This window comes from Lygodium microphyllum, chromosome 12 (genome assembly GCF_053477565.2).
Source record: "Lygodium microphyllum isolate KBCC chromosome 12, Lygodium_microphyllum_v1.1.10, whole genome shotgun sequence".
NCBI classification, from domain to species: domain Eukaryota; kingdom Viridiplantae; phylum Streptophyta; class Polypodiopsida; order Schizaeales; family Lygodiaceae; genus Lygodium; species Lygodium microphyllum.
This window is the reverse complement of record NC_141146.1, coordinates 21,201,275-21,345,453: the sequence shown is the minus strand read 5'-3', so window position 1 is coordinate 21,345,453 and position 144,179 is coordinate 21,201,275. Positions and strand designations below refer to the sequence as shown.

Below are 144,179 nucleotides of genomic sequence, written 5' to 3'. Positions count from 1 at the left end.
GTGATTCCATGTAGAGGAGCCTTTCCCATGCCTTCTACCACCACTGGCCTTTGTCTTGCCTCTTCCACCCATAGCACTCATGCCTGGCACATCCTCGTCATTGTTACTTCTTAAGATCAGGAGGGTTGCTTCACTGATCTCCTAATAGCCAATGCTATTTGTTTCTCCTCTTATTGCCCCAGCCTTTTTTCCTCTTCCTCTTGTTTCTTCCTATGCTCCTCTTTAAGTCTCCTAGATTCTTCTTCCACCTCCTGCAATTCTCTGTTTTCTTTTGAGATGGACTAGGTTCTCCTAATGGGGATTTTCAGTGTGACCTTCCTTCTTCCTCCTTGGCTTGACAACTCTGAGCCTTGCTGCTCACTAATGACTATCCTTTCACTCAAGGTTCCTTACTTTGCTGAGTGGGTCGATTAGCCTATTTCTCATTAGCAGCTCATTTTGTTTTGTCCTATTGATCCCTGTTGAATTCTTCCTCCCCTTGCTCTTCTACTGAGAATTAAACAGGGAGGTTCACTGGAGTGGGGGAGTGATGCTCCTCTTGGATTGGTGATGGCTCTCGGGTTTCCTCTACTACTCCTTCATTTTTTGCCCCCCCCCCCCCCCCCAAGGTTTCCTGAATTATAGATGTTAGGACCCCTCCAAACCCTATAGTTGATGACTTGGAAGCTAGTTTTCTCCTTTCTGACTCTGTTATGGTATTTGAAAACCCTCCTCCTGCTAGCTTGGTGCTATTGCTAGCACCTTTACTGGTGCCTGGATTATTTTTTGGATGTAGGCATTCCTATATACCTCGTCTAGTGCATATACTGCAAGGCTCACAACAAGCAATGGCACTCCTATTATGTTCATGAGGGCATTGTATCTTTGTCTTGAGAAGAGGGTATGCACCACTTTTGCTTGCATTCGGATGGTGGGATCGGGGATGTTACTCAAGCTGATTCTATCATTTGTATAGACCTTCTTCTTATCCATCCCCAGCATTCCATAGGCATCCTTCTTCGGTCTCTTCTCTAGCTTGTCCACTAGTCCTAGGGCCTTCTCCCCAATTTCTTGGCTAAGTACAACTTCCGCCCTTCTGGTGGCATATCCTTGTCTGACTATTATTGTGCCACTATTCTTCTGGGCATCAAAGGTCCTCAGGAACTCAATGCATTTGCTATGGTCGATGTCTTGCCCCAACTTCTCCAGGTGCTTGGAAAGATTGCATCGTTATATCATCCACCTAATGGCCTCTTCAAATGTCACCAAGTCCCCCAAGTTGTGGATGCTATGGTATTTCAATTGGTTGAATGCATGTATATCCATGGCTAAACCGTATCTTCTATGTTCCTCCTCTGGAGAAGGGGAGCCTATTGGCTTTATCATATCGCCTTTCCATTTGGGTTCTTACCACCCCACAACAACCCAAAATTAGTTCACATTAAAGGACATTTTTTGCACGGAATGTAAAGTGACTAGAAAGATCAGTATCCGATGATGAAGGTATAAACCATAAAATGAGAATTTCCATATCAATCAATCCATACATTTTTACATAAGAACTTCATGGAGCATATTTACTAAAAGAAGAAGAAGGATTCATTCTTCCCTTTAAAGTTCAACTCCTATTTTGATTTTTCATTCATCTTTCACTTTTATCCCCTCCCCCTTGGAATTGATGAAAAACCCTCCTAAGATTGTGAAAGTAAAGGTGTAAGGTCTTTAGTGCATTCTAGGTGCACCATATTAGTTCAAGAGCCAACATAAAACTCTGGGTTATACTCTAGTGTCACATGATAGTCCATATCTTGTGGATGAATGCCAACTTGCATGATGTAAGTTAATACCTCAATCAAGAGGTCACCTAAGTTGGTTCACCTTGAAATGTGGAGTTCCTCCTTGGTTAGGATTCTATCCAAGTATGGATATAGCATGATATTGTCAACTAATGGTTGATTTCTTGTCGTGACTAATACCCTAAATGAGGTTCGGGATACATTCATCGGGTCATACTCAAAAGACTTGATGGCACATTTTTGCTTTGCATTGGTCATGATTTGATAACCCTCTTGAGCATGTTGAATGCATAGAGTATATCACTTACATAAGAAATTGGACTCAAACTCAACTAATCATTGAAGTTCAACAAGTTCATGTGGTGGCATGGGAATTTTGCTCTTCTTGTAGGAGGTGATTAAACATTAACTTAAGGCCATTTCTTGGGAGATTTCATTGGAAATCATCTCGTCTGCAATAGTGGAGGCCTTAGTGAAGATGAATTCGTTTTCTTTCCAAGAACATGGCAAGGAATGTACCTCGTTTATTATGGGTTCGTCATGTTGGCCTAGGTCCAAACATTCGTAACTTCTAGCAAACAACATGAAAGTTGATTCCAATCATCGAATGCACATTACCAAGTCATCCTCCATGTCCATGGCCATATTGGAAGCCGCTTCAAGAATGGATTGTCATTCTCATGACAGCTAAAGGTCTACCATTGGCTTTGGTTTGGTTGGGTACTAGACAAGTTGGGACATGGTAGTTCCACCTTGGGATTCTCATTGGGTTTGGTGAGCCAATCGACACTTCTTCATCAGTTTTTATAGTGGTTATCACATCAGAGTCATTAGCCGGGAGTTTATTATTGAGTGGTTGCCCATGGACTCTTGGTTGAGATTTGGGTTGATAGACCATTAGAGCACTCATGGATTGAGCACCCTTCCTTTGGTTTTTCTCTTCCACTATTTTGATTGATAGTTCTAGGTCTTAGCCTTCGAAGCATGAGATTGAGGATTATATATGGCACTTGAGAGTTTAGGCAGCCACATCAAGGTGTTACCTTCATATTAGCCTTGGGTTCGCAATAAGGCTTTCGGGACCCGTCTAGGCACCAGTGAATTATAAGAGCACCAACTCCTCCGTTTAGGCCTAGAGTGTGAAACATGAAAACTATGAGTTTAGAATGATTGACCTTTGTGAGGCTGTGGTTTATGCTTCGGGACCCACTTGAGTATTTGATCCATAGCTTTGGGTGTGGTTTCTAGAGGGTGGTGGGACTTCGCAATGGGCATACATTGTAGTGGACTATCACTCTCCTTAGGGTTGATTCTAGGTTTAGCTATATTGGTGGCACTACAAGCTCTTGGATGGTCATGGTGCCCGTGTTGAAAGTCATTACTATTCTAATATTGCCAATGGCAAGGTAGATGCACTGCAAGTCGTAGTCAACATTACACTGAGCTTGTTTTTTGAACACACAATCCAATAGTAATTCCTTACCAACACTTTGCTTGTTAGGTAGCACATAAAAAATGATGGGTATGCTCTCAGTCTCAATAGAAACCATTAGTTTGCATTTTTCCAAGAGTAGATAGAACTACCCCCCAAATGGGCTGAGTTTTGCATAGGTTGGTTGAAATTGGGATTGACCCATGGTGGTCAAGTGATCATACATTAAGATTAGAGTCAGCTCCCTCATTGATTAGTGCATCAAAGGTTTATGCTTTCTGAGTATTCATGGTTATTCGTAGGTAGGCTAGTGCCACTACTTCCTCATCCTCCTCCTCTACTTCTGTGATAGTTGCAACTCTCACATTCTTTGGTGGTCCTATCATGAGAGATTCATGAAGTGGATGTGAAGAAGGGTAATACTTTTTTATGCGGCTTCCATTGAAAAAGCCTATGCCCTTCCCCTTTAGGATTTCAAGTTAAACATTGCCCATTCTACTGATATTGCAAACCTTGAAAGGTCCCAATCCCCTAAATTTTGTGTCCTTTAACAAAGTACAACAAGATGAGGTCTCCTCACCTAAAGTCCCATTGCTTGGCATGTTTGTCAAACCAACTCTTACGCCACACCTTTTCATAGATTAAAGCATGGGTTGCAATGAGATGAGTCTTCAATAGGCTTTCTAGATCTACCAACCAATTTGTTAATGCTTGATTGCCCTCCCTTCTCTCCTGGACTGCTACTCTCAAGCTTGAAACAAAGAACTCTACTAGTAGAATTGCTTCGGTTTCGTAGGTCAATTTGAATGGGGTTTGTCCTACGGCTATTTTGTAGGCCATCCTATGCCCATAAAGTTTCCATGAGCTTGTTGTCCTAGTCACTGCATGAAGCATAGATTACTTTTATTAGGACATCCACCAAGATCTTGTTTGTGGATTTGGCTTGACTACTGGCCTGAGGGTAATATGGTGAGGACTTTCTATGGATTATTAAGAAGGTAGATAACAAATGATCAATCACTTCATTGATGAAGTGCATGCCTTGGTCACTGTCCAAATCTTTAGGGCAACTGAACCGTGAGATTACTTGCTCCCAAAGGAACTTGGTCATGGTCCTAGCATCATTTTTGCGAGTTGCTTGAGCTTTCACCCACTTGGTGAGATAGTATGTGGCAACAATGATATACTTGGCTTGTGAGTATTGTGTCATAGGGCTGATTGGACCAATTAATTCAATTCCCCATCGCTCGAATGGTTAGTATACAATCACTAGAGTGAACTCCTTTTTGTCCTACAAATTGGGACTTTGATCCATTGGCACTTATCACAGTGCTTTAGAAACTTAGCTACATCGTGGAATAGTGTTGGCTACCACAATTGAGACTAAAGCATCTTGCATGTTGTGGTGTCTCCAGTAAAATGTCCACTAGCAATCCCACCATGTGCTTCGGTTGAGCACATCATGCATTTCATATTTACAAACCCATCTCCTTATTCCATCTTGTCCTAACCAATACAATTGACCTACAATCAACTGATAGGGTTGGATCTTCAAGATTAGTCTTTTTAACCTAGCTTTTTCTATGGTTCATTCAAGCAATCCATTCTCTAAGATATGGATGATGTCATCCACCTAGTAAGGTGTGAGGTCTGCTCTAAACAAATCTTGTTCACTAGACATTCCAAAAAGATATGCATTTGGTAGGTCATCAAACCAATGCCCTGCCCAACTGCTTCACTTCTGGGTATGCAGGATATGTGATCTGTCATATAGTGTTGCTTTCCTTTTCATACAAGCACAGAGAAGTCAAATTCCAAAAGAAGAAGCAACCATCAAGCGATGTGTCCTATTGCATAGGGTTTGTTCACAAGATATAGCAATGCTTTGATGATCAACAAATAAGGTAAAGGGTGTCGCTAGAAGATAGTGTCTAAACTTCTTGATGGTGAACACCATGGCTAACCCTTCCCTCTCTTTGTTGTGGAATACTTCATTTCTATATCATGAGTAGTTTGCTCGCAAGTCTCACTAGATAATTGAGGTTATGCTCACTAGGTTGGCACAATATGACCCCCACTGTAAACTTTGAGGCATCAATGTACAAATGGAATGTAATCGACCAATCTAGGGCTCTTAAGATAGGGGTTAGAGCTTGTTTAAGCCCTTCATAGGCATGCTGACATTTTTTGGTCCACTTGAATACTATTAACAGCTTAGACAAAGGTCTTATGATCAATGCATAGTTCTGCACGAACTGCCAGTGTTGAGAAATAGACAAATGATGTATGCTACAAGAAGAGATGTCTTGAATCCCATATGCACAGTGAGGAGAATGGAACAACCCAACTTATATAAATCATTGTACTTGATTATCACTTCAGAATGATGAATACAATATCATGATGCTTTTCTCTTTCAATTAGTATCATTGTCAGTCCAATATACAATATTTTCTTTATGAGTCCAAGCTTCCATCTTGAAACCTAATTCACTTTTGTAACAATTGTCTACTCATTGTGTATGTCAACATGAATTTAGTCTTTCATCTTCCAACCTCCATAGCTCCTACCATGCTCTAGATCAGACATTTGAACGTGGTATCAAAGCTCAGCTGAGCATGGTCAGCTCCTCACTCTGCTTCTCTAGCTCCCTTTCAGTTTTTCCCATCTTGGTATTAGCTCAAGTCTTCATTTCCCACTCTAGCTTCACCTTCACCTTCACTAGAGCTTTCATGGCTGTAATGGACAGTAATACCTTGTCTACTTGCAGCACCTAGATCTCTCTCCACAATCAATATCTCCACACGATTTCTTCTAGAGATCTTTCCCTCTACTCAAGACATACCATCCTATCACTTCATACACCAGCACTGAGTACTGTAGAAGCTGGCATTGTCGAAGTTCTTCCTCGTTGTCGCTGTCCTAAACTATGCCCCTGCTAGTCATACGATTACCATCATCTCCATGTTGTGCAATCTGTGCTGCCACCATAGGGCTTTGGTAGCCCCCTAAGTGGGCTAACCTCACCCAAGTTGGTTTCCCAAAATACTTTCTCGGTTGATCGCAATCTGAGAAACCCTAACGGTCATCTTTGTGGGTGATGATGTGCTACATCTTATCTTTACATCAAAGACGCTAGAAATGCTTGGAATGAACTTGACAATATCTTTGGTACCCAAGCAAATAATTCAAATGTAAAATTACTCATGCAGTTTTATAAACTAGATATAAAAGATAGTACTTCCATGACTATACACATTAACAATTTCAAGAGCCTAAAAACCCAGCTTGCAACTCTTAAGAAGAATATTGATGAAGATGAAGCAATAGTCATATTACTTGCAAGTGTAAATAAGGATCCATATGAGAATCTTGTGTCCACCCTAAGTAATGTTCCAAGTCTCTCACTTAATGATATTGAGCACTCACTCCTTGATGGAGAATGCAAAGGAACACGCCACCAACAATAGTCTCTTGTACACCAAGGGCAGTTATGGAGCAAGAGGGCCATGGTCAAGGACTCAGCACCAACAACAACAAGGATCAAATTATATGTCATTACTGTGGCAAGACTGGCCATATAGGCTGTGAATGTTTCCATAAGAAAAGAGCATAGTAGATGTAGAATGATCACCACCAAAACCAGTTCATGAATGAATAAGAAGAAGAAGAAGATGCTTCCGCTACCATCAACAGCTCTAATAGATTGTTCTAAAGAATCTTCATTGTATCTTTCATATGTTTTTCCCATAATGGATCTCTATTTTTTCCTTAGTGGATTTTCTTTGTAGAAACCCTTGCCAAATATGTAAAGTTTCAACCTTTAACTCGACTAGGCTACTTATGAGCTAGTCTCCCGAGTCATGTCACCATGTAAGGGGGGAAAAAGCTAGCAAGTGTAGGGACTCATCATTCGAGGGGGGTGTTGAGAAATAGACAAATAGACAAATGATGTATGCTCTAGGAAGAGATGTCCTAAATCTCATATGCACGATGAGGAGAATGGAACAACCCAACTTCTATAAAGCATTGTACTTGACTATCACTTTAAAATGATGAATACAATATCATGATGCTTTCCTCTTTCAGTTAGTGTTATTGTCAGTCCAATACACAAGATTGTCGTTATGAGTCCAAGCTTCCATCTTGGAACCTAATTCACTTGTATAATAGTTGTCTACTCATTGTCTATGTCAACATGAATTTAGTCTTCATCTTCCAACCTCCATAACTCCTACCATGCTCTAGATCTAAGTGCCCTATGTGGCCTAAAAAGCATTGAACTCCCTTGAAGTTGGTTGGAGGAGAAGGTCTATGATTACCCTAACTTTCAAGGAGCTTGTGGCTATCCCTTTCCTCAACACAATGTGCCCCAAAATACAACAATGTCTCACCAAAACTTGCACTTTAAGGGGTTTAATGAGAGATCATATTGCCTATACCATTCAAAGACTACTTGTAGCGTGTTCTTCCCAGTTGATGTGAATGCACAAGTCATCGACAAATACTTCCAACCATTTTCTAAGCATGTCCTTGAACATGGCACACATGAGGTACTAGAAGGTAGCAAAGGCATTAGTTAGCCCAAATGGCATGATTATGTAGGCAAACACCCCCCATTTGGTGGCGAATGTTGTCTTCTTCCCGTCATCTAGATAGACTTGCACTTGGTTATTTCCTGACAAACCATCCAAAAATTTGTAAGCTTCCTTCCTTACCACTCTCTCCAGCATGTGCTTAGTGTATGGTAATGGGTAGTCGTCTCTCTTTGTGGCTACATTGACCCTCTTATAGTTTATGCCGCACACTCGAATCTTTCCATTCTTTTTCATGACTCTAACCATGGGTGATACCTAGTCCATGTGCTCTATCTTGTAAATGAATCATGCCTTCAATAGATTATCAATATCTTCCTTGACTGCATATGCATGCTTAGGATTCATTATGTATCGTCATTGCTTAACTAGTACTACATCAAGGGTCATAAGGATGTTATGAGTCATGATACTTAGATCTATTTCTTTCAATTTGTCTAAGAACCATGCAAACATGTAGGAGAATTCCCTTAAGAGATTTATGAGATCATTCTCCTCCTCCTTAGTTAGGTCACATGCTATGTACATAGGTGAGGCTTCCTTTCTGCTTGGATCCTAATAACACCACTATTTGGTCACCCTTCTTAAACCACCTCTATGCATTCTAGCCAAGCTCAATTGCAATCTACCTTGGCAACTCCTTTGTTTACTCTAAACGTGTTGACCTCTTGGGGTTTAGTGTCTACTTTGATTTTCTCAAACACTCCTCCATTTGTGTCATATTCTATGGTCTCTACTTCCTCTTCACTTCCCTCATTGGTGGAGCCACAATCTTTGTACTAATCCTTGGAATCCTCATACTTAGACTATGCATTGTTTTCAAGGTTCCTGTTCTCAAGTTTTTCACTTATGAGAATCCAATTATATGACAGGTTTAAGTCGTGCACCTTAGTCTATCACCACTCTTTCCTTTCCATGATATTCTTAAATGGCTTTAAATTTGTAGCTGGGTTGCCAACTAGCTCACTTAACAGGCACTTGAGGATTTTATGGAGTTTCAATTTGTTAGTTGGGATGCAATAGGTGATTGGTGTTGGTTGGCTAATGGAACTCCTGGCCATCATGCATAGGGGCACTGTGGATAGGTTAGAAGTTATGCATTGTTGGGTTTGCTAGCTAAGTCTACAACTTACATATATTCATCCTCATCCTTTGAGAATGGGAGATCAATGGTTGCCAGCACATGCATCCAGTCACGCTCATCCTCAGGATAAGGAATGTACTTCATTATAGGTCCAAACTCGCTTCTAGTCTTTGAATCACCCTTTAGCATGGCAAAGATGTCATCTAGGTCCATTGATGAGGTTTTCCAAGTGTCCATATCTAATCAGACTGCTTTTGATCTATTACCTAAGAATATCAAGCCATTACCCCAATCCTTTATCACTCGAGCATTCCGCATCCAAGGTTTGCCTAGTAGGATATCATAATCCACTCCCTTTATGATTATGAACTTCACAGAGAATTGGATTCTTGCTATCTTTAAGGGCCAATCCTTCAAGACTCCATAAGGTCTAACCTTTATTCCATTTGCTAGAGTGACATTGAATTGTGAAATTTCTACTAGTGGTTTTTTCGAAGCTTGCAAGACTACATGGCTAAGGACACTAACTCTTGCTCCTGTGTCTACAATCCCCTTTTGTGTGGTGTCTCTGAGGGCAACGATAGGTAAGACTATGTGCATCTCAATGCCTTCCCAAAAGGCATTTACTTGTGGGGACTTGGACATTGGATTTGGTATTAGACTTGGATGTGTGTCTCAACATCATGACCAAGCAAGTCTTGCGGTTCATGTTTGTCAATTTGTTCTACCCATCACTTTAATCCTTGCCATAGTGTAGGGTTTTGCCTAACCAATTCTTCCAATCAATGTCACAAGAGTTGATATTAGTGTGGTTAGCAAATTTCTAATTGTCTTTCCCTCCTCTACTTCATGGGCTTCTTATCAATGCTCTTGGACGGTGGGCCACCTATTTGTGGCATCCATGCTCTGTCCATGCCATTATGCATGTGGTGATGTTGGCTTTCCTACTCTCAAGTACATGGGAGAGTTTAGTGGGCTCGTGGTTGAGAGTTCATTGATCTCATCCTTGATGATAGGTTTAGCATCCTAGCAAGTGTGCTTGTCCTTCTTTGAAAATCAAGCTGGAAATCAAGCTCCATCCCATCTCTCTTTATGTCTATGTGACTTATCGACATTAGATGGATACAACTATACATGTGTGTGTCATTAAATAAGTCAGTAGACTTGACCTAACCATAGTTAGATGATGGTTAGTCAAACCTAGTGTAGCTCTCTCTTTTAGTGTTTGACTAGATGAATGAATAATGAGAGGATAATGAAGATGAGCTAAAGGCTCATGGTTTTGCTCCACTCTTTGTCTCTCCCTCTCTTCCAATATGGTATTAGAGTCACGCAAGGTGGGCTCTCTGGAGCAAGAGGCTGTGAAGAAGACTTGAAGAACTTAAAGGCCAAGGTATCTGAGAAAAGAAGCAACCTGCCATTGTTTCTTGAAAGGTATGCATTGAGACATTGAGTTTGCCATTGCTCAAGCATTGTCTGTGGCTTGTTTGGGAGTGTACTAAGGCTCCTTTGAGGATGTATAAGTGGCTAATGAGTATCATGGGTTGTTGATTTGTTGGAGATCCATTTTTCCCAAACTGCATGATCTACGCCTGTGTTAGGCTAACTTTCATTGATTGCAAAGACATCATATAAAGTGGTTATTGAGTGGTTAAATGCTTGCCTATACCCTTGGAAAGGTGGTTGAAGATTGTAGGATACTATTTCCTTTGTGGGAGCTCATCCATATAGCCTGAACTACAGTACACAAATAGTACATATCACTTACTTGGCATTGGAAAGAACTCAGAGCCTTTTGACATGCTTGGAAGGCTTCATTGAAGCACAAATATGCTCACATAGACATATGTATTGGTTGTAATACTTATGAGTTGGAATCTTTAGTTAAAATACTCAGATCTGAGAGTTTTTTTTTACTAACTAGAAAACTGTCAAAATTTGTGGGCAGCAAACACTTAATGGTCTTGCAACATTAGATGACTTTGGTTAACTTATATCTACTGTATGACTTGGTATATGGCCTGCAAATGTCTTGTGGATCAAGAAGGGAATTGAATGCAAATGTATTGGATTGAAACAAATGCCTTGACATCGTCTTTGAAGCTAGGAGGCATATTTCATGGTGAATTCCGTGACCACAATGGATTCCATAAAACTATTTATTTGCCGAGGCTCGTACACAAGGAGGATTCCTTATGCAAGAAGTTAACGGGGACGTCTGTCCTTTTCAGGCATCAAATTAATATAATGTGCACGTGGGTGATTCCACACTGGGTGATTCTGTAAAATACATATTAAATTAATGGACATTTACGAGTTTAGAGTGCACACTCGAATTAAACCGAGGTTGGGACAGAGTTCCAACCTATTTAATTATTTTGTAGTTGAAGACTGATAGGTATTAACTTTTGTTGGGTTTTATTTAATTATCTTCTAACAATTGTGAATGCTTCAATTGATGTGTAGTACAGGCAGTGGTGGCGTTCGATAGCACCAGGTGATGGCGTGAATCCAAATGCCTAGAAGAATTACTATTTTTGATGGGTGCACTCCTTATCACTAAAGACATGGTGCCAATATTTATTTAAGCATGTTTATTTATTAAAGCGCTCGATAAAACATATATTATCTTGTATGCGCATAGGCACTCGATTAAATATTTCATTATTTGATACTTGTATTTGGGCATCGACTTTTGGACTCCCAAACGTCTTACTTTATATTTGGGCAAATGCAAACGCAAAAGCAAAAGCATGCTATTTGTAAAGTAGGCTATTTTTTAGCTTAAAGATAAATAAATCTATAAATACATACCTTGTGAAGTGCTCACGCAAGGCATGGGGAGAGATTGCACCCAATTTGTCTCTTTTGTCTCATGTTGGGCAAATTTGCTTTTGCTTTGTACTTGAAATTATGAAGGTTTGTAGAGTTCTTTGTTATTGGGGACCTTTCGACATTCACTACTTATGCGTCCAGCATCCATCTAACAAACGCATGCTATTGACCTGTGCGAATTCACATGAATTACTTAAGTTTTTTAAAAAAAGCTTAAGATATTAAGCCTCTAACTTAAGCTTAAAGCTTAATTATTGACACTTTACATAGAAGGTATTTATATTGCGGTACTCTCAAACCAGTTATGCAGTTTCAATAAGCCCCTATTCCCATCTGCAACTTGGCTGAACAAATTTATAGCAAGTAGGCTGTCATGTACAGTCTATGTGGAAGACTATTTTGCTTGGAAGAAGACCGTTTTCAATTGCCGTACCCAAGAAAAGCAAGATCGTAAAAGCAAAAGCATATTAATAAACAAAGCAAGTGGTGGTCTTATTCACACGTGACTAGAGGACGAGTGATGGATCCTCAATCAAATCTAGGATGTCGAATCATAACATGGACGATTTTATGGGCGAAGGCGATTTACCATAGCCGACTCTGGAACAAAAATTTGATCTAATCATTATGCAGCTTCAAGAAGAGCAAAGGAAACATCAAAACTTGCAAGCACAATTGGCTACACTTCAACAATCCACTGTCAAGCAAGATGGAGCGCAACCTAAAGAATAATGGACAATATGATGACAAAATTGTTCTTGCTTTCATTAGTCAGTTTGATGACTAATTTCATGAAGAGAAATATGCTGAAAAAGATAAACTTAAATTCGTCACTAACCATTTAGCAGACAGAGTATCATTATGGTAGACTATTGTCTGCAAGAGTGTTGATTGTCCCTCTACTTGGGAAGCCTTTCAAAAGAAATTTTTGTAGAATTTCCTTCCGCCTCAATTCCATGAGAAAGCCATCAAATAGTGGGATCTCCTGCAACAAAGAGATTGTGAATCCATCCCGCAGTACACTGAGTGTTTCTAGAGTGCCTTATTTCAACTTCGAATGCTTAAAGATGTTCTTGAGGTGGCCCACAAGCATAAGTACATGTCCGGTTTGCTTGGTCACTTTTATGCGGAAGTGAATATGTTCAAGCCAAAGACTTTGGAGGATGCAATTTCTTCAGTGCATAATGCGGAGGATAAAATCCGTGGACGAGAAAAGTGACCGTAACAATTTTCGGTTAATGGTAACTTTGATACAAAGCAATTCAATTCTAGCTTCCAAAAATTCAATCAAATTCGCTTTGTTCCTTCTTCTTTCCATAAACCCTGGACTCAACCTCCTGCTTTACCATCAACTGCTAATTCAAACCCTAAGCCTTCCCTCCAGTCAAATCCCAATATACCCAAACTTCCAACCCTTACCAACAATGTCTCCAAAGCAAAGCTTATGGTTTGCTACAAGTGTCATAAGCCTGGACACTTAGCAACGAACTGTCAGTCCAAGAAGCAAGCTGTTCAAATCAGTTACTTGGAAGCAACTGATGACGAGGACCATGAAGATATACTAGACTTCACTAAAGATTATGATGATATCAGTGATGCTTCAAATACTTTATCAAGTATGCCAAATCCTCATTTGTTATTAACAATGAAATGTTTTGTGCATGGTCAAGAAAAGATTATTTTGCATGATGATGGAAGCAGACATGATTTTATTTTTGCAAAGTTGGTAAAAGAATTGAATTTATCTACTGTTCCAACTCATTATCACATAAAGGCTGCATTCTTAGGCACTAGATACAATGGTACACAAGAAGTGCATGATTTAGAGATTAAAATCAGTGATTATGTTGAGCGCGAAAATTTCTTGGTTGTGCCTTTGCAAGCTAATGATATTATTTTAGGAATGCCTTAGCGTCACAAATATAACCCTAACATAGATTATTCCACACATTCTATGAAAATTCATTTTAACGAAAACAAAATCACATTGCCTGGATTGCACACCCTTGATAATTTTCCACTGCTTAGTCATACACAGGCTAAACGTGCATTGAGAAAATATAATAAATCATATTTATTGTGGGTGAATGAAATTAAAGCTAAGGAAAATAAGATGCATCCTTGGCATACACAATTTCTTTCATAGTTTAAAGATTATTTTGCTGCTGATTTACCACCTACATGTCTTGAAGACCATAAAATAGATTTAATCCCAAGTTCTCAACCACGATGTGAAGCACCTTATAGACACAAACTGATTGAACAAAAAGAAATCCAAACACAAGTTGAGGAACTGTTGAACCAAGGACTCATTAGGCCCAATAGTTCTCATTTTGTTGCACCTGTCTTATTAGTTAAAAAGAAAAATAATACATATAGGATGTGCATTGACTATCGTACCCTAAACAAAATCATTGTTAAGAATAGATATTCGATCCCTAGGGTAGACGACCTCATGGATAAACTACAAGGGGCCACTGTTTTTAGCAAGATAGATCTCAAGTTTGGATATCATCAAGTACGCATGGATACACCTGACATTTTTAAGATTGCATTTAACTAGTTTGGTCATTATGAATTTCTTGTTATGCCTTTCGATTTGACCAATGCACCAGCTACATTCAATCGTATGATGAATCGTATATTTTTGAATTATCAGAATTGTGTGATTGTTTTCTTTGATGATATTTTGGTTTTCAGTAAGGATGAGAATGAGCATTGTGAACATCTATCTTTAGTTTTCAAATTGTTGAAAGAGAATCAATTGTATGCTAACCCTGACAAGAGTGAATTTTTTCAAACTCAGATTGAATACTTAGGTCACATTGTTTCTTCTGATGGTATTTGCATTGATCCTAAAAAGGTAGAGGCAATTTTGAATTGGTCAATCCCTAAAAATGTGCATGAGTTACATTCTTTCTTAGGCCTTGCCAGCTTTTATAGAAAATTTATAAGAAATTTTTCATTGCTTGCATTACCTTTGACAAACTTGTTAAAGAAAGGTGTTGTGTATCATTGGTCTGACAATCGACAAAAGTCTTTTGATTTGTTGAAACATGCTTTAACACATGCACCTATCTTGCAATTACCTGATTTTAGTCGATCATTCTTCTTGGTAGTCACTTATGCTAGCGGATCAGAAATAGGAGCTATTCTCATGCAAGATTCACATCCCATAGCCTATTCTAGCTGCAAACTTAAACCTTCTGAGTTGAAGTATTCCACCTATGATAAAGAATTATTAGTTGTAGTTCAAGCCTTACGTCAATGGAAACATTATTTGATGGGATCCAAATTTATAATTAAAACTAACCAGCAAAGTATCAAACATCTCCTTAGTCAGCCACAAATTTTTGACCGCCGTATTAAATGGTCTACTTTCATTCAAAGTTTTCATCCACTTTTTCAATATCAACCAAGAAGAGAAAATGTTGTTGCCGATGCATTGAGTAGGAGACCAAGTATCCATGATATTTCCGTTCTATCCTTTGATTCCCTTACTCCTATGAAGGATACCTATTACCATGACCCCAATTTTCAAGCTGATTGGAATAAATTAGTTTCTAATAACTGGATTCCAATTGATTCTTTGTCTTACTCTGATGGATTTATGTTTTATGAGAAAAGATTATGTGTCACTATTCAATTTAGATCATTTGTGTTGCATGAAATTCATTGCCCTCCATATCAAGGTCATAGAGGCATTATTTCCACTTTAAAAACATTGGTTGAAGATTTTTATTGGCCGCAAATGGAATTTGATGTTTCTAACTTTGTTACTGAGTGTTTAATTTGCCAATGAGTCAAGTGACACCATGGTAAGCAACATAGTTTGTTAATGCCTCTACCAATTCTTGACCATCCATGGGAGCATATTTCAATGGATTTTATAGCTAGTTTGCCTAATACACAAGCTAATCATAAGATGATTTGGACCATAGTAGATCGATTTAGTAAACAAGCATATTTTATACCATGCAAGAAAACATTAACTGCATCTCAAGCTGCACAATTGTTTTTGAAGACTGTTTTCACTACTCATGGTTTGCCAAAAGTTATTATTTCTGATCGTAAATCTAGATTTTGTAATAATTTTTGGACTACTTTGTTTGCTAATTTGGATACTAAGATTGATTTCTCATCTGCATTCCATCCTGAAACCAATGGGCAAACAGAAGCTACTAATAGTACAATTCTAGATCTTTTGTGTGCATACACAATTTCAAAACCATAAACATGGGACACACACTTGCATCTACTTCAATTTGCATACAATAATACACCACACACAGCTACTCATAAAGCACCTTTTGAAATCATTTATGGACATAGATTGCCTACACCTATCATATCATTATCGAATAAAGTTAAAGCTGCTAATGATATTGCCCATATGCATGCTACTATTTTTACTCAAGTTAAAGATATGATTGCGAAAGCCCAGCAATCATACACTAAACAAGCTAATAAGAAAAGAGAAGCCATGAGTTTCAATGTTGGTGACTATGTTTAGTTACGCATTGAAAAGAGAAGATTGAAAAGTGTTGAGAAACACCCTGTTGTTAAATTAGCACCTAGGTTTTATGGACCTTTCAAAATAAATTACAAGATAAATGACAATGCATTTAAATTTTAACTATCCAAACATTGGAAGATCCATAATACTTTTCATATCAATTTGTTATGACCTTTCAAAGGCCAATTACCTCTCCACCCTGTCTATGAAAGCCCTCCTTTGTTAGAAGAAGAAATTAAAATCCTTGAACCTGAAACTATTCTAGACACTGACTTTATGATCATTCGAACTAGCCGTATATATTCTAGGTATTTGGTTAAGTTTAAAAATCATCCTGTTGAAGAGGCCCAATGGATGCACGCCTGCGACCTAAGTGCTTACCCCTCAGTGTTGGCTCCACATTGAGCTAATAGCAATTAAGGACAATTGCTATCCCACCCCGGGGGTAAGATGCCAAGAGGCATATTTCATAGTGGATTCCGTGACCACAGTGGATTCCATAAAACTATTTATTTGCCAGGGCTCATACATAAGGAGGATTCCTTGTGCGAGAAGTTGATAGGGATGCCTATCCTTTTCGGATGTCAAATTAATTTAATGTGCACGTGGGTGATTCCATAGCGGGTGATTCTGTAAAATAAATATTAAATTAATGGACATTTATGAGTTGAGAGTGCGCACTTGAATTAAACTAAGGTTGGAACAAAGTTCCAACCTATTAAATTATTTTGTAACTGAATACTGCTAGGTATTCACTTTTGTTGGATTTTATTTAATTATTTTCTAACAATTGTAAATGCTTCAGTTGATGTGTACAGTAGGCAGTGGTGGCGTTGGATAGCACTGGGTGATGGCGTGAATCCAAATGCCTAGAAGAATTACTATTTTTTATGGGTGTACGCTTTATCACTAAAGGCGTGGCACCAACATTTATTTAAGCATGCTTATTTATTAAAGTGCTTGAAAAAATATTTATTATCTTATATGTGCATAGGCACTCGATTAAATATTTCATTATTTGATACTTGTATTTGGATAGAGCCCGACTTTTGGATACCCAAATGCCTTACTTTATATTTGGGCAAATGCAAACGCAAAAGCAAAAGCATGCTATTTGTAAAGTAGGCTATTTTTTAGCTTGAAGATAAATAAATCTAACAATACATGCCTTGTGAAGTACTCACACAAGGCATGGGGAGAGATTGCACCCAATTTGTCTCTTTTGTCTCATGTTGGGCAAATTTGCTTTTGCTTTGTACTTGAAATTATAAAGGTTTGTACAGTTCTTTGTTCTTGGGGACCTTCCAACATTCACTACGCATGCGTCCAACATCCAATCTGTGCACCAGTCTTGGATGGCTATGAACAATAAACGCACTATATAACACTGGCTCTTGAAGACAGGACACTGTGGGGGAGCTGACAGGTTTATGCATTGATTCTCATGTATGGTGGCATATGTATATGACATCTTGAGGAGGTTTTGGACTAAGATACCTTGTGTTTTGATAAACATTTGCTTATTGCAACCTATGAACAAGAGTTTTGACACTTGTACTTGTTGGTTATGCACTAATTTGTACCCGTATGGTCATATTTGGGCCATTACATGTACTAGCAGATATCTACGAAGTTTTGGAGCATGTATGACATGTATGCATCTCAATTTTAGTTGTGAATCAACTGCTAGTCACTAATAGCTTACAGATTTTAGACTGCATGTATGTACTCTGGCAGTAAGGTTGCATGAGACAGAGTTGAAGCAACTACATATTTTATGTGGTGTCTGATGTACTTACAGGTGGGGCCACATGTTATGGATGGTTGCGAGATGTTAATGGACTAAAATACCCATTTTTTAGCAGTAAACTTGTTGTAGAAAACTGTCATAAATAGTCAAAGACTGTAGTTAGTTAGTTGGACTTGTTGGCTTGCAGGAAGTCAGGCACACATAGTCTGTTGCAACATGGCAAATGGACACCACACTAATAACATTTCATAGATTTTTGGTGAAAATCTAGACAACGAGAAATTTGCCTTCTGCAAGTTTCGTATGAAGAATTTCTTGGTCGGCACAGGCTACTGGGATCTATGCACTAGTGATGAAGCTGAACCTGAATTGCCTGAATGGCTGACACATGATCAGAGAAGAGCTCATAAACAATAGATAGAGAGAGCATGAAAAGTGATACATTGGTTTTTCTTATGTATATCTGATGCTATGGCAATACAGATTACGGGATGTAATTCTCCGAAGGATAGTTGGGGCAGACTCATGAAGAATTATGGAAATGTAACACATGCTAGGAAGATACAATTAAAGCAACAATTTAACAACATGTCTATGAATGGCAGAAGCATCCATGCCTACGTGACAGAGATTAAGACCATAACAAACTAGCTTGTCACTATTGGATATGCAGTGTCTGAAGATGATATGATAGCAGTCACTCTAAATGGACTTGGCAAAGAGTACAAAGCATTTGACACTTCTATTTCTGCTAGAGCTGAACCCCCTGACTGGGATGAGTTGCTTGCCCTATTGTCGCATGAAGAAGTGAAGCTTGGGCTGAACACAAGTTCTAGCCCATCTCAAAGTAGAGACATTGTCATTTATTCTAGCCAGCATGTCAAAGGCAGCAGAGACCATGGCTCTTTTCAAGTCGGTTTCAAATTGAATGCCAAAAACTATGGTAGAGCCGTCTATGAATGCCTCCGTGGCGGACTGGATTTCACCAAGGATGATGAAAATGTGTAGACACTCGAAACACCTATGGACAACAACAGAGCAATTGGCATGGCACGAATACACAAGGCAGGTGTGGATCTGCCGGCTTTAGAGACAGGGGAAGATCACCCCATGGCAGAGGTAGTGGATCATGGCATCAAATGATCAATCCAATAGGGATAAAGAGTGTTATTATTGCGGCAGATATGGGTACATTACCAAGGATTGTCATAAGAAACAGACAGACATGAAAGCTAAAGGAAGACAACCTGGGAATTATGCATCATCTAGCGGTGCTCATGATGATCAGGGTGACAGATTGTTTGCCATGCAGCATGTATCCAAGAATGCACCTAAGAAGAGCAGAGATGAGAGATGGTACATTGACTCTGGGGCTTCTAACCATATGACACCCCACGGAGAGTGGTTCGATGAGCTAGTTGTAGGTTCACATGGTTATGTGTGTACTGGGGATGACACCCACCATGATATTCAGCACACTGGAGTTGTTCCCTTGATGATGCCAGATGGCAAGAAAAAGAGCCTACATGATGTACTGCATCTACCGTCAATCATAAAGAATATTTTGTCAGTTAGACAGATGACAGAACAAAATCTACAGGTGAGGTTTAACAAAGATGGATGCTTTATTGAAGAATATAGTAATTGCTGCAAATTAATTACTAGAGGCAGATGAGATGGCAGGATGTTTACCTTGGATGCATCCATTCCAGAACTTAAGGCAACCATGTTTGCACATGATGAGGGTGCTATATGGGATGTTGAGATCTAGCATAAGAGGATTGGCCATGTTAATGTTCAAAAGCTGAAATCTATGCAGTAGAAAAAAGTGATACTTGGATTGCCCAAATTCAAGTATAATGACTTTGGCCATGTATGTCCTACGTGTCAATTTGGAAAGCAGGCAAGGTTTTCCTTTACAAAGCATGTCGAGAATAGTTCAAGACCTTTGCAGTTAGTGCACTCTGATGTTTAGGGTCCGTCGCATAATGCTTCATTTGGTGGTGCTCGTTACTATGTATCTTTCATTGATGATTTTAGTAGGTACACTTGGTTGTACATATTGAAACATAAAGATGAAGTACTTGATGCATTCAGAGATTTCAAGAAGTACATTGAATATGAGTTGAGCTGTTATATTTCTTGTCTTAGGTCAGATGGAGGTGGAGAATATGTCTCACGAGAGTTTGATAGATATCTTACAAAGTATGGGATCAGAAGGCAACTTACTTGCAGCTATACACCGCAACAAAACGATGTAGCAAAGAGAAAAAATAGGGTACTAATGGAGTCAGCTAGAGCTATGCTGAATGAAAAGTATTTGCCTAATGCTTATTGGGCTAAAGTAGTGGTGATTGTTGTATATGTGTTGAATAGAACCCCTGCAGTAGGGATTCATGATGTAACACCTTATGAGAAGTTGTATGGTCATAAGCCTAACATTGGGCACTTAAAGGTATTTGGTTGCGTTGCTTACGTGCATATTCCTTATGAAAAGAGGGAGAAATTGGATCCTAAAGCTGTCAAGAGCGTGTTTTTTGGGTTATTCACAGGACACGAAAGCTTATAAATTTTATGTGCCATCTACTCATGAGACATTGATAAGCAGAGATGTTATTTTTTATGAGTTGGCTTCATGGTATGGGAATCCTATTATAGTGGCTACAGATGGATCATCCAACACTAGTAATGCTAAAAATACTACATCTACAAGTGGTCCACAGTCATCTACAGTAAGTCCTTGGCTTGGCAGATTGCAAAATCGCACTTCTACATCCACTGACATCGACATCTTAGTGAGGGGGAGATTGGATGAGGGAAAAGAAAAGATGTTTGAGGATTTAACAGGTCCACTTAATGTAGGTTATGAGTCGTCCAACAATGATAGCTTGGACAGTGAGTCGGGGATTCCTTCTGTTATGATGCCTCGTGCAAGGTAGAATCGATATGTACCGCCTCATGAGAGGCAAGTTCAGAGTGAGCCACAGTTGAGGAGATCTGAGAGGGTCAGAAGACCAGTTGACAAGTACACATGCACTGGATATTCAGCCCATCATTATGCCTATATGACTAAGGTGATAGGTTTCAAAGAACCTACAAACTTTGATGAGGCAGTTGCAAATGAGAAGTGGTGTGATACTATGGATGAAGAATATTCAGATTTGGCTGAAAATGGAACATGGGAATTGATTCAATTGCATGAAGGCAAAGTCCCCATTGGCTACAAATGGGTGTACAAGGTTAAATGGAAGTCAAATGGGTGATTGGAGCACTACAAGGCCAGACTGGTTGCAAAGGGATATGCATAGCAGTACGGCCTTGTTGACTATGAGGAAACTTTCAATCCTGTAGCTAAAATGGAAACTATTAGAACTGTCATTGCATTGGCAGTTTTTAAAGGCTAGAAGTTATGGCAAATGGATGTGAAAATGCCTTTCTAAATGGTGACTTGCAAGAAGAAGTTTATATGGAGCAACTTGAAGGCTATGTGCATTCAGACTGTCCTACACATGTATGCAAATTGAAAAATGTATTATATGGGCTGAAACATGCACCTAGAGCATGGAATGCTCGAATTAGCAGCTATTTACAGCAGCATGGATTAAAGTTGGGTGATGTAGATCACAGTTTATTTGTGAAGAAGACAGATCATGGCTATGTGTTTCTAGTTGTTTATGTAGATGATTTAATCATCACTGGAGATTATGAGAACAGGATTGCTGAAATTAAATCATTATTGTAGAACGAATTCAAAGTCAAAGATCTTGGTGAGCTAAAATATTTTCTGGGAATTGAGGTAGTGTCTACGTCTCAAGGCATATGGCTATTACAAAAGCAGTATGCTTATGACATGTTACAGAAGTATGGTATGACTGAATGTAAGGCTATGTATACACCCCTAGACCAAAATGTCAAGCTACAGATTGATGTTGGGACAAAAATTGAGAATGTGATCATGTATATACAGATGGTGGGTAGCTTGATCTACTTAACTATTACTCGACCTGACTTGTAACCATGTATAGACAGATGGTGGGCAGCTTGATCTACTTAACTATTACTCAACCTGACTTGAGTTATGCTATGGAGTTGATCAGTTACTTCATGCAGAAGCCTCACAAGTCGTATTTTGATGCAGTTAGGAGGATCATGAGATATGTAAAGGGTACTATAGATTATGGGTTGTTTTATGCACATGGAAAACCCCTTAACTTGATAGGGTACATTGATGCTAACTGGGCTGGTTGTGCCTATGACAGGAGGTCAACCAGTGGCTATGCATTTGGATTGGGCAGTAGCATGATCAGCTAGCAAAATAAAAAATAGCATATAGTTGCATTGTCTAGTACAGAAGCTGAGTATCGAGGTGCGAGTATCGAGGTGCAGCCTTAGCGGCATGTGAAGCTGTTTGGTTGCTAAAGTTACTGAATGACTCGGGGATACACTTGGACAGCAAAGTGAAGCTGCATTGTGATAATCTTAGCAATGTGATGCTTACAAGCAATCCTATCTACCATGCAAGATCTAAACACATTGAAGTTCATTACCATTTCATCATAGAAATGGTACTAGCATAGCAGATTGACTTGATGCATGTGAAGACTGAAGACCAGGTAGTGGATATCTTTACCAAATCACTTGGTAAAGAAAAGTTCATCTATTTTAGGCAGCTACTTGGAATACTGTAGATGGTTTGAGCTTGAGGGGGAGTGTTGGAAATCAAGCTGAAAATCAAGCTCCACCCCGTCTCTCTATATGTCTGTGTGACTTACCGACATTAGCTGGATACACCTATACATGTGTGTGTCATTGAATAAGTCGATAGAGTTGACCTAACCATAGTTAGATGATGGCTAGTCAAACCTAGTGTAACTCTCTCCTTCAGTGTGTGACTATGTGAATGAATAATGAGAAGATAATGAAGATGAGCTGAAGGCTCATGGTTCTACTCCACTCTCTATCTCCCCCTCTCTTCCAATATATTGGTTGGGGTTAGGGTACTCTCCAACCTTAGTGCTTCTCTTCTCTCTCATCTTAGGAGTAGATGTTTCTGCTTCTACATTAATGACCTATTTTCCCTTTGTTAATGTGGTCTCACTCTCTGTCTTAAGTGTTATTTTTATCTCTGTCCTCTTTTTCCTCCTTTGTCGACTCTTCTTCCCTATAGAGGCTGCATCTAGGTTGCTAGGTCTAGGCAATGAGATACTAGCTTGCTTCATTTGGACTCATATCATGACATTTATGGGGATAGGCGTGGTGTCGTTATGACAGGTGACTCGACATAAAAGAATCTGAGTGCTGCACAGATGGTACAATTATCGAACTAGTGGAGGTTTTTTGCATAGAGCAATTGGCAAAAAAGGTGTGTAACTCCACATTTTGGACACCTCAAGTCGGTCTTCTCTTTATTTTCTTGCTCCTTTTTAGGATAATAGGATGAGATATGCCCTGGATGGTATCCAACGTGCTATGAGTTCATGGTTTTGACCTTCTCTCCTAGGCCTCTACCACTTCTTTTGCCTAAAGCCATGACCGGCACATGCCTAAAATCCATCAATATGGGATTACCCTCCTTGTCACAGGAGACATAAGGGTAGCATCGCTTGGTAGATGGGTCACCATAGGTCCTGGCGGTATGGGGATTCCTATGGGGTTAATGTCAATCCTTAGATCCTTAGAGCTGCTAGCTTTGAATCATTAGGTGTGGGTAGAGCCAAAGGGGCTCCCCTTCCAAATTAAGTTTGTCTAACTCTTGGATAGTATGGTTGAGCATAGGGTTGCTTGTATGGCAAACATCTTGGCAATCGACAATGCATAGCATCATGTTCAAATCTTCCATAGTTGGCACAAGGTCGGATCTAGGATCAGGACATTCAGTTGGCTTGGCACGTGGTTCCCTCCACAGTGCACACATTGCTTGTGAGGTTGTAGTAGCCTTCATAGTATTGACTCTTGTAGTCTGGTTAGCTCAAACTTGAGCTCAGCTCTTGCTTGGGTCTGGTCGACACTCTTTTCTTTGTCTTGATCAAGGTGGACTCTGCTCATTTGCTAGGTACTGCAGTTCTCTCGGCGTTTCTAAATGTATTGCTTCCTTGCTGTGTAGCTCGAGAGCTTCTCTCTCTAAGCAGGTCATCCACTCGTATGGCCTTCTCAAAGACTCTTGCAAGAATGTCCCTTTACAGGTTCGAGTTGCTCACTACGGCCTTATAGAGCTCTTCATTGCAAATCCTGTTCATGAATACAATGGAGACCGCTCTCTCATTCGGTCACTCAATTTTGTAGGTATCCTCTTGTGGAGACTCCTCACATGTGTGACGTAGTCTCATATGTTCTCTTTGTCTTTTTGTTGACATTCATTAGCTTAACAATGAGATTATTGAAATATCTTGCCTCTGAGAATCTCTTAATGAAGAGATCCTTTAGATGAGTGAAGTTATTGTGTTCAGCATTATCTAGACTGGTAAACCAAGTTCGTCCCTTGTCTCCCAAGTAAAGACCGAATGGTTTGCTCGTTGAGGAGGATCCATGAAGTTGTTAGTCTTGCACACATGCTCAAACTACTCAACGAAGCTGCAAGGGTCGTTGCCTGCTTGATATTTATCCAATTGCTGAGCCACTATCTGTATCTTTATCTGGCTCCTAGTATTTGGGGTGACTCCTAGCCTACCGATTAGCAATGATGTTGTTAAGGCTGTCCCACTTTGCTCAGTGTTGGTATTGTCTAGCAATCATGTTGTGAGTAGCTCCTCACTATAAGGTCAAGTTCTAAGGCTCTCTCCCTATTGGCATTGCCTCCCATTCTTTTTCTACACGAGATAGCCAAGATCCTGTGAACCTCATTGAACTCTCTCTCTCCTAAAGCAACCTTTGAGCCCTTTGCTCTTGGCTACAGCTCATGATGCACTGCAATGCTATCCTTCCCAGTTTCCTCTCCTCCTTAAGGTCGACTATGATATCGGCTATACTAGTCTTCCATGATGTGCTATCCTTGTCTGTTGGTCATACTGTGTGACAAGTCGTCGGATGTCGTTCATGTACCCTACAACATTAAGTTCGAGGTCAAGGTTGAGATCATTCACAGTCGAGCTGGTACCTACCATGGTGGTTGTCCCTTGACCCATTAGTGCTTCTATGAGGTCAACTAGGCCCCAACTAAAGATGTGTCTCTAATCTTGGCTAGTCCTTCCTTCCCTCAATGATCATATGGTTTTGTCTTCCCTATATGTTTGTTCTTGGTGTCTTAGACCACTCGTTTAGTTTCCGAGGTTGCACTCCTAGTGGTGGACTCGTTTTAGCTCAATGTCCCTTTTAGTGTGTTCCTTGTTAATCTAGTCAATATAATGCAAATGTACGTATACTTATACTCTTGAGCAATGCAACTCGATGTGTGTTGTGCAAAAATAAGCTTTCCAGCTTTCACATGCACTTAAGTGTCTACAATGCAGAGTGTAACCTTCGATGGACTCAATCGTATCCAATCAGTTTCATGCCGTTGCAGCTTTTTCGAGTGGGTCATGATTACTCCTAGTGTAGTCAAGTTTGGGTCCTTTGTGGGTCCTGGTAGGTGATCTAATGGTGGGTGTTCAAACCAAGATGGTTAAATTAGGTCTCTATCTGGGGTAAGCCACTGGTGCTCAATTATTTTTTCCACTCTTGGAATCCTAGGTTAAAGTTTTTGAGTACAAACAACTCTACAGTCTCATCTACTAGTCAAGATTCCAACCGCGGTTGTTAAATAGTTGGCTGTGGGTCCTCACAAGTCTCAGAGTGGCAAAAAATGGTCAAATTTTGAGTTTTGGACAACTTATTTGAGTCCCACATTTAGCCATCTGAGTGGACTCCTAAAGAAAGGTAGCCATCGAAGTGGTCAAACTCGGATTTTGATGAGGGGTGCTTGTTTGAGTATCTGAGTCGGCCATATGAGGCCTGGTAATTGGTCCAAGTCTGAGTGAACTCTTGTCTAAGTCAAACATCCGAGTGGACTTAAGTGGCTCGGGACACATCTGAGCTTGATGGAAATTCGACCATCTGAGGCATGTAGCTCTCTATCTCTCTCTCAATAGCTCTCTCTCAATCTCACAGTGTGCAAATGAGCTCTCTCTTTCCCCTTTTCACCTTTCGTATTCTCTCTTTCTCACCTTATACTCTATTTTCATTCCCAAACATGAGAAATCTTTTTCCTTTATTTCTCTATTCTCATGTTCTTGGTTATACAGAGACTTATCTTTTCCTTCTTTTTCCTTATTTTCCAAACCTTAGAGTCTCAAATCTGATCAAAATACACTTCTACTACTCTAACCTATGCACAGAAAGCTTTTTAAATCCATAAGAGAGATCGAATAGCCTCTAACTCCCTTGCTTCCTACCTAAAACCAAGTGTTGGTTTGGAGATGAACTCCTACTTCCTCACTCGATTTGGAGCACGCAAGCACTCAAGCTTAATTTTGTTTGTCCCAACAATGAAACCAAAATGTCATCACTCTCGCAAGTAACTACCAAGACCCACTAATCGCTTATTACTTCAAGTGTTTCAAGCCAAGAGCTATGGCTACCTCTCACATAGTTGTGCACACTCTTACGCACATAAATGTAGTGAGCTTACCTTTGAATCTGATCAAGTTCCTCCTCCCATGAACCCTTCAATAGCTCCACAATCCAAGATGTGCTCTCAAACAAGCTCCATCTCCAAGCTCCAAACTTCAAACTCCATAGCCATGTGCACAAGAAAGAATAAGAGAAGAAGATGATGATAAAGAGAGGAGAAGAAGAGCTTCTCCACGGTCCCTCACTCTCTCACACACACATTTTTCCTCTCTCACACTCCCTCTTTCCCTCTCTCATGCACAAGAAGGAAGCAAGAGCAAGAAGTAAGAAGAGAACAAGTTTGATCACACACAAGAATGAGCTTCTTCATTCATTTATTAACTTTTATACATGCCCTATCCCCTCATTGGGCAGACATCCTCTTTTTGGTCTAGCCTTTATCCATTCCTCTACTCTCTTTTCTTCTCCTTCCTATTAGCATTGGTCTTAGCTAGCGCCTCTTGTTCTTTAGAACTTCAACGAGAGAAAGCATGGCGCTCTTTTACAAAATAAATTACAATTCACCTAGTGATCTTCTTATTAAAATATTAAGGTACACTTATTCTTATATGCACTTCCTTCTACATTTTAGAATTTTCCCTATGCTTCGTATCTTCAGATTTTTTTGAGTGTGCCTTTGTCTTCCATCTTTCTCTTGCCTTGGGACTATCTTCCACTGCCAATTTTTTGAATTTTTATGTCTTGGTCTTCTAAGGGTTAACACTTTCAATTTTTGATAGTTTGTTTTGGCAAATGAAATACTTTTGATTTTTTTCTTTTCATATCTAATTCTCAACATAGTCTCTTTATTGCGCATGTAGATGGTAGCTCCTTAGCCCTCACAATTTGCAACAACTATCATGTCATTGATCCCTATCTATATCAAGAATTTATGCAATGAAATCAAACTTGTATTCACTGTCAAGTAATAGTAGGGGTTCGACCTTTAAGCCAAAATGTGGGGAATGGGACACCTAATATTCTTGTAGCTTTTTGTTAATCCTTGGAAGACCAAGACATAAAAATCCAACAAATTCGATAAATTGGAAGTGGAAGACAGTCCCAAGGCAAGAGGAAGGCGAATGACAAAGGCACAATAAGGAAATTTTGAAGACACAAAGTACAAAAAAAAGTCTAAATGTAAGAGGAAGCACGAAAGAATAAGCGCACCTTAATATTTTTGCAAAAAGAGTGACACGCGTCTTGTAATTTATCTTGTAAAATAATGAGAGGCATGAGTTAAGATCGTGCTAATAGGAAAGGAGGAGGAAAAAGAGTGGGGGAATGGACAAAGGCCAAACCAAAAAGAGTGATGGCCACCAAAGGAGGAGATAGGGTATGTATAAAAGTCAAAAAGTGAATGAAGAAGCTCATTCTTGGTGTTTGGTTAACTTACTCTCTTCTTACTTCTTGCTCTTGCTTAATTCTTGTGTATGAGAGAGGGAGTGTGTGTGTGTGGGAGAGTGAGGGACCATGGAGAAGCTCTTCTTCTCCTCTCTTCATCTTCTCCTTTCTCACATATGGCTATGGAGTTTGAAGCTTGGAGCTTGGAGATGGAGCTTGCTTGAAAGTGCATCTTGGATCATGGAGCTACCCATGAATTCGTGGGAGGAGGCAACTTGATCAAGTTCAAAGGTAAGTTCACTACATTTGTGTGTGAGGAAGAGTGTGCATGGCTATGTGAGAGGTAGCCATAGCTCTAAGCTTGAAGCAATAAGCGGTCCATGGAACTTGGTGGTGTGCTCGCAAGAGCGACGACACTTTCCAACCTAGAGAATATCATCAGTAAACATTAGATGACTAGAGACATAATTGCAAAGTTGTGGACTACCATAATACACAACACTATTTATCCTATTTATATGTGCTCAAGATTGAATTGTGCTAATGACCTGTTGAACCTTTTGATTGTTTAGACTATTGCTTTGATGGCCTCCTAACTATCCTATGCAAATGCAATAATTCTATGATTCTTCCATAATGATCATGCTAACTAATTGATGGTGGTGAGACTGATGCAATGAATGTCACCATGTTCTTTGGTGGCATGGCCTATTCTATTTAACGAATGGATGAATTACTGCTGCATCAACTCTCACCCCCCTCATACTAGCTTAGATGATGGGTTCCATGTGTCAAGAAGTAAATCCAACTCCTCTTATGGCATGGCTAGACTAGCACATGCCTCACACTCTTGCCTATGTGAGTTTTAGCATTTACTAATATCCTCCAATACAACATCTCTCCTCTAGCACACATCTTTACAAAGTAGCCTATAATAGTGGAGTGGCACTTCGCATGTATCCTCAAGATAGAGAGGGATGATTGTGAGATGAAGAGGTAGGGCATGTTGATGCTTGCAATACATTGATACAATGTGATGGACCTTGAGGGAGGATTTCTTCATGCATCAACATAGTCTATCAGTTCAAATCCTAGAGCTAGTTTGACTTTTAGGTCCATGATGAGAGGTTTGTATGTAGCATTTTCTCCAAGTCTATTCCCACATGGGAGGACACTTTGACAGTATGTGATCTGAAAGTGGGGAATCCATGGCCATAGTGTGCTTTACATGGACTACCCATGACAAAATAGAGATTTGGCTATGTCCATTTTCTACGATCAAGGTTTGAGCATGATCAACCTCAACTTGATGCTTCTTCTTTAGATTCCTTTTAGACTAGGACTCATGACCCAAAGGTGGAGCCTCAAAGTAGCTTTGTGGTGCATTTGGAAACTCCAAGTGTATTGTTCAAGCATCACTTGTCATTGTTGTTTGTACTATGGTGATACTAGTTTTTGGCAAATCATTTCAGTGGCATGAGACATATTGATGTTTCTAGGGGCTTGTTTTTTTCCATCATTTCATATTTTATTATGTTGACCATCCATGAACTAAGAGAGGTTGTTAGTGGTGCAAATTTCATACATATTAGGATATTTATTAAGCTTTGTATCGGCCAACTTTATGGGTAGTTGGGTAGCCCATTTATGGCTAGCTGATGTGTCTTGGTCCTCATTCTTGGTTCTATATATACTCCACTTCTCCTACACTCTTGTTGTGTTGAGTCACATCCAATTGGAAAGAGGGAGACTAGAGGTATCGCTAGTCGCCAAACATGCCATTTTGTTTTGTGGTTTGTACCATACATCCAATGTATTGTAGTATGGATTCCATTGCCTATTCATTCATTGTTGAGCTCTTGTGTTGTCTTTTTCAATGTTCATTCTTCTCAATCTTCAATGGTTTTGATTCCTCCACTTTCATTGCTCATCCTCACAAAAACTAGAAAGTCAAGGACATCTAAGTGGATGTAGGCCATCTTGGGCACTCTTGATTTTGTCACTAGTAACTTGTGGGCCAAGAGTAAGGTGAAAGTCATTGAGGTGCCATGTTTCAATGGTGCTCATACAATCCATGCAACTATGCTTGTGTGGGGTTGTTTTCTTGTGCTTATAGTTGTTAGATGACTTGGGTTTGAGAAGCTTTCGATTAGTCAATACATATATTGCAACATCAAAGGATATATCAATATTGTTTGGTTGTGGTTTCTATAGGTTGAATCATCTCTTATGCTTATAGTTGTGGTTTCTATATGTTGAATCACGATTTGGTGGTTTTAAACCATATTTATTTTGAAACTAGGCTTGTTTCTTCTTCATGTAGGTTCAACTATCTAAATTCATTCATCTAGGATAATACATTTGGAGTTATATATTTTATCAATACAAATATACTTAGTACGACATTTCTTGTTAGTAAGTTCCAAGCAACCGATAAGATTTTTGTACAATTTGCAAATAATGTCTTGTCAATTCAACATTGGGGCGAGACAAGCAATAAGAATCATCAGATCATGGCCACATCTTCAATTAATATGTGAAACAATCTTAAGCAATGTTCAAGGTTTGATATTAAACATATTGTATAGGCTTGGTCATGTATAACATTGTTCCAACCAATTTCAGTGGATTGGATTGCATCTACAAGTTATCAACAATTCAGTTGAGGACTCCCTTAAGCGATGATCAAATTTCATAAAGGATTTTGAAAGGTAGAGCCCGAGTGGAAGCACACAAGCAAAAGCAAGAGTAAAGCAAGAGCTATGGCGAATGGAGCAAGAGAGAAAGAGAGAGAGACATTGTATATGGGAAATCCAATAGTCACAGTATGTGACCGGCCTTCCCTTATTCAATAATAATTGAAAGAATAAAGAATAAAGTGACGGCGATGGGCACCTACCACTTGTAGTGTACAAGTGTGCAGTCATGATGTGTGAAGTAGATACATGTGCCTTTATCCCCAGCAACCTCCCTGCTTCTAGTGAGGAAGAACAATAAAAAAGTGACAAAGTACAAACATACATAAAGTACAACAGGATGAGAAAAGACGTTATTGCATCCTATGCCCATCATTTTACTAAGGAAGGCAAAACATTCCGCTAAGAGACTTATGAGAATCTTTTTTGTCCTCTACCGCCTCCATGCCAAAGTGATAGCACACCTCAATGTGCTTTGTCTTTGCATGGAAGACTGGATTCTTGGCTAATTGAATAGCACTCATAGAATCCCAATGCAATGTATGAGTAATAATAATACCAAGCTGTTTGCCACCAAATAGCCTAACCATAGGGGCTCCTTATAAGCCTCAGTGTGGCTACAACATATTGTACCTCAATAGTAGATAAGGCCACACATTTCTACACCCTAGACATCCAAGAAATAGCCCCTCTAGCAAAAGTGAAGACATGGCAAGAGGTGGACTTCCTACTCTCTACATGTCCTACATTGTTGGAGTCAATGTTCCCCTGACTATAGTATCTTGGCCACCATAGCAAATGCATGTATTTGTAGTGCCTCTCAAATATCTCATGATACCCTTCAATACATCCCAATGTTGGTAACCAGGTGTAGCCATACAGCATGTTACAACTCCCATTGCAAATGTTATGCTAGGGCAAGTGGCTATCATGGCATACATCAAACTGCCCACTACAAAAGCATAGAGATCTTGGCCATCTCAGCCTTCTACGCATCTAACTTGGGACAATCAGTGTGACCAATCTTCACATGGGAAGATAAAGAATAACCAATAGGCCTAACATCTTGCATATGAAATCCCTTAAGCACCCTCTCTATATATGCCTACTATAACAAGTAAAGGAGAGATGTACATACCAAGAATATGTGAGGCTTGTCCCATGTTAACTTGGGACAATCAGTCTGACCAATCTTCACATGGGAAGATAAAGAATAACCAATAGGCCTAACATCTTGCATATGAAATCCCTTAAGCACCCTCTCTATATATGCCTACTATAACAAGTAAAGGAGCGATGTACATACCAAGAATATGTGAGGCTTGTCCCATGTCCACACAAAGCTTTTTTTGAGCCAAGTCTTAAAAGCATCTGCCTCATCATAAGCTCTCCTAACAATCAACATATCATCCATATATAGTACCAAGATAATAAGGCTATTATCAAACGAGCCTTCATCATGTGGAGACACAGATCCATATCACTGGAGGAGTAAGACTGAGACCGCATAAATGCATATAGCATATGGTACCACTCCCTAGGTGCCTACTTATGCCCATAAACTCTCTTCTTCAAATTACACATTAGGTGTCCCCTACCTTACTCTACAAAGCCCTTAGACTGCTACATATGAATCTCATCATGCAAGTCCCCATATAAGGAAGCTATATTAACATCTATCTGATAAAGATCTAGATCTTATTGAGCAACCAGAAGGCCAAGACCAAGCATAGGGTAGTCATCTTGATTGCGAGAGAAAATACCTCATCAAATTCAATACCATGCTTTTGCTTAAAACCCTTTGCAACCACTCCGGCCTTATATGCTAGCTTGGGGCATTTTGGGGTACTCTTCAGCTTGTACACCCACTTGCATGGCAATGCATGTTTCCCATTGGGCAAAGGAACCAAATCCCATGTATGATTCTTATGCAACGAATCCAACTTTGATTGTATGGCCCTTTCCTAGGAGTGCCTATCACCTCAACATTGTCAGGGCATTTGCACACTCGATGGTTGAGAGATGCAAGGTCTCGTGAAGCAAGCATGGTGAGTAGGGAGGTAGAACCTATGAAACATAAGATGGAAAAGCTAAGGAAACATAGAAAATGCCACCTCGTCAAGTCTTGCAAGTTGATAACTCAACACTAATAAGAAAATCTTTAGGCAACGAGCCTATAACTCGACTCCTCTCTTGGCCATTTACTTTTAGGAGAACTTTGACTCTAACTCAAACACACATCAAGTCAACTTGCATCGCTCGTGGCATAACACACAATCTAGTGTCCTCCATTGCTTTTCTCTTTCAAAGCTATGGATTACAAACAAATCTCTAAATCTAGGGTTAGGCCTACATATTGTATTTTCTCAATTACGGGTTTTGGGTAAGAGACACACTCACACTCAAGAGACTCCTAGGTAGCCCTTTCTACTCTCTTGTCAACTTAGGGAAGTGAAGTGACACCTTCTTTGTAGCTTATCCTTTCTAAGACGCAAAACTCAACACCTATTATGGCAATAGTGGATCAAGACAAAGCTCTTGTGAGGGCAAGCTGTCAGTGTGCTTGGCAATGCTTTAGACCTAGCACATGATAGGATGTTTACAACAAGAATGACTTCATCTTAGCAAGGCTAAGAAGTTAGATGAGACTTTGTAGCACAAGTGGCTCATTTGAAGTTGCTCTTGCCACTTTGAGCATGATCTCTTGCAAGACATTCTTCACGCAAGGAACTTTGGTTCTCCAAGACAAAGACAACCATGAGATTCCTTTAGCTTTCACAAACACAATGATTGCTTCTTCGTTGCATGGCAACCTTTACCAATACTTGTGGTTATGTGAAGGTGGCCATCAATCCTTGCATATTGGACACATCTGCTTCACACCTTTCAGCTCATGAAGGATGGAACTTTGCACGTAGAAACCCATTGCTATTGGAGCACCACCAATCACTTTCTTTAGTATAGGATAGAGAGTTTTGATGTCAACTTTGTTGATGTGACCATCATAGAAATATGGATTAAAGATGCATGTGTTGCTTCCTTCGTCCTCATGTGTCTCCAACAGGCCCTCTTCTTAGAGAGAGCGCTAGGGCCTCCTTAGATAATTGTCATTGTTCCCTTTATGCTGGCTACACTTGATCATCATAAACCAGAACATGAAGTTGTTATGGCTTGCTCAGTCCTACTCCAGGCTCCAGTTTGGTACTATATGGTCATCCTACAATCACCACCTTTCTCCACATAACATAATAGCAAAACTTTTGGATTTTTCATAGGATGTTTTTCTTTGAACAATAGCCTCTCTCCCTAATTGCGTGCAGGTTGCCACTTCTAAGCTGCTACTCCTTTCACATTGACAAGACCAACATGTCATCTCCTGATTGTCCTTCCAGTCCACTGCGTAGACATGCTGTGAGCTTGCAGTGATATATGTTGGCCTTGCAATGAGCAAGTTCTTCTCTAAGATACCCCTGCAATCTTGGATGAAGACAAGAATGATCAGGAAGGTAGAAAGGCTTTTAGTGACTTTCCCTTTCTCTTTCTTTGTTGCACTTGCAGCTCTTCCCTTGGCGTTTATTCCTCTCCAACCCTCCCTTTCATCGTGCATCCCAAGCCATGCGTGACTCCCCATCCTTACAACACTTGCCTCCTTCCTTTTCCTCATGCCTTTTTTTCTCCTAAAGGCCAAACTTAGCATTTCTCCATACATCCACATGTAAGGATCCAAATAGGCTTATAGTAACATTTTCCTTTACTTAAGCACCTTTGCTCCCTAAAGCCACGTCTTGTTTCAAACACATGCTTGCATAAACAAACATATACCTACGACCACCACCTCATAAGGTCCCTGCTAATTATAAAACCAAGGCCATGAATGAGCACACCCAATCTTTCACACTTAAGAGCCACAACAATGTTTTATTGTAGATGATACCGATGATAATGAAAAATGTTATTATAACCTCTCCTCTAATGTACTTGATGCCTCCCATCATCTTGTAGTTGCTTAGCCCATCACATCCAATAGTTGGAGCTTTCATATGGTGGATGTTCATCAACATGATAGCGCACATCCTCCTCATAAGTAAGAGACTCACCAGAATCTATCACCATAGCATAACCCATGGAGGATAAAAACCAATTTGGTTGATGCTTATCTCTACCATCGCAAAGCAAGCTATGGGGCCTATACATCCCATCTAACATCATGATTATGGGCCACCAGAGCATCAATTGCAGGCTGTGTAATTGGTTGTATGGTAAAAGGAGGCTCCTTCTGAAAGATCACCCTACAAACCTCAACTACCTGCTCAAGCTACTTATGCATCTTCTTCTCATGGATAACAACATCATGGCTGCAAATTACCTTCCGAGCCTACAAATCCTATAGCCAATAGTCCATCTCATCTACATCCCCATAACTAGGAAAGATGTATATCATTGACCTAGGATTTAGCTTGTTGCATTTGTCCTTATGAACATGGAAAAAAGCCTCACATCCAAAGGCACACAAATGAGCATCTGTTGGATGTTTCCCCATAGACTATACCTCCTCTACAATGTGATAGCTAATAGCAGTGCACATGGATTTGTTTATCAAGTGTATGACATCAGTAACTGCTTCAATCCAAAACTGCTACAATAGGCCAGCCTAGCTAAGCATTCTTTGGACTCTCTCTTGAATGATCTTCTTCGTGTGCTCTATGACACCATTTTGGGGTGGAATGTAGGGGGTGGTCAAGTGATGCTTAATACCCCTCTCATTTTGCAAAACTGCTCAAATGCCTTAAACACATATTCATCCCCATTGTCAGACCTTAGGTATTTTAGGCTATACCCAAACTAGTTCTCAAGCCAACAAGAACAAGACAATATTGAAAGGTAGCTACTATATTCAATTTCTTCTTCGTGGGACATGCTTGGACGTTATGCAATACTTTGCGCCATCTAGTGATTGATAGAGTATGGGATAACATACATTAGAATGAACAAGAGCCACAAGCTCACCCATGCACATAATGCTAGACTTCTTATGAGAACTATGTGTTTGCCTTCCATAAAGACAATGATCACATGAATCAAAACATTTATAGTCATCAAGGGGTGGAGCTTACTTCAACAATGCCATAAAGATACATGTGGTATGTTAGCCATAGCTAAAACATGGTTAATAGACCCAAATACAAGCAAGGGATAGAGGCTGGCAACCTTGGCACCTCAAGCAATATAAGATTTCCATGTGTAATCTTCCACATGGAATCACCAAAAGATACATGATATCCTACATCATCCAACTGTCTCTGGCATGTTTTTGGGATCAAAATTGAAACATAGCATACAGCATGCAAAACAAAAGTGTTGCTTGAAGCAATTTACATTCTAGATTGCCAATGCCAATAATAACCAATGCCAAGTCATACTCCTAGCCTCATAGAACTTATCATGCTGTAATAAGAATTAAACCAATCCCTATGCGAGGTAACATGGAAAGAGGCTCCTAAATCAAGCATCCAACACTAAGAAAAAACGGATTATGCATCAGCCAATTGACTAGCATCAAGAGAAGAAGCTGCCAAGATGCAATTATCATCTGACTCATGCTCCAAAGTATTTATCTCCTCAAATTTCACATTGGACTTACTAGGAACAATGCTGTGATCATCAAATTTATATTGGACTTTATCCTTGCCTTTCTATTTGTACTTATCATCATGCATCTTATGGCATTGTGGCCAAATATGACCATGCTTCCCACAATAAAGACATGTAAGAGAGGCCTTACGACCATAAGACTTATTGCGAGATCGTCTAGGAGTGAGACCTTTGTGAGTCTCTACCATAAGAGTCATTACCACTCTTATCATTATGTTTGTCCTTAACAATAAATGTACGAGAAGTACGGGATATATCCACATTCTTTCTATTTATCTCCTTTGTGAGTAAGACACCCTCGATATCTTGGAGTTTCAAATCATCCTTAGGCATATTAGCACACATGGTAGTACGAAAAGTGTCCCACGACTCGAGAAGTGTCATAAGCAAGAATAAGCAAGGGAGTTTGTTCTTGAACTCAACGCCCTGCAAAGTCAACCATATATCCCATAAGCATATGCATCCTTGACAAATTACTGATGGAGGCGAGTGTCGGTGTCCAAAGCATATGGAATTCATGAATCAAGGATCCCAATGTCTTAATGAACCAAGCTCAACTACATAAAGAATCCAAAGCTCTAATGCCAATAGAGCGAGTAGCTCCCACTAAAGCAAATCTAAATGCCAAATGAGCAATATAAGCTCAAGACCTAAAGTAAAGGACCATTTGGAATCCAAGATACATTCAAGAGCATGAAACCTAAGTAAATCTTTAAACGTGTAATCTCAATGACTAAAGCAACTAATGCATAAAGGCAAAGCTCCAAAGCATCCAATGTAGCTCAAATATGAGTGGTAAAGCCATCCATAATCATATCTAAGTCCAAGTATCAATGCTAGATATCAATGCATGTAAGTGGCATTACCAAATAACATCAAGCCTCAATATGTATAAAGTTACTATTAATAACTTGCTATCGAGATTGTTATTATAGCAATGGAATTGTTTAAAATTGAGCTAATCAAGCTCTAAACAATCCAAGTAGCATTCCAAAGCATAATCATAATGTTTGGCCACCAAAATAGCGTCATCGAGGTATTAAACATGCATAATGGAGCTCATTGTTTGCTGTCCAAACTAGACTTGTTATGTGTTGTGTGAAACAGAGAAATAAAAACTACACATGATCGGCTCTATGAATGCTCAAATCCATAGTTCTCATTATGCTTTTCATTTCTAGTTGTAGAACACCTAGATCTAATATTGTAATCAAAAGTTATAATGAAAATATGAGAGTATTATCATGTTGCCATAATTGTCTATGACTTCTGCAATATACTATGTATCCACTCAAAAAGGATAGAATGGCTACTTCTTAGATTAATAAGCACTCAACAAGGCTTGGCTAAGCCTTGGGAAGCTCACTGACAAGCTAGGAGTAAGCTAGAACAAGCTAGGAGAAGGAAAGACTCAATGCATACCTCGTGAGGAAGAAACAATGGCTACCATGAAACCTTGAGTTAAACCTTTGAATCTAGGCTGAAGCAAAGGATGACGAAGCTCCTCGAATGCCCACTCTGATACCAGTTGAAAGGTAGAGCTCGAGTGGAAGCACAGAAGCGGAAGCAAGAGCAAAGCAAGAGCTATGGAAGATTGAGCAAGAGCGACATCATACGTGGGAACTGCAGTAGTCAAAATGTGTGATTGGCTTTCCCTTATTCAATGGTCATTGAAATAATAAAGAATAAACTGACAGTAATAGGACCCGCTACTTGTAGTATATAGGTGTGCAGTCACGGTGCATGGAGTAAATAGAAGGTGGCATAGGAATAGGTGCCTAACATATTCTAATCATCATTGACAACTCCTTGACTTGAAGTCTACTTTTCCACCTATTTCTTTGAGGTCTAGAATGTTCTATTCTTATTCTTTCTTGATGTAAATTTCATTCCTATATGACATATTCAAATCCTAGCTTATTGCTAATCTTTGAACTTACTTTTTTTTCTAATAGATAGGTGAGATAGTTATCATTGGTACCATGTGGTGAAAATATATTAGTTATCAAAAGTTTAATGATGGGTTAACCAAACAAAGAGAAGAAAATGGCTTTATGCTTAAACTTGGCAATGTTGCATGTTCTAATGAGCCCATAACACTTGTTAGAATATAAGACCTAAGGCCCCACACATCTTTTAGTGAATCCTTGGATAGTGTAGATGTTCTCGTGACTTTTCCTACATATGAACAATAACCAAAATTAGATCACGTAATCACAAATCATAATGATGGAGAACAATTGCGATGCCTCAAATTTGTTTGAGTATCATGAGAAATGAGTTGTGATTTAATAAAAAATGGTCCATTAGGTTATTGTTGCATCCTTGCGAGGTATGCAACCAATAGATTTTCAAGAATATATCTTAACAATTCTCCAATAATTTGTTTGAACCTTTTATGCAACCCTACTTTTGTAGGATAGATTCCAAATTTGCCATCTTATGATGGAAAGAGCATGATCGAAGATTTTGATTTGGATAGATCCAATGTAGGAAAATTCAACAAGAGAGAATTGGTTTCGATAGATCTAGTGTAGGAAAATTAAACAAGAGAGAAATCTATTGTTTGTTGTCAACTATTTTAAAGGCACCATTGTTTCATAGTAATGACCTTCCTAAAACTTAGAAATAAGCAAGATTCGAGCAATCATATCGATGTAAATGAGAATAGTATTGGCTCTCTATTATAGATTCTTGATTGCCATAAACAATGAGAGTCTTTTGATGGTTTAAATTTTGGATTATGGCCTTCAATCCAATAGTATTTTGTTTGTATGTAGAATATGCAACACAAGGATCATAAAATCATATTCACTAAGGGCAACTTGGGCATCTCTCTCTTTCTCTCTCTCTCTCCCCCCAAAAAAAAACCCCCATTGTTTCCAACCTTAACCATTTGCCTCCTTAAACTTTGAAAATGGTAGCATATTTTCATAAAGTTCTCAAACGAAACTTATGTAGTGATTAAACCTTCCATCTAGTGATTCAGTAATAGCTCTAAAGACTAGAACTAAAGAATCCACATAATGGTTCCCTTTTTGGGCTCTAGAAGAGTCAACAACAAGAATATTCATGTCCTAAGTATTAAGCCACTCGTTTGGCTCAATGGCAAATTGAAGTTATCAACCTCTTTTTCAAGGTTTTCAACACATGCCTTTAGAGAACAGACTTATCATCTACATTTGGCAATACAAATGATGCAATCCACTTAGATAGCTTGGAGAATGCATGGTTATGAAACAAATGATAAGCACAAGCTTATCAAAAGTCTTGTAAGTACTCCAGAATGTTCAAATAATAAGAAAAAGCACGATTATAAAAGAAAAATTTAGAAAATTCAAATCAAATTTAGTAGCTACATGTACTATTCTCAGCTTATTAAGAGATAGAAACAATAGCCTCAACAACATCCTATTGTTAACATGGGAGAGCCTAGCAAACATGCGACTAAAAGTCTCCAATTTTTGAAGTAATCTCCTTAGAGAAAATTCTTCAACTCATACAACAATCAAACACTACAGCCACCCTCAGGCGAAAAATCATCATTGCGAAAGGCTCACTCACGCTTATGATTTGCATGTTGCCTGCGATGTCGGCTTTGATACCGACTCCGACTTGGACTCCAATTCCAACTCCATCTCCAACTTCGACTCCAAGCACTCGACATCGTGTGAAGCGGGCCTTAGACTTAATTGCAGATTGTATGAAGCCAAAAAGAAGAAAAAGAAAAGAAAAGTGCGCGCGAGTTCGGCCGAAACATTAAAAGGAATGCCGATCGAGACCTAAGGAGAAGTGAGAGAAGCTTAGCTCGGCTGGATCGTACGCTTCTCTCGCAGGACTGTCGGGGTAGAAGCCTCGGAGGCCTCATTCGCCAACAGCACTGATCAAGCAGGACAGGCGGTTTCCATTAAAGCAGAGGCTGACTTTATGCCGTCCGTTTAAGAAGTCCAGTAGGCTACGGCTATGGCGGCGAGGAAGACGAGCTTCTCCCCGATTCCGCTATCTTTCCTCCTATCGCTGCTCCTGCTCGTCCTTTGCTGCACCCCTTGTCAATCCATCTTCGAGGACCAAGTCGGCGTCTGGGACTGGTAAGGCTTCTACAGTTTCCGCATTGGATATTTGGCTTAGCGTGCGGTTTCCTTAGATCCCAGGCCCATATGCACGTGTGCAATAAAAATCAAGTATGCAAAAAATAAAAAATAAATACATAAATAAATAAATAAATATATGCACTTGTTACAGCTTCCATATTGGGCTTTTGGCTTAGCCTGTTGTTCCCTCACATCTCTAAGGCACATATCCATGTATGCGATATATATCAAGTATGCAATAGTACATATTCCCTTATACCTGCAATCATGTTGCAATAAAAATAAAGCAGAAAACATGATTGCACTTATGCGTGCAATCTGTATTGTGCATGCTGTAAAATCAAGTAAAAAATACAGTTAATCATGTATATGTGTGATGTGTAACCACAAGGGGTTACAACCCTCTCTCCACAGGGGGACCGGGGACCAACCATCATAGGTTATGACACTATTTCCTAAAACGACCACATTGTCTTGTAGAAACTAAGGCCCTTTGCAAGTCAATAGACAAAGCCCTCTTTGTTGTACCTACCATCATTGCATTGGTAGCATTTATTTGTATTCCAAGTAGTAAGTCTCTATATGAGTCTCTATATGCAACATTGCACAATGTAGATGCTTGCACTATGAAATCTAGCTCTGTGTATGTGTGTGTGTAGAGAGAGAGAGAGAGAGAGAGAGAGAGAGAGAGAGAGAGAGAGAGAGAGAGAGAGAGAGAGAGAGAGAGAGAGAGAGAGAGAGAGCGCTTATTAAGGTCCTTGGGAGGTTAAAGTTGACCTATAGGACAAATTAGATAGTTTATCTATCCACACTTTTGTCCCTTGTAGGGACTTAGTGTCTTCTTTGGGATAATGTTGCCGACCTTTGCTTGTGTATCTTTTGGGATAATGTTGATTGGCTCTACCAAATCTATGAAAGGGACAATCTTGCATAACTTTGCTTGTAGAATTTATTTCTAGGATGATATCTTGAACTCTGGAGCAAGATTCTTTCTATCCCATCCCAAGAGGAGACCACTGATGCTTATCTCTCTCTTATTGCTTTCAATTCTCTCATTGCTTTTGAATACTGATATAACCTCTTCACAAAATGTGTTGAATTAGATGAATTCACTTTTTGTATTTGGTTGGTTAGTTCAGCTTGTAATGACTTTCTTATGGGCTCTTCCTTTGGTTTCTGTTGTTTTTTTTTTTCAATTTTTGCTATGTTTTAATGCGTTCTTCCTTCTCGATCATTTATTGCTTCATTACTGTCACTTTCCTTGAATTTTCTTAAACTCTTGTAGCAAGTAGGATATTGTCAGAGTGGAGCGGTGCGGAAGCGTAGGACTGAGAGAGAGAGAACGCAGAGAGAGAAGAGAGAGAAAGAGACAGTGGAAGATGAAGATCTGCTGTATAAAGTGTGCTGAATACAAAGATATGCAGATATATACACGGGCGCAGTGAGCTGGACTGCGTGTCTCCACCTTGACGATGCAACCTACTGTTCACCTCGAAGTCCGCTGCAGTCTGCACTGTCTCCTGTCTGAAATCTGCGAACAGAGACTGAATCTGCGCGTCACCGATTTGTAATCTGCGAGTAGAGAAGTGTAGGAGACTGCTGGAGATGTCGGCTATTTATAGCCAGAATTTGGACAAAACAGGGCGCATAAAATATCCTGTCGGTTGCATTAAATGCAGCCGACTGCCTGCACTGGTCGGACTGCCACGTGGCAGTCCGACTGTGCAGTCCAACTGCCTGTCCGACTGCACACTGGCTGCCACTGCACTGGCTGTGATCAGATCTCTAACACCCCCTCCCAGAGCCTGGGCAGGGCAGAAGCCTGAGGGATCTGGAATGTCGCCGAAGTAGAGCCTGGGGAAGTGCCTTCGTAAACAAGTCCGCAAGATTGTCCTCCGTCTTGCAGTACTCCACAGTGATAGTCTCATCCAGAAGCTTTTCTCGGATGAAGTGGTACTGGAGCTCTATGTGCTTCGTCCGGGCATGAAAAACAGGATTCCATGCCAAGGCAATGCAACTCTCATTGTCACATTGCAGCAAAGTAGGACGAGTCTGGGGATACCCAAGCTCCTCCAATAATCTCCGAAGCCACATAGCCTCACATGTGGTGGAAGACGCGGCCCGATACTCCGCCTCAGTAGTAGACGAAAGGGCTACCGTGGGCTGCTTCTCGCTACTCCATGAGATAACACCTGCACCCAAGGTAAAACAGTAACCTGTAATAGACCGCCTGTGGTTCACATCACCGGCCCAATCCGAGTCGCTCCAACTTGCAAGTACAAGATCTGAACCATCTGTCCCTGCGGGATAATGAATCCCTAAATCAGACGTCCCCCTCAAATACCGAAGTATCCTCTGAGTAGCCTGCCAATGCATCGTCTTAGGTTCACTCATGAACCCTGCCAAGAGCCCAACAGCAAAACAAAGATCAACCCTAGTGTTGAGAAGCCAAATCAAGGACCCAATCAACTGACGATAGCAGGAAGCATCCGCCATAGGAGAAGCTGAATGGGAAGTGGCCTTCTAGTTCGGATCCATAGGAGTAGAAAGGGCCCGACAATCCTCCATCTCAAAAGACACCAAGAGCTCCTGTACATATCTCTGTTGAGAGATGAAGATCCCCCTCTTAGATTGATAAATCTCATGGCCCAAAAAGAAATGGAGTAGACCCAAGTCCGTCATCTCGAACGTCCGATGTAAAGCTGACTTCATCTCTTGGACCTGCTGTGCATCATCACCTGTGACAATCAAATCATCAACATATAATACAAAAAGCACACAACCAAGTGTGAACATAAAGCTGCGGATCGGCCTTGGAATGCCGATAGCCCAACTGAGACTGGAGGAATGAATCAATCTTCTCGTTCCATGCACGCGGAGCCTGCTTGAGGCCATACAAGGCCTTCTTCAACCTGTAGACTTTCCCATCTGAAGATCCAAAGCCAGAAGGCTGCTCAACATAGATCTCCTCCTACAAATCACCATTGAGGAAGGCCGACTTCACATCCAACTGGTAAACAGGCCATCTCCTATGGCCAGCCAAGGCAAGAACAGCTCTAATGGTCGCCATACGAGCTGTGGGGGCAAAAGTATCATGACAATCAATCCCTAGGCGCTGTGCAAAACCTTTAGCAACAAGGCGAGCCTTGTGCTTATCCAAAGAACCATCGCTAAGGTATTTGGTCTTGAAGACCCACTTGATGCCAATCACCTTCTTATTCGAGGGGCGGGGCACGAGTGACCAAGTGCCATTCCTCTCAATAGACTCCAACTCGGCTTCCATAGCTTTCTTCCATGGTGCGGACTGTAAAGCCTCCTTCACGGAGGTGGGCTCTTGATCCTGCATTACACGGGTCATCAAACAATAGCTAGAGCAAACAAGCTCCGTAGAATGTGCCTGGGTGCCGCCGTGACCGCCGCGGATCATCCTGCGGTCCCCACTCCTCAGGAACCCCCTCGATCCCTGAATCACGGAGTGTGTCACGGGCCCAGCGAGGAGGCCGAACCTCCCCTCGTCGCTCTCCATCAGCAGAAGACTCTGGAATATCCACCAGTGGTAACTCCTCAGGGGTGACCGGTGGAACGGTAGACTCTGTGTTAGAAACAGAATCATAATCAAAAGGCACGGGCTCCAGTGGAACTGTAGAAGGAGCCCAACTCTCCCGCGGATCTCCAAGAACGGGATGCTCCTCACCCGTTGATATGGCCGGAACCTCCACAAACCGCACATCACGGCTAGTGTACACATCCCGCTTGACGGGATCATATAATCGATAGCCTTGGGACTGGGAACTGTAGCCAACAAATACCTGTCTTCGAGAAGCTGCTTCAAATTTATCACTGTGAGCCTTGGGAATGTGAACATAGGCATCACACCCAAAGACCCTAAAGTAAGAAACATCTGGCTTCGTCCCAAAGTAAGCCTCAAACGGGGTCATCCCTTCCACGGCCGAAGTAGGGGATTGATTAAGGATGTGGACTGCAGTAGCCACAGCCTCGGCCCACAGAACCTGAGGGGTCTGTCGGTGCTCCATCATGGTGCGCGCCATCTCGATCACACTGCGGTTCTTCTGTTCAAGAATGCCATTTTCTTGAGGAGTGTTGGTATTGGCAAACTCCTGGTGAATTCCTTTATCTGCACAAAACCGAGCAAACTCATTAGAAACAAATTCACCGCCCTTGTCGGATCGCAAGGTCTTCAACTTCCGGCCCGATCGGTTCTCCTCAAAGAGAAGCCAATCCTTGAAGTGTGAGAAAGCTTTTGACTTTAATGCCAAAAAATAGGCCCATGTCATCCTGCTGTAGTCATCTACGATCAGCATGAAGTACGAGCTCCCATGCAAGGACTCATTCCTCATAGGGCCACATAGATCCGTAGATACAAGCTCCATCGGTGAAGTAGACCGCCGCGAAGCTGTGTGGGGAATGGCATCCCTATGCTGCTTCCCCCAAATGCAAGAGACACATGGCTGCTGGCTTACCACTATATCCGGCAACCCTCGAACAAGCTGTCCACGTGACGCCCTCCGATCTGTACCTCCAAAGAAACCCGCTTCATAAGGGTCATCCGATTGTACATCTAATCAAGCTCCAGCCATATCTCCCGAGCCACCGTCAGGTGCTCGATGTGAGCGATCACGGCTGTAGTACATGATAGAAAAAGAAAGGAACGAATCCTGGCATTTAGTTTGTCCCAATGAGACTGAGCCTTGGCCAACTCCGCACGAGCATTGGAAGAGAGTTTGGACTCATCTCTTTCCGAGGGCCGGTCGATCTCCTCCTGTACCAGCTCCGCCAAATCATAGGACTCAAGGATGGCCAACATCATAACGCGCCAAATGCGGTAGTTGTCGCCGTCGAGCTTTTGATCTGCAGGAAGAGCCGGTAAGACAGGCACCTTCCGGTCCATAATCGACTGGAACTCGAAGTCAATCTTTGTAGACATCTTCACCTGTAATGCCTTCACAAACGCAAAAGCAACCCCCTCTGACTGGGAAAACTCAGCCTGCTAAGGCTCTTCCGCGTCCTGAACCTTTTTCACCCGCCGGAGGCGATGAAAAAGCAAACCTGCACTTGTAGGCTGAAAACTCAAACTTCCTCCGCGTCAAACAGCAGTAAACAGCAGCAAATCCACCACCTGGACTCCTTTCCTGCGCGACCACACTTGCTTCAGCCTTGTTCCAAGGCGCAGCCCTCCTGTCTGCCCTCAAACGCAAAAAACACAAATTTGTGTCGCGATAGAAACTCCTCTTCAGGTTGATTCTGCACTCAGTCAGCCCTCTAACACTGCTCTGATACCGAGTGCAGCGGTGCGGAAGCGTAGGACTGAGAGAGAGAGAACGCAGAGAGAGGAGAGAGAGAGACAGTGGAAGATGAAGATTTGCTGTATAAAGTGTGCTGAATACAAAGATATGCAGATATATACACGGGCGCAGTGCGCTGGACTGCGTGTCTCCACCTCGACGATGCAACCTACTGTTCACCTCGAAGTCCGCTGCAGTCTGCACTGTCTCCTGTCTGAAATCTGCAAACAGAGACTGAATCTGCGCGCGTCACCGGTCTGTAATCTGCGAGCGAGTGCAGCCGACTGCCTGCACTGGTCGGACTGCCACGTGGCAGTCCGATTGTCCGATTGTGCAGTCCGACTGCACACTGGCTGCCACTGCACTGGCTGTGATCAGATTTCTAATAGATGGTGGGAGTAAAGGGCCATCATGTCTTTTATATGTGCATGGGTGTGAACACACCCTTAGCACATTTGTACTTTCATATATATCTATCTAAAACCTAAAGAGGTACACACAAGAATTGTACCCAAGAACATCGTGTATCTCTCTCTCTCTGACTCTCACTCTCTACTCTTGCTCACGTTTTGCTCTCTACTTGACATTTTCATCGTTGGACATTGCATCGCCACTGCGCACTGCTCACTTCACACTGGTATCAAAGCACACAGACAGTGCACCCTTCCCTAAGCCAGTGACGGAGAGCAGGAGGCGTAGGTGAGCAGGAGCTTTAGATCCCAGATGTGGAACAATAGTTGGTAGGTCGTAGGTTGCAGGAGACGTGTTTGAGGCGACCAGGCTCAAGCCACACACTGTAGGCGACTTGCGATTGGACGAAACAGGACCACGTGACCAACTAGGCGATATGCAACTTGGTTCAGGTTGCGGACGAGATGGCAGCAAGGTTGACACGGACCGACGACCAGTATCAGTCACTACGAATGTGGCATGCGAGGCCAAGCGACGACGGGCAAAGGTCAACGCCTTTTTTTTTGGAAATATCTTTTTTTCCCTTCTTCATGGGGTGTTCACACGTAAAGGCACAAAGCCAAATTTTCCCTAAGAAAATTGGGGCTTTTCTTGGATTTGGGGACTTTAATGCAGAAGTGGACAATCTGACTCAGAAATTGCAAAATTAGTGCACAATTGCCCGTGAAATTTTGGGGTTTTCTCACATTTTGATGAAATTTCTTCAATTTCAGTGAAATTTGTGCACACCGGACCTGAAAAAATTTGGGAATTTGTCTAGCTTTGATGCAAGCAAGACACAACAGTGATATTTGTCTCAGAAATTGTAGGAATTTGTGACATTTTGCGTCTGACATTTGGGGCTTTTCATGTACATGCAAGAATTGGGCTGAAATTTACCCAATTTCTCGACATTGATGCACATTGGACCCCGTGCAATTTGGGGCTTTTGCTGTTTGGGCGAAATTTGTATGCCATTTGGTCATTTTATGTATATGCGGGTCTAATTCCATGCAATTTGGACACCTAGCACTTGGAAAAATTTGGGGGTTTTGTTGAAATTGCTCTATTTTGGCAAAATTGGCCTATTCTATGCATGTCAGAGACAATGCAGATGCATGGTTGATGCTTTGAGCACAAACATTTTGGGGCTTTTGACCGTGCGTGTATCAAATTTTGTGCTCGTGGGTGCATGTACAACTGAAATTGCAGCTAAAATTTGGGACTTCTCATGTAATGTGATGTATTTGACCTTGGAACAGCTGTAATCAGTTGTGGAGTGCTGTAGCACAAGGTTTTGTGCTTCTGAAAATTTATTTGCAGATCTGAAATTTCTAACTTTACGTGGTTATTTATTGTTGGTTGGTACTTGTTTGTACCTTGGTCACTTGTGTGATAGTTTGGGCTTGCCTTTGCTGAATCTTTGGTCACATTTGGGCTGAAAATCATGGCTGGCAATAGTGACAGCAGTCATCTCATGCACGTTAAGAAGCCTGAAGGAGCACATAACCTTGCAATCTGGCAAAAATAGTGCTATAATATCCTGTTGCAGAAGAAGTAGGCAAGGCCGATTAAGACCAAAGGGGCAAAGCTCGTAGATATGGAACATGAAGATTGGGATGAGCTAAATGAGCTTGCACGCTCAACCATCGAGCTATTGATTTCTGATGCCTTGCTGTTTAACATTGAAGGTTTGGATTCTGCCTATGTTATTTGGACTCGATTGGAAGAACTATATGTCCAGAAGAGCGCCGCAAGCAAAATTTTCTAGCTGAAAAAGCTTATGGATTTGCGTATGAAAGAGAGTACAGCAATGTCTACTCGCTTGAGTGAGTTTAACTTTATTTTCAGGTAGCTGGTTGCCTTGAAGTTCATGATTGATGAAGAATTTAAGGCTACGTTTTTGCTTTGCACTCTGCCGGTGAGTTGGGATACATTCAGGACTGCTATGAGTAATTCTAATGCAATACTTTTGTATCTTGATGTAGAAAATGCTCTACTCATGGAAGAAATGAATCGGTAGAACAATACATTCAGTAAGTCTTCTAGTGCTTTGCATACTAGGGACAGATCACAGTAGAACGGCAAATCTGATAGCAAGGGACGCAATAAATCACGTGGTAAGGATGTTGAATGCCATCATTGTGGCAGGGTCACTTTAAACGTGACTGCTACAAATGGAAGAAAGAGAAAGGAAAGGACAAGAATATAGATGATAGTAAGGAAGAGAAGAAAGAGAGACAGCCTAAGAAGAGTAGTATCAAAATTGAAGAGGTGAACGTAGTCACTCATGACAATGACAGTGGGAATGATATACTCTTTGTCTCTTCACACTTTAGTACACATGCTTTACTTGCAGTTACGGATGATGACATGCACACTTAGATTCTAGAATCAAGTGCTTCTTTTCATGTCACTTCTCATTGTGAGTGGTTTTTTGACTATATAGGGGGTCAACATGGTGTTATCCATCTTGGGGACAACTATGCATGTGACATTGCACGTATTGGCAGTGTGCAGTTGCAGTTTCAGCATGGTTCTACCTTCACACTTCAGCATGTACGGCATGTACCTTAGCTCAAGAAGAGCTTGATTAGCACAGGGTAGCTAAATGATGATGGATTTCATACCACCTTTGGTGATGGGAAATGGAAGATCAGTAAGGGATCTAGAGTGATTGCCAGAGGCTGTAAGAGTAATACCTTGTATCCTCTCCATGTATTTAGTGTGCGTGACCATGTTGTTGCCGTGACCGAGCAGCCAAGTGTTTCTTTGTGGTATGGCCGGTTGGGACACATGAGTTAAACTGGAATGAAAGTGCTTTCTCGTTTGGGTTATTCGCCTTGTCTTCATTATGCTGATTTTGAGCATTGTGGTCATTGTGTTTATGGTAAACATTCACAGACGTCTCATAAGAAGTCTCTTTCGCTAAAATATTCTCCTCTAGAGTTAGTACATTCCGATGTATGTTAGATGCCAGGGTTATCTTTAGGGGAAAAGAAATACTTTGTCACCTTTGTTGATGATGCTACATGGAAGGTATGGGTTTATCCTATTCATAGATATAATCCTATGGACCTTCTCAGTCTTTTCTAGTTGTTTATGGATGCAATCTTCTTGGAAGATAACATCATTGTTGCGTATTACTTTTCTTTTCTTGGGATCCCATAATCTATATCCCATTTCACCTTCATTACCATATCCTAGGAAAATACATTTACAGGACTATGGCTTAAGTTTGTTGCGTTCTTCCTTACATATGTGCACAAATGCTTTGCAGCCAAATACTTTCAAGTGTGCATACGAATGTGGCTTGCTCGACCACGCTTCTTGGGGAACTTCCTCCCCCCTCCCAAAGACTGGTTTGGTGAACGATTAATCAAGTGTACGGCTGTCATAACAGTCTCTGTCCAAAAACCATGGGGTAATGCAGCATGAGACAGCATCGTATGGGCCTTATCCTGTATCGTCCGATTCATATGCTCTGCAACTCCATTTTGGGATGGATTATGAGGGGCAGTGAGCTTCCTCTTTATTCCTTTGCTGTCACAAAATGCCTGAAAGGCCTTGGACACATATTCCCTACCATTGTTAGAGCGAAGACACTCAAGTGTCTTATCAAGCTGATTTTCAACCAATGCCAGTAAACAATGATCATTGGGTTAGGAGATCGTCTAGGGCTACTAGACAACTTGATAGATTCGTTCTTGGTGCTGTCTTGCTTCAAGGAAGCAATGGACAGATAGGACAATAAAAAATGGTATAAAGCCATGTTGTCAGAGATGGAATCTCTTGAGAAAAATGACACTTGGGACTTGGTGCAGTTGCCTAAAGAGCAGAAAACCCTTCCATGCAAATGGGTTACAAGATGAAGGTCACTTTTGGTTCCTCGCCAAAGTACAAAGTAAGATTGGTTGCAAAGGGGTACAAATAGGAACATGGAGTTGACTTTGATGAGATTTTCTCTCCTATAGTCAAGATGACTACATTGAGAACCATTTTGGGCTTGGTTGCAGCTGAAGATATGAAGCTTATACAGATGGATGTAATGACTGCATTCTTACATTGTGATCTGCATGAAGACATATATATGTAGCACCTTGAAGGGTTTGTGGCAAAAGGGAAAGAGAAGATAATTTGTAAACTCAAAAGGAGTTTGTATGGACTAAAACAAGCACCAAGAGAATGGTATCATAAGTTTGATACATTTATGTAGTCTCAAGGTTTTCATAGAAGTCAAGTGGATCATTGCTTGTACACCAAGAAGATAGTAGATGACAGCTTGATTATCTTGGTTTTGTATGTTGATGACATACTGATTGCTGGGAGGAATACTCATGCCTTGGACTCACTGAAGCAAAGTCTTTATGGCAAATTTGACATGAAGGATCTTGGTGATACAAATCACATTCTTGGCATGCGAATACTCAGAGATAGGTCAAAAGGATTACTCTATCTATCTTAGCAAGAGTATATCTCCAAGGTTTTGTGGCGTTTCAATATGGAGAGGGGAAAACAATTGGGGTTCCATTGCCTTCATATGTGAAACTCAGTGCAGAGGACAGCCCTACATCTGATGATGAGAAGACTGAAATGGCCAAGATACCATATGCTTCAGTTATTGGCAGTTTGATGTATGCTATGGTTGCTACACGTCCTAACATTGCCTTTGCAGTGGGAGTGTTTAGCAGATACATGGAAAACCCTGGTAAGAAGCATATTGGGAAGCAGTGAAAGGTATTATGAGATACCTCAAAGGTACAAAGGATTTGTGTATCTGCTTTGGAAAGTAGAAGGCATCTGTCGTTGGCTTTACGGATGCAGACTATGCTGGTCATGCGGATTGCAGAAAGTCCACTTTTGGGTATGTGTTTACCTTCACATGAGGAGCAGTCTCTTGGATTTCCAGGCTACAAAAGTGTGTTGCATTGTCTACTACAGAGGCAGAGTATGTGATTGCCACTGAGGCATGTAAGGAGGCTTTATGGCTTTCACGTCTAGTGGGGAGCTTGGTATTAGAGAGTTACATGTTCTGCATTGTGATAGTCAGAGTACTATCATGCTAGCATGGAATCCCGTCTTTCATGCAAAGACAAAGCACATACAGGTGAAGTATCACTTCATTAGAGATGTACTTGACAGCAAGAGCATTGAGCTTGTCAAAGTGCATACAGGTGATAATCTTGTAGATATTCTCACGAAGGGTCTTCTAGCAGAGCGGTTTGCTCATTGTTGACAGATGATGGGAGTTGGATAGGTATGTGTATTTCAGCTTTGTGCATACCTAGACTTAGTTGATTCTTTTCTCCTCTTAAGGCACATTGCCTTTAGGTGGTAGGTTGTTGGAAATAAAGGGCCATCGTGCCTTTTATATGTGCATGGGTGTAAACACACCCTTAGCACATTTGTACTTTCATATATGTCTATCTAAAACCTAAAGAGGTACACACAAGAATTGTACCCAAGAACATTGTGCATCTCTCTCTCTGACTCTGACTCTCTACTCTTGCTCACGTTTTGCTCTCTACCTGACATTTTTATCGCCGGACATTGCATCGCCATTGCGCATCGCTCACTTCACAGGATTCCCATGGTGAAGGCTTTGTTGTTGGTGGGGAATATGGTTTATCCATGTCTTAAACAAGCTTGCCCCTCTGCTCTCTTACCTTGGATCTTAGCCCATTCACTAAGCTCATGTTTCAATACCAATCCATATATTTAAGCTAGTGTGTGGTCGATCATGATGGTCTTGTAGTCTTGGTAGGTCATTGGGCAATTGACGAGTTCACTTTGCTTGATGCCTTGATTGCTTTGAGGTAGGACGACTTGGGGGGAAAAAATGGGCTTGAGCTATCTTGATAGTCTCCTCCTAGTTTTAGTTTTGGGCTTGAGAGGGGGCATTGGGCTAAAAAACGCATTATAAACTGAGTGGCTCTTTATTATAGTCCCAGAACTCAATTGATACAATAGATTCGTTAAACTGTGTATGTTTCTAGAGAATGTTTGTATCCCATAAGCCAAACCCTAATTTGGGAGAATCCATACTTCTGAATATAGATAAGTTTCCTACCACTCAGCCTTAACCTTGTTTTGTAGATTGTTTTGCACCCCATAAGCCAAACCCTAATTCGGGAGAATCCACACTTCTGAATATAGATAAGCTTCCTACCACTCAGCCGTAACCTTGTTTTGCAGATTATTGACACCTTTCTACTCTTCTCCATCAACTGGCTACTTGTTTCAGCAATGCCAAATTAGTTGCTATTGCCTTCATTTAGACTTGATATATTGTTGTTTGCAAGCTTGCCAAATTATTAGCCAGACTTGCATTTACTATTTTATGTTGTCACGTGCATTGCCATGCTAAATTCCTAGCGTTTTGTAGATTTTTGTAGTTGCTTGGCTGCCACATTAGAATCGAGTTTGCACGTTGCTGATTCTTTTTCCATGTGCCTCATTTGACACCGATTCAGTCTTTATGGAGTGTGTGTGTTGATCCTAGACTTCTTTAGAGGCTATCTGTTGTGATTTAGGATCCATTAGAGTATGACACACTCTCTAGCCATACACTCTATCCCAATCCTAGAGACACGGAAGTTTGGGGTTCACTATTTACTTTGCATAGTCTGTTTGTTGCATTGAGCATCGTATATATTCATTAATCCATTATTCATCTTTAGTGTTCATTGTTTACAAATTGTCCTAACCCTAAAATGAAACGTCCCCTTGGAATCCAACGTGCACATGAGACATGACATAAGCCACATTCATGAATATTGGGGATTGGACATTATACATACCTCTTAGCCATAGAGCCAAATGGGCTTTTTTTTGAGCTTGAAAGCTCGCAACACTTTGGGTCACAACCACCGTTCCGGTGTATAGCTGTGTTGGTCAACGGACCAAGAGTCCAAGAGTGGTGATGATCACACAATGATGTGTACAATAGGGCCTTGAGTCTTGTAAATAGGACCTGATTGCCCTAACCCCTAGGTGTCCTTAGTGTATTTGTACTAGGTCACTTCATAATCATAATGACCAATGCTACTAGTGCATATCCAAATGTCCAAGGATGTAACACTTTCCTCTTTATGAATGATTGTTGTTCTTTAGTAATATCCTTTGAGGCGAAGCGAGCAAAATGACTCTTTAACGAACAAATCGACTCCCGAGTAGCCTCTGCCTCCATGTTGTTTTTTTCACTTGACTAAATACTTAGGATAAACGGTTCGACATGATTACTTAGTTGTAAGGTTGAGAACCAACTCGGGTTCGAGTGGAATATAATGAGCTGTATTCTTGAGTTGTGGAACTTCCTTAATTGGAACAATTAGTTCGCCTTGTTCGAATCTTTCTTTCAAACGACTAATGTGGAACACAATGTAAACTTGAATTTTTGACAGTAAATCTAGCTTATAGGATGTGCTACTTGTCTTCTTGGTAATCTAAAACGAACCACAAGACTTTGAAGATAAATTATAGCATGTCTCAATAGTCATCGAATTAGAGTTCTTTGGGATTCAAGGTAAATCCACATGCCCTTCCGAAGCTCTCGAGGAGTAATGTTAGCTAGCATAAAACATGGCACGATTCTAGGCCGTTTTAATGCTTTTCCTAGCAATCATCAATATTTTTTGCATATTGTGTAGAAAGCCAACCACAGACTGCATTTTCATCCCCTTGAGCTTGATAGCAATTGGTGGTTTCGGCTTGTAGCCGTTTATAAGCGTAAACAAACTATAACCAATAGTTGAATGCTTAGCAATTGTTATAAGCGAACTCAATCAGAGGAAGGTAACACTCCCAATCATATTGTCTATGGGGGATATATGTACGCAACATATTTGGTTTGTCCTTTTGATACACCCATCGATCTCAGGATGTGCTGAGGATTGACATGGACAATCTAGTTTCCAAGGATCTTGGGCATTGACATTTTGTTGGGTAAACCATAAAGTCTGTAAAGATGTTGAATAAAGAGACCAGCCAACTCGTGGCTTTTCACAATCAACTTTGTAGGAATGAATTGAGCCATTTTTGTCAATTAGTCGACCACAATCCAAATTGTGCCATGACCTCGATTCGAATAGGGTAATCCTACTACAAAGTCCATAGACATGCTACTTCACTTCCTATTGGTGATTTGTAAAGAATATTACATCCTTGCTTGTTTATGCCATTTGGTTTTATTAAGTTGACATTGTAGACTTATGCACATAAGATTCAACCATAGTCTTGATGTGTGGCCGATAAAAGTTGGAAGCAACTAAGACTAATATCTGATGTATGCTAGCGTGTCCAGTGCTCAGAGTATTGTGATGCTATTTTCTTGAAGATATCGTAATTGTCGAGTGCACATACTTTACCTTGTTAAGTAATCCATCATGAATGAAATACTTTTTTGTTGTCTTTCTCTTGGTAGCTGGCTTTCGGGTGTTCGAACCGCTAGAGCTTCCTAGGCTACTAGATGCCTCTTGAACTAGTTGCTAGATCTTACCAAAGTGAAGATCATGTTGGCAATGCCCTTTGAGAGAAAGATAGAAATCAGTCCAAATTTCATAGAAGGATAAGACATTAACTTTGATAATTCGAGTAAAAATCATATTAGTTGTGCTCTTTTTATAGTGAATCTTGAAGTCAAATGCTTGCATAAGCTTTGCCTATCTCGCTTTGTGGCCATATAGATCGGGTTGATCACAAATGTATTTTAACGAATGGTATGAATTGAGTGCCATACAAATAATGACACCATATTTTAAGTGCATGGATGATTGGTAAGTGTTGTGAGCTTATAGATCTCAAATATAATGTATCAGCCGCCTAGATAAAAAACAATACCCATGGCACAATAACTTGTATTCATATAAACCTCAAAAGGTTAATTCATGTGGGGTATGGAGCTCACGTGCATGACCGGCAAGCTATGGTGAATGGGACTTCACAGAGAGAGAGAGAGAGAGAGAGAGAGAGAGAGAGAGAGAGAGATTTACGAAAAAAAAAAGAGAGAGAGAGAGCTCTTGCAAGTACACACAAATTGAAAGATAGATTGATAAAAATGAGATTAAAGTACAAGTGATAGGGCTTGAATATAAAGGCTAAGATTTCTACCTACACCTTTGACCCTTAAAAGGTGTTCATACCTAAACACGCTTTTGCACACAATAATGTGTGTTCACTCATGAGAATAGAGGTAACTAATCCCTCTTTGGGTCATGGGTGATTGAACGCGTGACACAAAACACATGAAAAAGGAAAAGGGAAGGTCTTATCTTCAAGAGGTAGTGTCTAATCTTGTACAATGGCTGTGAAAAAGGAGATATAGAAATGAGAGAGAGACAATAGGGGATAGGTCATGGCATGGTTTACCCAGAAGCTTAGGGACTTGAAGCAAGATAGGGTCAAGAGATACGTGTGCATGGCTCAGAGGCTAATCCAAAGCCAACGTGGCTTAGAGGCACTCAACACACAACTAGAGGCCAAATTGACAGGTATAGCTTTCGAGATCAACTCAAAGGTCATGCACAAAGTGGTTGGAGTCCCCCTTGAAACATAACTCCTTTGTGAACCAGATGGAAAGGAAACTGAAAGCGATACAACTCATTTTGGATTAAAATGTGGGCAAAGGATCCCACACAATTGCAATAGGTGATGGAAAGGTCTTAGCACATGTGTAACCATGGCCAATGTCTAATTTCAAGCACACATTTTTATATTTTAATTGTCAATTTTTATATTTTTAAATGTTTTTATTGGGATAAAAAATCCCCCCTTGATGTTGATGTCGAGGATACAACGATTAGTGTCGATCCCTTGTGATAGCGTTGCCAAGCACTAGACGCTTGGTGGGTCATTTTTTGACCAATGTCAAAGGTGAGCACTCGGGTGTGAATGATTCATCAAAGGACTCGACTTGATTTCTAAGGACTTCAATATGAAAAGCCCTAGATTTTGGAGAAGAAATTTAAAGAAATTTTGAAGAAAATTGAAAAGCCCCAAATGTGTGTGAAGGAATTTTGAGAATTTTTAATCAAGGTCAAATCCACCCTTTTTTCTTTGAAGAGATTTGAGGTTTTGGAAGAAATTTCCAAATATCATTGACTCCGTAGGATGTGATGCGCATGGTGCGATCAGGGAATGTCGTGAGAGTTGTCAGGCAGGTCATATTTGGTGGATGAGAATGAAGAACCATGAGGTGTTGGATAAGATATAGGGAGGAGGTGGTGGAGGGAAAAGGGAGGAGGAGGTGGGTAAGCAGAGCTATGTTGATAGCATCCAATTGGTGTTGATTGATGTGGAGGCACTAGAACATGAATGTTTTCGAAAGCACCGGTGAAGGTGGAGGCACCTGAACACATAAGCCCTGTTCAATAGACGACTAGGGCGCAACAAAATGACTAGAAGGCCCACTAGGTAATGCCGTGGAGGCAAATTGTGGTACCAACTTAGCCACAGTCGCTGGTGGTTGGGTGGCATTTCTAAGTTGTGAAAAATTTGAAAGTGTGGGATGGAAGGATGAACCTTCATCATGGGGACACCACCCGGTTGGGGAAAGCACGAGGTTTTAAAAGGCATGCCTATGGGTGATGGACCCCTCGGTGTGATGTGAGAAGACACGTGTGGTGCACTTAATGGAGGCGGAAAGAAAGGTGCAACAAAACTAATGGGTGGGAGATTAAATGGATTTGTCATTTGAGTTGTTGTGGGAAAAGTGTTAGGTTCCTTTTGTCCATTAGATGCAAATGAATAGGTAGATAAATCACCAAAATCATATTGACCATGAGATAGAAAAATTGAAGAAAAAGATAAAGGAGTACTTACCATAGGTTCTTGCAATTGTTTACCTTTTCTTGAGTGCAATTTGAAATACTTATCCTCTTTAGTGCTAATGTACCAATACTCGGTATAGATAGTTCCTTCATCATGAGCATCCTCGATATCTTGCGGAAAAGAGGGAGTAAAACTAAAGATTGAGAAGTATCATGTGTACTTGACATGGGAGTGAATGAAGGTGAAGCAAAAAATGGCTTGTACTCCATGATAGTTTCTACATAAGGGTGATCAGTCCTTTGTGAAACTTCCATCCTTCTTGCAAAATCATTAGACCGGCGCACCGCATCTAAAGGGGAAAAGTCAAATTTACCTTTAATTTGCTGTTGAGCTTGAGACATGAGAATGAGGTCGTATTCAGCTTGTGAAATCTTGTATGGTTTGTGGACTTCATGGTAGTCCGAAGACTCTAGCCATGTTGGATGGAGAAGCAAGCTATGAAACCCACTCCGTTGTCGTCCTCTTGTTGTTCTTGCTTCTTGCAAAGGGCTTTTGGATTAAAGGTTGAGGTTTCGTGGAAGAGAACCTTGCTCTCATACCATGTGAAGAAGATCCTAATGCAGAAACATAAACAAAAGCGTACGACAAAGCATAAATTCAGAAAAACATAGCTAGGGTTAGGGTAACACATAGACAATTAATCAATGAATACTAAATATACAAAGCTGCTGCAGCAAACAAACCGTAGAAGAATGAAAATTGTACCTTGAACTTGTGTCTCAATGATCAAGGTAGAGGTGTTGAGCGAGAGTGTGTCATACTCTTGAGGGATCCCGAAATGCAGCAAAGGCAGCCTTTGAGAGTGGAACACCAGCAAATGCAGCGAAGAAGGTTAGATTTGATGTAGAGATGCAGTGAAGAGAGAGAAATACCAAAAAATGAAGGTATTTGAGGAGAGAGAAAAAGTGGTTGACAACAGATGTGTGCAAACGCAGCAACCAAGAGCGAGGCGACAAGCAGAGAGAGGAAACACCAAATGCAGATGTGAGATGGTGAGGCAACAGTAAGAGAGTGATTGTGATAATTACTTGAGCACTTGGACAATCTGAACGCAGCACCGAAGTGGTCGCTTGCACTTGAGAAGGATCGCATAGCAGCAAACGCAAACTTGGGAGTGGTAGGATCAACAAGTGAGAGTTGGATGTGGGTAATGGAGACTGGAATTAGGTGCCAGATGGTAGCAAGCAGCAATGGGAAGCCTTGACCGTGATGTCCTCCGCGAATGGGGTGTGGGCAATGGAGATACAGCTGCTGAAACTTGCAAAAACGAGATTCAAGCTGAATGGAGGGCGGCTAGCCTATTTATAGAAAGTTTTGGGACCTTGTATTGCGCACGATTTAAAAATCTCTCAAACCACACACCAATTTAGGTATTTAATTATTGAGCATTTTTGGGGCTGTTTAAGAGGCTAATTCTCTCTTCCACCTTTGTTCAAACTCTCTCCTCTCTCTCGAGTCAACTCTCTCTCTTCGGTTTAGATTCACTCTGCCTAAGAGTACTTGTGCAAGTTTAGATTCTCTCAGCTTGACAATATTTGTTTGAAGTATCCTTGTCTTTCTCTCTCCACGACATTAAACTAGTGTTTCTCTCCTCCTTGATGCCAAGTTAATGTTGATAGTAATGCTGTGTTAACATCAAACATAATGTTTATATTAAAATCAGTACTAACATTAACATAGACTTTAAATGCTAAGATGGTAGTAACATTTAATTTCACATTAATATTAAAAAGTATGATAACATCAACAATAAATTTTAAATGGACAAAAATAACTGTCAATGAAAATACTAATGCCTACACAAGTTATAAGATTTCAGCTTTCAATGATGGTTTGCCACAGCTCTGGAGTGGCAACTCTTTGGACTTCAATCATCAAAACCATTGAAATCCTTGTGCACAAGCATCAACCCAACACAAAAAAATTTGAGTATGAGTACCAGACAAGAAACATACCTTGTCATCATACCCACCACTTGCGCCTGTTAGCAGATATGTCAGCTCACGTGAATCTGAGTTGCAGAGGCTTGGGCACATTATTTAGGTTATTTAGGCATTTTTTATTGTGTCATTTTATGGTCATATTGGGCATTTATTGCTGGCCAATTTGACATATTTTATGGCATTATTTGTGCCTATTTATTCTGGACTGCTCCTCCTCAGTTGTTCAATTTACCACTTGGAGTTCCCATGGAGAGAGGAGCGGGGGCTAGTGCCCATGCAGCCAGTGACTCACTGTTGTATGCGACAATCTTGTGTCTGATATATGGATTCCATTTCCCGAGCATACATTTGAGTTCTCATCTGTATTGTGTTCTTTCTTTCCCTTTCTCTTTTGTCTTGTGTTTCAGCAGTTTATTACAGTTTATGTATTTCTTTCCCTTTCTCTTTTGTCTTGTGTTTCAGCAGTTTATTACAGTTTATGTTTACGCTTCCATTGTTGCACCACTTCTAACATGGTATCAGATTTCAGGATTTGTGCTCTTGCTGTGTTTTCTTGCTGATTTTAGGACTGTTTTCACCCTTGTTGATCAGGTGACCGCTGCTCCATACAGGCGATCTGTTTTACTTGCATTTTCTGCAGATTTGCCATCGCTTGTTGTCTACAGCCCCTCTACTACCTGCATTTTCAGTTTTCAGGCTGTTGCGACAGTTTTCCAGCCTATTTGTGGCAATACTCAGTCTATGTTTTGGTGTTCCTGACTTCTTGGCTGGGTGATTGTACCTTCAGGCCGTTTTTACTGTTTTTGGCAGTTTTTGATTGATTTTTTGACTTTTTGCAGCAGTTTTTGTCTTCTTTTGGTCAGATTTTGGGTTATCCTGTATGTGAACTCTTGTTTTTTGCAGTTTGTATGGCTGTGTTTCCTCTCCAAATACCTTCTCTTCTCTACTTCTCTTCTAAATCCTCTATAGATGGTTCCTTCATGCATATCCCTTGATGACGAGCTCCATGGAGGTTCAGGTGAGGCTCTTGTAGCTTCAGAGAGGGGTTCGAAGATGAAGAAGTCGAAGGCCCAGTGTTACCATTGTGGCAAGAAGGGCCATTTACGGAAGGATTGCAAAGAGTTAGCGGCTTCCAGGAAGAAAAAGGAGCAGAAGACGAAGCGGGATGCGGACTCCTTCGACAAGTCATCATCTGTCTTAGATTCCAACTCAGATTCTGTGGCCAAGGCGAAGTCCAAGGCACGGGAGGGATTTTCTTCTTAGAAATTGGTGGCCCCTTCCTCAGCTACTTTCTAGTGGTGGTGATGAGGTCATCCCTCACGACTCTCCAATACCAGAGAGGGAGTGTGAGAGGGTGGTGAGATGGGGTAGCCGCGCCTCATCTTTATTTGTATACAGATGCACAGGATCCAGAGAGGGACGTCCCTGACGCATTGATGAAGTTTGACAGGATCAAATCCTAGAGTTAGGATTGACATCCAGGTTCATGATGTGTTGGTTACTTGACAGAGAGTGGGTGGCTTTTGTCTGGAGCTCACATGAGGGGACACTTGGCGGTCTAGCCAAAGGAGGAGAATTCATGGTCATTTATGCGGTGTGGCATTGGTGACAGGATGGTCAAATGTGCTACATTAGTGGCATTGTTGACAGTCATTGAGAGCTGCTATGATCTTCTCTATCTTCAGGAGTTGGTATGATCGACATCGACATCAGGTTCTCTTCGAGGCACCTTGGTGGTGGCTTGATTGTGAGAATGCATGGATCTTGAGCATGGTTGCAGCTATGGAGGTTGGAAAGTGGTGATTAGAATCATTGCAACATGGACAAATGACACTAACTGTTAGTTGAGTGAATTAGGTTCCAAGATTGAATGCTTGGACTCATAAACACAATCTCAAGTAGGACATGACAATGACACTTAGTGTAGTATAAAGTACGATAGCATTGCATTGAAAGATGAACCAAGTACATGTCTTTATAGCTTTCCAGCTTCTCTACTCTCCTCATTGTGCTTATGGGATACAAGTCTCCTCATCATGGAGCATACATCATTTGACCTATTTTCCAGCACCCCCCTCAAATGATAAATTCCTACACTTGTTGGCTTTTGCTCCCCCTACATGATAACATGGCCCGGGAGACTAGCTCATGGGTAGCCTTGTAAAGTCAAGCTTGAAATTTTACATTTTTTGACAAGGGTTTTTTCAGTACAAATCCACTAACGGAAAGAAAACATTCACTACGGGAAAAATATGATCCACTATGGGAAAGATACAATGAAAATTTCTTTAGAACAATCTGTCAGTGTTGTTGATGGTGGCAGAAGCATCTTCTTCTTCTTCCTCTTCTTCATGCATAAACTGGCTTTGGTGGTGATCTTGCACTTGTTGTGCTCTCTTCTTGTGGAAACATTCACTGGCTACACGGTCAGTCTTGCCACAATAATGTCAAATAATTCAGTCCTTGTTGTTGTTGGTGGTGAATCCTGGACCACGTCCTTTGTTGCATAAGTATCCTTGGTGTACAAGAGGTTATCCCTTGAGTTGGTTTCTTTTACATCCTTGCTTTTAAATTTGCTTTCTCCATCAAGTAGTGAGTGCTCAATGTCTTTGAGTAAGAGACTAGGAACATTACTTAGTGTCGAACCAAGGTTCTCATATGGTTCATGATTAACACTGGCAAGTAGCATTGCTATTGCCTCATCCTCATCAATGTTTTTTTAAAGAGCTGCAAGTTGAGTTTTAAGGCTCTTGAACTTATTAATGTGCACAACCATAGAGGAACTATCTTTTACATCCAACTTATAAAATTACATGAATAATTTTACCTTTGAGTTCTTTGCTTGGGTGCCAAAGATCCTATCAAGCTCTTCCCATGCCTTCTTTGCATCCCTGATGCCGGAAATATGATGTAATACATCATCGGATAGACCCCAAGCAATAATACCTAGAGCTTTGTTGTTCATCTTCTTCCATGCCTTTGTCTTAGGCTGAACTTCTGCAGCACCTTCATCTTTAGCATCTTCCTCCTTGTCATCAGCATCTTCTTCCTCGTCTTCAAACAAGTCCCACAAATCTTTTTGCATGAGGTGGTACATGGTCTTTTCCTTCCAGGCATGAAAGCCTTTCCCATTAAACTTTGCTATCTGCTCTAGTTCCTTCATTTTAGAAGGAGGTCTTACCACGAGAATTCTCGTGCAGTGTCTATCCTTTTACAAGAAGATTGAGATTTACAAGGGATTTGATCTATGTGACTTTAAATCATTACACAAAATGAGAATAATCTTCGAAGCAGGAATCAGAAGGTGAGTTACTCTTGAGTAAGTTGAAAACTCAAGTGCCAAGAAGCACTATTTGAGTATCAATAGATACTATGTCTTGAATGAAGACCTTGATGTTAAACTTGATGTTGATGCTTAGGCTTCTCAAACCTTCCTTTTATTGAATTTGAAGACTGCACTTAGCAAAGACTGAGAAAATCTGAGTGGCAAAGACTTCAATATGATGAAGTGAGAGAAAAGCTTAAACTATTGTAGCTATGGAGTTCTTTTGTCACTTTTTCTGTTAGGGTTTTTTGGTGACTAGTTTTTTCCTTTTGGTAGTGCGATCTGTGGACAATTTGAGTCGAGATTTTGTCTGAAGGTAGCCTAGACCATGGGCTACAAAAGCCCTAACGTTGCAGGACATAATGGCGGCGGCCTTCATCAACACAAACTGTATGACCACTGTTAGGCGCAGAGTTGGACAGGTTGATGAATTCCTACAATGCTACTCAAACAAGCGACCAATGTCCGCCTGTGATGTGACAAGAACCTATGCAGGGAGTTACGGAAGAGATCCCTAGAAGAATGTTAGTGAAGATATGGCTTAGTTTGTTCTCCCTGAGTCCTCCAACAAAGATCAGTATAGGCTGGCTATGGTAGACCAAAGGAATAGAGTGAAAAGGGAGTGAGAGATGAAGTTATGTGCTTGGACTAAGTTTGCCAGAGGTTGTGGGAGACTAAGAGAGCAATGAGGAGAGTTAGCCTATGCTCACCATGGTTTTGATACCATGTGAGAATGCATGGATCTTGAGCACGGCTGGAGCTATGGAGGTTGGAAAGTGGTGACTAGAATCATTGCAACATGGACAAATGGCACTAATTGTTACTTGAGTGAATTAGGTTCCAAGATTGAATGCTTGGACTCATAAACACAATCTCAAGTAGGACGTGACAATGACATAGTGTAGTACAAAGTACGATAGCATTGCATTGAAAGATGAACATGTCTTTATTTCTTTCTAGCTTCTCCACTCTCCTCACTATGCTTATGGGATACAAGTCTCCTCATCATGGAGCATACATCATTTGACCTATTTTCCAACATTGATCACCCATTGCTTGGGTATCCATGGTTTTACTTAGTGGTTCTATGTTGTATGGTTAATGATTCATTCTCATTGTACCATTGTATTGTCACCCATGATCTGAGAGATGGTGTTAGGAGATATGTCAGCTCATGTGTGAGTTTGAGCTGCAGAGGCTTGGGCACATTATTTAGGTTATTTAGGCATTTTTTATTGTGTCATTTTATGGTCATATTGGGCATTTATTGCTGGCCGACCTGACATATTTTATGGCATTATTTGTGCCTATTTATTCTGGGCTCCTCCTCCTTAGCAATTCAGTTTACCACCTGGAGTTCCCATGGAGAGAGGAGCCGGGGCTAGTGCCCACGCAGCCAGTGACTCACTGTTGTATGCGACAATCTCGTGTCTGATATATGGATTCCATTTCGCGAGCATACATCTGAGTTCTCATCTGTATTGTGTTCTTTCTTTCCCTTTCTCTTTTGTCTTGTGTTTCAGCAGTTTATTACAGTTTATGTTTACGCTTCCGTTGCTGCACCACTTCTGACAGTGCCCCCCTTGCACGCTCGGTGTCCGTCTTGCTAGTAGTGTCCCATACCACCCTAAACGAGATAAAGACATATGTGTTAGGTGTGAACCATCACAATTCTATGAGCAAAAGTGGTTTTGTGCATGTCATTGGATCTCATGTCCAATTGTAGGTTGACACTTTGATACCAATGAAATGTTTCCATAGGATCCAACTTGCACGAGACACAACACAAAGCATATTCACAAATAAAAGGGATTGGACATTAGACTCTCTTCTCAGCCATAGAGCCAAATAGGCTCACCCCTCAGCTTGGAATCTAGCAGCACTCTAGGTCACAATCACATCCTAGGAGTTGGCGTCCCACAAATGGGCCAAGAGTGGTGATCATATCACACAATGAATGCGCACAATAGGGCCTCTAGTCCTGTAAATAGGACTTGGCTATGCTAACCTCAAAGTATACTAAGTGCGTTCGCACTAAGTCACTTCATGATCACTGTGACCAATCCTTTTAGCTCCCATCCGGATGTCCAAGGACATAACAAGTAGCTTGGTTTTAAGGAAGGGTAAACCCACCAAACTAGGATGAAAACATGATAGTAGATGGGTTCCGCATCTCTCAGTTTGGCAATGATATTGTGTGAGAGTGCATAGCGGAAGAGGAATGTGGAGAGAAGAGAGAGAACAAATATAAAATGCAAAAGAATAGTTGGAACGTCGATCCAAAAGCAATAACGCAAGGTTGCTCACAATCAACCTCACACACTGCAAGATGCGTTAGTGAGAGCACTGGATTGATGGCAAAAGATCCATCATTTGACCGAGGAAGATATGGGAGAATGATGATGGCTGGAATGGTGATTTGATTTGTATGTGGGAGGCATGGATTGGGCAGCTATGAATAGGGCGTGACTAGCAAACAAGGTCGCCTTGATGATGATGATATCGTTTGACCAAACTAGCAGCAAATGCACTCTAATCTCTACCTAATGTGTTTGGAATGATGAAGATTGACACATGTGAATTAATGACAGGCTGAGATATTGAAAAAGCTCTAGAAGTCCATGTTTGAGGCAGATCGAGCCTTACAAGTAGGAGATGAATCCATTAGATGGAAATGTCGAGTTGATCATGTATATTTCAAACTATGGAGACCATTGAGAAAGGGGATTCAATGAAAGGGTCTCTATTTGGAAAAGAAACAACATGGGATATTCAAGAGAGATTCGATTAGAAAAACTTTGCTATAGATGATGGCTATTCACTTTGCGAAGTTTGGATATGGGTCAGGAAAGGTCAACAACTTAAGTGCCGATTACTCTATATGAGTGGCATGTTAGTCCTAGCGCAGGACACCTAGGGTTAACAAGACTTCTAGTCTTGTTAAGAGAGTTTTAGTGGCCTCGAATGTGTATGGACATCCTAGATTATGTAATCATTTGTAAGAAGTATTAGGTGAATGTTGGGATATAAAGGCCTAGTAACCTTCGTGTATATAGTACACGCACATTGTACATGTGAATGCACCCTTTACGTGTCCTAAGTATAAATACATTTTATTCTTTGTGTACCAATACATTGTTGGTACACTCTTATCGTCTCAAACTCTGTCAAGCCGTCACACTCACTGGTTCACTATTGCTCGACCTCCATCACTCTCTGCTGTGCCCCCCTCTAGTTTCAACAATTGGTATCAGAGCTTAAGGTTCTGTGTACGCTTCCCAACTCGAACGCGACCTTCAGCAGGCAAGCGACAGGTAGAGTCGACTAGTAGCAGACGTGCAGACAAGACCATGTGGCACTGGGCAGCGGGCGTGGATCAGGCGCCTGCTACTGCGCGCGGTACTACTGCTCGACCTCCATCACTCTCTGCTGTGCCCCCCTCCAGTTTCAACAATTGGTATCAGAGCTTAAGGTTCTGTGTACGCTTCCCAACTCGAACGCGACCTTCAGCAGGCAAGCGACAGGTAGAGTCGACTAGTAGCAGACGTGCAGACAAGACCAGGTGGCACTGGGCAGCGGGCGTGGATCAGGCGCCTGCTACTGCGCGCGGTGAAGACGTGCAGGCGATGATTGGAACGACGCAACGTGCAGGTGACCTCTGCGGGCGGTTCGCGTGATGAGTGACAGGCAGGCGGCGTCGGCGGGCAAGCGTCAGTCAGACGTGACGGTTCTCGACGTGGACAGGTGGGCGACGTGACGTAACGGGGGTTAACGGACCCCCCCGTTAGTTCCTTCGTTTTTTTTAAAACAAATCAAAATTTTCTCTAATCCCCTCATTACCACTTACCTTGGTGGGTGTTCACACACGAGAGGCACAATTTCAAAATCTGTGCAAATCGGGCCATAGAATTTGGGGCTTTTTCCAGATTTGGCATCATTCATGCCTATCAGTGACTTTTGAGTCAGAAATTGCAGACATAGCGAGTGGTGACCTCAATGAAATTGGGGATTTTGCAAATTTTGTTGAAATTTTGCCTTTTTGGGTAAAATTTACTGACATTGGATCCCAGAAATTTGGGGCTTTTCATGCATTGGCAAAGCTTTACTCAACTGGGTCAGATTGATTGACATTCATGCAATTTTGGACTTGAAATTTTGGGGATTTGCGAAAAATTTGGTAAATTTTTGCATCTTTTGCCCGTGCAGTGGTTGGTTAATGTACAAACAATAGAGATTTATTTCTGGTTGAGGAAAAACAGCAGGTACTTTACTGGTTCAGCTTGTGCTTCCGCAGATTAGTGCATTTACTCTTGTGTTCGTGATAAAATGGCTGCAACTTCTTCCAGTTCAGACATCAAGAGTTTGATGGAGATCAAACGGTTTGATGGTCATGGCTTTGATCTTTGGAAAGACCATATGCAGGGCATTTTGTTCCTGAAGGATTGTGAGGATGCTTTGCAGGAAGATAAACCCGCACTAATGTCTGATGCAGATTGGGCAAGAGTGAATAAAAAGGTTGTGGCTTACATAAAGATGGGTGTCACTTATGACATTTTAACAGACATTAAGGGTTTAGACATAGGTTATGCAATATGGGAGAAGCTGAAGACTACTTATGAGATCACCACACTTGTTAATCAGGTGCATTTAATGCGCAAGTTGGTGAATATGGGACTGGATGAGTCAAAGCCTGCAGCTGAGTACCTGAGTGCATTTACAGGGATTCTAAATCAGCTCAAAGATGCAAACTTGGACTATGATGATAAGTTGAGGGCGATCTTTTTGATCATGACACGACCGGACTCGTGGGAAACCTTGGTGGTTTCTCTCAGCAATAACCCCAATCTCTCATATGATGGGGTGAGGGGTTCTATCTTGAATGAAGAAATCAGACGTATGTCTAGTGGAGAAGGCAACAACTCAGCTTATAATGTAAGAGGCAGGGTTGAAAAGAAAAATGCATATGTAGGGCAGAGAAATAGGAGCAAGAGCAAAGGAAAGGATAAGAGTGACATTACTTGCTATCATTGTGGTCGGAAGGGCCACAAGAAACCTGATTGCAGGTACTACAAGAAGGAACAAGAGAGAAAGAAGAATGCAAGAGATAAAAAGAAGAAAGAAGAAAAGATAGATGCATTGGAGACATCCACAGGCAAAGAAAAGGCCAATGTGGCCTCTAGTGTGGTCATAGAGGAGCTTTCAGATACAGAGGCTGATGTATTATGTGCAGTTGATTATGATGCCCTTGTATGTCACATGCAGGATATGCAGATTACCAAGGCTGATGTGATTGATGCACTCTTGTCTGTTGATGATGGTGTCACTCAGACTTGGATTGTAGACTTTGGTGCCTCTTTCCATGTAACTCCTTGCTTGGAGTGTTTTGCTATGTTCAATGCAGGCAATTATGGAAAGGTGTACCTTGGAAATAACCATGCTTGTAGCATTGATGGGATTGGTACCGTACACTTGTCTTTAGACAATGGTCAAGAGCTTGTGTTGAAAGATGTCAGATATGTGCCTGGCATTAAAAAGAGTTTACTGTCTGTTAGCTTGACTTGCATGGCTACACCACATTGTTTGGTGGTGGTTTGTGGAAAGTGAAAAAGGTTCCATGCTGATTGCAAAAGAAACCAAGAAAGGCACATTGTATTGTTTGCACTCTAAAGCCTTGAATGGCAAGTTTCTTGCAGTTGCTGAAATTTGCAGCCACTTGGAGTTATGGCATAAGAGATTAGGCCATATGAGCCAAAAAGGACTTGATGTCCTTACCTCTCTGAAGAGGGTTGATGGAAAAGGCTCTAAACTTGATTTTTGTAATGAGTGTCAGTTTGGAAAGCAAATAAAAAATTCTTTTTACTCTAATGTCTCTCGTAAGTCCAATGTCTTGGACTTAGTGCATTCTAATGTATGTAGTATGCCCGTGAAATCATTGGTTGGTGCTGCATATTTTGTCTCCTTTATTGATGACTGTTCCAAGAAGGGTGTACTTGCTGAAAAAGAAAAGTGATGTGTTTGCTGTTTTTAAAACTTTTCATGCATTTGTGACCACTCAGACAGGTAGAAAGCTGAAATGCTTGCGAACTGATAATGGGGGTGAGTTCACATCGACTGAATTCAAGTCCTTTTGTGACTTGCATGGTATTAAGAGGGAGCTTACAGCCCCTTATAGCCCTTCTTCAAATGGGGTGGCTGAAAGATATAACAGGACTTTATGTGAAAGAGTGCGGTGCATGTTGTCCATTGCTAATCTCCCTCATGCATTTTGGGGAGAGGCACTCAAAACCGCGGTTCACATTTGCAATCGCTCTCCAAACAGATCCTTAAATAATGGCATCCCTGAGGAGGTTTGGTTTGGCAAATCAGCCTCATATGACCATTTACGCATTTTTGGCTGTGATGCCATTGTGCATGTTAGGAATGAACCGAGGAATAAACTTGACCCAAAATCTACCAAAGGTATCTTCATGGGCTATGGTGATGAGGGTGAATTTGGCTACAGAGTGTGGTTACCTCAGTCCAATAAAATTATTTGCAGTCGTAATGTTGTGTTTAATGAGGCAAAATTGCTGAAAGTCACTCTAGCCTCCAATGAAGATCTAAAAAAGATAAAATTTCAGAGTTTGCAGCCACCCATTACTTCAGAAAATGAGCCTCAAGGTGCTGTACCACAGGCTGAAACTGATGATCAGCCGGTTACTTTTGAGCCAGATGATGATGGATAGCAAATAGAAGCACAAGGAGGTCATGGACAGCAAGATAGGCTTGCTGATTATGAAAATGCAGGTGCTGGAAATGAAATTGAAGGTGCTGTATAGCATGAACAGCATGCTGAAAATGGTTTACAGCAGCAAATGAATGCTGAAAATAATATACCTCCTGATGTAGACCCAATTCCTGACGATGTTGATCATTGGGTACGTAGGTCTACACGCGTAAGAAGGCAACCACATAGGTTTGACCCCTCCTTGCATTATGTGATGCTTACAGATGAGGGTGAGCCTCTTACATACAAAGAGGCCAAGTCATGTGAGTTCAGTAGTAAGTGGGAGCTAGCTATGCAGGAAGTGATTAAATCTCTATATGCAAATGATACTTGGGATCTTGTGTCATTACCAAAGGGAAGAAAGCCACTTCCAAACAAATGGGTGTACAAAGTCAAGACAGATGATGGGAAACCCAAGTACAAGGCAAGGCTAGTTGCCAAAGGTTATGCACAAAAGAAAGGGAATTGCTCTTATTGCTGTTTTGGATTTAGAGCTGTATCAAATGGATGTAAAAATAGCTTTCTTGCATGGTGACATTGATGAGGAAATCTACATGAAACAGCCCGAGGGCTTTGTAGCTCCTAGAAAAGAGCAGATGGTGTGTAAGCTAAAGCGCAGCCTGTATGGGCTGAAGCAAGCACCACAGCAATGGTACAAAAAGTTTGATACTTTTATGCTATCTCATGAGTTTACACGCAGCCATGCAGATCATTGCTTGTACATGAAAAAGGATATAGATGGTAGCCCCATTATACTTGTTTTGTATGTGGATGATATGTTACTAGCTGGGAAAAGAAAGACTAGCTTGGATGCTCTCAAAAATCAGCTGAAATCAGCTTTCTCCATGAAAGATTTGGGGAATGCAGAGCATATTTTGGGCATGAGGATTCGTAGAGATAGAATGCAGAAATTGCTGTTTTTATCTCAAGAAAAGTACATTGGAAAGGTACTGGACACATTTAACATGGCTGAAGCTAAGCCTTTTGGGGTACCCTTACCCCCTTATCTTAAGCTTAGCAAAGCCAACAGCCCGAAAAATGACGTGGAAGCAAATGCTATGAAGGGAGTTCCTTATGCATCAGCTTGTGGCTCTCTTATGTATGCTATGGTTGCTACTCGTCCAGACATTGCTCATGCAGTGGGAGTTGTTAGCAGGTTTATGTCAAATCCTAGTAAAGCACATTGGGAGGCTGTCAAGTGTATTCTTCGATACCTTAAGGGTACACAAAGAAAAAGTATTTACTATGGGCAGGGTGCGCTTAGTTTGCACAGTTATTGTGATGCAGACATGGCAGGTGACTTGGACACTCATAGGTCCACCAACGGGTATGTCTTTACAGTTGCTGGTGGGGCTGTTTCTTGGTGTTCCAGGTTACAAAACATTGTTGCACTGAGTACCACTGAAGCTGAATACATATCAGCTACGGAAGCTTCTAAGGAAGCTATATGGTTGAGCAGACTTGGAGATGATCTGGGCATGTCTATGGGTACTGCAGTTTTAGGATGTGATAGCGAGAGTGCTGTGTATCTGGCTAAGAATGCCATGTATCATTCACGCACAAAGCATATAGATGTGCGATATCACTTCATCAGACAGATTCTGGAAGATGGTCAAATCACATTGACCAAGATTAAAACACAAGATAACCGTGCAGATGTTCTCACTAAAAGTCGAAGCAAAGCTCAACACGAGCATTGCATTCGACTAGTGGGAGTTTGTTAGCTAGAGGTTCATATCGGACCTTTAAGTGGGAGGTTGTTGGGATATAAAGGGCCGGTAACCTCCATGTATATAGTACACGCACATTGTGCATGTGAACGCACCCTTTACGTGCCCCAAGTATAAATACATTTTATTCTTTGTGTACCAACACATTGTTGGTACACTTATCGTCTCAAACTCTCTCAAGCTGTCACACTCACTAGTTCACTACTGCTCGACCTCCATCACTCTCTGCTGTGCCCCCCTCCAGTTTCAACAGTGAATAAAGCTGAAATGTTAAAATTGGAGGATCTTCTCCATCCTTAAGAATTTTTTTTGGAAAAATGGGAGAGCATCTCCACATATTCTATTGCTGGGTTACCTAGGACACAAGGAGGTCATGATAGTGTGCGTAGTGTGCGTAATTGTCGATCGGCTGACCAAAATGACTAGGCTTATTCCAACCTCATCTGGTATTGAAGCTCCAGAATTGCATAGGTTGTTCAAAGAGAACTTGTACCAATTATGTGGCCTGTTGGGCCAAATATTGCATTTGAAGGCCAGTTTCAAGCAAATACGATTATCTTAGAAGAGTCTTGTCCAGAGAATACAGTTCTGGACTTCAGTGTTTCCATGAACAACAATTCCCCACCTCCAAGCAAAGCTTTAATTCGTGGATGAGCTTGTGCTCTGATACCATGGTGGAAACTGAGACTATCAAACTTTACTATGAAAGAACAATGATGCAAGGGTGTGAAACTGAGTGAATTATGATGGAATCAAATTGTTTGTATGCCTAATATCTTGGATGGGCAATGTAGGTGCAACGTAAAAGGGCTGATGGTCTAACCAGCTGCTTGGCAAGTTGTCCAACTTAGGAATTAGGCTCCAACATGGAACTGGACAAAAATTCTTAAGAATGAGTTCTCACAACTGGGTTAGAATATAGCCTAGATGGACTGAAATCACCTATTTTGTGCATTAAAATGGCCCTCGAGCGCCATTATTAAGGCAAAGAATTTATACTGATAATATACTTAAGACTCGGGCATCTTTCTAGCAAGTTTTAAGCTTAACTTGAGGTTTAAAACTGAAACAATGCTTCTTACACTAGAGGTTTTGAGCTCGATTAGTAGATGCCCAAAAATTTTCATTGTTCAGGAGATGTTGAAATTTTGGAAACTGTAATACCAAGACACCATTATAGTTTCACTTTGCAGACCAATTTTGTAAAAAACCTCCAGATTCATTCGCACCTGCAAAAAGTTTGCAGGTTGCCATTGATTCAAGCATTTTCCTTTTTATCGATTTATTTTCCGTTTCTGCCAAAGCCACAAATATCCATGAAAAAAGTTAAGTGAAAAGCTTGGAATATAAAAAAGAAGTGAAAGGAAAATATAAATACTTTGTAGGACGGTGTCTTATCTATTGAAGTTCATGTGTTTCAGCCTGACTTTTTGGTATGCAGGCATCAAGAATATATTGGAAAAGTCAAACATGTGGCTTTTCAAACTCAAGGCTCTGGGAGGAAGCGTGTTGTTGTTGCCACTGAAGAGAATGCTCTTGCATCGCTCAATCTTCGCACGGGAGAAATATGTAAATATGCAAAACTCTGTTTATCAATCAAATTGTCTAGATGTTTGGATGGTGATTTCAAGCAACAGAAGTCATGCTGTCTAATCTGTTTCTCATCCTGCAATGCAGTTTGGAGACATGTTTTGGGAGATACAGATAAAATTGATGGCTTGGATATAAGTCTTGGCAAATGTAAGCTCACACCATTAGCCATGCTTTGTTAGGCCTGTTAGGATTTTGCTACTATGTATCTTGATGCATTGTGTACTAAATCCAGTTTTAAGAGGTGAAAATATTTTCCAACATTTGTTTTTTCTTACTGGAGGGATATTCTTATGTTCTCAGATGTGAATAATTTGTAACTTCTTACATGGAATTGCCAGATCAGTTGTTTTTGTCTACTGTGTGACTGCACTTCTAATGACAAAAGTCTCTATGTTGTGGTGTTGGGATAGCCACCCACTAGATAAATCTTTGGTAACCAACTTAATTTTGAAGTCAGTTATCTAACAAGTCTCTTTGATGATTCTTTTTCCATCATAACGAGTTTTGACTTTGATGAGTCTTTATCCATCATAATGAGTATTGAAAAGGTTTATGAGACTTTCCAAATTATATGAAAGAGTTGTGGGAGCCATGGTGCATGTTCAGCATAAGACAGGATCAAGTGGTTACAGGGTCACTAAACATACTATATTCAGCCAGCAACTAGAATGTTTAGGGCCCGAAGCTTCCTCATCAGTAAGTCATTCTCATGTATCGTTCAAGATTATAAAGTGGCTAGGTTTTTAGATGCACTTATCATCTGAGCACTACGATTGGATTGCTAACACTTTCTACTCTAAAGAATAGTAAATTTGTGATGAAATGCACTACCTACATACTATAGTTCGTATAAAGTCAATATGGGCAATTTCCTTAGATTTGAAGCAAGCTTTTATAAAAATGATTTGATTCATGCTCAAAAGGGAGCTGCGTTTTGATTTTATTTGGCAGATACCTGCAGAATGGTGCATTCATCAGGCTCTTTTGCTTTCCTCCCACTTGTTGTGACTTTGTTTTTTGGGCGGGGGAGGGGGGGGTGTGCTGGTTTATAATGGGTGACTGTGTTAGGATCTTCTTGGTAGGAAGACTTTTGCAAGCTGGGCATGGCTTTGCTGCAAGAGCTTTACTCTCTTTTTGCACAAGTTACCTTTGGAGTTGCTCGCATCCCAACCAGTCTATGTCAATGTCATCATCAAGCTAGTTCCAAGAGTGGGAGTCTGCTTGAAGCAATCCTACTCTGGAGCAAGAAAGAGCTTGAGGAGCTTTGTGCAAGTATTGAGGACCTATTTCAGTGGGAATTGATTTTGCATTAGCTCTTGCCTGCTCGATCTCTGGTTTTTTTGGTCAAGAAGAAGGACAGGAGCTTGCACTTGTGTGTTGATTATAGGGCTCTCAACAAGCTGCTCTTCAAGAAAAAACCCCTCGGCCTTAAGACTGATCATTCATTGGATCAAGTAGCTGGCTGAATGACTTTGAGCAAGGTAGTTGAAGTCTGGCTATAACAGTTTTTGATTATTTTGGAGGACATTCATAAACTCTCTATGTTGTACACCCTTTTGGTTGTTCGAGTTTGTGGTACTTCCCTTTTTGGCTGACAGATGCACAGACTTACTTTTCCAGTAGGTGTTGCAGGTAGTTGAAGTCTGGCTATAACAGCTATGGATTATTTTGGAGGACATTCATAAACTCTTTATGTTGTACACCCTTTTGGTTGTTCAAGTTTGTGGTACTGCCCTTTTTGGCTGACAGATGCACAGACTTACTTTTCCAGTAGGTGCTGCAGCCTCTCTTGGGAAATATGCTATTGTTTTCATTGCTGATATCTTGGTTTATACTAAAGTCTCGAAAGCAACAATAGTATGGAAGAAGAATCCAAGTGCTATATGGGCCAATCATGATGGGATGCCAAGGCCTATATATAGAATGGTAGTCATATATGCCAAAGCTTATATTATAGAATGGTAATTCAATGCCCTTGTGCTGCACATACCTGTTGGCCAGTAAACAAGCCTACACATATTTTTTCCCCTTGTTGCGATTGAAATGGTCAGAAAGAGTTAAGTCAACCATCGATAAATTTGATATGCAATAGTTACGTGAGTGGTATGTATAAATAACCCATGTGCTTTGAAGAGATAGATGGAAACCATATTGGGTGATGACAGAGTGAGCGCATTAATGAAAAATTACATGTGGAATACGGTCTCACAGCTATAGCATGATGAATCCCTTCACTATCAAATGACAACTGAAAATCAGATTCGAGAGCGTCATGGATGAAGAAACGAGTGCATAATTAATTTTATATGTGCGACTCAGTTTGTTTACTAAGATGCAAGAACTCAAACGTCTACAAAGTTGAATGTAAGGCCAATAGATTGATAAAGGGTACAAAGCAAGGCTGGTGGCAAAGGCTTATGCATAAACATATGGTATGAAGAGATGCATAATCCAGTAGCAAAGATGATCACCATAAGCAATGAGTGGGAAGTTTGATTCCTTTGGATCTTCATTCTCTCTTTTGAGTCGTGTTTTAGAGATGTGTGTCTTACAGTTTCTGTGAGAGCCAAGGTGTGACAGCTGGGTGAAGAAGCAGATAAGTATGTATTTTTGGAGAAACTGTAGGAGAAATTCTGTTCCGGTATTGTATAAGGGGCCTTATCCTGAACTCATGGTTGCACCAAGCACCCACATCCACTTGGATTAAAAGGCTCATGTTTGTATTCATGAGCTACAGTGCAGTATTAAAACTTACATAGGCTTCATACCGACTACCGCACAAGTGAATGATGCAATCTCTGGAGAGAGGTGTGCTGCCTGCTGGTGGTGGTGTCATGTCATTGTTGCTCTGAGACTCTCTGCTGCTGCATTTGCAGCCTATTTGCAAAATACAGGTCTCTGCTGCTCCATGCTGGCTCCGGAAGGCTTCATTGATTACCACACAAGGAAAGACCAGTGCTCATCCTTTCCATTTGGAGATCGCATCCAAACAAAGGTGCTGCTGTCGGCTGCCTTTGCATTATTTCACTGTTGCTCCAAGACTCTTAGCTGCTGCTTTTACAATCCCTGCTGCAAAATGCAGGTCTCTGCTGCTCCATGACAGGTTTAGAAGGTTTAGTCCTGCTGCTTGTGCTGCTCAAAGTCTCCAGAGTCAAGACTGCTGCTGAACACAGATTTGCTGAATCCTGCAGCTGGCATGTTGTTAAAACACAGCCCTGCTGCTCCATTGCTGCTGTCCAGGAGGTGCTACAGCCTAGTGCTAATCACAGCCTGCCACATCATATCACAGCTTCGTACAGCAACGTTTTGGCTGTCTACACCTATGCCCATGGCTGATCAGCTGATCCTTCATCCTTTGGCATTGTGTTTGGGTGGTTTTTCTCAGCATTGTGTCGGGGGTATGATGCAGTTGTTCCACTTTCAGCATCTCCCAGCCATCTCTCAGTCTGCTCCATTCACAGACAGAAGCATGAACAGACTCTTCTTTGCCTTTGCCACCATGCCCATCAAGAATCAATTGGATATCACCTGCCTTTGATAGGGACCGAAGAGCTGTCACCAATGTGAATTTGCCTATGCGAAGGTCCTATAGAGCCAATGCCATCTGAAGGAGTCGTGTGAGTGGATCTGCTGCTATCCATGATCCCCTGATGAGGCTGTGGAGCCATCATTGCCACATTAAAAGCTGCCAGCATCCAAGCCTCAATGACCTCTAGATGTAGGAAGGCTGTTGATGAAGCAGCCATCTCTCCTGAGTCCTTTGAAGATTTTTCCTTCTTGGTGTCCTTCTTGTTCTTCTTGGGGCAAGCCTTCTTCTAGTGACTTGTCTTGCCATAGATGTGGCAAGTAGACTCCTTTACCTTGTCTTTCTTGGTCTTCTCTTTCATCTTCTTCTTGCTATCCCTTCCCTTCTTTTGGGAAGATTAATTGGTTAACACCTCCATCTTTGGAGGGTTTTGACCTTTGAGTTGTTCCTCCTAATCCAAGACTATGAGAACTAATGTGTATTGCCTATAAAGATGGTTTGAAAAAGGACCTCCATCATCATGGGGGGTACACCAAACTCAGCTTTAATGATCTCATGTGGTACTGATGGTTTGCTACGGATCATCCATGAGAGGATGATGATATGTGTTCTCCAATCTATATCCATAGATATGTAACCAAGCCAAGGATCCAAACAAGTGCATCATACATTATGGCTGGTGTGACCAATGTGTCAAATAGCCACCTTTGTGTGGGAGTCTCTTGGAAGTGTACTTGGTGGCACGCTCTCCATCATGGCCAATGTTGCATATCCTTGTGTGAGTTGCGCTCTGGCTGCCTATGCCATGGTGAATCTCCTACCAAATGTAGTGAATGTGACTCGTAAGTAGACATATGAGTCTACAACCTCCACCTGTCTTGCTCCAAGGGTGAAGACTAATATTAATTGTCAATCCACATAGTGTACAAAAGCTATGAAGAGCACGGAGATGTGTTGTGGATTGTCCTATGATTCAGAGACTAGAATTATACCATCAACATAAAGCATAATAGAGACTAATGTACTTGCTATCTCCACCCGTCACCTCCTTGTGTGATGTGGTCTTTTATCTCGTCGATGTAGAGCCCAAAGAGCATCGGGGAGAGGGGACATCCTTGCTTCCATAGTAAATAGGGAATGGCCATTTTCTAGCTTTTCGTTCCAGTCCCATCCCATCCCTATACTGTCCTAGTCCCTTCCCCATGTTAGAGGCCCCTCTCATGGTGATAGATGGCAGTTTCAGCTGCCATTCCTATTCCTATTCCCATTCCCAAAACTTGTCCCACGTTACTATGCATGCTTCACTCCAAGATGCCCCAAATCGCGTTTGATGGAATTCCTAGTCGTTGCAACCTTTGTAGTAGTTTATCTTGTGGAATTGTATCAAAGGCTTTGTGGAAATCCACAAAGCAGCAATAGAGTGGCTTCTTTCTCACTTTCGCCGACTCAATGATGCCTCTCAGGGCGAGGATGTGATCAATTGTAGAGAGTTCACGTGTAAATCCAGCTTGTCTTGCTGTCCTGAATCTCCCTCTCTTTGCATATGCACTGAGTTTCACCATCTTCACTGCTTCATATGTCTTAGCCAATGTGTTGCCTACAATGATCTAGTAGTTACTAGGATCTAGGTATGAAGAAATGATTGAGCAACTAGAAAGACAATAGGGTTTGCAGGGAGAGACATAGAGTGTGTGTGGCAAACACAAAGAAGAGAAGAGAAACTCATATGAACAAGATGATGAATGAATGAAATAATGAAGTGAATTTGATACAAGGGTGCTGTAGCACGAAGGATGCCTTGGAGCAAGGAGATTGTTGAAGAAGTCTCTGAGTTTGCAAACACAGGGATGATGAGGCGTTGCTTGGAGCAAGGAGATTGTTGAAGACGAGGAGCCTCTAAATCTACAATGCAGGGATGGAGACTGGTGCTACTTGGAGTAGGGAAACTGCCATCAAAGGCCTCTAAGTCTGCAAACACAGGCCTAATGATGAATGTCAGCTGTTGGGAGTGATGCTAGTGGTGAAGGATGAGTCAAAAGCTAAAAACGCAAATGTAGGCCGCCTTTGATGTTGATGCTTGGTGGAGGAGGTCGTCATCAACTGTAATGGAGATCCCAGATGCAGCAAACACAAATGAGTGGAGTCGCTTGATTGCCAAACATAGGGTGCAAGGGCTGCAAATCTGACACCAAGATTATGGAAGAAGTTGCCAGGTGACGGAGGAGCTGCCTAGACAGCCAAAGCTAATGCTAGCTATCAGAAGCCAATGCTAAGAGGAGTATTGTTGACAGGGGTGGAGAAGTGCTAGTTGAGGAAGAGTGAGGCTACCACCAAAATGCAGCCTTTGATGATGGAGGCTAGCACTTGGCAGCAAAAGATAATGGTGCCATAAAGCAAGTGAGTAGTGAAGAATGAATGGGTGGTGCTGAATATATAGGCACGAATAGTCTGAAGTCTCTCAAGTGGTGCTTTGACACTCTCGGAAGGCCCTAGAAAGACTTATTGGGAATAGAAATGGAAATAAAAAATGGGAATGAAGAAGGGAAGTTGTACGGAATAATGTGGTTTCTCAACACTAGGGGATCTCTAGACTTGTGGATTTATTGTGTTGTATGTGAGAGAGAGAGAGAGAGAGAGAGAGAGAGAGAGTGTGTGTGTGTGTGTGTTAACAGCCCAAGAGGGCAGTCACACGGGCGACAAACCCCTCTTTGCAAGAATGTAAAAAGTTCTAAAGTGCTTATGTTCTTTGTTACCTATGCAATGGTCACCATGCCCATAGATAGGGGTACTAGAGTTCAAGTAATGGAATTAAAAATCTTCTATGAAGTTTGAGAAATATTAAGAGTTCGTTGACGTTTTGCATTTTGGTGATCACTTGCTAAAAAACAAAAAGAAAAAAGTTTTGAGATCATCTAGCATGAAGAATTCATCAAGCTTTTCAAAAGATTAAGTTAATGGCGGATTTGCCACTTTCATTTGCGCCAACCCTACTTCAATAAGAGCTCTCCATTTGAGACCTCCATAATGAAGAAGAAACTATATTGTTTGAGAGGAGAAGAAACTAGAGTCCACTAATCTCTACCTTTCTACCAAGTCTTAAACCTTGGATTGCATTTAGGGAATCAAGACGAGTGCTTTGACCATATGTGTCATTAAGTTTTGGAGGTGCTCGCTAATATCAAATGGGAATTTGTATGGAGAGAGGCTTACACAAATTTTAATTTTGTGTACCAATTCCATTGCTTCTTCTCTCTTTGACTTCTTCCTTTTTCACATGGAGGTGGTTGCTTATACAAAATGGGAACTTTTGGGGCATGGGCTTTTACAAATTCTAATTATGTGTACCAATACCTTGTGCCTTGTTCATCTTGGGCTTTTTCCTTTTTTGTTCAACATGGCATTTAAAATGGAAAGTATTAGGAGTATGGCTCTAGTTCAACATGGCATTTAAAATGGAAAGTATTGGGAGTATGGCTCTAGCACAACATGGCATGTTAGACTAACCAGCTCCATTGCATGCTGAAGTTTGAATGAGTGTGGCTAACAAGTGCTTGGTGTAGTTAGTAATTTGGGTTTTGGCTTGTAGCGCATGAAAATATATAGGGATAAGGGCCCTTACACAAAATGGATGTTTATATAATAATTACATATAGTTTTATGGATAAAGTATACTTTTATCTTATTTGCATAAGAACCTGATAAGAAATGGAAGTTTATGCATCAATGTCGTATGGAAATTTATATGGATAAAGACTTGATACAGAATGGAGTTTTATGTACGAATTTCACATGGAAATTTATGTGAATAAGGGCCCTAATACAAAAGGGAAGTTTGGGTATCTAATCTTTGCCTTTTTGCTTCTTTGTTGTTAGCCTAGGTGTGGAATAATTTCACGATTAATTGATAGAGAATGAAAGATAATACGAGAATTAATTAATACACAATGATACTCAATCACAACATAAGAGGCGGTGTATTAATGATTGAAAGAGAGTATATGTCCATGGCGATACAATGAATAATATCACACTTGTGTATTAGGGATGTACAAAGCGTCTTTTTATAGTAAAACTCAACCCTAAATGGTTTAATTGCCATAAGAAACCCTAAACCTAGTATCACTTAGGGTCCTAGAACAATAGGGGTAACAACAATTTTAATGATAGTTTAAAATCCTAGAAATCCCCCTCCATGGAATGGTAGACTGATCTAGGAACAATAACAAAATCCTAGAAAACAAACAAGAGATAGAAGGTCATGGTTGCACAAGGTCATCCAAGTGGATATAGCAACCTATGATAGTACAACCTATGCTCTAATGGCTGCCCAGTGCCCTACTAAGCCCTACAAAGACAGATGGAACCACATTTAATGTTTTTTGGTGGTGGTTGTTTTTTTTTTGGGTGGAAAGTGAATTTTAGGGGGCCGTGACTAATTAAGTAACAGTTACTCAAAAGACAGGAGTAGGGATGGTACACCCAACACATCACAAAACAGTACAAGCTTACCCAACCGTTGAAGGATGTTGATGACAAGGGAAAGGTGATGAAGTTGTGAAGAAAATTGCTAGGGTTTGCCATGATAGAAACACAAAGAGACAGACGTAGACACAAAGAGGAAAACTCAAACCCTAAGCGCAAAACTCAAAACTCAAACATAGAAACTCGAACACAAATAGAAGAAGGGAGAGAGAGAACACAACTTTGAAGTGAATGAATGCTATAAATGAATATAAGAGTGTACCATGTGCTCAAAGGCAAAGCAATGTTGGAGTGTGACATCCACCGAAGACGGATTTTAAGTCTATGACCACTAGTCGGAGTGAGAAAGTAGAGGAGCTGCAAAACGATGGTCCCAGAGGTTGCTGGAGAACCAAACGCAAGCAGTAGAGGATACAGAGGGAAGAAGGCGGCCTCAGAAGGCTGCAAACATAGTAGATAGAGTGTCACCTGATGGAGGAGAGCATCAACCGTTAGTCGTCTGGCAGTGGAGGAGCAAAACGTAGGGTACTGAAGGTTGTCTGATGGAGGAGGAGGGCTGCCTACTGTCGCCAACAGCTAGAAGCTGCAAGTGCAGAGAGTACACAACTTTGAAGGGAGAGAGAGAACACAACTTTGAAGTGAATGAGTGCTGTAAATGAATATAAGAGTGTACCATGTGCTCAAAGGCAAAGCAATGTTGGAGTGTGACATCCACTGGAGACGGATCCCAAGTCTATGACCACTAGTCGGAGTGAGAAAGTAGAGGAGCTGCAAAACGATGGTCCTAGAGGTTGCTGGAGAACCAAACGCAAGCAGTAGAGGATACAGAGGGAAGAGGGCGGCCTCAGAAGGCTGCAAACACAATAGACAGAGTGTCACCTGATGGAGGAGAGCATCAACCGTTAGTCGCCTGGCAGTGGAGGAGCAAAACGTAGGGTACACAACTTTGAAGTGAATGAATGCTGTAAATGAATATAAGAGTGTACCATGTGCTCAAAGGCAAAGCAATGTTGGAGTGTGACATCATCGGAGACGGATCCCAAGTCTATGACCACTAGTCGGAGTGAGAAAGTAGAGGAGCTGCAAAACGATAGTCCCAGAGGTTGCTGGAGAACCAAACGCAAGCAGTAGAGGATATAGAGGGAAGAGGGCGGACTCAGAAGGTTGCAAACACAGTAGACAGAGTGTCACCTGATGGAGGAGAGCATCAACCGTTAGTCGCCTGGCAGTGGAGGAGCAAAACGTAGGGTACTGGAGGTTGTCTGATGGAGGAGGGCTGCCTACTGTCACCAACAGCTAGAAGTTGCAAGCGCAGAGAGTAGATAAGGGTGGAGGTACTGGTGATGAGGAACATGGCCAAAAGCATTAGGAGGGATGGTGCCAGATAGTGGGCGACAGCTAGAAGAAAGCGCCAAGGCACTGCAAGGTTGGATGGAGAGATGGCAGTAGTCGCGAAGGCTGGACAGCCACGTGGAGGTAGACTGATGGCTGAAATCTACACTAGAGAGTGTGAAACTTGCACAAACGGAATAAGGCTGAATGGGGGCAGCTTGCCTATTTATAGATGTAAAAGGGTGCCTCGAAAATTAGGGTTTTTGGGAGACCACTGAAACTCTCTCGGACCGCTCCCCTTTTTAGGTTTTTTCATTAATTAAGTATGTTCAGGGGCTGTTTAAGAATGCTAATCAGGTGAAAAGCGTATTTTAGCTCAATACCCCCTCTTAGGCTCCAACTGAGCCGATAGGTTAGGCAAGCCACTGTGATGTTTATTGATCCCAAGGCGTCCCATCCCAAAGCAGTCAGGGCATCGGACAAAGGGTGCATGTTGGCTGCCCAGTGGCCTACCAAGACTACAGAGGCGATGGCTATCTTACCAAGGGAATCCAAGTAGTTACCCTAGAGAGGACAAGGCATTGGACAAAGGGTGCACATCGGTTGCCCAGTGGCTTGCCAAGCCCTACAAAGGCGGATGGAACCACATGAAACCTTTTTTTTTTTTTTGAATAAGTGAGGTAAATTTTATGGGATGCGGCCGATTGAGTAATAGCGACCCAGAAGACGGGAGTAGGGAGGGTACATCCAACACATCACAAAACAGAACAAGCTAACCCTTCCACTCAGGGATGTCGATGATAAGGAAAAAACACGGGATGAGGTATCCATGTGATGGAGGAGGATGGTGATGTGGTAACAACAGCTGCTGGTGGAAACAGTTTAGGATCCGCTCAAGTGGTGCTCTGCACAATGAGATGCAAAGTAGGCTACATGCTGAAGAATGCTCATGCAGCAGATGCCACTTGGACAGTGTCCCTCATGGGGAAATTGTTCACTTGCCCAAGCGCCTTAGTACAAAGATGATGAAATCATGCAATGCAAAGGGTAAGGTACAATGGGGGGGAGAAGCATGATGTCAAAGACAAAGTGCTGAAGCTTGTAGAATACCAAGAAGAGTAGGAATCCCCTCTCAACCTGGATGTGGATGCCGAAGAAGGAAGAGGAGCCTGATGTGGGTCTTTGTGTGGTGTTGAGAACCATAAGGAATGAAAGAAAATGAAGTGGATGAAGCATCCCGCTAGAAGAGTAAGGTAGACCGCCATGATAGCATCGAGAGAGATGTTGCATGATCCGCCTCGGGAGGGAAAATTGCCATGCTGGAAGAAGAGCAAGCACTCGTAGGATGATGAAACCATGAAAGGAACGGTGCGTATTCCCACGTCGCTAGCCCATGTAGAACCAAAGAAATCTGCAAGTTAGTCCGATACTGAAAGACTACACCTTGCAAAAGAGATGAGAATCTGCAAACACAGAGGTTAGTGGTGGATGGTCCAAAGCAAAACATAACAATAAAGAAAATCTAACTCAAAATAAATGCAATGAATGTGTATGTGTGAGTAAATGCAACAGAAGACAAAAGAATGGAAAAGCTAAGGACAATGAATCCTATGGGCTCGACTCTAAGAGTGCGAAAAATGAATGCTAGACTGACCTAGGGTATCCAAAAGAGCCTAGAGACATACTAGTCTAAGAAGGTGGCCACCATCGTGTATGTCCAGTTGCAGGGCTCTGCCAAGGTAACGCCTGATGGGATGGAGAGGAAGGTGAGATAGATGCATGAAGTACAATGGGATCAAACCCTTGCAGACCAATCAGCCAGTCCCTCAGGGGTAGTGAAAGAGATGGACTGCTGAGGCTGTACTCGAGCCACATGTCTAGCAGCAACGGTGGGTGCTGAAGGAGCAAATGAAGCATGAGCGGAAGGCGTAGCCCCACTGGATTGTGCAGTTGCAGTGGTTTGTTGAGGCTTTTTAGGTGGAAGACCTTGGCCCTTGGGGCGACACTCCTCGTCCACATGGCCTGCTCTGTGGTAGTGTGTGCAAAACTAGTTTTTCTTAGGGAGTTGTTGCTAGATAGGTCTAGATTCTTTGGTTTCTTTTGAGGAAGAGGAGTCACCTTGTGATTGGCTTGCCTTCGCATCTTGCGAGTTCTTGCCACTGGTGGTTTTCCCTCCCGAAGAAGGGGCAATCAACTCCCTCTGCTCTCTTTGAATAAGGCTGTGATGAGGACTTTTTGTGGACTTGATCATGCAGCCTCGTGTAATGCAAGAACTGGCACTCAAACTTGTAGAAGGTTGGCAATCTAGGTTGAGAGATGATGTGTTGAATGAAATCAAAGTACTTTTCGGGCAACTTATTAAAAAAGAATGTAACCTGATCGTCATTTGACTTTGGAGTGCCAGTAGTGGCGAACTCGGCAAGTAATTGCCTATATTCAGTGAGCTTGACTTTCAGATCATCCCCTTCCTTAATAGAGAACTTTTGAAGCCCAAAGTCGAGATTGATGCGCCGAGTATGATCACGAGCCGCATAGCGTTCAAGAAGGTGACTCCAACGCTTTGATGCGAGAGGGAAGTGTTGCAACTGAGAGTAAAACTCGGAAAGTAATCCTTGCATGAGCTCAACATTGGCTGTGGTGTGGCATTGCGGGTTCTCCATTGACGGATGTAGTTAGGGTGAGCTAGTCGAGGGTCCATCATAGGCTCTAGACCAATGACAAGGTCCCAAAGACGCTGAGACTCAAGTACTTGTCGCATGAAATTAGACCAAGTGGTGAAATTTGACCCGTTAAAACGTGTCTTATCTGTGAAGGCATTCTTGGCCGTTGCAACAGGAGTGGTAGTGCTCGGAGATGGATAGTGTGAAAAAGTGTAGTGTGGGTAGGATGGGGGAGCGGAGTATACTTGGGAATGGCCCTAGAGTGCCCACCAGGCATGCGGGTAGTGTGTAAGGTGGATCCATAGGTAGGGATGGCCTGACTAGGCATGGGCATGGTAGCCACATGAGAAACCCAAGGAGGTGGGAGATAGTGAGGGGGATGCCCATCACAGTCGACCCAGGAGTTATGGGTGTGCTCATTTGCTGAAAGGTGAGAGGCACTGTGTCAAAGAGTGGCATTCCCCCTAACGAAGTACCATGGTGCAAAGAGGTAGAGAATGGGGTGGAGAAGGAAAAGGTGCTAAGAGCGGAGATGGAAGATCCAACCCCTAGGGTGTGTGATGCAGATCTGGAGTGTAATCCAAGGTTTTGGAAAGATGATGAGAGGTGATCAAGGTGTGATATAGAAGAGAGTGGGATGGAAGAGAAGTGAGAAATGTGTGTGATATACTAAAATGAAACAGAAGTTGTAGATGTACTTGAATTCCGTCTCCTTCGTGAGCCCCCTCTATTGAAGTTTACATACGCAAAGCCATCATGATCCTGTACCTCAAAAGAAGAAACATGCGAGGGTTTTGATTCATGCAACACAAAAGAATTGTACAAACTTGACATTGGACTTGGCTGAGATGATGAAGATGGATCGCTAGACATTTCGAAAGCCGTATGTCCTCCATGATCGGAGAGGTGGCCAGCCTCACCAACCGGTCCGGATGTGGTAGCAAAACTGGTAGGAGAGGTGTAAACATCACCGTACTTGTTGCGATAGTACTCCTCAAAGTCCTCCTTATTATGTTAGTGAAATTTGGAATAGGAGTAGAAGAAGAAGGTGAAGATGAAAGTGGAGTGTTGTTCTCCTCACTGAGTCCATAATGCCGTCTGAGGGTCTCCATGTGATGGAGAAGCTTGATAGGACATCATAGGAACTGGAGAAAAAGGTGTCTGGGACATTGTGATTCAGCTACGAGTCGTATTGTGTGCCTAGCAGAAAAACTAGCTCTCACAATATCGGCAGGATACTCTTTACAAGAGCACCAACTCTGATACCATGTGAAGAAAACTGCTAGGGTTTGCATTGAGGACACATAGAGTGTACAACCAAAATAGAAACACAAAGAGAGACAGACATAGAGAGCAAAACTCAAACCCTAAACGCAGAACTCAAAACTCAAACACAGAGACTCAAGAAGGGAAAGAGAGAACGCAACTCTGAAGTGAATGAATGCTGTAAATGAATGTAAGAGTGTACAATGTGCTCAAAGACACAGCAATGTCGGAGTATGACGTCCATTGGAGACGGATCTCAAGTTTGTGACCACTAGTCAGAGTGAGGAAGTAGAGGAGCTGCAAAATGATGGTCCAAGATGCTGTTGGAGAACCAAATGCAAGCAGTAGAGGATGCAGAGGGAAGAGGGTGGCCCCAGGAGGCTGCAAACGCAGCAGATAGAGTGTCGCCTGATGGAGGAGAGCATCAACCAGTAGTCGCCTGGCAGTGGAGGGCCAAAACACAGGGTACTGGAGGTCACCTGATGGAGGAGGGCTGCCTATTGTTGCCAACAGCCTGAAGCTGCAAACGCAGAGAGCAAATGAGGGTGGAGGTGCTGGCGATGAGGAACATGGCCAAATGCAGTAGGAGGGATGGCGCTAGACAGTGGGTGACAGCTGGTGCCAGGGCACTGCAAGGTTGGATGGAGAGGTGGCAGTAGTTGCGAAGGCTGGACAACCACGTGGAGGTAGACTAATGGCCGAAATCTGCACTGGAGAGTGTGAAACCTGCACAAATAGAATAAGGCTGAATGGAGGACAACCTGTCTATTTATAGATGTAGAAGGGTGCCCCAAAAGTTAGGGTTTTTGGGAGACCACTGAAACTCTCTCGGACCACTCCTCTTTTTAGGGTTTTTCATTAATTGTGTTTTGGGGCTGTTTAAGAATGCTAATTAGTTGACTCAACAGAAGTATTGTGTTAAGAGGATGGTGGTGTGGTGTTGAAGAATGCTTATGTAGCAGGTGTCACTTGGATAGTGTCCCTTGTGGGGAAATTGTTTACTTGTCCAAGCACCCTAGTACAAAGATGATGAAATCATGTAGTGCATAGGGGAAGGTATAACGGGGGGGAAAGGCTGATATTGAAGACAAGTGCTGAAACTTGCAGAATACCAAGAAGGGTAGGAACCCGCTCTCAACTTGGATGTTGAAGAAGAAAGAGGAGCCCGAGGATATCGGTCTTCATGTGGTGCCGAGAACCATGTGGATGAAAATGATGAAGCACCCCTACTGGAAGAGCGAGGATAGAAGTCACCGCCATGAGTAGATGGAACCATGAAGGAATGGCACGCATCTCCTGTCTCAAGCTCAAGAAGGACCAGCGCAAGCTTGTTTATTAGTTCTATGCTGAAATACAAAACCTTGGAAAAGAAAAAAAAAATCTACAAGCGCAGAGGTGAGTAGTGAGATGCTCCAGAAATCAAGTGTGAAAATAAAAGAAATCAAAGCTAAGTGCAATGCAATGAGTATGTAAGTATGTAGTGGAAGTCTAAAAAGGAAAAGGCTAAGTATGTGGCCACCATCGCATACAGTGAGGTGGGAAAGTGGTCCTAGAAGATGTAGTGGAGGTTGCAGGAATGGATGCGTAAAGTGCAAAAGGTGAGTTACTAGCAAACCGATCAGCCAATCCTCTAGGAATAATGAAGGAGATAGGTTGTTGAGGTTGTTTGAGTGCCACATATCCAGTAGCTGTTGGGGTAGATGGAGCAGATGATGCAGCAGCGAGTGGCGTAGTCCCACTGGACTGGCCAGTTGGACTAGCGGTAATTGCAGAAGTCTGTTGTGGTTTTCTAGGTGGAAGACCTTGGGTCTTGGTACGACACTCCTCATCCACATGGCCCCAACCTTTGGCAGTGTGTGGAAAACCTATTTTTCTTAGGAATGTTCTACCAAAGGGGTCACATTTCCTTGGTTCCATTGGAGGAAGTGGTGTTACCCTTGGTTTGGCTTACCTTCACATCTGGCGAGTTCTTGTCAATGTTGGTTTTCCCTCCTGAAGAAGAGGCAACCAACCCTCGACCCTCTTAATGGATGTGTGTGGAGGACTTCTTGTGGACTTGATCATGCAGCCTTGCATAATGCAAGAATTGACACTCCAACTCATAGAAGGTTGGCAATCTAGGTAGTGAGATAATGTGCTGGATAAAATGGAAGTATTTGTCGGGCAACTTGTTCAAGAAGAATGTGACCTAGCCATCATCTAACTTCGGGGAGCTAGTAGTAGCAAACTCGGCAAGTAACTGTAGAGACTTGACCAACTTGACTTTCAAATCATTCCCTTTTTTAAATGAAACTCTTAAAGCTCAAAATTGAGATTGATACGTTGAGTGCGATCTTGTGCCACATAGCAGTCAATGAGATGACTCCAATGCTCCAATCCTAGGGAAAAATGCTGTAATTGAGAGTGAAACTCAGGAAGAAACCCCTGTATTGACTCAACATTGGATGTGGCATTGCGGGCTCTACATTGAGGGATGCGATCAGGGTGAGCATAGGCTCAATACTAATGAGGAGAGCGTAAAGTCTTTGATATTTGAAGCACTTGTTACATGAAGTTTGACTAAGTGGTGAAATGTGACCTATTAAAACGAGTCTTATTCGTGAAGGCATTCTTGGCTGCTGCAACAGGAGTTGTAGTACTAGGAGATGGAGAAGGTATGTAATAGGGATAGGGTGGATAGGGAGATGGAGTGGAGTACACTTGGGAAGTTATCCTAGAGTGCCCACCATGTATGTGAGAAACATGCATTGCGGATCCAAATGTGGGCAAGGGTGGATTGGGTATGGGCATAGTAACCACTTGTGGAACCAAGGGTGGAGGGTTAGGGACACGGGGAGCAATGGATGGAAATCCCTGCGTAGGAGTGACCCAAGGGATGTGGGACGAGAATCCATAACTAGAGGATGGAGATCCTTGCGTCTGAAGGTTTATGTGGGGAGTTTGTGAGTGTTCAAGTGTAGTGAGGGGGATGCCCATGACAACCGTCTCAAAGTGAAAGGATGTGGTAAAGTGGGGGTATGTGGAAGGTATAGTGTTAAAGGGTGGGATTTCCCCTAACGATGCACCAAGAGGTGGAGTGAATGGAGGGTAGGTAGATGGTGGGATGGAGAAAGAAAAAGTGGTAGGAGCAGAGATGGTAGATCCAGCCCCTAGTGTGCTTTGAGCGGAAGTGAAATGTAATCCAAGATTTTGGAATGATGATGTGAGTAGATCAGAATGTGGAGAAGATAGTGGTGGAATGGAAGAGAGTTAAGAAGTGTGGTTTACTTGCGTAAATGAAACAAGTGGTAGAGATATACTTGATGAAGGGTATTTGCTTCGAGAGTCTTCTCTAGTAAAGCTAATATACTGAAAATCATCCAGATCCTACACAACAAAAAAAGAAACAGGAGAGGGTTTTGGCTCATACGACTCAAAAGGATTATACAAGCTTGATATAAGGCTTGGATGAGATAAAATAGATCGATTGCCAGATACACCGAATGTTGTGGGCTCTCCAAGATTAGAGAGATGGCCAGTCTCACCAATCAGTCCGGACAGAGTAGTAGCACTCATTGGAGGAGTGTAAACCAAATTGTATATGATGCACAAGTACTCCTCAAACTCGTCATTTGTAAGATGATCAGAAGAAGAAGAAGAAGAAGATGCTAAAGGTAAAGGTGTGTCTATCTCCTCCTCGAGACCATAATGCCTTTTCAGAGCCTCCAATGATAGAGAAGCTTGATAGGGTGTCAGAGGATCTGAAGAAGAAGGTGCCTGAGTCGTTATGAGTCAAAATTGAGTCATGTGTGTCTCTTGCACAAAGACTTGCCTCCTGTCACCAAGGTGGTGATATCTTTTTACAGTTGCTTTTCTTATTTACTTATAGAAATATTTTATTTTTCTTTTCTTTTGTTGTTGTTGCTTTTAATCCCCAGAGTTCTCTTGGAATAAGTGGGATCTTTGCATGGCCAGAAGAGGCAGCCATTGGGACAAATTGGACTAATGGTTTGTCTGGTCCTTAGGACTAGTTCCATATTGAATGGGCACTGAAGAATAGAATGCCAATGGTTTGGGATTGTGTGATTAGCCACTGGAGATGGTGCAACAGGACAATGAGCCTGGCCAAGATAGAAGATGCATAGCCACTGGAGATGGTGCAGGACAATGAGCCTGGCCAAGATAGAAGATGCACATGTGAGAATGCTCACGGAATAAAAGTCACTGTAACTGAGCCACATTACACTTTTGATGTGGTCGCAATGATAAAAGTTGCACAGAACAACTTGAGGAATGTAGGGATCACCATCCCTAAAATTTAGGGAGTTACTATTTTTGGACCCCAGAATCTATTCGCGTCATTGTCTTCATTTTTACACGAGGATTAATTCTCTGGTCTGTGTTGAGGTCAAATTTTGCACCGATCATGGAGAATTTTAGACCGGAAGGTTTAAACGGGAAAATTGTTACATGTATGCCATGTGGCACAAATTCCCAAAAGAGAGAGAGAGAGCATTAAAAAAAAACGTAATAGGCATAAGGGGCAGATGGGAGAATGAAGTTTGGAGGAGCTGAGGGCAGATTGCTGCAAGAAAACCAGCCATGGAGAGTACTTTTACGTCTTTGACTCAAGCACGGAGTGAACTCTGCTCATGCTGAATGAGAACAGTGGACTGTGCACATGCTGAATCGTAAGAACAGTGAACTCTGCTCATGCTGAATAAGAACAGTGAACTCTGCACATGCTGAACAGTAAGAACAGTGTGCTGGACAGTAAGAACAGTGAATTCTGCACATGCTGGACAGTAAGGGATGTTGATCTGGACATGCTGTATTGTTCCTATGCAGTTGGGATTTACTTAGAAGAGATGAAAACCAACTATTCACAAGTTATATATTTTGGAACATTACCATTTTTGTAATTTCCTATCTTTTAATTGATAAAAAAATACCGAGAGGGGCGCCGGTCTTCGGGGCCAATCTGGTGTTGAGCGAGGGAGAGAGGTCTCTGTTTATGTGTGTGTATGTAAAGTCCAGGTGTTAATTGAAGGAACTACTGCTTTATGTGAGTCATAGACCAGTTGCATGGTTCCATCCCTGGGATTTGAATTCTTTTCTGTAAGAATTTAAGCTCGGACAGTTTTGGGTGAAAAGGCCATACACACAGGTTTTACAGAGATTATAGGACTAGAGAGATTGCAGACATGGATAAAGGCAAGAGGAAAACTCCCCCATGAAGAAGAGAGTTCTTCTGCTCATAGACACCGAAGAGAGAGTATTGGTGCACAGGTGTCAGCACCTTCTAGAACCGAGATTGAACCACACGATGAGGAGCAAGAACAGGAGGACTTGTTTATGGCACAACTCCTCAGTATGGTTGGCTCTTTCCAACAGCTGGTAAAGAATCCTAGGATGCAAAAATTTTTGAAGTCACATAATGAGGATTCTCAGGCTGAGTCATCACATCATACCATGGAGTGCTCAAAAAGCCAAACCTCTAATGTGCGTGAGCTTGTGGAAAAGACACCAAACATGGAGACAGGTCCAGTGCAGCAAGAAGCACAAGCACATGATCAGGGAGTGAATGGTCAAGGCAGTTATGCACAAGTGGCACAGCAGACGATTCCTCTACTTATTCTGGTTACTTTGGTGGTGGGTCAGTTTTTCAAGCAATGGCTGGATTGCCCACGGGTTATCAGGGATACTTGCCTACAGGGCCACCAGGAATAATGCCTATTGAGGCAGTGAACCCACTTTATGCTAATATTGGTCTACAGTTCGGTTATCAGACTCTGCAGAGTCATTATTTGATGCTTGGAGTACAAAATGCAGCCACTGGTTTTTCTCAACCTAGTGGCCATATGGCAGCTAAGACAGGTGAAATGAATGTTGATAATGCACCTAAGGGACTTCCCTTATTACAGCCACCTGTCTATGACAACTTGACACCAAAAAGTGCAAAAGCCTAAAGACTATATAGAGGGTGGTCAGGCAGTAAAGTTTGAAACCTTCAGTGGTATGCAAGGTAAGCTGAAAGCTTTGATATTTATACAGCAGCTTGATGCAGCTTACACAGGAGGGAATTTTACTGAGACTTCTAAGGTGCGGAAGGCTGCAACTTTTTTGAAAGATAATGCTTTGCAGTGGTGGAACATATTGTTAATGCAAGGATATGCACCTGCCACTTGGATTCATTTTAAACAGCTATTTGCAGCCTCATGGTTAACTAACACGTTTGAAGTAGATGTCATGACTGCATGACATAAATTGGACGCGACAAATTGTACAGATTTAGAAGAGTACAATAAGAAATTTTGGGAAGCACTCTTGCCCGTGAGTTCTTACAGGACAGTGCCCTTGTCAGAACAAATTGAAAAGTATTGTTGCGGTTTGCCCGAAGCCATCAGGGATTATTGTATCAAGACTAGGGTTACAAATATGGTACAGTTAATTGAAAATGCTAGTGTGGCAAATGCATTGTTGAAAGGAAAAGCTGATAGCTTTAAAGGCATTGAAAAGAAGGATTCTTAGTTTAAGTAGGATCCTGGCAAGAAGAAGAAGCAATTTCTAGAAAGGACCAGTTTTACAAAGAAGTCTTTTTGGAAGAAAAGATTTTAGTAGCAACCTCAGACTTCTTTTAAACAGGGTAAAGGACAAAAGAGGCTACTTTTTGGCAAATCATTTGAAGAAAGAAAGGCTTTAATGATGGCTGGAAAATGCTTTATTTGTGAATAGAAAAGCCGTATTGCTTCTAAGTGCCCACATCAGTTTTCTAAAGATGCGGAGGATAAAGATGCACCAAGTAAAAAGAAGCCCATCATTGGCTTAGCGCCTGATATGGTGGGAGATCAATCAGTTGATGATGCTACAGAATTGTGCAGAGCTTGGGGAAAGATTAGAGATTCCACAGTGCTTATTTTCATTGATCCTGGAGCTTGTGCAAACTTTATCTCACCAGCATTGGCAGCTAAATTGGGTATACGTCCCGAGGAAATGGGACTAGTTGGACAAGTTGATTTGGCATGCCCAGGACATACTGAACGTGTCATCCCCATTCTTGGCAAACTTCGTATGCATATTCAGAGCTATGTGGACACAGAGGAGTTCCATATTATGCCTCTAGAGGGCTGTGATGTTCTGTTGGGTATCCCATGGTGCCACAGGAAGCATGCTATCTGGGATACTTACAATAGAATGATTACTCTTGTACATAGGAGCAAGACTCATGTGTTAGATGTGAAGCTTAAAGGAGAGTCTATCCCAGTTGTTTCTGCTTCTGCAATTACTTCTATAATGAAAAATCATATTTCTGCATACTTGGTTTTTGCAAAGCAAGTTAATGAAGTTGACAGTAATGTGTTTGTACTAGATGAAAGTAGAAGGGCTTTCTTGGATAAATTCAGTGAGTGTTTCTCAGATTCGTTACCAGGAGAGTTACCCCTTGAGAGGCTTGAAGATCATACCATAGATCTTATTCCAGGGACTAGTCCGCCCAATAGGCCACTGTACAGGGTCAGTGCAGCGCAGCAGAAAGAGATTATGACACAGGTTCATGAGTTTTTAGAGAAAGGACTAATTCAGCCCAGTAGTTCTCCGTTTTGTTCACTTGTGTTGCTAGTTCAGAAAAAGGACGGCTCTTGGCAAATGTGTATTGACTACAGAGCCTTGAATAAGAACACGATCAAGAATAGGTTTCCGATTTCGAGGATAGATGACATTCTTGATCGATTACAGGGAGCATGAATGTTTAGCAGGATAGATTTGAAAAGTGGATACCATCAGATTAGAATCAGGCCGGAGGATATCCGTAAGACTACTTTTAGAACGATATTTGGTCTCTATGAATTTTTAGTCATGCCGTTTGGATTGACCAATGCTCTTGCTACGTTTAACAGGATGATGGATAGAATTTTCTGCCCTTATGAAAGTTTCGTTGGCACATTCTTTGATGATATGATTATCTTTTCAAAGAATGAAGAGGAGCATAGAAAACACCTAGTTGCAGTCTTTAATGAGCTTAAGCATTGGGATCTAATATTGATGCATATGTCAGATCTTGCCTTGTATGTCAAAAGGTCAAATTTGATAGATAGAAGGCACCGGGGTTATTGCAACCACTGCCTATTCCAGAAAGGCCATGGGAAAGTATTGCCATGGATTTCATTTTTGATCTTCCAAGAACTTCTTTGGGGAATGATGGAATCTAGACTATCATTTGTAAATTCAGCAAACAAGCACATTTCATTCCTGTAAAAAAAAAGGTTAAGCCAGAACACATGGTAAAGATATTTATGCAAAATATCTTCAAGTACCATGGAATGTCACGGTCAATTGTCAGTGATAGAGACCCAAGGATGACAGCTTGTTTTAAAAAGCATTGTTTGAAAACATCGGCACTACGCTGAAATTTTCATCTTCTTTCCATCCACAAACTGATGGACAGTCTGAAGAAGCAAATTCGACTGTTTTAGATTTATTGAAGTGTTATGTTTCAGATCATAAGACTTCTTGGGAACACTACTTGCCATTGGTTGCGTATGCATACAATAATACATCGCACTCATCTACTGGCAAAGCACCTTTTGAGATTGTGGAAGGTGGAAAGAAATTGCTTTCCATTTTGCAGACAAAAGATAACATCTTTGAAGTAGAGCGTTATGTAAAAGATTGGGAAGAAGCATATAAAAAGGTCAAGTATGCCCTAGAAAAGTCACAAGCTAAACAGAAAAGAGCTGTTGATAGTCATCATCGGGAGCTCTTGTTCAAAAAGGATGATTGGGTCTTATTGCGTTTTGAAAAGGCACGTTTGAGAAAACAGAAGGGCAAGGAATGTTTGTTTCCAAAGTTGAGTATGCGTTATTATGGCCCTTTTCAAGTCTCAGAGAAGATCAATGACGTAGCATAGGCTGAAATTGCCAGAGAATTGGAAAATTCATAATGCATTCCATGTGAGCCTATTGAGGCCTTTTATTGGTAAATTGCCAGAAGATTTTGGTTCAAGAGGAACAGCCTGAAGTAGAGGAATTAGATGAGATTCTAGTTCCTGCATGTAAGGATAGGAAAGTCAAAGGTAGAGTTATAAGAAGAGGCACGTTTGAGAAAACAGAAGGGCAAGGAATGTTTGTTTCCAAAGTTGAGTATGCGTTATTATGGCCCTTTTCAAGTCTCAGAGAAGATCAATGACGTAGCATAGGCTGAAATTGCCAGAGAATTGGAAAATTCATAATGCATTCCATGTGAGCCTATTGAGGCCTTTTATTGGTAAACTGCCAGAAGATTTGGTTCAAGAGGAACAGCCTGAAGTAGAGGAATTAGATGAGATTCTAGTTCCTGCATGTAAGGATAGGAAAGTGAAAGGTAGAGTTATAAGAAGATTTTTGGTGAAGTTCAAAAACTATTCACCAATGGATGCCAAATGGATGGAAGAGGCTGAATTGACAGATTCGCCTCAGTTATTGCAACTTTACCGAGAAGCTTTCTTACTGGAATCCGCAGTGACTTGGAATGCTTTTTGAAGCAATGTACGTTCTCTATTGTACAGTTGAATATTGTATCTCATTGAATAATGCATAATGTATGGCTTACATTTAGCATTAACATGTGTATCATTGAATGAAATCTCAGTGCTTTGAAGTTGTATTTGTTACACTTCAGTTGAATGAATATGCATGTTGTGACACTAATAGTTTGTGCATACGTGCTATCGCCCTGTGTTGCATCCGGAAACATGTATATTAGAAAGGCTCCTAATAATCATAGTTGGATACAGGATGTAATCCTCCATCTATGTGAGACTTGAACTTGCGATGACACAAATGGTAGTGGGAAACTCCTACCATCGCCCCGTGTCATTTGCTAGCAAGTGATATATGCGATGGCACTAATAACATGGAGAATCTTGTTATCGCCATGTGTCATCCGTTAGCATGTGTGGCATGCAATCGAGGTCGCTTGTTTCTTTCAAGAGGGGGATATGTCACCAAGTGGTGATACTTTTTATAGTTGCTTTTCTTATTTACTTATATAAATATTTTATTTTTCTATTCTTTTGTTGCTGTTGCCTTTTACCCCAGAGTTCTCTTGGAATAAGCGGGATCTTTACATGGCCAAAAGAGGCAGCTTTGGGACAAATTGGACTAATGGTTTGTTTGAGCCTTAGGACTAGTTCCATATTGAATGGGCACTGAAGAATAGAATGCCAGTGGTTTGGGACTATGTGCTTAGCCACCGGAGATGGTGCAGGACAATGAGCCTGGCCAAGATAGAAGATGCACATGTGAGAATGCTCACGGAATAAAAGTTAGTGTAACTGAGCCACATTACACTTTTGATGTGGTCGCAATGATAAAAGTTGCACAAAACAACTTGAGGAATGCAGGGGTCACCATCCCTGAAATTTAGGGAGTTACTATTTTTGGACCCCAGAATATGTTCTTGTCATTGTCTTCATTTTTACACGAGGATTAATTCTCTGGTTTGTGCCGAGGTCAAATTTGCACCGATCATGGAGAATTTTAGACCAAAAGGTTTAAACGGGAAAATTGTTACATGTATGCCATGTGGCACAAATTCCCAAAAGAGAGAGAGAGAGCATTAAAAGAAAACGTAATAGGCATAAGGGGCAGATGGGAGAATGAAGTTTGTAGGAGCTGAGGGCAGATTGTTGCAAGAAAACCAGCCATGGAGAGTACTTCTACGTCTCTGACTCAAGCATGGAGTGAACTCTGCTCATGCTGAATGAGGGCAGTGAACTCTGCACATACTGGATCGTAAGAACAACAAACTCTGTTCATGCTGAATAAGAACAGTGAACTCTGCACATGCTGAATCGTAAGAACAGTGAACCCTGTTCATGCTGAATGAGAACAGTGGACTCTGCACATGCTGAATCGTAAGAACAGTGAACTCTGTTGAATGAGAACATTGAACTCTGCACATGCTGAATCGAAAGAACAGTGAACTCTGTTCATGCTGAATAAGAACAGTGAACTCTGCACAATTTGAATTGTAAGAACAATGAAGTTTGCTCATGCTGAATAAGAACAGTGAACTCTGCATATGCTAAACAGTAAGAACAGTGTGCTAGACAGTAAGAACAGTGAATTCTGCACATGCTGGATAGTAAGGGATGTTGATTTGGACATGCTGTATTGTTCCTATGCAGCTGGGATTTACTTAGAAGAGATGAAAACCAACTGTTCAGAGGTTATGTATTTTGGAACATTACCATTTTTGTAATTTCCTATCTTCTTCGGGGCCAATTTGGTGTTGAGCGAGGGAGAGAGGTCTTTGTTTATGTGTATGCATGTAAAGTCTAGGTGTTAATTGAAGGAACTACCGCTTTATGTGAGTCATAGACTGGTTTCACGTCCACAATCACCACAGGACACTCTTTAGAAGAGCACTAGCTTTGATACCTCGTGAAGATATGCTAGGGTTTGCATTGAGGAAACATAGTATGTATGACCAAGATTGAAATACAAAGACTTAGACACCCCTAAACGCAAAACACAAAATGCAAAAACTCAAAACTCAAACACAGATATAAACACAAAGCTAAGAAACTCTATGTGAATGAATGCTGTAAATGAATGTAAGAGTGTATAGAATGCCCAAGGGCAGAGCAATATAGTGTTGGAGAGTGACATCCAACGGAGACGGATCCCAACTGCAATAACCACCAGTTGGAGTGCGGGAAACACCAAACGCTGGTCATCAAAGTGTCAGGGAACTGAGGCAACAATAGAAGAGGTGTTTGCTGATGTAGACGGCTTGTTGGACAGCGAAAACGGAGGTACTGCAGCAATCGTATGGTGAGAGAGATGGCAGCAGCCTATTGCTTGGCACCGGTTGCTGAAAACACAGGTTGCTTAGGTGCTATGATGACACAGCAGATGGAGATCTCCAAACAGCAAGGCGATGGCTAAAAACAAGCCGCTTAGGGCTAGATAGTGATAGGTTGTAGTCGGCGGTGGATGGACAACAGATGGTAAGTGGATGATGGTTGAAATCTGCACGGTAGAGTGAGAAACCTGCACAAAAGGATAAGTTTGAATGGTGGGCAGCATGTCTATTTATAGATGTTGAAGGGTGTCGCAAAAAATTAGGGTTTTGGGGGACCATTGAAGCTCTCTCGAGTTGTGCACCAAATTTGTGTTTTTCATTAATTAAGCATTTTTTGGTGTTGTTTAAAAATACTAATCAGTTGTAAAGCATGTTCTAGCTCAACACATGGAACAAATGGAATTGAGTTTAACGCTTGACAAAAAGCTTGGAACTTTGGTTAAGGCAGAGCCTTTGTGAAGGGATTTTGCCCATTCTCTTCAATGGGCATGTAAGAAAACTATATATCTCTAGCTGGCATTGGTCACGAACATGGTAATGAACTTGAATATGTTTTTTGCATGCATGGAAAATTGGGTTTTGTGCAATGGAAAAAGCAGTCCGGTTGTCAATGTAGATAAGTATTGGGGCCCTTTGGTGCACATGAAGATCAACAAGTAACTTGCGGAGCTAAGCATACTCCATGTGGATGTGAATGTTGCTCCGTGTCTTAGTCTTTTAACTAGGAGTAGCAATTGTAGTTTGTTTCTTGTTGAACCAAGAAACAACAAATGCACGCAAGAAGAAGCAATCGCCACTATGAGAGACATGGAAATTTGAATATCCAGCCCAATCACTATCTAAATATCCGTACGAGGGAGTGAAGGATCAGCCTTGTAAATAAAGGCCGAGATCTTGGTACCTTTAAGATATCGAAAGATATGTTGCATTGATTGCCATGGAGTACTGAAGGATTGTGCATGATTTTGCTCAATTGGGAGACAGGAAATTGAAGATTTGGCCTTGGATGACATGGACAAATGAAGCATTCAGTAGCTTGCTGATATGAAGCAGTCAGGCTCCATGGGAGTAGACATAGGCTTGCAATTCTTGAATCGAAAGCATTGAAGAAGTTGTCCAAGATACTTGGGTTGTGTCTTGATGAAACCCCTCTCAATGATGGCAAATTGGATACCCAAGCAACAGTGAAGTAGACTAAGATTTGTCATGGCAAAGGCCTACTATAAATCAGACTTAAATGCTGCAATTTGATCAACATTGGCCCCAATGACAAGCATGTTATTAACATAAAGTACGAGAATTATAAAATGAGTTCCTTGATGTCGTATGTGAAGAGTAGCCTGTGTAGGGCTATTTCGGAAGCCAAGATACAATAGATGTGAATGTATGTGGAAGGAGCTTGCTTTAGGCCATATAAAGCCTTGTCGAGAGGACAAACTTTGTGTTCGAAGCTTTTAACCTTAAATCTGGGAGATTATAAAACATATCTCTCTTCACTGAGATAACTATGGAGAAATGTTGTCTTGATGTCTAGATGATTCTCCTTCGAATGGAAATGGGCAGCAAGGGTAATAATACTTTTGATGGTGGTGATGCAAAAGGTAGGGGAAAAGGTCTCCTCAAAGTTGATGCCTTGCTATTGGGCATAACCATTAGCAACCAGGTAAACTTTGTGCTTGTCAATGGAACCATCTGATTTTCTTTTAAGTTTCAAAACTCATTTGGTGCGTATTGCACGCTTGCTGGGGGCAAGTCACATAGCTCCCTATTGTTGTTCTGATGGATGGAGCCAAGTTATTTCGTCATTGCATTCCACCCATTGAACACATGAAAAAGCATTTTTATAGCATAAAGGTTCTTTATTGTACGTCGTAGCCACCAATGCACATGCAAGAAGATTTCCTTATTCCTTTCAAGTGGAGGCTCATGTACTCGCAGCCAAAGGAAGAGGTTGCTTGCTGCCTTGAAGAGTGCTGAGCAGCCAATGATGTGCACTATTAGGTTGCTGAATCTCAGCCCTAGTGTGCACCAAATAATCATCAATATTGGGGTGCTCATGGGACAACATATCAGGCTGGTGTTGTGGCTGTAAATTAAGGTGATTCAACTATTGAGAAAACATAGCAAGTACGGCCAAGATTGGAACAGAGAGACTCAGATAGAGACAAACCTTAAACGCAAAACGCAAAACGCAAAATCTCGAAACTCAAACACAGAGACAAATAGAGAGATAAGAAACTCTGAATTGAATGAATGCTGTAAATGAATGTAAGAGTGTACAGAATGCCCAAGGGCAGAGCAATGCAGTGTCGCAGAGTGATGTCTACCAGAGATGGATCCCAAGTGCAATAACCACTAGTCGGAGATGAGAGAGTGCTGAATAATGAAGGGCAATAGGCTAGTCACAAAAACACAGCAATTGGAGGCTTAAATCTAGTAAATACAATAGTGTAGTGCTAGAGAAAGGCTGAAAATTGACCACACGAGGTAGAGAATTGTTAGTTGACAATAGGAGAGGTGTTTGTTGAGGTAGTTAGCCTGTTGGATAGGAAAAACACAAGTATTGCAGCAGTCCCTTGGTGGGAGAGATGGCAGTAGTAGCTTGTCACCCGGCACCAGATGCTGAAAACGCAAGCTTATAAGGTGCTATGATGATGCAGTAGATGGTTTCTTAAGTGGCTAATCAGCATGGTATGCATTTCTTAGCTCAACACCCCCTCTTACGCCCAAAACATGGTAAGAAAGGAGAGCTGATCCATTTTTCGCAAGGCGTCCCACCCCAAAGCAGCTAGGGCATCGGACAAAGGGTACACAGTGGCTGCCCAGTGGCCTAACATGACTACATAGGAAATAACTTAGGATCCATCTAGTGGTGCTTTGCACAATGAGTATGCTACATGCTATGAAATGCTCATGCAGTAGGTGCCACTTGGACAGTGTCCCTCTTGGGAAAATTGTTTACTTGTTTAAGCACCCTAGTACAAAGATGATGGAATCATGCAATGCAATGGGTGAAGGTACAGCAGGGGGTAAGGTCGATGTCAAAGACAAGTGCCAAAACTTGTAGAATATCAAGAAGTGTAGGAACCCCCTCCCAACCTTGAATGGCGACGCTGAAGGAGAAAGAGGAGTCAAATGTCAGGCTTCGTGTGGTGTTGAGAACCATGATGAGAAAAAGCATCCCGATTGGAAGAGCGAGGTAGAAGACACTGCCATGATAGCATCAAGAGAGATGCTGTACGATCAGACTTGGAAGGGGAAGCCTCCATGCTAGTGGAAGATCAAAACTCCTAGGTAGATGAAACCATGAAGGGAATGGTGCACATGTCATGTCTCGAGGCGAGGTAGGAGTAGACAAGCCTGTGTTAGCCGTTCATTGAAAACAAATTCTGCAAAATAGAGTAAGATTTGCAATCACAAAGGTCAATAGTGAGATGCTCTAACAAAAACTTGAATGGAAAATTAACTGAATGAACAAGTGCAATAATGCAAATGTGTATGGGTGGGTAAATGTAGTAGAAGCGCTAAAAATGAAAGGCTAAGTGCGTGGCTACCAGTATGGAGAGCGAGGTAGGGAAGAAATCCTAGAAGATGTAGTGGAGGTTCTAAGAATGGATGCGTAAAGTGCAATGGGATTGGTGCTAGCAGACGAGTCAATCAACCCCTCAAGAGTAGAGAAGGATGGCTGCTGAGGCTACTCGTGTACCATATGACTAGTAGCCGTGGGGGCTAGAGGAGCAGATGGGGCAGCAACGAAAGACGTAGTCCTACTAGATTGTGTAGTCGTAGTTTTCTTAGGAATTTGCTGCCAAAGGGGTCGTGTTTCTTTGTTTCCATCGTAGGAACTTGTGTCGCCCTTGTTTTGGCTTGCCTTTGCATCTTGTAAGTTTTTGCTATTGTTGATTTTCGCTCCCAAAGAAGAGGCAACCAACCCTCATCCCTTTGAATAGATGTGAGTGGTGGACTTTTTGTGAACTTGATCATGTAGCCTCGCATAACGCAATAACTGACACTCAAAACTCATAGAAGGTCCACAATCTAGGCGTTAAGATAATGTGCTAGATAAAATGGAAATATTTATCGCGCAACTTGTTCAAGAAGAATGTAACGTGATCATCATCGGACTTCGGGGAGCCAGTAGTGGCAAACTTGGCTAGTAACCGCTGATATTCTGTAGGGACCGAATGAGCAAGGAGATCGAGGCAGACAGTCATCACGCGTGGTAGTGAGAGACAGAGAGAGCGAGAGCAAGCAGAGTAGAGAGTGAGCACGTTTTTCGGTACAATGACGACGAGTGTACCACTTTAGGTTTTTAGATATATATATATATATATATATATATATATATATATATATATATGAAAGTACAATGTGCTAAGGGTGTGTTCACACCCGTGCACATATAAAAGGCACGATAGCCCTTTATTCCAAACAACCTCCTACCTAAAGGAAATGTGCCTTAAGAGGAGAAAAGATTCAGCTAAGTCTAGGTATGTACAAAGCTGAAATAAATATATCTATCCAACTCCCATCATCTGTCGACAATGAGCAAACCGCTCTGCTGGAAGACCCTTCGTGAGAAGGTTTGTAGGGTTATCATCTGTATGCACTTTGACAAGCTCAATGCTCTCGCTGTTAAGTACATCTCTAATGAAGTGGTACTTCACCTGTATGTGCTTTGTCTTTGCATGAAAGACAGGATTTCGTGCTAGCATGATAGCACTCTGACTATCACAATGGAGAATAGGTAACTCTGTGATGTCAAGCTCTCCCACCAGACGTGAAAGCCATAAAGCCTCCTTGCATGCCTCAGTGGCAGCCACATACTCTATCTCTATAGTAGACAATGCAACACACTTTTGTAGCCTGGAGATCCAAGAGACTGCTCCTCATGTGAAGGTAAACACATACCCAAAAGTGGACTTTCTGCAGTCCGCATGACCAGCATAGTCTGCATCCGTAAAGCCAACGACAGATGCCTTCTGCTTTTCAAAGCAGATGCACAACTCCTTTGTGCCTTTGAGGTATCTCATAATACCTTTCACTGCATCCCAATGCTTCTTGCCAAGGGTTGCCATGCGTTTGCTAACCACTCCCACTGCAAAGGCAACGTCAGGACGTGTAGCAACCATAATATACATCAAATTGCCAATAGCTGAAGCATATGGTATCTTGGCCATTTCAGCCTTCTCATCATCAGATATAGGGCTATCCTTTGCACTAAGTTTCACATATGGAGGCAATGGAACCCCAATTGTTTTCCCCCCCTCCATATTGAAACGCTGCAAAACTTTGAAGATACTCTCCTGTTGAGATAGATAGAGTAAGCCTTTCGATCTTTCTTTGAGTATTCGCATGCCAAGAATGTGATTTGCATCACCAAGATTCTTCATGTCAAAGCTGCCGTGAAGACTTTACTTCAGTGAGTCCAAGGCATGAGTATCCTTGCCAGCAATCAGCATGTTATCAACATACAAAACCAAGATAATCAGGTTGCCATTTGCTGCCTTCTTGGTGTACAAGCAGTGATCCACTTGACTTCTATGAAAGCCTTGGGATTGCATGAATGTATCAAACTTATGATACCATTCTCTTGGTGCTTGTTTGAGCCCATACAAACTCCTTTTGAGTTTACATACCATTTTTTCCTTTCCTTGTTCAACAAATCCTTCAGGTTGTTGCATATATATATCTTCATGCAGATCACCATGTAAAAACGCAGTCTTTACATCCATCTGTATGAGCTCCATATCCTCAACTGCAACCAAGCCCAAAATGGTTCTCAGTGTAGTCATCTTGACTATAGGAGAGAAAATCTAATCAAAGTAAATTCCATGCTCCTGCTTGTACCCTTTTGCAACCAATCTTGCTTTGTACTTTGGTGAGGAACCAGAAGTGACCATCTTGTAAACCCATTTGCATGGAAGGGTTTTCTGCCCTTTAGGCAAATGCACCAAGTTCCAAGTGCTATTTTTTTCAAGAGATTCCATCTGTGACAACATGGCTTTATACCATTTTTTACTATCCTGTCTGTCCATTGCTTTCTTGAAGCAAAACGGTTCACCACAGTTTGTCAACATGATATAATCAGCCACATTAATTGCACGAGGAACAAACCTGTCAGGTTGTTTAGTAGCCCTAGATGATCTCCTAACCCAATGGTCATTGTTTGCTGGCTGTTCCTGCAAATTTCATTTTCAGCATGCTGTCCTGGCATTTCAGCCTGCAAATCAGCATTAACAGCTTGCTGTCCTGGTTGTTCCTGCATATGCAATGCCTCATTTTCATGGGCAATAGTTGGCTGATCGTTTCCAGTATCATTTCTTGCATTACAAGTTCATTTACAGCAGGTAATTGCTGTTGTACAGCGGGCACATTTTGCTGTCCAAAAGGTATTTCTTCTCGGAATATAACCCTACGGACCTCCTTAGTCTTTTCGGGTTGTTTGTGCATGCGATCTTCCCGGAAGATAACATCATTGCTGCGCACTACTTTCCTTTTCTCGGGATCCCACAATTTATATCCCATTTCACCCTCATCACCATATCCTAGGAAAATGCATTCACAGGACTTTGACTCAAGTTTGCTGCGTTTTTCTTTACGAATGTGCACAAAAGCCTCGTAGCCAAACACTTTCAGATGAGCATATGAAGGTGGCTTGCCCAACCATGCTTCTTGGGGAACTCCCCCTGAAAAAGACTTGTTTGGTAAATGATTAATCAAGTGTACGGCTGTCATAACAGCCTCTGCCCAAAAACCATGGGGTAATGCAGCATGAGACAACATTGTACATATCTTATCTTGTATGGTCCTATTCATATGCTCTGTAACTCCATTTTGGGGCAGATTATGAGGGGCAGTGTGAGGGACAGTGAGCTTCCTCTTTATTCCTTTGCTGTCACAAAATGCTTGAAAGGCCTTGGACACATATTCCCCACCATTGTCAGAGCGAAGACACTTAGTGTCTTATCTATCTGATTTTTAGCCAATGCCAATAAATTTTTAAACTTATCAAGCATTTCATCCTTGCTATGAATAGAGTAAACCCATACTTTCCGTGTAGCATCATCGACAAAGGTGACAAAATATTTCTTTCCCCCTAAAGATAATCCTGGCATTTGACATACATCCGAATATACTAACTCTAGAGGAGAAGATTTCAAAGAAAGAGACTTTTTATGTGATGTCTGTGCATGTTTGCCATAAATGCAATGATCACAATGCTCAAAATCAGCATAACGAAGACAAGGCAAGTAATCCAAACGAGAAAGCACTTTCATTCTTGTTTGACTCATGTGTCCCAACCGGCCATGCCACAAAGAAATGCTTGGCTGCTCGGTCACGGCAACAACATGGTCACGCACACTAGATACATGAAGCGGATACAAAGTATCACTCTTGCAACCTCTGGCAATAACCCTAGATCCCTTACAGATCTTTCATTTTCCATCACCAAAGGTGGTATAAAAACCATCATCATTTAGCTGCCCTGTGCTAATCAAGCTCTTCTTAAGCTAAGGTACATGTCGTACATGCTGAAGTGTAAAGACAGAGCCATGCTGAAACTGTAACTGCACACTGCCAATACTTGCAATCTCACATGCATAGTTGCCCCCAAGATGGACAATACCATGTCGATCCCTTGTATAGGCGGAAAACCACTCACGATGAAAGGTGACATGAAAGGAAGCACCTAAATCAAGAATCCAGGTATGCATGTCATCATCTGTATTTGGAAGTAAAGCATGTGCACGAAAGTGTGGAGAGACGAAGAGTACGTCACTCCCACTATCACTGTCATGAGTGACTACATTCACCTCTTCAATTTTTACACTGCTCTTCTTAGGCTGACTGTCTTTCTTCTCTTCCTTGCTATCATCTGTCTTCTTGCCTTTTCCTTTCTCTTTCTTTCATTTGTAGCAGTCGCGTTTAAAGTGACCCTTCTTGCCATAATGATGGCATTCAACATCTTTGCCACGTGATTTACTGCGTCCTTTGCCATCATATTTGCTCTTTTGCTGTGATCTGCTCCTAGTATGCAAAGCACTGGAAGACTTACTGGATGCATTGTTTTGCCGATTCATCTCTTCGATCAGCATACAAAAGGATCACATTAGAATTGCTCATAGCAGTCTTGAATGTATCCCAACTCTCTGGTAGAGTGCAAAGCAAGAAAGTAGCTTTAAATTCCTCATCAATCATGAACTTCAAGGCAACCAGTTGGCTGAAAATGGAGTTAAACTCACTCAAGTGAGTAGACATTGCTGTACCTTCTTTCATACGCAAATCCATAAGCTTTTTCAGCAAATACACTTTGCTTGCAGCACTCTTCTGTGCATACGGTTCTTCCAGTTTAGTCCATATAGCATATGCAGAATCCAAACCTTTAATGTTGAAGAGCAAGGCATCAGAAATCGATAGCTCTATGGTTGAGCGTGCAAGCTCATTCAACTCATCCCAATTGTCTTGATCTATGTCTACAGGCTTTGCCCCTTTGGTTTTGATCGGCTTTGCCTACTTCTTTTGTAACAGGATATTGTAGCATTGTTTTTGCCACATTGCAAAATTATGTGCGCCTTCAAGCTTCTTTATGTGCATCAAATTACTGCTGTCATTGCTGCCAGCTATGATTTTCAGCCCAAATGTGACAAAAAAACCAGCAAATGCAGGCCCAAACTGTCACCCAAGTGACCAAGGTACAAACAAGTACCAATCAACAATAAATGACCACGCAGAAGTACAGATTTCAGATCTGTAATTAAATTTTCAGAAGCACCAAACCATGTGCTACATCATTATCCAACTGATTACAGCTGTTCCAAGGGCATGTGCATCACATTACATGAGAAATCCCAAAATTTCAGCTGCAATTTCTGTTGTACATGTACCCACGGGCATACAATTTGACACGAATGGTCAAAAGCCCGAAAATTTTGTGCTCAAAGCATCAAACACACATCTGCATTTCCTCTGTCATGCATAGGACAGTGAAGTACTCTCCATAGCTGATGTACTTGCAACAATCTGCTCTCAGCTCCTCAAAACTTCACTCTCAGATCTGCCCCTCATGCCTATTACGTTTTTTTAAATGCTCTCTCTCTCTCTCTTGGAAATTTGTGCCACATGGCATATATGCAACAATTTTCCCGTTTAAACTTTTCGGTCTAAAATTCTCCATGATCGGTGTAAAATTTGACCTCAGCACAGACCAGAGAATTAATCCTCGTGGAAAAACAAAGATAATGACGCGAACAGATTCTGGGATAGTAACTTCCTAAATTTTAGGGGTGGTGACCCCTGCATTCCTCAAGTTGTTCTGAGCAACCTTTATCATTGCAACCACATCAAAAAGTGTAATGTGGCTCAGTTATGTTGACTTTTATTCCGTGAGCATTCTCACATGTGCATCTTCTGTCTTGGCCAGGCTCATTGTCTTGCACCATCTCCAATGGCTAAGCACACAGTCCCAAACCATTGGCATTCTATTCTTCAATGCCCATTCAATATGGAACCGGTCCTAAGGCTCGGACAAACCATTAGTCCAATTTGTCCCAATGGCTGCCTCTTTTGGCCATGCAAAGATCCTGGCTTAATCCAAGAGAAATTTGGGGGTAAAAAGTAATAGCAACAAAAGAAAAGAAAAATAAAATATTTATATAAGTAAATAAGGAAAGCAACTGCAAAAAGTATCACCACTTGGTGACATAAGGTGTGATGGTGCGCAAGGCTTATATGGGACAAAGAATAACATTGAACCAAAAAGAATTTGGTAAATTCATACTCTTCATCATGCATCTTGATATCTCCATTAGTGATCAATTCTTCCATTCCGCTACTCCATTTTGTTGTGGAGAGTAAGTGACGGCGCATGGATGATGAATAGCTTGAGATGCAAGATACTCTGAAAACTGTTTAGAAAGAGATATTGTCCTATGTTTAGAGCATGCATTTCTTTCTTCTTTAGCTTTAGGTATGTTCACACTGGTGGAGAGTTTCCAGCTCTATGCATTGATTTTTTAGTGATTGTAGAGTCAATTCATACTAGACAAGAGTGATCAACATTTTTTGATGGCAACCGCATTATTTTATTGCCAAAAATGTAGTCAGTGAGTTTTTTGGGCATTTATGGGCAGCAGTCAGCTAGTTTCATTCTTTTTTGGCTATTTATATCACTCCCCCATTGGCTGCCATTATTATTCTGTAGATCTTTATCACACACTTCGACATTCGGGACAATCCTCCATCTTCCAGTGCAGCCTTTTGGCATCAGTCTGATCCAGTGCCTTCATTGATGCTTTGGGCTGCGCGCAGGGATTGATCAGTCCACCTTTGTTTTCATCTTTCATTTAGAGATCAGTGCAGATTTTCTTTTTCCTTTCTCTTCTTTTCTCGCAGGCTGACCTCAAAAACATCAGTTTTTTGTGTGTTTGGAGGTCTTTAGATTTATGAAGTTCCACCATTTCGATGCTTTTGATGAATTTGATGAGGATACCATCCAGTTTTTCTCCAATAGGTGGTCCCATTAGTTAGATTGTTGTGAAGATTAATACGAACAGCATGGCTTGTACTTAAGGACCTCACGTAGCTGTTTTGGCACCTTCCATTCAAGTTCTTGTTCTTCCTTCTCTCCCTAAAGAAGATGGACTTGATGATGTAAACTACTCCCTTTGGTCATGCAAAGTGGAGTGTATACTTGATACCTTCTACTTATGGGATTTTGGTACTACCCCACTCGCTGGTCCAATGGAGGATCCTTATGTTGGTTCCATGATGGACCAAGATGCCCTTTGGAATTTGTTTGACTCTTGAGCTTGATCCTTTCTCTTTATGAGTTTGCAAGATTATGTCCTTGTGCATTCATGCAGACTTCAGAGTGCCGTGGAAGTGTGGACAAAGCTCTCTTCTCTTTACCATCAGAAGACCATTGCCCACTGCATGTAGACTTCGGATTGCAGTGGAGGTGTGGACAAAGCTCTCTTCTCTTTGCCATCGGAAGACCTTTGCCTGACCACATCACAAAAGCAACCACACTTTTTTCCAGCTTTGATGCATCAAGATGCCTAGCAACCACTCTCAAGCCCTTTCAAAATATTGACACTTGCCATTTCACAGCTGCCTCTTTACTTGCTAATTGATTGTTCATTGCTGACCTTCTCATAGGTCACCCCACCTTTTGGTTATAGTAGGGTGTGTGACCACACACATGTTTTTGTGGATTCTTGGTATGCAGAGAGGGAGCTTAGGGTGAAACTAGCCTTCCTTCTGTGGATTGGTGGTAAATCCCTGATTACAACTTAATTACAGCAGCAAACAATAAATGCAAATCTGAAAATACAAATTTACCTACTGATCTTGGACAATGCATACCTGATTGGCCCCAAAATTGGTGCCTCTTTTGGTATTTCTTTAGCTTTGTTGAAGATGATGTTGATTTACAATGGGATTCTTCCGATTCCCTTTGCAATCCAAACTCGCCTTGTTGTCCAAAGTGACCAGCAAGTCTTCAATCTGATTTGCCCCTTGATTTGGGCACTTAATTGGCCTTCACCCACTTCATAGACGATGGAGATACCCCAAATTCAATGGCTAGCAAGTCCTCCACTTGAATTTAGCTGAAATTCACATTCAGCCTTGAAAAATCCAAGTCTTGGAGCTTTCAATTTTTGGCACACTTCTCGAGGTTGTTGCTAAGTCCTAATTTTTGTTGTAGATTAGGGTTTACAGTAGAGAAATTTGCAATTTCTCAATCTCCAAGGGTCCAAATGCTGAGATCTTTGGAGCAAGGCCGTGAAATGGTTGGGAGATGAGAGAGAAAGCTGTAGAGAGGGAAAATTCAGAGTTTTGTCGCGAAGAATGATTGAAAATCAGTCAAATGCAGTTGCTGCCCTGCCACAACAGCATTAAATGCTGTCGCTTATAGCTGAGACATCCAAATTAGTTGTCACCTTGTACTTGGATGCAATCGCTGAGCTGTGGAGGGTCCGAATTTGCAATTGCCTCCTCAAAACTCACTCGCATCTCTCTGTGCCATCTTTGACCATTAGATCGGCGTTAGGTACCATTAAATGCCACATCTCTAGTGTCACCAAGACACATATGGCCAAATGAATGACCTAGGCCAACAATTGACACCAAATACCACCAAGTACTTGTGCAACATAACTTATAACAACTTTTGCCTTTGACATCCCGTGATTTTCTCGGGTCCCGGGCTCGGAAATTTACTCTAACCCCAATTGCACCTCACATGTGCAACATTTACTTAATCATGTGATTAAAAATTAATTCACATGTTAAGTGAGGTTTCAAAAGTGTGAGCTAGTGCTCAATTGTATTCTTGATTCTTATAGTGGATTCTTGTTCTTGTCCTTTTGTTTTTGCATTTATAGTTCGTGTGTGCTAACTCTTTCAGTTTTCACTCCATATTGCACTTCTTACATGGTATTAGATGTTTAGGTGGAGTTATGCTCGTCAGTGCTGTCAATGTATCCTGCTTAGGTTTTCTGAACTTACAACTTGTTTTAGAGATCCAACAATTCTGTAAGCCTGAATTTTCTGCAGATGTGGTTACATTATCGAAAGAAGGTACAATCATAAGAGCGTGGCATCTCCCAGATGGCCAACTCATTTGGGAAACTTTTGTGCAGTCTCCTGGTTCCTTTCCGGAACTTCATACAACACTGGTAATAATGATTTCTAATCTCTGTACTTTGTTATAAAGATACTTGGAATAATCAACCCATAGGTTTGTTGTTCTGGTTAGAATTTCTATCTTTCTTAGGAGTGGATGATCTCGAGAATGCTTATTTCAAAACTATGTTTCTTAGATTGATGCGCCATCTGGAAAAGGAAAGCTTATCATGGTCTTTGGAGGTACTTTTCTGCATGGCATTGCAAGCACTGATGGGGAGGTTCTTTGGACTGCTAATACTCTGACAGCAAGGTCTATCTTGGAATGGTTGACTTTTGAAATGAATTTGATACATGAGTTTTGCCACCATACCTATTCTAACTTTTGTTGGGAATGTTCCAGTGAGGACGTTGGTGAACTCAGGGTCAAGAAGATAGTGTATTCTAGTGACAGGAACATCATTTCCGGGGTTGGATTTGTAGGTTCCTCAGGCTTCTCTTTTTGGGATATTGATACACAAGCAGGGACGGTAAATCTGCAAAGAATTGTAAAGTTTGAAGGGACTCTTTCGACCAATGTGCTTGCTGTAACAAAGAACATAGCTGTAGCACTAGATGCAGAGGGAAAAAATATAGTCACATCACCTCTTGAATCAAATGATGTAAACATACATGCTACCAAAGTGCAAGACCTTTTTTCTGGGGAATTAAGCAGGCCAGAGTTGCTTGAAAAGACCTTGGATGGTATTTTTGTACTCCAGTTTAGAGAACAGATTGCATTGGTAAGGCTGGGACAATCATATCCACATATGGAAGTTCTAGAAACATTTACAGACTCTGCTGTGATCACTGAGGGCCTTGAGCTGCTGGATAAGAAACGTGCTATATCAGTGGTGCAGCATGTTGGTTCACCCTTGGACTCCAAAATTTCAGTTAATATACTTTTCTATGAAGGTGAGGAGAAGAAGATAACAAGTGAGGTGGTTGAAGTAGGTTCTCAAAGGGGTCTGGTGAGGCAAGCTTATCTTAATGCCTACGTACGCAATGACAGGTCTTATGGATTTAGAGTATTGATAGTTACAGAAGATGAATCCGTATCCTTGTTGCAGCAAGGGGAAGTGGTCTGGAATAGAGAGGATGGACTGGCATCTATAATTGAGGCATCAACTGCTGAACTTCCTATAGAGAAAGAGGGTGTTTCAGTAGCGAAGGTTGAACATGGCTTGGCTGAATGGCTGAAGGTAAGTTCAGTAAAGCAAAGTTAGTAGACTAAAACCGTAAGGGTTGGATGTTCTTGTTTTCAGCTCTTAATGGCTCATATTAATTTGTCAGGGTCATATTCTGAAACTCAAGGCAACCCTTTTACTGGCCAGTCCGGAAGAGGTTGCAGCTGTACAAGCTCTGCGCCTACATAATGCGGAGAAGACAAAAATGTCCCGTGATCATAATGGATTCAGGAAACTTCTGATTGTTCTGACAAGGGCCGGAAAACTGTGTGCCATCCATACTGGAGATGGTCGAGTAGTGTGGTCTCTCTTGCTCCCTTCGTTTCAAAGCTCTGTTGAATGGGGGGAGCATTTCGAGGTGTCAAATCTTTTGCCATGGCAAGTCCCTCACAAGCACGCTCTGGACGAGAACCCAGTATTTCTTGTGATTGGGAAGTGCATAACTGAAGATGGAGCAGTAGGAGTGCTTGCATGGATTGATGCCTCAACAGGAAAAGAACTGAATTCAGCAAAGCTAACATACTCCATCGAGCAGATTATTCCTTTACCTTTACGAGACTCTTCAGAACAACACTTACACCTTGTTATAGATGAACATACAAATGCACATTTATTTCCAAACACAGAAGAGAGCTTGCAGATTTTTCTTGAGCATACATCTAATACATATTTCTACACGGTTGATAAGAAAACAGGGATCATCACTGGTTACATTGTCAAAAATCTAGAGAAAGTATCAGCAGTAAGCCCAACAGATGGCTTTTTATTTCGATCACAGAAACTTTGGACTATTGTTTTTCCTTCAGAAACTGAAAAAATCGTTACGACTGCAACACGAAAGTTAGATGAGGTATGCTTGAATTCCTTTTTAAAAATCTTCTGAAAGATATTTCTCTAGTTGAAGATTGCATAACAATTGGCTTAAGCATTGTGTTGATGCCAAAAGCATTAGTAGTCTGAAGGAAAGTCAACGTGGTCAACATGGTACTTATTCAACGTGTAACTTCAAAACATACTTACTGCCTTGGATCAAAATTCAAGCATAGAGTTATGTTGACTAGTCTAGATGCACATATTTTAAATTCTAAATTGCAACAAGTGGAGACTGATTAAAGCATGTAATACGTCTGTAGATTAGATTCCACATTGCAGTGATAGAAAATGTTTCAGCACAGTGAGTGAGGGCATCATTGCAAGGTTTGTATGCTTCTGTAGTTTAAATACCACATTGCAGCAATAGAAAGTTGTAGTATGTATAACATCTGTTGTGCCAGATTTTACCTCACCTAGTCTTGAGGAGTGTGCTGATCCAGCCCGAATTTGTGTATGGGCCTTGAGTAATTTTGGCAAAGTATGCTTGTGCACTATCGTTGTAAACCCTAACCTAGTATATCAAGATAAAACCCTAATGTGCAATAATGGTGGGTAAAGAGATGGAAGGTGTACACGACTGTATGGTGTGCAGTGTAAGTACTGGTTTGGTCAGTGATAGATTAAGCATTCACGGAGTGTTGTCAAGAGAGAATTTGTGTGAATGCGGCCACGGGTCTCTAGCTGTGAGAGTTTGAGAAGTAGAGAAAGAGAAGATGAAAATGAACACATTTTCAGTTAGAAAACAATATTCAAAATTCCTATATTTTCATTGATTCAGGCTATATATTTATGTCATGTAACCTGAACTTGATGCCCAATGTACTCAATATCCCACTTCATGAGCAATTCTCAAATTTTTGCATATACATAAGTGTCTTTAGTTCATCTTTTCTTGCAAACAAATAGGATCCCAAACAGTCTGTAAACAGGCTTGTTCCAAAGTCCTGTCATAGCACTCCATAGCAAGACATGATTCAAGTACTGTAGCTTCCCGATAGCAAAACAAACCCCTACATGCATCCTTTTATTCCGTAGAAGTGTATGCGTCTATCACAAAAAAAGCAAGAGCTTCAACTATGTACAGCCCTGTATATGTCTCTGAAGAATCGACCTGTTCTATTCTATGGTGACCCTCATAATCAGCCCAAAGTACCCTTCATGTGATCCAGGATAGCAATGAACTGTTCTTGATTCAGAACAGCCCACAATTTCTCTTTATACAGTTCAAGACAGCACTTTTATTTCCCTGTTCATCTCTATGATCAGTCCCCCTCATAAGCATGAATAGTTTCTAAGATGTAGCTTCTCTTCATGATTTACAGAAGTGAAAGCTTTTTCTTTGATTAGTCCCATTCTTCTTTTGATGATGGACAGCAGTGTTTATGGACATTAGTGTATATGGACAGCAGTATTTATAGACAGCAGGAGTTATGGATAGTAGTTTCTCTCTCTTTTCCCATAGTTCAGGCCTGCTGTATTTCAGCCCTGTTTTGCCTCATTTCTTTTTTTTTCAAATAAAGTGTGGCTAATTATATTACTTCAGAAAAAACCTTGAATACAAAGAAGTGCTCATGCTCAACAGACCAAGCTGGAGCTGGTGAGAGTCACAGATACATCATATATACAAGCCTCTCAAGGTGGTCTGGGGGGGGATAGGGGCAAGAAGCCATGGAGGGGGGGTGTATCGCCATCTGGGGCTGCCTGCCTACATCACGAAGAACAGGTCCTGGCCGCCCCAAGTGCGCATGAAATGACCTCGGAGCTCCTGACGAGCCCTAGACTCGCCCTGCACCTGATCCCATTGGCCTCGAAGGGAGTGGATGATGGAGGTCCAAAGCTCTACTAAGGTCGCCTGTATTGAAAGTCTCTCTCCTCCGAAAGCCACTTGACACCACGCCTTCCAGATATGCCAACCAGTAAGACTCCCTATGATTTCCCATTCCTTAGAGCGGTCTGCTGTGGGCTCCAGTACTTGGCGGATGGGTAGAGCCTCTAAACCCACCACTGCGCACGACCCTGCCTCGATAATGAATATCGTATCCTGCATCCCGGCATCCAATGTTTTGCCTTGTTTCAAGCGCTCTTCTTCTTTTTCACCTTCAGAGATCACCCTTCTGCAGTCACAAAGCAGACCCTATGGTTTCCTCATTCTATCCATGATTTTCCCTCCCAAGATGGTGTTTGTTTCAGCCCATATGCAGTTCTTGTTTGTTGCTGTCCATGATTTTCCCTCCCAAGGTGTCTGTTTCAGCCCATACGGTGTGCCTGTTTGTTGCTGTCCAAATTTGCCCTATTTTTTCCTTTAGAACAGCTCCAAAGCTGCTCCTATTCAGCCCCAAAGAGCAGCCCTCTATCAATTCAAAGCAGCCGACATAGTCTAGGTATGTTGTCCCTTGTTTCTCTCATGCAAAAGGCACCAGCAGCAGGCTGTCCATGAATGCAATCCAGTTCAGCCCAAAAATTGTGCCAGCTCTCTTTCTTTCAGCCCACGACTATTTGCTGCTCACCATAGTCATAAGTCATGCTTTTTTGTTCAAAAAATAGACTCCTTTCTTACCCATCATGCATTATACCTTAGCATTGAACAACTTGAAGTCCAAGACATAAGAGCTTAATGAACTTGAATGCATCCTTATTTGTAACATGCTAGGTGCAATGATTTTAGTTTTCATGTCTTGCCCTTACAACCGCACGATAGCATGTTGGGGATATAATTTATACATAAAATCACATTAGTGGAAAGAGAATTCTGAAATGACACTGTAAAACATGACCATGTTCCATCATGATGATGTGGCAATGTTGATGTGGTGGCAATGTTGATTTTGGAAGTTTACCACTAATTTTGAAATTTTAAACCCTATGAAGTTAAAGTTGCACTTGAGGTTTTAACAATCGCTTTTTCTGTTTTGAGTTTCGTTTTTAGCTGTTTGCAGAGGGAAAAGCCACATGTAAGATTTGGCATGGCAGCACAATATTTATGGGAGTTGCATGGGCTGTTTTTGGAATGGTGATTGTTGCATGAAACTAGCCATTTGGTGAAACTTAAGGGAAGTAGAAACATAAACTTGTGAAGCACAATGAACTAAACCGAAATCAGCAAACAAATTTCTCACAAGAATCAAGTTAGAATGCTCCTAAATTGTAAAGATGACATTTGTTGGTGCAACCTCGGGGCCCCTGGTAGTATTTCTTTAACTTATTAATGGGTTACAAAATGAGGATGCCTAGCTAGTAATGGTTCTATGCTAGTATTCATCGATGACTACTGGCTCCAATACTTTGTTTGCAATCACATGTGGTACATTTGACAAATCGTGCTATAAACTCGAAGGAACAACAACTAGCCCATCCCATTCAAAATCCTCAGTGCTTACACTTTAAAATCAGTTCAACTCTGCCTCTTGACTTTGCTGGCAGTTCCTCTTACAAACAGTGGCCTTTCACATGACAAAGCTCATTCAATTTCTCTCTATTCAGGGACTGACATGCATTACCATTCAGCACATGATTCTTTCAGTGATTGCGTGGCTTGAAAATATTGCATGAATGTCCAACTTCCAACTCTGAGTCCAGCTTTGCCCCTTGACTTTGCTAGTAGTTCCTCTTAGAAATAGTGGCCTTTCACATGACAAAATTGATTCAGTTTATTTCTATCATGCACCAACATGCATTACCATTCAACACACAGCTTTTCAATGCTTGCATGGTTTGAAACACTGCATGCATGCCCAAAGTCCAACTCTGAAGCAAATGCATAGCAGTAAACTGACCCATTCTCTTCCTAGGATGATGTCTAGTCATAGAACAAGGGTATTACTGCAGCATGCAGCCCTAATTAGCCATGATCAGCAAAAACATGTCAGAAAAAGAGAAAAAATGACTTTCATCCCCTGATCTAATCCAACTGCAAAATTATTACTAAAGGAGATCCGAGATGGCTTGTAGCCAAATGCTGATCCAAATCAGTAACATGATGCTGTCCCAAGTGTCATGATGCATTCTGTGATGTTCACGATTCTCGAATTGCAGGTCACAATGTTGTTCCTCAATCCTCTAGAGAGATAACTCTCTTGCTTGTCTCAGCCATTCATTTAGCCCAGAATGGTTGTCCCAGTTTGCATGCAATCCTGAATGGAAGAAGTTGTTTGTAAATGGAAAATTCCACTTTCCAATCATGCATGTTTGGATGTTATCTTTTGGAAAGAAATGATATGGCAAACACAGAAAACACAGTGTACGACAACATAAAACACAATACATAGAATGCTGAATGATAATGAATATGATACAATCAGGGGGACCTCGAACATTTGTGTCCCTACAACCAGAGTAGAGGTGTCCGAAGGTGTCAGTGTGTGTCACACTCAAGATGGATCCCAAATGCAGCAGCAGTTTGAAGGTGTCTGAGTATGTAGCAATAGTGTAGGCAGCTGGCTAGGCTGAAAAAGGGGATGTTGAAAGTGTATATGATGATGTCAGCAGCCAAGCGACCACTAGGAGGCATGTGACCAGTAGGGTGGCTTGTGCAGACCAGAAATGCATGTACAACAGCGATAAAAGTTCTCGAGTAGAGAAAATGCAGACCTGATGTTGGAAATGATAGTTGCAAGAGGTATCAAGGATGTTGGGTGGCTTGGGATTGAAGAAAGTGCAGGGTAATCTGCTCCAGAAAGTGCATGAACAGCTGGAAACAGGTTGTTATGACAGGGTGCAGGAGGCTGGTTGAGATGGTAATGTGCTGTAATTTATTGGCTGAGTGTTGATTTGGGTGGCATTGTGCATGCTTTGATATTTGAGTGACAGTTTGGTACTTGTTTCTTAATCCCGTGGGGGATTTTGGTATTCTGAGGAGTATACTCTATACTTCAGTATTGAAGTATTTGGTTGCAGATTTTTGTCTATCATTGACAACATGGCACGTCAAGGGAATAATGATCAGAGCAACATCCTTGGTGTCCTCACTCAGGAGGATAAACTTGATGGCTCAAACTATCCACTATGGAGTTTTATGGTCTGTAACCTTCTTGTGGCGAAGGACTTGTGGGACTATGTTACATGTGATTTGCAGCGACCAGGAGGTCTTGCACCTCAGACACCTCAGCGTAACGCTGGAAGACAGGTTGTTGGTGTTGTTGGTGGTGGTTTTGATGTTGCTACTGTTGCCGCCCCTGCTCTCCCTTCTATCGAGGATAAGAGGAAATGGGACTCAAAAGATGCACATGCACTTTCTTTGATTGCCTTGTCAGTGAAACTGCTTACATTTGTGGAGTTGGAAGGCCTCTTGCTGCAAGAGGAACAGACTCAAAAGAATGTGGCATTGCGTTCAGGTGATGTGGCTATGCTTTCCAAGTTCAAAGGCAAAGGAAAAGTCAATCAAAATGTAAAAAATTAGCAAAAAGGGTGATGTTGGGCAGTCGTTAAATAAGGTTACCCAAGACACAGAACATACTAAAAAAGAAGAGAAAATGCCATTATTGCCCTGGTCACTATATCGATGAATGCAAAAAGAGATTGGCCAAAGAGAATAAAAAAAACTCTGGTTTGGCTGTTCTAGAAATATTAGTTAACAAATCTACTGATGATGATACTTCAGCCAACTTTATAGAGGAGGACTATGCATTTCTCTCATGCAGCTATGATTCTTCAATGGCGGATTCAACATTTAATGCTGCTGAAACGCAACAAACATGGTATTTTGATAGTGGGGCGTCAAAGCACATCACTTCCAGGATGTGTTTGTTTACCTCTTTGCATTCAACCCCTGCTAGGAAGCATGTTACATGTGCAAACAGCAGCAGTTATGATGTATGTGGCATTGGGACAATCACTATTACTGCTGCAGATGGTTGTGATTTCATGCTTCTAGATGTCTTGTTTGTAACTGGCATTACAAAGAACTTGTTGTCTATCTCTGCTTTTAATGAGCATGGCTTTCAGGTCATCTTTGAGGATGACAAATGCATTGTTAGAGACAAAGAGATGGATTATGCTCTTAGGCTGTTCGGCACCTTGTAGAAGGGTCTATTTTTGTTGGATACATATGGCAGACAGTCTCATGATGCTTTAGCAGTCACTACTCTTTCACCCGCTATGCAAAATGCGGAGCTATGGCATGCCCGCTATGGATTCATGAGCTTTGAAAGTTTGATGACTCTTCAGAGATGTCATATGGTAGATGCATAGAAACAAGGGACGGGGGACGGGAACAGGGTCAAGGATGGGGTCAGGGACGGGGATCGGCCAAAACCAAGGTACAAGGATCCGGGGGGGGGGGGGGGGGACGGCATATTAAGAAAATGCGTTTTCACATATAAAACAGTTTTCAGCTTATCACATTGGACTCTATTGCAATGAAATGTATAAACAAGCACAGTTTGAGCCTTTAAAAACATCATTTTTCATTGAATTTTATGAGCATATCACATAACGAACATGAGATGAGTAAATGGCAAATACAATTCGTATGGATAAACTTTAATAATCAATGTATTACAAAAGAGCATGCGTCCAAACTCAACTGTGACTTGTCATTGTTAATGTGACATGAAAGCTTAAGAGTTTAAACTTTAAACTTCAAGGATAGGAACTAAAAACAAATGTTCAAGGAGAAAAAGAGTGAACATTGAGTAGTAAAAGACGAAAGACTAAAGTAGCTTTTATCATTCATGACATCATGTAGGCCCTAGGGGCTAAGACGTAGGCAACAACCAGCTGGTTGCTAGGCTATAATCAGCCATAAAGCAATATACAAAATGAACTTTAGTATTGGATTAGTCCAAATCTAAAAAAAATTATCATTTACAATAAAATGAGCATCTACAAGTTGTGCCATGTGGCAATAGGTCATGACATCATATAGGTAGTTGGCATTTGGATACCAAGCTATAACCAGCCATAAACTTGGAACCAATATATAAAATGAACTCTAGCAAGGATTAAGGCAAAATTTAGAGGGAATCATCTTCATCTCCAGCAAAATGCGCATTTGCAGCTCTTGAAGTGCTAGCCTCAAGATCATGGGTGCTATGCATAGTCTCCATAAAACGAGTATGCTCCTTCTCTTGCTCCATCTCCCACTGGGTAAATGGATCGGCCTGTGATGTAACGCTTTTGCAAAGCATTCTCAAGTTGGCACTAACAAAGACCAAAACATTTGCTTTTTCTACTCCAAGGCGATTCCTCTTCTTTGAAGCAATATGACTGTAGGTGCTCCATAATTGCTCCAAGCAAGAGGAGCTCATTGCTTGACTTAAGATATGAACATCCAACTTCTGCAACTCTGGCCCATCTGATCCAAAATCCTCCCACCACAAAGGTACCCCAACCTTGCATTGGTCATGTAGAGCATCCGCACAGCCATAAGAGTTTTTTGCTCTCCTATAGAGAGCGAGCTGATCTCTAATTTTGCGCCTAATGTCAACATCAGGCACTGTGCGCTCAAGAATTTGCCTCCAATGGAGATTGACCTCAGCATCATTTTCTTGATCCTTACCTTGAAACTCAGGGTCCAAAACAAATGCAGCTGAATGCAGAGGTGAGCTATAGGCATTCCACCTCTCAATACACAAATCATGTATCTTCTCATATTGCTCAGCATGAGGCATTAAATCTTTTAACTTTTCAATCATCCTATCCATTGCCTTGTACACTTTGCCAATACATGGTTGCATACCATCAATGAGTCTTAACAATTGTACAATAGGCACAACCATTGTATCAATTTTTTTTACATTATCCCAAAATTCATTGCTCTTTGCATTTTCTCTACATGTTATGCCCACAGGAGTGACTGCCAATGAAGAAGTACTAAACTCATCATTGACAAACAACTGTCTCACTGCACCCATACATTCTTTGAGGCGTTCCAACATCAAAAAGTTGTAGGCAAACTGTGTGTCTGAATACTTCAATATCTTTTTTTACCTTTTTGTAAACTAATAGCGAAGGTATTGGTGATTTAAAATAAAAGTAACCATCTGATTTGTATCATGTATCACAAGATGGACCCATGATAACTCACCAATATCCTTCAAAAGGTTATTCAAGAAATGTTCCATGCAATAAGAAAATGTAATATGCTTATACACTCCCTGAACAATGGCACCTGCTGCCCTGTTTGTGGACTCACCATCAGCCACAAAACCAACCACCAAATGTGGCCCAACAATCTCAATGGCAGAGATCCACTCTGCTGCAAGCTGATCTGGGGACTTCCCAGTCCCTGAAGCATTATGGGATGACATGAAATACATCTCCCCTTGAGAATAAGCTACAATGCCATAGATAGACCTCTTTCTTGTGTCACTCCACCCATCAGTGATAAGTGTGACACCATTTTTCTCCCAATCTCTCTTTATGTTTGCTGCAGCTTGCTCCACAATACGCTTTTCCTTATTGAGCAAGGTAGTGCGTAAAGTCTCAAAAGAGGGGGGCACATAGTTAGGCCCATACTCTCCAACCTTCTTCAACATGGCTCTAAAGTACTTTGACCTAGGGACATAAAATAATAAACACAATAATTATCATGATGACATGATTTTAGAACAAGTTATAAGTTTATATTATATAAGTTATAACCAAGTTATAAATTTAAAAATTTTATTATTCAAGGGAAAAAAATGTAAATAGTAAAAATTCGAGCATATCAATTTGTCAAGACTCAAAACTTAGATGTATGAAAGGAAATATGGTCGTGGTAGAAGAAACAAGCCATTGTTGAATCTGTCTCCTTTTTTTTTATTGGGTTCCAACTTCCCTCGAGAGTAGTCTGTCGTCTAATGGTCGAGGACGAAGGCACTGATGGTGAGTATGGACTCAATCCAGCGACTCCATGTGGTGTGGATGTCACACTCGCTACTGTAGATGAAGCTCTAGGCCTATCAGCTGTTGCTGCAAGTGTAGCTGGATCGATTACCACTCGTGCACGCCTCGATGCAAATAGAGCCTCTTATCACAACACATGGTCTAGAAGCACCCTTCTCTTCTCCGGCGTGACATTGGGAAAAAATTGCACTTCCAATCTTGACTCATGCAATAAATGGGCCCTTACTTTATTTGCGCCACTCGTATGTCAATATGGACACATCTTGTATGACCAAGGGCATGATCCGCCTCCACTTGATGGGTGTTGAGCATTTATCTCATCCTACCACGATGTGTCGGAGCATTTGCCTTTCCCTTCCACTCGACGAGCTGGTTGTGAAGAAGCCATGCTAGTTGCTTAGTTGCTAACTACGGGACCCAAGTGCTCGATGTAGGGAGGCTAGGAGCCCAAATTGCAAGGAGCAAGAGGGAAGAGAAGATGATGACGATGATAATGAAGAAGAGGAGATGGAGGAGGAGACGAGAGAAAGAAGAAGAAGCCAAAGAAGGGATGCGGGGAGGGTAGTAAGGTGGGCTGGGGGAGGGGGGAGTAGGAGTTGGAAGTTGGAGCAGGTGTCGAAGGAGCCGCGGCCAGTCAGAGCGGGAGATGTGCTAGTTAGGCGGCCCGGCGGAAGTTGCGTGAGAAGTGGGGAAAAGTGACTGTCCGTCTCTCGTTAGTTCCGTCCCCGACAGGTAAGACGTCCTGGGGATGTGGGGACGGCTGTCCCCTTGTGACCATCTAAATGGGGACCTCCCCTGTTCCACCTCTGCGTCTCGCATAGGCGTCCTGTTTCGAGACGGCGTTCTAGCGTCGTGGGAGCCCAGGACAGGCGTCCCCTGTTACTATGGGTAGATGCATTGCCTCAAGTGGAGACTCCACCTCCTCATGCATGTGAGGGATGTATTTTGGGCAACATGCATAGATTTGCCTTTAAAAAGGATGGTGCAGCTCGTGCTGTCCGAAAAATGCAGCTTATTCACTCTGATGTTTGTGGTCCCATGAGGACGTGCACTTGGAGGTCATCAGTAGTTTGTTACATTTATTGATGACTACTCTCGGTATACATGGGTGTGTGGGTTGAAGGCAAAATCCGATGTGTTCATGCATTTCAAACATCTTGTTGCAAAGCTTGAAGCTGAAACTGACTTAAAAGTGCAGACACTTTGCACAGATAGAGGGGGGGAATACATGTCTCGTGCTTTTGAGACATATTTGCTTGATCATGCCATTACGCATCAAACCACTGTTAGAATGACTCCTCAGTAAAATGGTGTTGCTGAAAGGAAGAATCGGACTCTTATGGAGATGACTCGTTGTATGCTAAAAAGCAAGGCGCTACCTCATAAATTTTGGCTGGAAGGCCTTCAGTGTGCAAAGCATGTGTTGAATCGTACACCCACTAAGGCACTAAGGACGATCACATTGTTCGAAGCTTGGCATGGCAAGAAACCCAAAGTAGACTACTTTCGGGTGTTTGGTTGCATAGCCTATGCACATGTTCTGAAAGAGCTTTGTGGGAAGCTTGATGACAAGGTTGTAAAATGCATATTTATTGGCTACAGTTTTGAGAGCAATGGCTATCGCTTGTATGACCCATGCACGAAGAAAGTCTTTGTTAGTAGGGATGTTCTATTCGCTGAAAATGCTGCATTTTCACATGATCAGTTTCAAAGGCCAGCCACCCATGACATTGGTGATGTCTTGAGGGTCTTTTGCCACTTACTTTGGAGTCTGTGCCTGCTGTAAATGGCAGGACAAACTTAATACAACAAGCTGTTGTTGCACCATATGCTCCCGAACAGCAGCGTATTGGTGATGGTTTGCCACATGCAGTGGAAGAAGCAGTACAGCATGAAAGGGCTGCTGTAAATGCAGCCAAAATAGTCCCAAGATGGCTGTTACAGACTCTCCAAGAGAGTAAAATGGATGCTCCTATACCTCAACGCACTAGAAGGGCTGTTAGAAATGCAACACATGATGGAGGGGGGGCACATTTGATTGATTTTACGAAAGTAGATGATTGTGATGAGCATGTATTTATGAGCTCACTATTGGATGATGATGAGTCTACTTCCTTGGACGAAGCTCAGCAAGATGTACATTGGATGCAGGCCATGTAGGATGAGTTAGACTCTATTGCCACTAACTCTACATGGGATCTTGTGGATTTACCACGTGGCAAGAAGGCCATTGGCACAAAATGGGTAGAAAGCACGGTTGGTAGCAAAAGGCTATGCACAGAAGAAGGGCATAGATTATGAAGAAACTTTTGCTCCTATATCCCCTATGAGTACGGTGAGATGTGTGATTGCTATGGCTGCAAATTATGGCTGGAAAGTACATAAGTTGGACATTAAGACAACATTCTTGAATGGGAATTTCCATGAGGATGTTTATGTGTCACAACCTCTAGGGTTTGTGGTTAAGGGGAAAAGAGCACATGGTATGCAAGCAGCATAAAGCTCTTTATGGTCTCAAATAGACTCCTCATGCATAGTACTCCAAAATTGATACTTATTTGGCTAGCAAAGGGTTCAAAAATAGTCCAACTGCTCCTACTCTATACATTAAGAATTGGGGGGGGCGCGGGGGACTCGTTGATTATCATTCTTTATGTAGATGACATGCTGCTTACTGGACCTACAAAAGAAAAAATTACAGATTTTAAGGCTGAATTAAAACATGCATTTGCTATGTCAGATATGGGCTGCCTACAGTATTATTTGGGGATTCAATTCACCCAAAATCAGCATGATATCATCATGTCACAGTCACAATATGTGAATAAGTTGTTACATAGGTTTAGTATGTAAGATTGCAAACCTATGTGCACTCCTATGGAGCCAGGCTCAGAGCTGTCTATGCATGATGGTGAAGAGATGTCTAATGTTGCAATTTACAGCCAGGCTGTTGGTTGTCTTATTTATCTTTGCAATACACGCCCTAACATTCAGTATGCAGTATCTCAGGTGAGCAGGTATATGCATAGCCCACGGACCATACATTGGCAAGCTGTTAAGCGGATCTTCGTATATTTGCAAGGTACTCAGGCACATGCATTATTATTTCCTAGGGGGGGAGACTTGCACTAACATGCTCACAGTGATTCATATTGGGTTCATCCATTTCATGGCTAAGCAAGAAACAACCTACAGTGGCTACCTTGTCTTGTGGGGCTGAGTACAGGGCAGCCTTCACGGCAACAGTGGAATGTGTATGGTTGCACAGATTGTTGGCTGATCTGCATTTACCATTGGAGGGTCCTACACCCATTCTTTTTGATAGTCAAAGTATTATTGCAATAGCACGAAATCTTGTGTTTCATGCTTGCACGAAACACATAGAGGTGGATTACCATTATTTCAGAGAGAGATGCTATGCAAGAGAGATCAGCTTGATGTATGTATCCACACAGAAAAATGTTGCAGACATTTTCATCAAGGCACTACCACGTGAGAAGTTTGAGGCTTTTCAAAAGTCCTTAAACTTGTTACCCTTTGGTGATTTATCATCCTTGTACTTCATCACATTGGCATAGCAGGGGGGTGTTAGAATTTGCCGATTCTATGGGCAGCACCCAATGTAATTTGTGTGGTGTGATGCATCATTAGAAATCCATCTCTTAGCACAAAGTGTCCATGCCTTTGGCCATTGCAAAGCTGATCATAAACATTAGCAAAGTCCGAATCAGCAACATATTGCTCTTTCATGGCATCCAACTTAGTGTGATAAACCATATTGACAATCGACAGCTGAGGTTTACGTGACAGTGCATCACTTTTTCTCTCTTTTTCTCTACGATTTGTTCCTCTTTCTAGCCCTATTTTTCAGATCTGCCCTATTTTTCAGCTTTATTTTCAGATTTACCCTTTTTCTCAGCCTTTGACTCTTTGATATGTGACTTGGCATCATCATCGTGGAATCTTGCATCCTTTACACGCAACAATGTGTCAGTTGTAGTAGCGGTTTCTATAAGCTGAGACATGCTGGAAATAGTGGACTTAATGCAAAAATCCCGAATACCCTTTGGCAAACCACAAATATACTTCTCGACCTACTCATGGAGGGGTATTGTGCGATAGGAAGTAACTGGCAGCAATGCATCCCAAAACTTCTTATTATATTGTTCCAAGTTCTTGCAGTCTTTGGAATTCAACCGATTCCAAGTTGTCATAATGTCTACTTCAAAGGTTCTTGTCAACCAATTTGAAGCAAACATTTGCTTAAATTGGACCCAAGTGGCTCCCTTGAATAAGAAGTGTAGACTACCACTGCAATGCATTTCTCTTCAAAAATGTGGCTACCTTGCGTATCTTAGATGCCTCTATGAAGTTGCCTCCAAAAGAAGGCTGCATCAAAGTGCTTGATAAAAACAAGTGCTTTCGGCCTATCTTGTGCACCATTGAAAGGCTCAAACTTCACGCTTTTGCCACCTTCTTCATAGTCCTTTGGCGGACCTATAGGAGTCAAGCTATCATAAATGGGCTGCTGCAAAAAGGGTGTATTGGCTGTATTTGCATAAAAATCCAGCACTATCTAAAGCACCTACATGACCAACGCCAAATCCTTGTACTCCAACAGTTCCTGCGGGTGCCGGTACATATCCATATGGCACGCTTTGTGCTCCAAGCATCATGCTTATGCTGCCATACATGGGATTAGGCATTCCACTTGCATTACTCGGATACATTGGGTGTTGTGAGCCATGCATTGGTTGCTGCATGCCATAGGGATTTGTGCCATACATTCCCATATGCGGTGCTTGTCCCACCATAGCACGAAAAATGGTACCACCACCAAAGTATCTTTGCTGTCCCATGCTTGTATGTGCATAATTGCCTTGCTACCCATGTTCCCATGGATTGGCACTACCAAGTTGGCCATGCATTTGCACTTGCTGCCCCACGGATACCAACTGTTTGCACTCATCAGGCATTTTGGGCTTTTCTAAAGAAGGCTTAGGCATTCCTTTAGTTCTTGGCGCAGTCCTAAAGTTGTAGGTGTTTTCTTCTCTTTGCCTTTGCTGTCCTTCTTTGGGGCATTTAAGAATCGAATAAATTGCGGATCCTTTGCCAATTCAGCAAAAAAGATTTGCTGCTGTATGCATTCAATCCTTGAAGCTATCATCAAATTCTTCAGCCCCTTGCTGGTCATTAGCCTCTTTATGCATTGAAGTGCCAACATTTGGTTCATTTTCCACATTTTCAGCATGCTGTCGATGCTGAGAACCATGCCCAACATCAATCATTGCATTTCCCCCGTCACCATGTGATTGACCAAGGAGTGATACATCCTCTCCACTTGATCCCATATCACCATGTGAAGACATGCTTGCTGTAATTCACTGCTGAGAACAATTTCAGCAATAATGCAATAGTTCCAAGTTGCAATCAAGTACCATGGACCCACCAATTCAAAGGATTTGATGGTCTCTGGGCAATGGTACCATGTAACCAGCCTTCCTTCCATGGATGGGTGGTAAATCCTTGATTACAACTTAATTACAGCACTAAACAATTAATGCAAATCTGAAAATACAAATTTATCTATTGATCTTGGACAATGCACATCCAATTGGCCCCAAAATTGGTGCCCCTTTTGGTATTCTTTAGTTTTATTGAAGAAAAAGTTGATTTACAATGGGATTCTCCTGATCCTCTTCGAAATCCAAACTCCCCTTGCTGTCCAAAGTGACCAGCAAGTCTTCAATCTGATTTGCCCCTTGATTTGAGCACTTAATTGGTCTTCATCTGCTTTGATGGAGATGAAAAATGCCCCGAATTCGATTATTTACTGGTCCCTCCACTTGAATAGACTAAAAACAGCTTCAGCCCTATTGAATCCAAGTCTTGGAGCTTGCAATTTTTGGCACGCTTTCCGAGGTTATTGCTAAACCCTAATTTTTGTTGCAGATTAGGGTTACAGCAGGGAAATTTGAAATTTCTCAGCCTCCAAGGGTCCAAATGCTGAGATCTTCGGAGCAAGGCTATGAAATGGCTGGGAGATGAGAGAGAAAGCTGTAGAGAGAGAAAATTTAGAGTTTTGTTGCGAAGAATGACTAAAAACCAGTCAAATGCAGTTGCTGCCCTATCTCAACAACCTGTAGATGTTGTCATCTGTTGTTGATTGGTCTTCTCCTGCCCTTGGCTGCCTCAGAAAGTCCTCCAATGGCTGCAAATCAAACCAACAACATCTCTTCCCTCTGTCTTGCAAGACAAATATACTAAAAATGTCTCTCTCCAGTCTCTAAAGACGTTTTTTAGTCTTGCATGACAAGTGGCAGCCTTCCCAAATGATTTTTCTAGCATTATCCATATTTAAATTACCCAAAAAAATATGATTGGCCAATAATTAAATTGGCTAGGCATCTTACACTCCGGAGTATCTCCTTTAGTTTCACCAACTGACACTTATGGCTAAATGAATGATCTAGGCCAACAACTGGCACCAGATACCACCAAGTACCTGTGCGGCATAACTTATAGCAACTTTTGCCTTTGACATTCCGTGATTTTCTTGGGTCCCGAGCTCATAAATTTACTCTAACCCTAGTTTCACCTCACATGTGCAACATTTACTTAATCATGTGATTAAAAATTAATCCATATGTTAAGTGAGGTTTCAAAAATACATGTTCTCATGACAACTGCCCATGCTTGTTGAAACCAATTGTGTTGGCTCTCTTTGCCCAGATCCACCTTGGTGATGTGCAAATAGTTACAAAAGCCATTGCAATTGATTTGCCATATTGCACTAGCTTGCACTAGAAGGCCTTGCTTGGCCAGATTGAGCTAGATCACCCACGTGTAAGTTAGAATAGTTTGATGAGAATCGTTAAATTGCCTAGCTTGCAACACGAGGGTCATCTTCCTCGCCATGTCCACCTCTACATAGCCTTGTATGGCTTGATACGCGGGGTAGCTACATATCACCTTGATCTTACAGCCAAATCCATTTCTTTGGCTATCAACATTGGCCTCTTACCGCCGAGATAAGACTTTGTGGCCCAAGTTGAGACCAAGCCTTCACACCTAGCCTCAGCAACTAAGTCGGGCTCCTTTCCGAGCCGGATCCATCTTTTATTGCTTGGAGGGTGAAGCCTTTGCGCAACGTGCTCAGCTCTGCCATAAAGCTATCCCACCACAATGACATCATCTAACAAGTTGCATCCCCTTGGTCCCAAGATCGGAATGGGCTTGAATGTGCAAGCAGACTTTGATGATGAAGAAGACTCTCTAAAAGATACTCTCATTTGAAGTACGAGACTGCCACCATCTTGCACCTCTGCAACTTGAGTGCTATTCCAGAAGATCCATTCGTCATTGTTTGTCCACACTAGATGCACCCTAGTACCCCTGTTTGCTTTGCTGTATGAGGGCTCTTCTCTCTTGCAATCAGCCATTGTAGCACAATCTCTTTCCTCTTCAATTTCGTAAGAGTACACTTGCACCTCATCGTCGAAGCATGTATGTTTTCCCTTGCTAGTTGATTCGGTATCTTGAGGTTCCAAGGTTGACTCCGTTGTCTCGCCCTTCACCTTGTGGTTTGAAGCATCATTGGATTGAGCCTGCTCCCAGCTTGGGTCTTCATCTCTGTCCTCTTCTTTGCCATCGGCCCCACTAGCCTCACAATTTACCTCAATACGTTCGGCCATTAGTTTAGACTCACGACTCACGTGTTCTTCGACACTACCAACCCCTCACGGCCTACTATCTCATCATCACACATCATCTTATCACAACATACAGTCCGCTTCTTTATACTCGCCAGCTCCACGAGTTGTTGGCAATTCGGACACTTGGCCTTATCAACCTTCTCACTCTCACACACGGCCATTCGCTTAGACTCGTGGCTCAAAAGTTCTTCCTTTGGCTCCTTGGCTTATCATCTAACTCAATACAAAAGGCATGTTCATTTAGACTCGCGGCTCCACGAGTTTCACCCATCTCAACCTCACACACAACCATTTGTTTAGGCTCGCGGCTCATGAGTTCTTTCCCTACCGGCCAGTTGGCCTCATCACATAACTCAACACAGAAGGCACGTTCATTTAGAATCGCGGCTCCACGAGTTTCATCACGTTCCATCTCTGAATCGGCCATCATTTTATCCTCCCAGCTCTAGGAGTCTTTTGCCCTATGGCTCTCAATGCATTTGGCCATTTCTTTAGACTTGTGGCTCACGAGTTCCTTAAGGGTTGGGCACATGGCCTTATCCTCTTCTCCTACAGTCATGTAACTCTCATCATCTGATTCAGTGTTTGTCTCACGCAAGAAAAGGGCCTCTAGCCCGCACACTTTTCTCTTCTCAAACCAAGTTGTCACCTCATCAAACCATTTGGGCCTTGCCCTCAGGTTATTTATATTCCCTCTAGGTGTAGGAGTCTCTAAATTTGTGGTGATTTCTTTATACTCCCTCCAGGTATAGGAGTCTTTGGCCTCGTTGCCGCATATGTCCTCGATCTCCTCATCACTTGGTCCATCAATAGATTCAACCCGTAGGTCGTCTTCACTTTCACACATTCTTCAATGAGTACTCCATCAAACATGACACTTGGCCCATAGGCCACCTCTATGCACTATGGAGACTCTGTGGTCACGGCTTCATTTGTACTCGTCCACACCGTCATGAGTTCTTCCAATTGCCCTTCATTGTTCGGCCCATCGGCCCATAATTGCTCTACTTGGCATAACAAGCGGTTATCATCATCATGATATGGCCCGTAGGCCTCATCGTTTTCACCTTGCACCGCTCACTATCATCTGTTTCATATCTAGGTTCAAAAGATTGTGCCTAGTCGTCTTGGGACCAATGCTCATCTCTTTCTTCCCACCTTGATTCTCTGTTCCGGCCATTTTGATCTTCAATCACCTCTTCTTCAACATAGGCCTCTTCCGGTTCATCAAACTAATCATGGTATGGCTCATTTGCCACCCACTCTTCCATTTTGGTCCATTGACTTACCCCGTGCATTTCTTCATCTTCAACTACATCATCAAACCGGCCTGGATCTTCATCTAGTAAGGCCATCTCCTCTTCGATTTGTCGTGCCTCCTCCCACATCCTCTCTTCTCGAATTTGCCTTTCTGCATCCCAGTCTATCTGCTCATTCAACCAGGGCTCATCTATAAAGGTATCCAGTTTATTCAACCAGGGCTCATCTATAAAGGTATGCAATACATTGGTCTCTAAATCCTCATCCTTAGACTCGCCCATGGTAACTATTGGCTTGATAGTTTCCTCAAATTGGCTTTTTTACTTTGCCAGCCCCACTCTCAATGTAGTCATTAGCTGCTGTAGCGTATTTCATTGTTCTCTACTCAGTTGCCTGCTTGACATCATTGTTTCGGCCATAGCCAACTGGTTTTCCATTGCATCATAGGTATTCTCATCTCTATCCACTTCACTTTCACTACTTTCACTTTCTGTCCCAATTTTAGTTTCAGCTCCTTGCATTTTAGTGCATGGCTTTGCTTGACACACTTGGGGTCTCTCAACTTTTTCCTTCTCATTTGGCATACCCCCTTGTGCTACAATCTCACCATATTCTTCAATAATCCCCATTTTCAGTTCTCGTTCCACAAGCAATAGGCTATATTTCAGAGCATTCTTGTGTTCCTCATACCAACGCTCTATTTTGTCATTCAATGCTTAGGCTCACTAATTAGTTCTAAAACTTTCTCATTTAGTTATTTTCGAGTCTTCTTCACATGAAATCATTTTGGCAGAGGCATTACTCACTTATTTTTGAAGACTTTCTTAAAACCTGTATCCAAATGTTGGTAAAGCATAATGTATGACTCAAAACTCATTCCCACCTTGTCACATAACCCGTGAGCATCTGTAGCAATAAACAAGTTGCTCACATCCCTAAAATGTTCACTTGAGACACCATCTACAATGGCCATGAATTTATGATTTTCCAATGTATTTTTGACCATATCATTTCTTAGGACTTTGGCAAAAGTATCATTCTCTGCATGAGGGAACATATGTCTCATTGTAGCAGATTGCGTCTATGATATTGTCCACTTGCTTTGGTTAATTGGTGAATTAGTTTAACTAATCAGATGCGGCGACGTGCTTCTTTGGTTTTTAAAGTGGGCCCAATCTCCAAAGTTTTTGTGAGCTTCCTCTTTATGTTTTGATTCTCCTTCTCCAAGTCCATAACTTTAGACTGTAAGTCCATATTCTACACGTGTATAGCATGCATAGCATCTTCAATGACAAACATTGTTTGTTGTAGGCTCTGGTTCTCCCTATCCTTCTCAGCCAATAATCTATCTTTTTCTATCGAGTCAGTGGGTACATTATGGTGCTCTTAACACTTTTAGTTTGTTTCAAGGTCAGTTTGGATTTACTTAGTTATGGCCAGTTTTGTTATGGCAGGACATGTAATTTTAGTTCACACTTAATGGTCACTATACATAGACCCCAATGGAGTTGTATTCTTGCTTATTGTCGTCATTTGGTGTGCTCTCCCTTAGCAGCGCACTCATTTGCACCCACTCTGCACTGCGTCGAGATGACATTTTGTATCTTACTTTGATCATCTTTTTAGTTCCTTGGTTTCATGTCCATTGTCTTCATTGCTTCTGCTGCACATTCGGATGTCTTCCAAGTTCCCAGGCAGTGATATAAAAAACAAAGGAAAAACTAGAAGACAAGTCCTGTAATTATCAAGTTGTTCACATATAAGATGATGAAATGGGAGATCCCCCCTTTGGTTCACCATAATAATCAACAAGCAGCATCAGGCTGCTTGCAGATTACATCACTAATTTGGGACCGAGGATTGAAGCTACAGGGATTGTGTAATGCCATACATGGACCTTGTTTGCTGTTATGATCTTATTGTTTGATTGCATCTAGTCTGGTATATGTGGAGGTGAAATGCAAGGTTAAGCTAAACCTGAACTGATGATCTTAGGACCTTTGGTAACCCAGTCAAAGCTGTCCCATTTTGGTCACTCAAAATAGGTTTGGCAAATTCAGGAGGTTTTGTTATATTCGTGTTTGGGACTCTTAAGTTGTTATATCAGACAGTGTTAATTGAATTTCGGCTCAGTCAGCTCAAAGTTTTTAATGATATGAGAAAAAGTAGAGGTCTATGCAATGTATTGAAAGCTATTCAGGCTATGCTATGAATGGAAGTTGTTTGCTTCCTAACTTTACAATTGTCTTTCTTTGGTGGATAGAGGGCTCAAAGTAAAATGCTTTTTCTATACAGGTTGTGCACACTCAAGCAAAGGTGTTGACCAATCAGGATGTTCTGTATAAGTACCTGAACAAGAATGTTATGTTTGTGGCAACTGTAGCTCCTAAAGGTTCAGGAAGAATTGGAGATGCTTTGCCGGAGGAGACCTGGCTTGTGGCATATGTTATTGATACTGTATCTGGCCGTATTCTTCATCGGGTTAAGCACCCTAACATGCAGGGACCTGTACAAGCGGTAATTCATGTGTTTTGCTTGTCAAATTCTCTTTGGAGCGTTGAGCTGCACCAAACTTTTGTGACACAATGCTTTTAATGGACAGGTTTTCAGTGAGAATTGGATTGTCTATCACTATTTCAACCTGCAAGCATATCGCTTTGAGATGTCTGTACTAGAGATCTATGACAAGAACCGCATCGTATGTTTCCTGTTAATCACAGAAAAGTGGTTGATAACCCTGCATCATTTTGTTTGTGAAGTTTTTTCCATATGTTAGTGCGATTGTAGGGTTCATCTCCACTGATAGTGTATTTTATAATAATGCAGGACAATCAAAAAGTTCTCCAGCTTGTGTTGGGAAGGCATAATGGAAGTTCACCCATATCTTCATATTCACATGTAGATTTGGATGTGAAATTTCAAAGTTATTTCTTTCCATACTCAGTGAAGGCAATCGCAGTGACTACCACTGCATGTGGTATCACAGGAAAACAAGTTCTTGTTGGCACTATTGGAGATCAGGTATACTTCACATTTAGTATAATGTTGTCAAGCAGAGTTTCTAGACCTGAAAGAGGCCAAGCATACTTACCATTTGATTGTGTTCTAATGTATTTGCTAAGATTTTTACTGTAGGAAATATGTTATTTGACTTTCATTTGATGCCTTCCAGGTGCTTGCTTTGGATAAGCGTTTCTTTGACCCTCGTAGAACTTTGAATCCAACACCTGCTGAAAGAGAGGATGGTGTCATACCTTTAACTGACTCTATACCCATCCATCCACAGGTATGCGTTACTTATTGAAAGTCTTGAAACCAACATGTTATAGTTTGCAGTTGGAGTCAGTTGATTTTGTATGTGAACTATATAATATGGAAAGGCTTGAAATTATATCTGTATCAGATGCTGGATTTCTTACTGTACCACTTTGCTTTGCTGTCTTGCAGTCATACCTAACCCATGATTACCAAGTAGAAGGATTGCGGGGAATTATAACCATACCTGCAGGCCTCGAGTCAACAAGCCTAGTTTTTGCATATGGTGTCGATCTCTTTTATACACATACAGCTCCATCACGAATGTATGATTCTCTTACTGAGGATTTCAGCTATGCACTGCTGTTGATCACGATTATTGCACTGCTGGTAGCCATTGTGACAACATGGATCTTGTCAGAAAAGAAGGAGTTGAAGGAAAAATGGAAATGATTCAGGGGTGTGCCAGAAATTAATCAGGATCACATGAACATTTTACTTTCCAGAGATTAATCTCAGATGGCAAGCTTTTTGATAGAGGAAAGGTACCGGGAATAGTTTGTTTTAGTTTTTCCCGTACAGCCAAGCTCACTTTACACGTTAGCATATGGCAACAAAGTTTGAGCAGTTTGTAGACATCTGGTAGTGAGGGCAGCATTTTTGGAAGCCAGTTTATTCTTCCAAGATTACATAACACTTTGTAGATGGCCATGCCACAGTCAATTGATCACTTGCAGGTTAAAGGAAACTTAGGTGTTACAGCTCAATCAACTGCAATCACTCTACTTGCTATAAGGGAAAGGGAATTTTTCTTGCATGAAGCATGAGTTTTCCATGAGATGATTATACATACAGGATGTGATGATTACAAAGGATTACTGCTTGTATACATATTGGCTGATCAACCTGTGGGGTGTGCACATTTCCATTTGTAATGATAGGCGTCTGGTGGCTGAGTGACTCTCCTGGTGGGGCATCTTGTACAACATCGGAAACTCTCAGGCCTTCAGATATTATTCAACCCAGATATATGAAGGGGTGGAGCTGAATGTTTCTTCTGATTTGTAAAGGGGTGTGGTATATGTAGGTGTTTTAGAACATGCCTGTTTACTTATGAAGCAGAAAGGCATTGAAGTAGTATCTAGGGGAGCTTACTGCCATGACTTTGATTGTTTTCTTCTATTGAAAGTATGTGGATGGATTTCTCTTCCTGATTATATCATTTTGCATGTGCAGAAAGCCATCTGCCTAATGTTAGCATTCTCAACAAATCAATAGCTTCATATCCTTCTTTTCGGGGGTAGCTACACTTCTTTTGCAACTATGTACTGTCGAGCCTCATTCCATTTTAGTGGATAGCCACACTTTTCTAGGGAAGACTAAAATAGGTGATAGTATCACACAGAATGATCAGAAGAATTGAAAAAAGTCTACTAAAATTACATGTGGATACTGTCACCAAGTGTGGCATGATTTCACGTCTTCTTGATACTCCATAGTGCCCAAAATCAAGTCAGGTATGTAGCATGTCTGGGATGACAACTTGCAATCTTCTAAAAGAGTTGGCTCCAGTAATCCAGCAAGCATTGACTTTTTGTGCAAAACTATATTAGATGTGATGTAACCAAGTTGGGTTGGAAGGGGGGAATCATGCCTAGATGGCTAATCTCATTAGCTGCGAGACTGGTAAGGGTTGGAAGCGGGGAATCATGTCTAGATGGCTAATCTCACTACCAGCAAGACCGGTAGGGGTTGATGTGAGTGGAAGTCCAAATTCTTACATGCGTTTTGATAAGATAAAAGGAAAATGTTAGCAGGTGGAGTTCTACAGCACGGTCACCAATGTCAAGTTGAAGATTCTTAAACTGTTTATTGGATATACAGAAGGAAGGAAAGGTGTTGAGGCCAAGCTATTAAAGGGATGTTGGCAACAGTAGACACCTTGGGCTCGTGCTCACTGAAGTATTGCCTGTTTGCAATAACAAATTTTGTATGAACTGGGGCTAGAATGGATTGGAGTGAAGGCGATCAAGAAAGTCAAGGAACAGAGTTTCACTGCTAGCATCTTGGGCAACAATTATTGGAAGTGATAAATGGAGTATTGCTATAAAATACTTAATGCTGAGAATAACATATTTTGGGTCAAGGGTGCTAGGGTGGAAGTGAAGAGGAATATACCAAGTGAAACAAGGATGTCATCCAAACTATAAGCTGGGAGGTTGTGGTCATCCAAACCTGGTACAGGGTAGCTAATGGTCCGGGAAAGGATGGCAATATATTGCCATTCTTGAAATTGAATGGAAATAATGCGATGCAAGCAGACTAATAACCCTTTTGGAGAACTTGGCGCCAGCATTGCCTCGGAAGGATGGCGAGAGGGTCTTGACTGCGACAGGTTGCTCATCAAATGGGAGGATAGTGTATCCAATGGTTTGGGGAAACGGTGTGTAAGTTAAGGAGGGAAACACGGATATGCACTGTGGGTAGTGACATAGTATCCTCCCTCGTGAGATATGCATGCAACTTGATACTCTCTCTTGACTCAGATATTGCGTATTTGTTCGTACAGAAAATGTAGATACGTCTTGTCATCTGCGCTTCACTTTGCAAACTATTTAGGCTACTTTGCAAGGGTATTATGTCAAAGGGGCAATCCACCTACCAAAGAAATAGCCTATGTTTCTTTTGTTTTGTTAGGTGATGTGTAGAGGTAGCCGAGTACTCTTTTTGGCCTATGCCAAAGGGTTTTTGCATGCCTTTTTATCCAAACAAAATAAAATAGCCATTACTGTAAATGGAAGGTTGATAAAAATTATTATACTGGATCTCCGTGTAATGGCCCCTAATTGAATTGTGACCCAAATATTGTTTGTAGTTTTAGTCCAACCAATAGGTCTAATTGCTGATGATTGAAAATTGGGGGGATGCGTTTATCATAATTAATATTGTGTATGCACGTGCGTGCCACATGCGAATGCACACTTATTTTTGCATGTAATCTTGATAAATACCTGAAGGATAATATGCTTTAGTTATATTGGATTACAATTTAGTCTTGATAGGTTACAATCAATCATATCAAAGCCTCAATTTCCAAACACATTTAAGCACTTGCGCTCGGCATTAATTTTTGCTGAGCCTTGACAAACCTTGGAAGTATATAGTCTCATGTTGGATGGTCAAGGATTGTGCTTTGATGTGCTTTGACAATACATTCCCCTTAATACGGCGAATGTAAACATTTGTTAGAATATACCAAATTCATTGAGTGAGTTTTGTAAGATGATTTATGAGAAATATTTGGTACAATGTAATGCATTGCAAGTCATCGGTAAAGTAAGACCTTATAAACAAATATCATTTTTGGAATGTAAGATGGAGCCAACAATTTTTTACCCGAGCATACAAGCATGTCTTCATTTTTCCTTTCAAGAAATTTTGGAGATGTAGTGAATTGCCTTGTGGCAGCACGGTTTGGCACGCATGGTACTTTTGGGTAATCAAACGTATGCCTCTTAATTTGTGTTCTAGATTCATTTTCGTGTGCTAGAGAGATTATCACCACCTTGATAAGGCGGTCAACACATTATTTTAAGTGAGAGGCAATGCGCTCTATCATCCTAGCACAAAATTTAGACATGCCATGACAACTAAGATCACCCATTGATTGACAAGATTTTGAGTGATGGGAATTACATATACCTAGTGACTTTGTAGGACTTTCCTTGCATGATGATATGATTAAGTGCCTTTGTGGATTGGCTACTAAACTGACTGACTTGGATACTTTTGTTGAATTTGAGTATAATCCAAATTTCTATAACTAGTGGATTCCTAAAACTATAAACTACTAACCCTTGTATATTACTAGCCCTTGTTACTTTGCAAGTATTTTTTTCTTTAGCTCAATGTGTTGTATTGACAAGAATTAAAGACTTAACTTTTGCAACAATGCTCCAGCTTATGCGAGGCTAAGATCCAAGCACTCCAAATATATTTCATAAGTGGTGCAATTTCACTCCATGATGGCTTGTAACAAGACAAACCAAAGTGTTTCTTTACTTGAATATAATATATTCTCAAAATAGCTACATCTCCAACAAGCCTTTTATAGCTCTTCAAGCTTTTTTTTATATATAAAACACCATGCTTGAATGTAGAATCACTAACCCTAAAAAGATGGTGTCATTTGATGGTTTGTCTAACTAATGAAGATGAGGAAAAGCCCAATGCCAGGCGAGGTGGCAAGACAAAAGAGGGGTGACCCCCTTGCCATCAAAGACCCTAAAGGGGTGCACAACCTGGCCCGGGGTAAACTTTGCCCACCTCCCGGTGATCCAGAGTCCAAAGAATTATTGCAAGTGCAGGTACATTTGATGGAATAGCCCAAACCTTGATCACTTGAGCCTACAAGCCCCTACATGCATTGGTAATGTCACAAACCACTTGGTAGGGTTATGCTTTGTGCATTAAGAGTGAGAGGATGGTCTCCTTGAAGGGCACTTGAGTCAAATAAGTAAAGAGACATAAGACATAATGTCATAACACACCATTAAACAAATCATGTTATTAAATTAGGACCATGCATAAAGAAACATGATTTGTTTAATGGTATAAAGAAAGAAATTAGGACCATGTATAAATTAGGACCTTTGCTTCCCTTATTTTACTCGTGGTACAGATCTTGACTTCCACAAAGCTGTCATAGTCCTAGCAAGGACTCTCGACCCCTCAAGGTCATTTCACCTTTCAACTACTATTTAAGGTCATCCATCCCTATCCAAAAAATGGGGATCATGAAGTTCTACATCCCTATCTAGGCCATTGAGGGATTTATTGGCTTAGAGCCCCTCTAACCTCATCTGCCTATGATGATGAAGCAATGGCATAATTGTCCTTTTTCAATACTTAGCTCTTGGCCTTGGATACCAACAACCAGTTCCCTTGGGGTTTATATCATTCACTCCAACATTCCCATTGGACCTTAGAGTGAGTTGAATTGTTGATGACTCTATTGGTTTTGGATATCCAATAACCGTATATCCACTTAAATCTTATTATAAATCCATAGGAGAAATCCCAAAGTAGGCATATCAACACATTGTAACCAATCCTTTCCAAGTAATCTTAACAATAAGCATAGCTCAATGACATAACAATGCTACAAAGAACCTAGATTTGTTGGCTCTTGTTATTGGCTCCTAAAGTGGAGATGATTGTAGCCTCATTAGCACCAACATTACCTCCATCATCCATGGGTGCCATGTAGTTTATGAACACTACTTCACAATAGCCTTGGTATAGTGAATGGATGGAGTATGAAGAGGATAGAGGAGGGGTGAAGATGAGATTGTTGCCTCTCTCTCTCTCTCTCTCTCTCTCTCTCTCTCTCTCTCTCTCTCTCTCTCTCCCCCTTAGACTCTTTCCACTACCCCTCTATGTCTCTCTTGTCCTCACAATCCCCTCCCTTTCTCTCATTATCATCCCTCCATACTAACTCTCTCCCAGTCTTCTCTTCTCTATCACACACACACACACACACACAACTAGGCTTATGAGTATAAGAAGATGAATGAATATGAGAGGGGTATAGTTAAGAGTATATGAGGTGTATAGGTGTAAGAGATTTGGTGAACATATCAATACAATAAGGGTTATTGAGTGCTTGTTAGGGGAGGGGGAGGGTTTTGTATTATATTATGGTAGTTTTTTTTTTTGAAAGGAGAATGGGTTATCATTATAAGCTAGTAGTTTAAGCATGCTATCAATTATTTGGAAGGTGCTAATTGGTAGCTGTACTATATTTTGGGAGAGCGGTTATATCAACAATCCCATTGCCTTCTATGTTCGTGGAGAAAGCAAGGAGGGCATTGTCCAATTAGAGAAAAAGGGAGGGGGTATATTAGGCTTGAAGGAAATGAAACAAAGGGTGATTTAAAGCGTATGGCTTTTAGAGCTATGCAAAAGTGAACACTAATGCGCTTGCTATTCTCATCTCTCTTGGCATGTCCACAATTGCATTGCAAGGATAGCAAAGCTTGGTTAAGAGACCCTTTTTACCATAGCAAACAAAGGTCTTGTGCTCCTCGTCCTCTACTGGTTCTTCAACTTGATGAATGGGAGCATTACTAGGAGTGTGGAGGCATGGCACTCTCTTTGTTATTTGTCTTTGCTCTTAGGAGATGGGTAAGGCTAATTGTGGCATTGACTAAGAGTATCTTGGATAGTTGAGGCTGTGGTTGAATTGATGTTAGCTCTAGCTTGAATTAGGGCTTGGGAGTATTTGAGAATCTTTACAATAAGCAGCTTCATGCCTAAAGCATCCATAGATAGTACAAGTGCGTGTTGGTCGCCATGAGTACTCCGAAAGGAGATATTCTCTACTATAGTGTATGTACTAGATGTTCTAGCGATAAGGTCGTAATAGACAAGTACAAGTGCGTGTTGTCCGCTGTGAGTACTCCGAAGGGAGATATTCTCTACTGCAATGTATGTACTAGATGTTCTAGCGATAAGGTCATAATAGCTTCAAGGTTCAACCATCTTCAAGAGCTCCTATTGCTACTTCTTTACATTCGCCATAAGGTCTTAATGTCATTCACTTTAACCTTGCCTTGTCTCATTTGAGAAACCCCAACCCTAGTGAAGATCATTTGAGAATTAGCTTCAAAATACTTTGATGAGAGGGAAATCGAAGATTAGTGGTTAATAATATGAGCTGCTAAGAAGAAGTCTAAATAGGAGTAGAAGAAGCTAAAGAGTGAGATGAAGCAAAGCCAAGAAGAAAATGAAAGAGTAATACGAGACTTTTAGGGAAACAATGTGCAAGAAAGACCAGTACATTTCACAATGATTGGTAGAAATCCTAGCCGAAAGAGGGGAGAGTAGTTCTAGGAAAGGGAAGGAGAAAGTGACAGATAAACCACAACTAGCTCACTCGGTAACCCTCCAAGAACTGATGACAAAAATAGGAGACACACATACAAATTACTAAGCTTGCCAATGCAAAATCCACACAAAAAATCATTACTAGAACTAGGGACAAAAGACAATATCCAGTTGAATCCACCAAGAATAGACAAAAGCCGGCAAGTTGTGTTCAATGGCTTTATAGAACTTAGCTATTTTTTATCCATCCAATCGCGGAAACTTGAAGTAAGAAAATTTGAATGAAGTGAATGACTCTTCTAGTTTAATTTACTATGGAAAACATTTGAAAATTTTGAATGAAGTGAATGACTCTTCCATGCTAATAAGCATCCACCTTAATGGTGGCGGAAGGGCCTTCTCAAGTGGTTAATTTTGTTCGAGTTGAGGCAGAAGTTGAATCAAAAGTAGTTTCCAGCTAGCTTGGTACAAAACCCAAACTATTCTAGAATAGAGAGTTATCAGGATATAAAGAAAAAGATCCCAAGGTGCGTGATCCCAAAGTGAAAAGTAAGAAGGATATAGTACATTTGCATATGATGTTATTACTTATACATTTAAAAGCAGTTGCTATCAATCCTTTAAAAGGCTCTTTGGGTGTTTGCTTTGGCAACTTGCACTATTTTTGTTGCCTCCAATTACCAACTTGTTGCAACAACTAACTTCATATTCAAGAGGAAGCATGACAATTATGCCATGAATGTGGTTAAAATTTATGCATTTTCCAACTAGAAAAAAGCTAATAAGAGGACTAACCATACTAGAAAAAGCTAATAAAAGGGGACTAATCGCACCATGAAAAGCTAATAAAAAGAAACTAACAGTTTCTTATTCTCATTTTATTGCTTGAAATAAGAATTGCAAGCCATACGGAGAATACAAAAATTGGTTGACATAATGGCTAAACAAACCATTTCTTATTCTCATTAAAATGAAATTAAATAACACATAATATTATTGTGATAGCTTATGATATAAGGCTTCAATATTACTAGATACAAAGGAGAGTCAAGTATGGCTGAAAATAAAAGGAATTGGCTTGAACTTTTCATTCTATTCTATGCTAATCCAATCCTTGTCATCACAAGTCATACAATATAAAAATTCTTAAAATAAAAATTGCAAGACATATTACCGAGGAGGCTAAACAAACTTATCAGACTATACATGACCATTTCTAATAATCATTAGGCTCTAGCCTTTTCAATGAGAGTAAGAGACTTTATTCTCTATGGGATGCAATAATGGCAAGTGCATTCCATATTAAGGTTGGGTGTGTTTACGAATTAAATAAAGCTTAAGCTATGGAGGATAAGAGAAGCGTTAGCTTTAGGTAAGTACAATAGTCATTTCAACCATTTTTATTGGTTTTTTAGTGGCTTTTCTCCTAATAGAAAAGGGTTTTTGATGTAGTCTCCTAAACTAGTGCTTTCCTCGGAACCAATGCACTTTAAATGCAATGTCTATACTTTAAAATAAGATTTACTATATGAAAGACATATTTGATATGATTTTATCATTTCCAAAACCTATGCATTTACCATAGATAATATATTTACTAAAACCAAAACCCATGCATTTTCCAAAAACATAGCCCATGCATTAGAGTTGTTGTTTTTTTCATTTAAATATCACATAGAAATATCTCTTCTAATTAATAATGACAATAATGATATAATATTTGGGTATATAGCTAAATTGGTAGAGCATTAGACTTTTAATCTCATTATCACAAGTCAAGTCCTACTATACTTAGAAGTATTAAAACAGTACATGCTTTAGGCAAATGGTACCATCTAATGAAGATTATTATGCCATGATAATCTCCAATCTAGACCAGCTCATTTGTTCATTTAACTATGATTTAAAAAAGGATTTAAAAAACATAATGGCAAATCATTTTTTCCTTTATTTATTTTAGAAGTGAAAAGAAAAAAAATAGGTCTTGTAAAAAATGGCTTATTGGAAGGAAAAAATACTCTTGTTATTATAATTCATAATATAAAATTAATGTCATATAATAGAGGTTGACCTTGAATTTCATATCTAAATATCATTGGTAGAATTATTTTCTTTTGTCAATTATTGTCCAAAAGTTTAAATCACCCAACACATCATAAAAAAAGTTAGCTCAAGCAAAGCAAAGAAATAAACATTGCCAAATAAAGCAATAAAGGGCAAGAAAAAATGATTTAAGTTGGCTCAAGTTAAAATATTTACCACTAATATCTTGCTTGTATATTCATTTCTTATCCATTAACAAAGCAAAAAGTAGTTGCATTGCAAAGACAATGGACTTATGTTGAAGTTTGATTCTATGATTTTAAACTTAAAGCATTGGTAGCTCAATTTGATAGAGTGCCCGACTTCGCACCATGTGGTTAGAGTTTCAAGTCCTCTTCGATGCACACACAAGACACGCCATTTTCTATTCTTAGTTTTGGCCCTCAAAAGACTTAATTACTTTGGTTTACTTACTTATTAATCTATATGTCTATTCAATACCAAACAATTTTAGGTGTAGGGGCTTTTTTGTTTTTTTTTGGTGCTATGCCAGCATTAGGGATATTTGGTAGTTGATTTAATGTGGAAAGAAGAAAGTAAACCTTTGTGAAATGAGAAAATTCAAAGCTAGCCAAATGTAGATCGACAATAAAGTTTGGTATTTTGACATCAATTGTTTGTGTTTTAAAGGTACGTGAACTAGGTTTAGAATGTCATAGGATAGGCCCATATTTAGTGCATACGTTAAAGTAATTATTGTTTTTAATGTCATTCTGAAAAGTTGTTTTTCAAAAACCAATCATGTTGTACCCCTTAAGCAATGTGGTAGAGAACCTTTTTTGTTTCAAAACTATGAAGTGAGGATTTGCTAGTTGGTATTTCGAGCTGTTTTTTTCTATCGACTCTTTTTCCTTAAGAACGAAGAGTTACCATGTTTTTTTTACCCTTCCTACTAGAGTAGACAATTTATTTCATTTTTTAAATGAAGGTATACGGTGAACAATCTATGATCCTTTCTATACCCTTGCTATTAAGGTGATCTCATAGTTTCAACAAATATGAGATTAGTTTATAAGTTTTTATTTCTAATGCCACTATATCATGTTTAGGAGTTTATTACTAATCCCTATAAGATAACCTTTTAAGTAGAGTTGCTAACTTCAATCAATGTCCATGTACGACCTATATTAGATCCATCTACTTTCCTTACATGATTGAAAGTTCATATTTGTGCTAATATAGCTCTTTGATGGCATGTTATGGCCCCCTCCCTTAAGAAAAAAATTGGCCCCACTGATGGAGAAAATTTGATATTTCTGAGACGCTATCATCATTGCCTAATCTAGGCACAATGACTTATATTCCATTAACTTTTAAGGCTATATTTGTTCCTTATGCTTTGTTTGCATTAAGTAAAATATACGTAAATGAATTTAATGTTTTTTTCCCTTATCCCGTAGAATAGATGTTGGGGCATTTTGAACTTGAACCAAAAACCTCGCCCATAAATAAAATCATTGCACCTATATGGAGATCCAATATAAATAACCAATTGTAAAGTGTATTGAACACTAAAAATTTGACTGAATTAAATAACAACCAGATTCCTTTGCTTCCTGAATAATAGTTTTCATTACCAAATAAATGTGCAGCTATGCTCAATATGATGTGCTCAATATTTTTTGCAGCTTTTTAAAAAATAATCATAAAACTAAAAGTATTAATTTTTTAAAAAAACATTCTATCCAAGAATCCTAATTAAATGCAAAATACGCAATAGTGAACATATAAGGAAAAATGACTTGCAACCCATATAACAAGCTACGTCGAGTAGGGAGTGAAGAACAATTAGTTTATAAAAAACATGTTCAATATCATTTTTTATAACCTTCTCTTTATCACTTATGTTTGCTTACATGCTTTTTTTTTGTTGATTTATTGAGATTCTTATTAGGTTGTCACAAGTCTTAGCATTATACAAGTTCATTAAGTGTGTAATGGCAATTGCGCTTTAAAATGCAATCCATAGCACTAACTAATATTAAATAATAATTTAATATGTCATCAAATATCTATTCTCAAAT

General features: G+C 41.1%; 2 protein-coding genes across 2 annotated transcripts; one reads left to right on the top strand and one right to left on the bottom strand.

Moving 5' to 3' along the window:
• Positions 1 to 40,013: 40,013 nt before the first annotated feature.
• On the top strand, positions 40,014 to 134,381 carry LOC148027528 (uncharacterized). The gene is made up of 12 exons (XM_087689259.1): positions 40,014 to 40,350; positions 72,139 to 72,266; positions 72,375 to 72,437; positions 109,941 to 110,062; positions 110,207 to 110,322; positions 110,413 to 111,250; positions 111,342 to 112,085; positions 132,205 to 132,426; positions 132,512 to 132,607; positions 132,736 to 132,930; positions 133,082 to 133,195; positions 133,357 to 134,381. Exons 1-12 carry the CDS (start codon positions 40,226 to 40,228, stop codon positions 133,615 to 133,617), a joined length of 3,024 nt encoding a protein of 1,007 aa, XP_087545385.1. The 5' UTR covers positions 40,014 to 40,225; the 3' UTR covers positions 133,618 to 134,381.
• On the bottom strand, positions 119,059 to 119,982 carry LOC148027529 (uncharacterized). Its single transcript, XM_087689008.1, has one exon. It carries the CDS (start codon positions 119,980 to 119,982, stop codon positions 119,059 to 119,061), a length of 924 nt encoding a protein of 307 aa, XP_087545134.1.
• Positions 134,382 to 144,179: the final 9,798 nt, after the last annotated feature.

Excerpts from the sequence above, each read along its gene's own strand:
- LOC148027529 (XM_087689008.1), bottom strand. The coding sequence starts at position 119,982 with ATGTTGGAACGCCTCAAAGAATGTATGGGTGCAGTGAGACAGTTGTTT.
- LOC148027528 (XM_087689259.1), top strand. The coding sequence starts at position 40,226 with ATGGCGGCGAGGAAGACGAGCTTCTCCCCGATTCCGCTATCTTTCCTC. Across the intron at positions 72,267-72,374 it reads TCTTCGCACGGGAGAAATAT|TTTGGAGACATGTTTTGGGA; the intron begins GTAAATATGCAA and ends CCTGCAATGCAG. Across the intron at positions 110,063-110,206 it reads CGGAACTTCATACAACACTG|ATTGATGCGCCATCTGGAAA; the intron begins GTAATAATGATT and ends TATGTTTCTTAG.